Raw genomic sequence first — 144,179 nt, forward strand, 5'->3', positions numbered from 1 at the left:
CCTCAAGAAAAGAAAAGAACACTGCTATCTTATAAGGCTGATCCTTACAGTTCAAATGTGGTATTAGACTCCAATTGCCATCCTATGTTTGATCCAAAGTTGATACATCATCCAAATTTTACGAAATGGCTTCTGTCTGATTATGTATGGGACTATATTATGAGCAGATTCTACTTAACTCTGAACAACAAGCCAGAGCCAAGTTAAAATCAGAATGTCCTAGAGCTTCTTTACCATCTAATATAACTTCAACTCCCTCCATCAACCCACATATGTTAATATTATTTTCTAAATTTGGCAAGGAATCTAGAAAAAGGCTGGATAAAGCTTGACTGATTTGCTAAAATAACATGCTAGAAATGGTTGGTCCTCTTCCTTGAATTACCAGATTGGAGAATATCTCAATTGATGCTGAGGAGTTGTCCATGTGGACTCAGAGAGGCTTTTGTTTGCTGGGGAATGCAAAATCTGTTATAACTCATGAAAGGAGAAAATTACTCCTGTTGAAAGTTAATTTCCAAGTTAGTAAATTGGGCAACAGTTGATACTGGGACTAAAGCAGAAAGCTTATTATTATCAGATTCCTTTGTCAAAGAATTAAGCAAGTACGTTTCAACTTTGGCTCCTTTGGATGAAGCCCAACAATCGTTACAAAAAGTTTCTGGTCAACTTGCATTTTTCCAGGTCGGCAGAGGCAGGAGCCGCTTTGCCAGCATACCTACAGGAATCAAATCTTTCAGAGGCTCCTCCGACTAGGGCTATCAGGACTTCCAACCCCAGTCTATCCCGAGGGAGGCAGAGGTTTCCGCAGTAGAGGTCCAAGATTTCACAGAGGTGCAAACCCAACAGGTATGCTTCATACTGTAGGGGGTTGTATAAACTTTTTCTCAACAGATAGCAGTCCATAACATCAGACTCTTTGGTGTTGAACACCGGGCTATTCTTTAAACTTTACGCAACTCCTTTTCAGATTCATCCTCCTTTACCCTTAAAGTTTTCAACCGCAATGGAATCTTTGGTGACTGAAGAAATTCAAATTCTCCTACACAAACAAGCAATCGAAGAGACCCTCTTATATCCAACAGGCTTTCTGAGCTCTTTATTCCTAGTTCAGTCAAAAAATAAAAACATGAGACCTGTGATAAATCTAAGGGATATCAATCAGTTTGTTGTTTACCATCATTTCAAGGTGGAAACTATTATTCATCTCAGAGACTCATTATTGCAAAACGACTGGATGATCCGTCTTGGTTTGAAGATTTCGTATTTACCTACTCTGATCCCCTCCCGATTCATGAAATAACTTCAGTTTCAATCAAAGGGAAAACCTATTCCTTTTCTTCCCTCCAGTTAGGTCTACACTCAGTGCCTTGGTGCTTTAGGAAGGTCAGGAAGCCAGTGGTGGCTCAGCTCAGATCTCAGGGTATCTGGTTGATCATCTATCTGGACAACATCATTTTGATGGGTCAAAATCTTTAGTCTCTACACTCCCAGGTCCAGATTACATGTTCTCTTTTACTCCTTCCTCACAAATGGAATTTCTAGATTTCCTGATAGAATTTGGGGAGTGCAATTCTTCATTCACCCCAATCCAAAGTAAAAGCAATAAAATTAGAAATTGCCAAGACTCTTCAGACTTCTGCAGTTTCCCTCAGGTCTCTGGCAAGGATTGTAGGTCTTCTCTCATCATCGATACAAGTCATATTTTCTCAATTTTCAAGCTCTCCAGAGGTTGAAAATTCAGTGTCTTCGCAAAGGTCTAGCTTATTCGGATGTCAAAGATTTAGATCCCAAATCTCAAATGTAATTAAAGTGGTGGATAGACCATTTAGATGCCTGGAACGGCAGAACAACTTTCACTTTGGCCCCAGATCTTGTCTGTCAGATGCAGGTCTGACAGGCTGGGGCGTCTGCTGTGGTCAGATATCAACTGGAGGTACATTTTCTGTTCAGGAGACTACAATGCACGTATATTGTTTAGAGATGCTTGCATGCTCCTTTGCAATCTAGAGTATTGCAAAAGAAAAGTTAAGTTGTTCCATTGTTCTTTGGGTGGACAATCTCACAGCTGTAAGATATATCAACCATTTCGGATGTACAAAGTCCATACCGCTTGTGGAATTAGAAAACAATTTCTGGGAATTCCGTTTTGCTCTCGAAATATTGGTAAGAGCAGAATATCTTCCAGGTGCACTCAATACAATCGCCAACTGGCATTTTCACGATACCTGGGCAATTCAAGCAACTGGAGACTTCATCCTTCCGTATTCAAGAAACTCCATCTCAGATGGGGGCCCCTACAAATAGATCCATCTTCTTTCAGCCTCAACACTCTTCATCCGAACCTTTTCAGCTGGAGGCCATATCCCTTGGCTCTAGCAATGGATGTCTTTCTTCAGGATTGGTCTAAGAGAGTCAATTATTCCTTCCCTCCTTTTCTCATGATCAACAGTGTTCTAGCTCAGGTAAGGTGTCAAAAATTGTTGCTGGTTCTAGTAGTTCCTCTTTTGCAGTCCCAGGTATGGTATCCACCTCTCCTAGAACTTGCAGTGGATTTTGCATTGATTTTACCTTCCTTTCCCAATATTCTGTTAGACCCAGAAGGACATATGCACAATTTATTAAAGGACAACATTTTACTCTTTCAGCCTGGAAAGTGGCGGGACAATCCAATATAACACATGTATTTTGTCAGAAGCTGCAGACTATATCAGTAAATCCTAGACTCTGGGTACTACCAAAGCCTACAAATCAGCTTGGTCTGTTTGGTCAAGCTGGCGTTTGGTGAAAATCTATTGATCCCTTTTCAGCAGATGTCTCCTTAATTGTGTATTTTTTTTTAGCATCACAAGCTATTGGAGGGAAAACCTACTGTACAGTTAACTTATATCGTTCAGCAATTTCGGCAAATCATTCCCACATCAATGGTAAACCAGTTGGAAAACATCCTCTCATTTGTCATCTTTTAAAGGGAGTAAGATTTTGTAATCCTCCTCTTCCAAAATACAGTCAGTTGTGGATGATAATTTGGTTTTACAGATTGTCTTTGTTTTGGCCAGAAGATATCCCCCTTTCTTTCAAAATGCTCTTTGCAAAATGAACAATGTTGTTACGTTTAATTTCTATCAAACGTCTTTCAGATGTCAAAACTTTCAATATTTTTTCACACCATTTCATTCAAACAGATTTTTGTTTTAACATAAGAAAATGCATGAAAACAAATTTAACTACTGTGTTTTATCCTTATTTTCCAACTAAACCCAAGTTGTGTGTAGGTAATTGTTTGAAAGCATATGAACAAAATACGAACCATCTCAGAATGTCCATAAGGAAACTTCACAAACCAGTTTCTTCCCCGATATTTGCCAGTTGGGTTCGATAAATTATGTCCATAGCGGGCATAAGAAACTTCAAATTTTTTGTGCTCGTTCTACCAAGGGTGCCATGGCGTCCAAGGCCTTTTGGGCAGGTTCTTATTTAGAGGACATTCTGAGATTGGCTGATTGTCTAATTATACTACTTTTTGCACTTTTTATTGTAAATCTGTTCATATCCTAATGTTCTTGAAGAAAGGTCTTAATTTTATTAAAGACACGGAGGCAAGTATTATCCCACCACAGTTTTTGCATTAACTATGTTTTTGCCCACATTTGTAGTTTCCACATCTACAACTTCTATATCCATGTACAGTACCTTTCAATTTCTACAGCGTGACCAAGTCAGTCAACCCATCTTCAATGTCGCTGAGACTCCTGAATTCTACAACTCTTTCTCCATTGTTGTCTCAAGGAAGAGATTTACGGACTTTTCTCAAGAGATCTTTATGTCTATATTAGCAGTCACAAGTGTGATTCTCATATTGCCCATGTTTCATAAATTCTTCATGACTTTTTGCTCAAGAAAAGAGGACTGTTTGCAGTCAAGATATGTATTATAAGTTTTCCATGTCCTTGATTGGTGGGGAATTGTACTACTATTCTTTCACCATTATTTTATCATTTCTAAGCCTGATGGGATTTGCAATTTTTTAGCGTTCTTGACTGCTGCTATTTAAAATAAAGCAAGATAGGAGAAGCGTAATACTCACATCCATGTCTTAAATGAAATAAAGACTTCCCTTCACTAACATTAGGAAAATCTACATTATAGGTTACTGAGCCGACACTGGGTTTCTAACCTCATTCCCCAGTACTAAAGACAGCGGATCTTGCCATAGCACCTCATCCTATCAATCTTGTTTGTCGCTGTCTTTGATAAAAAAAAAATAAAGCCTAAAATAGAAAGTGTGCTTCATGAAAAGGTACAAATGCAGAGGTCATCTTTAAATTAATCCTTACATGTTAAAAGGATATCTAACAATCTGTTTAATAAAGTTGACATTACTTTATTTGAAACCAGAAATGTAACATTACCTTTTGAAAAATGTCAATCATGCACTAAAATGGTCTTATTACATAATCATCAAGGCAATTTTTAAAGAAAAACAAAGTGCCCATAGTTTTGTGCAAGAAAGTGAGACTATGCTAGCCATCTTAGATTAGGTGGCTTTATGTAAAAGGGTATAAGAGTTGAGGTGCTTTTTTGCCCCCTGCACCAAACTCCACAAACGGTGCACTGCTGTCTACGCCAACTTGATGCAGCACATTCACAACAATTTCATCAAGGGCTGCTGCACTATAGGCAGCGATAAAAGCAAATACATAGTGCTTCTCTAAATAAATCAGCCCAAGATTCAGGATGGGAAGTGAGCAGCTTGGTAGCAGTCTATTTTCGAGATATCAGCTGGTAAATCCAAACCAAAAGAGAACTGGCTGCTAAAAGCAAAAATATGTTTTAGTCTTATAAAGCACATATTGGCATATTAATCTCAATCACTGAAGAGAACTACCTTGTATGTGGATGTGTGTTTTGTGAAACAGCAAAATGCAATCACTCAAAGTGAAGTGAGCCAGTGACTGGAAGCGGGCTGAACCGCTGAGTCATGCTGGAGTGGGTGGAGCTAAATGTGAATGACACAGCAGCAGACCAACAGATGAGGAGAGCGGGCGGAAAGCATTTTTAAGTAAGTATATTATACATATCATTTAAATAATTGTAAAAAAATCAATAGGTCTTTACTAACGCCAAATTTAACAAATAAACAGCAGTGCACAGTGTCGCCATCTTACGTGATCACCAACATAGTTAAATGTTAAATGACATTTGCAATAGAAAGTAAATACAAAACAAGTCCAGCATTACAATATAGAAACTATTCTTATTTGGAACATTTTGTCCACTTGAAATACTAGCATGGCACAAATAATGAAAACGTTTATTTAAATAATATGATTTTTAAAACACCAATATACTGACTCATTTGAGAAGACAACTGAAAAGCTGACAAGACCATACAATAAATATAAAACATTTTTTTTTTCAATTTCATATATTCCTGATGAGTTTTCCAAAGTTGCAACACGCAAATATGGATAATGTTGAGCAAAACCTTTAACAATAGTGACAGTGGCAGAGTGTGGAGGAGGGAGAGCAATAGGAAGAGCAGAGAAGCAGTCCACTGTATTTCACACGTGGCTGTGGAGTAAGAGCACTGGCTCATCTGGCTCTTGTCCCCGCAGGCAATCATAGTGCCCAGCCTGCTGTTGCACCTGAGCAATTTGTGGGGCGGTGGATGGGAAAGAGACAAGTTAATTTTTCTGGGCCTTCTGCACTCCAGTTAGTAACCAGAGTCATGTATTCAACATAAAATGTATTCTATATGAAAGTGTACTGTGACATGGAACTGTGGGTCACCAATAATATCTTGTGGTCACCGTTTCATGTGAGATGTCCTGCATGTACCATGCACAAGGAATTGACCATGTTACAAAGTTTGCAATACATTGCATGCCATTACAACCCAGTCATTACAACGACCGCGTTGTTACATTGCATACCATTACAATGCAAGTCGTTACAACGACTTGCTGTAGGGGGCGCACTGGATTTTGGAATAGTATAATTTACTATTCCAACTCCAGTCTGTGCAACAGTATAGAGAAGGTGTTGGATTTTGAATCCAACACCTTCTGCCCCCTACAGCAAGTCATTGTAACAACTTGCATTGTAATGGTTAGCGATGTAACAAGGCGGTCGTTGTAACGACCACACAGTAATGACATGCGATGTATCGCATGCGTTGTAAACGATGTTTTCCATGCACAAGGCATGACTGCCACTATGTGTGATGTTTGAGGGGCACCCTTCTAAAGGACTCTGCATGTACGTACGACACACATGGGACAAGCTGTGACAAATCCCTGAGCGTGTTGCATACAGGTCATAATTTGAAAGAGGACATGATGTTGTTCAGTGGCATAATGCAAAATGAGGGGGCCCCCTTCAGCATGTGATAAGGGGCCCCAGAGTCTCCAACATCATCCAAATATCCATAGGCTTTGGGCTGAATGGGACCCCTAGAAAGGGATGGGTCACGCGAAGGGTTGGGGTCTCCCCTTGCAACGCTGGGCCTGCAGGGGCCTGCTTTACGCTCACCCTAGGTCTTGTGCTGTTTCTTTTTAAATCATTAGTTGTAACCAGAACTTTTGTCTTTTTCAAGTTCAATGGTTTCATTGTAATAAAATAGTGTCTTATATATTCAAGAATAATCAAAACAATGGAATTATCATTAATGCATAAGATAAATGCCATAATGACGTAATCACTTCAATCAGTCTAAACAAGTGTTGGCATGAATGACTCAACTGAACCCGCTGTCCTGAGAAATGTATGGATCTCACCTATTCACACCTTGTCCTTAACGAAGAGAGTATAGCAGTTTACGTCCATTGTTGCCTTTGTGCAATGCTTGAAAACACCAAGAAACACTGTTGAGAAACTCCGCTTTGTCTACTAAACAAACGCGACAACTCGACGTTAGAACCAAGATGTGCGTAGGCCAATTACAAGTTAGCATCTTTGCATTCATATTTAATTCAGAGAGAGACAGCTTGACGCCATGTCATACTTTTATCATGAAATAATTTCAGGATTTCTGCAAACACTGTTTCTCAAAGCCTATTTCATGGTCCAGTAAATCCAAAAGTCACTCAGTGACAAGCATGGTGTCACTGAGAACAGAAGTACAGTAACTCCCACAAACACTAGAAAGTAAAGTGTGAAGATATGACAGCAGCCTGTTTGGCTACTGAGAATATGTTGTAGCGGGTTTCAGTCTGACATGCGACTAATTACAGTTGATGTTGGAGATCACACATTTTTGGTTGCAAGCAGGTCATATGATTTCCTGCATTTTTATGATTGCTATGCATCCTTTTACAAACATTTCAAACACTGGTAGAGGTTTGAGAATATCCATGCTCACGCACTGCTTCAGAGATTGCAAAAATGTTCTGTATTCAAGCCCTTTATTTCACAATATGGGCCAGTTAAGTTTAATATCAACTTCCGGTATGTTTCCAAGAACACAAGTTCACGGTCAGTGACATAGATGCTGAGCATCTTAAGCAATTCGACCATGTTTGCACATTTTTTAAACAATCTAGTTGCCTTATTATCAAGAACAACGCATTATACACAAACATTTACTGCTGACTTTTGACCTTCATCCAGATCTGTGTAGCATCAGAACTACTCAATCAATTAAACAGGAAAAAAAACAAATATAATTGACAAATAATCGACTTTTTGTTCATGAGTTCAAGCTCTCCTCTTTCAGTTATACTTGAATTAAGAAATAGATTTGTCTTCGGCTACTCCTTCCTAACACTCTGCCTTGTCTAACCCACATTGTTTTTAAATATATTGAATGATTGGTTGTTTATATATCAAGCGCCCTAATACTTCTTCAGTGCTGGAGTGCTATTAACTGGTAAATGAATCAATAAATCACTTTGGGGGACAAGTGGTACCAATCCACCCGTTACCCCATGTAGAGACTATTTTAGCATCAGGAATAAGAAAAGGTTTTCCCTCTGTGGCAAAGGGGTGCTCTTGTTTGTACAAACAAAATTAGGAAGTTTCAAGTTGCATGACTTCATAACTTCGCACACACTTCTTTATGGGGTCAATGTACCAAGAGTAATCAAAAACTGTAGACTGGATTTTGGACAGAGTTACCTGATTTTGCAAATTGACTTATGTATTATCAGATAAGTCTGCAAAGTTACCACTCTCAGTGTGACACAATTTTCAACCTCCTGTGATTGGCTACAAACACAGGAATAGTGCACTTGCATTCAAAAATTAAAAACTTTTTTCAAAGCAGTTTGAATTCCTTAAAGGAGGGCACTGCTTGAAAAAAAACAGTTTCATATTTGGGTAAACATCAGTACCCTGGACAATACCTATTCCCTCTGAGGCTGACAGCAAGTTTCTCAAAAGGGAGGGGATCTCAGGGTCACCCCTTCTCCTTTCGGAATCACTTACCAACTCATTTGAGGCTTCAGTAACTGGTCAAGGCTTTGCAACCAGAATTGCAATCTCAAGTCATAAATAAATAAAATGCCAAATTGCAATTTGGAAAGAGCACCCTTCCATGCCCCTCCCAAAGTACAATTTGGTATAGGCGGTAAAACCTATTTTGTGAGTCGGAAAAACTTTTCATGACTTGGGTTTTGTATATTGTAAATAGTCATATTGCAATCTGAAATCCTGTCAGTTTGCGAATTGCAAGGTTTGCGATCGCAAATTACTTAGTACATCTGGACCTTAGATTATTTTTAATTTTTTTTTTACAATTGCAGTGGTCTAATGGACGTGCACACTGAGATTCACATGTACTCAAAATGAATAAGCAGTGTGTACAGAATCCAGCAATGCTAGACTATGTCAGGCTGTAAACACTGGCAGGGCAGGAATTGCAATGCCTGTGTGCTTAAAACACGTACGATGAGGGTAAAAAATGATTCTGCTTGAATGTTTCCATAATATACGAATGCATAGTAGAAAGAGACTTAGTTAAGGGATTGAAGTGATTTGCTTCTAGTACTGGTATAGATTTCTAGACAGAATCTGTGAATAGTAAAATACCACAGTCATGTCCATTGAAAGAAAAATACATCAAAATGTTGAAGGGCAACTCTCCTGAAAAAGCATGTGGCTTTGGATAAAGCCTCATCATTCATATCTTTATGCGCTATACTATAGGTACAATTTGCCTCAAGACATCCCACATATGCAGTAAAAGAGAATCCAAAGCAATTGCTTGTGTAAAATGTGTTGCTCTCTTTTTAACTCTGTCTATAGAGGTTGCATTAAATGAGTCATCATCATTGTTTGCACTGAAGGGTTGTGTGGCTCGTACTCATAGTGTATTTGGCATGTTTATATCATGAACAGGTTTTGCTTTCTTATGTCTGGCAATAGCCAAGACCTTTTGATTTTCCCAAAATTGCATCTACCATATACTTACTTAAAGAGGCTTTCAGCCAACTCTCTTCATCCATGTGTCTGTTGTTATGTCATACACATTCTGCTTCCACCCACTACAGCATACAGAATGGCACAATGGATCAGCCTACTTCAGCCACTGGCTGACATCACTTTGAGTGACTGAATTCTGCTCTTTAACATGCAGCACATCTACACACAAGGTAGTTCCCTTCAATGCCAGTACATGCAGTTTTATTTTATTATTACTTTAGGGTTGCCGTTTTGTGTAGAGGCTAATGTGATAGCAGAGCACATTCTACCAGCTCTTCATGACGCTAGCACGAGGCACATTTCAGATTTATCACTTTCTGTATCCTGCTAATGCTGTTGTAAATTCCTCTTGGAGTACCCTTTGTTTATCTGACTGCTGCTGTTTTACAGCATTACAGATTGTGTCTATTTGAATGTTTTCATTATAAAGGTATCCTCTTTTTAGTGTGCACACAATGAAGTGGATTTATAACAGCTCTCCTGTATATAATGCTGGCATGTATTTTAAATTAGGACTCCAGTTATGCTTGTAAACCAATTTAGTCAGTACAAATGGCTTTTAGGTTTGCTTTCAATGCTCTTGCATATTGTGCTTATTTAGACTTTTTATAATATTACTAATTGTACCTGTGTCATGTCCTGTCCAATTTAGTTGTCTATCTGTCTGTCTATCTTTGCAACTCTATCTATCTATCTATCTATCTATCTATCTATCTATCTATCTATCTATCTATCTATCTATCTATCTATCTATCTATCTATCTATCTATCTATCTATCTATCATCTATCTATCTATCTATCTATCTATCTATCTATCTATCTATCTATCTATCTATCTATCTATCTATCTATCTATCTATCTATCTATCTATCTATCTATCTATCTGTCACCAGGCAGGTCGCTGCCATGCAGCCCCCGTGTGACCGTGTCCCGCTGCCACTGTCGCACGCATCAGCCCGCCTGCTACCCGGCTGAGTACTGCGCTACCTTGTCTTTGCCTCTGCTTACTTGTGCCCGTTTTTATCCTCTGTGCCTTTTTCCCCTGTTTTTTTCCCTCTGTTTGGTGTTCCCATTTGTACCCCTGATCGTTTTGCCTTCTGTACCCCTGTTTCCGCTCTCCCCCATTGTGCCCCCCTTTTCTTTTCTGTTCCCCCGCCATTTGTTTCCCGCCGCTGCGTCCCTGTGGCCCTGCCCCCTCGTCTCCCATTGGCCACCCTGCTCCCACCTCCCAGCTGCTCGACCCCATCTTCTCCGCCAGCAACCAGTCTCCTTCAGCCACTCCACCGGACTAGACTGGACCGACCACAGCTGCATCCACTTCACCTTCAAGAAGACTACATCCCACCACCACACGCTACAGATCCCCGCAGATGCTGGAGCAAAGTCACCACAGACCAGCTGACCACATCGCTGAGCCAGAACCCACCTGTCGACACCCCTGACACCAACGACGCAGCACACAATATCGCACAGTGGATCACCAACTGCGCCGACGACCTCGCTCCACTGAAGAAACCTCCAGGCAAGACTGGCAACAGAAAAACCTCATGGTTCACAGACGTCCTCAAAGTCGCAAAGAAATCATGCCGAACCCTCGGACATCAGAAAACATGACAGCCCTCAAGAGCGCCACCCGTGAATACCACCAGATGATCCGCACCACCAAAAGGACATTGTTCAAAGAGTGGCCGGACAACAACACCCACAACAGCAATGAACTTTTAAGCATCGTCAAAGAGCTCTCCAACCCCAGCGCCAGCAACAACGACATCACACTGTCGCAAGACCTCTGCAACTTCCTCGCCACATTCTTCTACCGCAAGATCGCAGATATACACAACAGTTTCGGACCCCAGACTCCGCCTCCAGCCACCAAACCAATGACCCCCAACACCACCCTCAGCGCATGGACCCCCATCAGCACTGAAGATACCACCCACGTCATGAACACCATCCACTCTGGCTCCCTCTTCGACCCATGCCCTCATCATATCTTCAACAAAGCCGACACCATCATCGCACCCCACCTCCGGAACGTCACAAACAGCTCCTTCACGTCAGCCACCTTCCCTGCAAGCTGGAAACACGCAGAAATCATCGCCCTTCTGAAGAAACCCACAGCGGACCCCAAAGACCTCAAGAACTTCCGCCCCATCTCTTTTCTACCATTCCCGGCTAAAGTCATCGAGAAGACCGTCAATAAACAGCTGACTGCATTCCTCGCACGACCCATCCCAGTCCGGATTTCGAGCAAACCACAGCACCGAGACCGCCCTCATCGCAGCCACCAATGACATCAGGACCCTGATGGACAATAGAGAGACAGCCGCTCTCATCCTCCTGGACCTCTCGGCAGCCTTTGATACCGTCTGCCACCGCACCCTAATAACCCGCCTCTACAACACTGGGATCCAAGGAAAGGCCCTGGACTGGATCACATCGTTCCTCTCTGACAGAACCCTGAGAGTCCGCCTCCCTCCCTTCCGAGGCCACCAAGATCATCTGCGGCGTACCCCAAGGCTCCTCACTCAGCCCAACCCTCTTCAATATCTACATGAGCCCCCTCGCCACCATCGCACGCAAACACAACATCAACATCATCTCCTACGCCGACGACACCCAACTGATACTCTTCCTCACCAAGGACCCATCCACTGCCAAAACCAACCTCCAGGACGGAATGAAAGATGTCGCAGTAATGTATTCAAGGCTATGAACAGAAATGTAATGCATCGTTTCCATATTTGCGTGTAACAAATTGCCATTAATAATCTACAGCAGTTCATAAGTCAAAGTACAAAGTGTCCAACAGCTGCTAAAGGGAAAACGATTCAGCACAGCCACCAATAGCAGTGCGGTGAATCATTTCAGCCAGTTGGTCGTGGTAGCAGAACATCATGTAATAAGGCAACTCCAATGTTATTTCATGTGAGAGATGGGCCTTGAGGTAGTGAAAAACAATTTAAAGAGTTTTTCACTACCAGGACATGTAAAACTTCAAAGTACATGTCCGACTTTTTAAATACACTGCATGCTGCCCTTTGGCTGTCCATGTCCTACCTTAGTGGTGACTTATTTATCTTAAAAATGGCAGGATTGGGCCTGGCAATGGGTTTATTTTGCCAGGTCAACATGGCAGGTTAAAACTGCACACACAGGCTCTGCAGTGGTAGGCCTGAGACATGGGTAAAGCGCTGCTTAAGTGGGCGATAGAAGCAGTGCTGCAGACCCACTAGAAGCATTTATTTTACAGGCCCAGGGCACCTATAGTCACAATCTACTAGGGACTTATAAGTAAATTAAATATGTCAATTGGGTATTTGTCAATATTTTCATGTTTAGAGTGAAGAGCACGTGCACCTTAGCACTGGTTAGCAGTGGTAAACTGCGCATAGTCCTAAGGATAACAAAAACGATTTCAGCAAAAAGAGGAGGGTAAAAGCAAAACGTTTAGGAGAGATCCTGCAAAAAGGGCCAGGTCCAACAACTATTTATTAGTACATAATAAGGAATTAAAATAAAACTGATACTTTTTCTTCTCTTCTGTAATCTCTGCTCCAATATCTCTTTCTATCAGTTTCATCTGGAGGCACGTGCCACAGAAAATCTTCCTAATACATTTCTTAATGAAGGAAACAGAGAAAAAAGTCCAGCATTCACCACTTCACCTTTTTGTGTTCCTAATTTGACAAGAGTAGGCTGTGTTTTACTTTCTTTCCTTGTATTCCCAAGCAAAGGGATGTATATGCATTTTATGCATCCTGGCCAATATATGGCAGAGATTGAACAGTTCCTCTAAACAGGTTGCAAAACCTATTTTTCTCATAAGCATTATCAAGGTATTCATTAGCACATTCCTCTTTTTACCAAAAGATTAAGGGCCTGATTTAGATATGGTGGACGGGTTACTCTGTCACAACGGTGATGGATATCCTGTCTGCCGGAATGTAAATCACATAGGATATAATGGGATTTATATTGCGACAGATAGGATATCCAACACCATTTTAAAACAAAATGTTTTGCATCTTTTATATAGCGTGAACTCGACCCGAAGGTATTGGAGCGCTGTACATGAGCACCGTATTTATATTACATATTCAGGCACGGGGAGATTAAGTGATTTACCCAGAATCACAGGACGTGGACGCGACCTCGAGGCTCGAACCCTGGTTTCCTGTACCAAAGTCGGCAGCGCAGCCGACGGACCACATCCCCTCCCCATTGTGACAGAGTAACTCATCCGCGAAGATCTAAATCAGACCCCAAGTATACCAATGGCTCATAATATACAATGTTAGTTTGCAAACTTTAAGAAGCAGCATTGGATTCCTGATGGGCATTCAATTGGACGGCAGAGATTTGGTAGGTCCAAAAAGGTTATAATGCTCCACCTCCAAACAGACACCACTAAGGTACTCACCCACATACTCCCCATGCTGAGAAAAAACAGATGAGGAGCACTGGTATATTTCACTTCAATGGAGAGAAGAAGAACTGCAAGTACTGTTTTTCAAAGTTTGACATTTGGAGAAATCTCTACAAATTATTAATATGTGCAAGACAAAAACAAACAAGCATTCGAAAATCCAATAGTCCTGGCCGTTGAAAGTTAATGCAACGTTTTCTTTTTTTACAGACAATAAAAGAAGGTAAAAAAGAAAACAAGCTGCTGCCTAATTGTGTCAGAAATAATACTGATTGCATACAATTTTAATAGAAGAGTCTATGGCAAATTGGCAGTTGGATGGATATAGAAAACCTTTTAAGGTTAAATGTACTTTTCAGAAAAATATTACCCTTTTAGGCAGGAAACAAAGTGATTATTGGTTTGGAAGCATTGTAACCTGAAGCCAAAGTCTAAAAACAAGGATGAGTAAAAAACATAAACATAAAAGAAGGATAAAGAATATAAAGTGGCATAGTGAAATATTGTCTCAGCGGCCTTGGCACTGACCTTCACTTGTTGTACACTAAAGTACACCAGTGGTTACTGACATTGTCAGGCTGGGTGCTAACTGTCCGTGAAGCAACAAGAAGCCCTGCATTGCTCAGTTCCATAGCAAGAGCTAATATTTTCCGAGAACAACAGCGCATGGTGCCTCAAGATACCGAATGAGCTGGCAGAGGCTGTGTGCCACCAGTGGATCCTTACCAACTGAGAAAGGAAGTCTCAGGTCACTCTGTCTGTGACAGCAATGTACCAAGCACCTTTCATGAAGGCAATAGAAGATACTCAGTGGAACAGCATTGATAGCAGCAAGCACTGCCTGCAGTCACTATGTTCAATTTGTCTCAAGAGACTAAACACAGCCTAAGCAACTAAGAATTGACCAGAGGACACTCTACCACACCAACTTATTTATCAGTGCTGTGGAACAACCAGCAGTTATTTGTGACACCAAACAGCTCAATAAATCTTAGTCTTGGCAGACAGATAAGACAATGATTTAGCATGTGTTCCTTTCCATGGTTTCTTACAAAATTTCCGCTACCAGGAGAAGATAGAGAGGTCCATGTCACTAGGCCTGGGCTAAAATTCCGTTCCGCTCATGGAAATTGCGATAATTTGACATTTTCCCGTTCCGCGGAGAGCGTGAAAATGTCAAAATTTCCGCAATCCGCATTTTACAGGAAATGTTTTGCTTGCTCGCGCTGTAAAATAATACATTCTCGCATGCGCACGATCGCCTTACCTGAATCCTCGCGTTCGCTGACAAGTTTTCCCGATCCGGTCGCGTTCTCCACGAGATGTTGGATTGTTGGTAGAGGTGGGCGGAATTTGCGTAGTCGCGCTACGCAAATCTCCGCGAACTGGTTAAAAATCTCCGCGAACACGCAGAAATTCCGCGAACACGCGGAATTGCTTGTTCGCGAAGCTTTTATCCTGTTCGCGATGCTGTTTGCGTGCTCGGGGGAAATATCTTGCGAACACGCATTTTGAGATCGCGAACAAGCAAAAACTTCCGCGAAGCCGCGGAATGCAGAATTTTGGGTAGTTACGCGTTCTCCGCGGAACGCGAAATTCCGCAAATTACGCGAGCGGAACGGAATTTGCCGCCCAGGCCTAATTGTTGGTAGCCATTTGCACTGTCTCGCGACAGTTCGCGACCGCAGTAACGTCATTCGTCGCGCGATCACGTCTTTCTTCTCGCGATCATGCACCGCGAGACAAGTGAAAACAAGATGGCCTCGCCCGCGAGCAACCACATGGGTAAGTTGGCGAGCCGCGACCACGCAGAAAATACCACGAACGGGCGGGGAAAAAACTTCTGCATCTTCACGATATTTCTGCGTGTTTGCGGAGATTTTTAACATTTTTGCAATAATTTGCGAAAGTGAATTTTGCAAATTCCGCCCACCCCTACATGTCACAACCCGATAATAGGGAAACCTTTTAACTAGTATACACCGGCTTCCTTCCATAAGCAAAAAAGGTCAAAGCTGTAGTCTTAGATGCTTCCTGATGTTAAATACATAGCCTTTCAACACTGTCAAATGTAAGAATTGTGCCAATTCTCTTTTTTCGTATGCATTTCCCGTTGTAAGTAAAAAGCTCAAAGTATCAAAACTGGGATAATTCACCTCACGCTGAGATGTCAGCATCAGATAACAGACATAACAAAAGACCGAGAAAAGCAAGTGAAATAAAATATATTCAGGGTCTTTAAGTTGCTGCTTAATGCGACATACTTTAATTATATTAAGTGCTGCATGAAAACATTTTAAAAGCTATCAATGATTTCTCAGTCATACAAGGAAACAGCGGCAAAGCCGCAACGCTGGTCATCACATGTCCTTGTGTACACTTTTGCTTCTAAGGTCAGCCCTGTGTACTCAGTAAGGTTGTTTTATTTGTTTGCAGTTTTATATGGGTCAAACTCGACCTGAAGTTATTGGTGCGCTTTACATGAGCACCAGTTACATTAAACTAGGTCACCTGCATTTTTTAAGCGTGGAGATATTAAATGATTTGCTCAGAATTTTATGGCAAGACTGGAGGATCCTATTATGCTTCTCCTAACTTGCTATATTTTAAATAGTGGAAGTCAAGAACACTAAAAACTGCAAATTTTATCAGGCTTAGAAACAATAAGGCAATGGTGAAAGAACAGAAGTATAATCCATAACCAATCAGGGACATGGAACCCCTGTAATACCTACCCTGACTGCAAACATTCCTCTTTTCTTGTTGCTGCCTGTCAAGAAAAGTATTATTACTCTAGACTTCCAATTGTAAGACTTTATAAGTACATTTTTAAGGTGTATTGCTCCGTTTTTTAGATTGTTTCATAGAATTAAGCTGACTAACTAATGTATCATTTAATTTTCAATCATTGTACGTAGAGCACAAGCGTTATTTTTTCTGCTCGCCTACTGACTTGGTTGGCCAGTGGTTTCCCACCACACACTTTATACTCTAGTACATCTGTCGCGGACCGGCTGCTTTGTGCCTGCTCTCCAAGTGCGTTTCTTCTTCAGCGGAGCACCGTTCAACTCTGGGCGCTCTGTCAACTGAATTCCTTTGACCGGGCAGTTCTCCGGTTCGTTTGGAGCCATGGTCGACACCTCCACAGGGCATGGCCTTTCCAGAACTCCATCCTTTCTCCATTCTGCCTCACAGACTCTCCCTGGCTCATGCTTTTCTCCTCGACTGGGGGGAGGGCCTTTTTTCTACATCATTTCACTGAGAGATATCTAACCCTTATGCTCCTTTAATACTTCGTTTTATTTTAAAGTTGTTGTATAATATATATTTTGATTGGATACTGTGTCATGGATTTAAATTATTAATCTGCTTTATATGAAAATGACAATGAAGGGGAGGAATTTACTAATAACTTTAATGTTTTAATTCAGTTGTCAGTGGAAGAAGCAGTATCCTCCTCTATGACAAAAATATTTAATAAATATTGAAAATACTGTTAAAATGATTATGTCAAAAAATATACTGGCCCATTCTGCGGGGGAAGGCAGAAAGTGCAAGGCACAAACTATGACCGCTAAAGTAGCTACAGTAAAAAATAATGCCTCAACATCCACCTTGGCTGATGTACCTATTACAAAATAAAAAAATGAGTATTTGTTGGAGGATTCCTCACATATGGTAGAAGGCGATGCTCCTCAAAGGCCTCTTGTTAAGAGAAGATCTTATCTAATGTAAATAAAAATGCATAGCAAATTGTAATTTCTGATATTCAGGATACCGATAATGATACATATTGTCCTGCCTATGATGATGATAATGACAAGCCTGAAGATTTGTATTTCTGGGGGTGTCCTAAAGAAAAGAAAAGAAAAGAAAAGAAAAGAAAAGAAAACTGCTGTCTTATAAGGCTGATCCTTACAGTTCAAATGTGGTATTAGACTCCAATTGCCATCCTATGTTTGATCCAAAATTGATACATCATCCAAATTTTACGAAATAGCTTCTGTCTGATTATGTAGGGGAGTATATTATGAGCAGATTATACTTAACTCTGAACAACAAGCCAAAGCCAAGTTAAAATCAGAATGTCCTAGAGCTTCATTACCATCTAATATCTAACTTCAACTCCCTCCATCAACCCACATATGTTAATATTATTTTCTAAATTTGGCAAGGAACCTAGAAAAAGGCTGGATAAAGCTTGACTGATTTGCTAAGATAACATCCTAGAAATGGTTGGTCCACTTTCTTGAATTACCAGATTGGAGAATATCTCAATTGATGCTGAGTAGTTGTCCATGTGGACTCAGAGAGGCTTTTGTTTGCCGGGGAATGCAAATTCTGTTATAACTCATGAAAGGAGAAAATTACTCCTTTTGAAGTTAGATTCCAAGTTAGTAAATTGGGCAACAGTTGATACTGGGACTAAAGAAGAAAGCTTATTATTATCAGATTCCTTTATCAAAGAATTAAGCAAGTACGTTTCAACTTTGGCTCCTTTGGATGAAGCCCAACAATCGATACAAAACGTTTCTGGTCAACTTGCATTTTTCCAGGTCGGCAGAGGCAGGAGCCGCTTTGCCAGCATACCTACAGGAATCAAATCTTTCAGAGGCTCCTCCGACTAGGGCTATCAGGACTTCCAACCCCAGTCTATCCTGAGGGAGGCAGAGGTTTCTGCAGTAGCGGCCCAAGATTTCACAGAGGTGCAAACCCAACAGGTATGCTTCATACTGTAGGGGGTTGTATAAACTTCTTCTTAACAGATAGCAGTCCATAACATCAGACTCTTTGGTGTTGAACACCGGGCTATTCTTTAAAACTTTACGCAACTCCTTTTCAGATTCATCCTCCTTTACCCTTAAAGTTTTCAACCACAATGGAATCTTTGGTGACTGAAGAAATTCAAATTCTCCTACACAAACAAGCAATCCAAGAGACCCTCTTATATCCAACAGGCTTTCTGAGCTCTTTATTCCTAGTTCAGTCAAAAAATAAAAACATGAGACCTGAGATAAATCTAAGGGATATCAATCAGTTTGTTGTTTACCATCATTTCAAGGTGGAAACTATTATTCATCTCAGAGACTCATTATTGCAAAACGACTGGATGATCCGTCTTGGTTTGCAGGATTCGTATTTACCTACTCTGATCCACTCCTGATTCATGAAATAACTTCAGTTTCAATCAAAGGGAAAACCTATTACTTTTCTTTCCTCCAGTTAGGTCTTCACGCAGTGCCTTGGTGCTTTAGGAAGGTCAGGAAGCCAGTGGTGGCTCAGCTCAGATCTCAGGGTATCTAGTTGATCATCTATCTGGACAACATAATTTTGATGGGTCAGAATCTTCAGTCTCTACACTCCCAGGTCCAGATTACATGTTCTCTTTTACTCCTTCCTCACAAATGGAATTTCTAGATTTCCTGATAGAATTGGGGGAGGGCAATTCTTCATTCACCCCAATCCAAAGTAAAAGCAATAAAATTAGAAATTTCCGAGACCCTTCAGATTCCTGCAGTTTCCCTCAGGTCTCTAGCAAGGATTGTAGGTCTTCTCTCATCATCGATACAAGCCATATGTTCTCAATTATCAAGCTCTCCGGAGGTTGAAAATTCAGTGTCTTCGCAAAGGTCTAGCTTATTCGGATGTCAAAGATTTAGATCCCAAATCTCAACTGTAATTAAAGTGGTGGATAGACCATTTAGAGGCCTGGAACGGCAGAACAACTTTCACTTTGGCCCCAGATCTTGTCTGTCAGATGCAGGTCTGACAGGCTGGGGCACCTGCTGTTGTCAGATATCAACTGGAGGTACATTTTCTGTTCAGGAGACTACAATGCAAGTATATTGTTTAGAGATGCTTGCAGGCTCCTTAGCAATCCAGAGTATTGCAAAAGAAAAGTTAAGTTGTTCCATTGTTCTTTGGGTGGACAATCTCACAGCAGTAAGATATATCAACCATTTCGGATGTACAAAGTCCATACCGCTTGTGGAATTAGAAAAACATTTCTGGGAATTCCGTTTTGCTCTCGAAATATTGGTAAGAGCAGAATATCTTCCAGGTGCACTCAATACAGTCGCCAACTGGCATTTTCGCGTTACCTGGGGAATTCAAGCAACTGGAGACTTCATCCTTCCGCATTCAAGAAACTCCACCTCAGATGGGGGCCCCTACAAATAGATCCATCTTCTTTCAGCCTCAGCACTCCTCTTCTGAACTTTCTCAGCTGGAAGCCATATCCCTTGGCTCTAGCAATGGATGTCTTTCTTCAGGATTGGTCTAAGAGAGTCAATTATTCCTTTCCTCCTTTTCTCATGATCAACAGTGTTCCAACTCAGGTAAGATGTCAAAAATTGTTGCTGGTTCTAGTAGTTCCTCTTTTGCAGTCCCAGGTATGGTATCCACCTCTCGTAGAACTTGCAGTGGATTTTGCATTGATTTTACCTTCTTTTCCAATATTCTGTTAGACCCAGAAGGACATATGCACAATTTATTAATGGACAACATTTTACTCTTTCAGCCTGGAAAGTGGCGGGACAACCCAATATAACAAATGCATTTTATCAGAAGCTGCAGACTATATCAGTAAATCCTAGACTCTGGGTACTACCAAAGCCTACAAATCAGCTTGGTCTGTTTGGTCAAGCTGGCGTTTGGTGAAAATCTATTGATCCCTTTTCAGCAGATGTCACCTTAATTGTGTGGTTTTTCTTTTAGCATCACAAGCTATTGGAGGGAAAACCTACTGTACAGTTAACTTATATCGTTCAGCAATTTCGGCAAATCATTCCCACATCAATGGTAAACCAGTTGGAGAACATCCTCTCATTTGTCATCTTTTAAAGGGAGTAAGATTTTGTAATCCACCTCTTCCAAAATACAGTCAGTTGTGGGTGATAATTTGGTTTTACAGATTGTCTTTGTTTTGGCCAGAAGATATCCCCCTTTCTTTCAAAATGCTCTTTGCAAAATGAACACTGTTGTTACGTTTAATTTCTATCAAACGTCTTTCAGATGTCAAAACTTTCAATATTTTTTCACACCATTTCATTCAAACAGATTTATGTTTTAACATAAGAAAATGCATGAAAACAAATTTAACTACTGTGTTTTATCCTTATTTTCCAACTAAACCCAAGTTGTGTGTAGGTAATTGTTTGAAAGCATATGAACAAAATACCAACCATCTCAGAATGTCCATAAGGAAACTTCACAAACCAGTTTCTTCCCCGATATTTGCCAGTTGGGTTCGATAAATTATGTCCATAGCGGGCATAAGAAACTTCAAATTTTTTGTGCTCGTTCTACCAAGGGTGCCATGGCGTCCACGGCCTTTTGGCCAGGTTCTTATTTAGAGGACATTCTGTGATTGGCTGATTGTCTAATTATACTACTTTTTGCACTTTTTATTGTAAACCTCTTCATATCCTAATGTTCTTGAAGAAAGGTCTTAATTTTATTAAAGACACGGAGGCAAGTATTATCCCACCACAGTTTTTGCATTAACTATGTTTTTCCCCACATTTGTAGTTTCCACATCTACAACTTCAATATTCATGTACAGTACCTTTCAATTTCTACAGCGTGACCAAGTCAGTCACACCATCTTCAATGTCGCTGAGACTCCTGAATTCTACAACTCTTTCTCCATTGTTTTCTTCAAGGAAGAGATTTACGGACTTTTCTCAAGAGATGTTTATGTCTATATTAGCAGTCACGAGTGTGATTCTCATATTGCCTTTGTTTCATAAATTCTTCATGACTTTTTGCTCAAGAAAAGAGGACTGTTTGCAGTCAAGATATGTATTATAAGTTTTCCATGTCCCTGATTGGTGGGGAATTGTACTACTATTCTTTCACCATTATTTTATCATTTCTAAGACCGATGGGATTTGCAATTTTTTAGTGTTCTTGACTGCTGCTATTTAAAATAACACAAGATAGGAGAAGCGTAATACTCACATCCATGTCTTAAATGAAATAAAGACTTCCCTTCACTAACATTAGGAAAATCTACATTATAGGTTACTGAGCCAACACTGGGTTTCTAACCTCATTCCCCAGTACTAAAGACAGCGAATCTTGCCATAGCACCTCATCCTATCAATCTTGTTTGTCGCTGTCTTTGATCGAAAGAAAATAAAGCCGAAAATAGAATGTGTGCTTAATGAAAAGGTACAAATGCAGAGGTCATCTTTAAATTAATCCTTACATGTTAAAAGGACATCTAAGAATCTGTTTAATAAAGTTGACATTACTTTATTTGAAACCAGAAATGTAACATTACCTTTTGAAAAATGTCTATCATGCACTAAAATGGTCTCATTACATAATCATCAGGCAATTTTTAAAGAAAAACAAAGTGCCCATAGTTTTGTGCAATAAAGTGAGACTATGCTAGCCATCTTAGATTAGGTGGCTTTATGTAAAGGGGTATAAGAGTTGAGGTGCTTTTTTGCCCCCTGCACCAAACTCCACAAACGGTGCACTGCTGTCTACGCCAACTTGATGCAGCACACTCACAACAATTTCATCAAGGGCTGCTGCACTATAGGCAGCGATAAAAGCAAAAACATAGTGCTTCTCTAAATAAATCAGCCCAAGATTCAGGATGGGAAGTGAGCAGCTTGGTAGCAGTCTATTTTCGAGATATCAGCTGGTAAATCCAAACCAAAAGAGAACTGGCTGCTAAAAGCAAAAATAGGTTTTAGTCTTATAAAGCACATATTGGCATATTAATCTCAATCACTGAAGAGAACTACCTTGTATGTGGATGTGTGTTTTGTGAAACAGCAAAATGCAGTCACTCAAAGTGAAGTGAGCCAGTGACTGGAAGCGGGCTGATCCGCTGAGTCATGCTGCAGTGGGTGGAAGCTAAATGTGAATGACACAGCAGCAGACCAACAGAGGAGGAGAGCGGGCGGAAAGCATTTTTAAGTAAGTATATTATACATATTATTTAAATAATTGTAAAAAAATCAATAGGTCTTTACTAACGCCAAATTTGACAAATAAACAGCAGTGCACAGTGTCGCCATCTTACGTGATCACCAACATAGGTAAATGACATTTGCAATAGAAAGTAAATACAAAACAAGTCCAGCATTACAATATAGAAACTATTCTTATTTGGAAAAATTTGCCCACTTAAAATACCAGCATGGCACAAATAATGAAAACGTTTATTTAAATAACATAATTTTTAAAATACCAATATACTGACTCATTTGAGAAGACGACTGAAAAGCTGACAAGACCATACAATAAATATAAAAAAAAATATTTCAATTTCATTTATTCCTGCTGTGTTTTCCAAAGTTGCAACACGCAAATATGGATAATGTTGAGCCAAACCTTTTACAATGGTGACAGTGGCAGAGTGTGGAGGAGGTAGACCAATAGGAAGAGCAGAGAAGCAGTCCACTGTATGTCACATGTGGCTGTGGAGTAAGAGCACCGGCTCATCTGGCTCTTGTTCTCGCAGGCAATCATAGTGCCCAGCCTGCTGTTGCACCTGAGAAATTTGTGGGGCGGTTGATGGCAAAGAGCCAAGTTAATGTTTCGGGGCCTTCTGCACTCCAGTTAGTATCCAGAGTCATGTATTCAACATAAAATGTATTCTATATGAAAATGTACTGTGACATGGAACTGTGGGTCACCAATAATATCTTGTGGTCACCACTTCGTGTAAGATGTTCTGCATGTATCATGCACAAGGAATTGACCATGTTACAACGCATGCGATACATTGCATGCCATTACCACGCACTCATTACAACAACCGCGTTGTTACATTGCATACCATTACAATGCAAGTCGTTACAACGACTTGCTGTAGGGGGCGCACTGGATTTTGGAATAGTATAATTTACTATTCCAACTCCAGTCTGTGCAACAGTAGAGAAGGAGTTGGATTTTGAATCCATCACCTTCTGCCCACTACAGCAAGTCATTGTAACAACTTGCGTTGTAATGGTTAGCGATGTACCAAGGCGGTCGTGGTAACGACCACACAGTATTGGCATGCGATGTATCGCATGCGTTGTAAACGATGTTTTCCATGCACAAGGCATGACTGCCACTATGTGTGATGCTTGAGGGGCACCCTTCTAAATGACTCTGCATGTACGTACTACACACATGGGACAAGCTGTGACAAATCCTTGAGCGTGTTGCATTCAGGTCATAATTTGAAAGAGGACATGATGTTGTTCAGTGGCATAATGCAAAATGAGGGGGCCCCCTTCAGCATGTGATAAGGGGCCCCAGAGTCTCCAACATCATCCAAATATCAATAGGCTTTGGGCTGAATGGGACCCCTAAAAATGGAAGGGTCACGCGAAGGGTTGGGGTCTCCCCTTGCACTGCTGGGCCTGCAGGGGCCTGCTTTACGCTCACCCTAGGTCTTGTGCTGTTTCTTTTTCTTTTTAAATCATTAGTTGTAACCAGAACTTTCGTCTTTTTCGAGTTCAATGGTTTCATTGTAATAAAATAGTGTGTTATATATTCAAGAATAATCAAAACAATGAAATTATCATTAATGCATACGATAAATGCCATAATGACGTAATCACTTCTATCAGTCTAAACAAGTCTTGGCATGAATGACTCAACTGAACCCGCTGTCCTGAGAAATGTATGGATCTCACCTATTCACTCCTTGTCCTTAACGAAGAGAGTATAGCAGTTTATGTCCATTGTTGTCTTTGTGCAATGTTTGAAAACACCAAGAAACACTGTTGAGAAACTCCTCTTTGTCTACTAAACAAACGCGACAACTCGACGTTAGAACCAAGATGTGCGTAGGCCAATTACAAGTTAGCATCTTTGCATTCATATTTAATTCAGAGAGAGACAGCTTGACGCCATGTCATACTTTTATCATGAAACAATTTAGGATTGCTGCAAACACTGTTTCTCAAAGCCTATTTCATGGTCCAGTAAATCCAAAAGTCACTCAGTGACAAGCATGGTGTCACTGAGAACAGAAGTACAGTAACTCCCACAAACACTAGAAAGTAAAGTGTGAAGATATGACAGCAGCCTGTTTGGCTACTGAGAATATGTTGTAGCTGGCTTCAGTCTGACAAGCGACTAATTACAGTTGATGTTGGAGATCACACATTTTTGGTTGCAAGCAGGTCATATGATTTCCTTCATTTTTGTGATTGCTATGCATCCTTTTACAAATATTTCAAACCCTGGTAGATGTTTGAGAATATCCATGCTCACGCACTGCTTCAGAGATTGCAAAAATGTTCTGTATTCAAGCCCTTTATTTCACAATATGGGCCACTTAAGTTTAATATCAACTTCCGGTATGTTTCCAAGAACACAAGTTCACGGTCAGTGACATAGATGCTGAGCATCTTAAGCAATTCGACCATGTTTGCACATTTTTTAAACAATCTAGTTGCCTTATTATCAAGAACAACGCATTATACACGAACATTTACTGCTGACTTTTGACCTTCATCCAGATCTGTGTAGCATCAGAACTACTCAATCAATTAAACAGGAAAAAAAACAAATATAATTGACAAATAATCGACTTTTTGTTCATGAGTTCAAGCTCTCCTCTTTCAGTTATACTTGAATTAAGAAATAGATTTGTCTTCGGCTACTCCTTCCTAACACTCTGCCTTGTCTAACCCACATTGTTTTTAAATATATTGAATGATTGGTTGTTTATATATCAAGCGCCCTAATACTTCTTCAGTGCTGGAGTGCTATTAACTGGTAAATGAATCAATAAATCACTTTGGGGGACAAGTGGTACCAATCCACCCGTTACCCCATGTAGAGACTATTGTAGCTGATATGCCAGAAACCGGTCCTAGGAAGCTTGTTTCCGGTCCAGGGAAGGCATGGCTTGGCAGTTCGGGCTGGACTGTTCCCATGAGGCACAGGGTCAGACTGATTTGCATATGGCCATGTCTGAACTGGGGTGGCAGAGTGGGCTGAAGAACGGTGATGGATTAAACCCAGATCTGTTGACTGGGTGTGAGTGTTTGATTGGTTCTGATGCTCCGCCCATCACCACCCCCTTTTGTCCCGCCTTATTTAGTTGTGAGGCTGAGCCAGCCTATATTTTAGCTGTTTCTAGATTAGTGTTGGTGTTATCAATATTCGAAGTCATGGGGCTTATGGATTGAGACTGTGGTAAGGGAAGAGTTGGGGAAGTAGGAGGAAAGGCAGTGATCACTGTACTAGTGGGTAGTGGAGTAGGGCTCATTTTGCTGCATCGAAAGATAGAATACACTTTGGTGTTAGTTCTTGGAGCTATAAAGGAGCTTGACAGCGTCTTCAGTGCTGAGCCTTTGAGCTCCTGTGCACTTTTTACTTTGTTTCCCTGTCAGAAGTTTAAAAACCTCAGTAGGCTCTAACTGGCACATGCATCAAGCTAGGATTTTGCAAGTCCTTAATTGCGAATATTAAGGATTCCCAAATTAAGGACTCGCATAATCCTATGCATGTAGGAATCGCTATAATAATAGCGATTCCTTCACATTCCTTATTTGCAATGCGCAAATTGCGAGTCGCAAATAAGGAATAGCTTCCCATTCATTCCAATGGGCCTACAAGCCCATAGGAATGAATGGGAAATTGCAAGCGCAATTTGCGAGTACCAATAGGTACTCGCAAATAGCGCATGTAATTTCAGGGTGCAAGGGTGTCAAAAGGACACCCTGTTGCACCCATGGAAGTGACCTGTGCACATATGTTGCACACACACATGCCCTTAGAGCATGTGGGTGCGCAACATGAAACTTTGAAAAATGCACAAAAGTGCTTTTTTCAAAGGTTTTGCAATTACCATGAAGTTCAACTTCATGGTAATTTGCGCACCCTATTAGCAAAATCGCAATTTTTTTACTTTAATGCATTGCATTCAAGGAATCTCATTTTGGAATTCCTTAAATGCAATCACAATTTAAGTAATCACAATTTAAAGATTACTTAAATTGCGATTTTTGCATTTTGGATGATGCATCCCAAATGCAAATAAAACGGTCGCAAAGGGGCAGATTCTGAGAATCTGCCCATTTGTGACGGTGTTTCTTTTGATGCATGTGCCTGTAAGAGTCAATTTATAATGGTGAGGGCCTCCCTGCCATCCGCCGGTTGTTTCAGCGAGGGGAGAGAAGCCATAGCCCTTCTTTCATAATCACCTCCGGTATCAGATTGAAATGTAGTTGGAATATCTGGACCAGAGTGGAGTTGCTCTCGGTCTCCAGTAGGTGTTCTAGTGTCTGACTGAAATAGTGATGAAGAGCTAAACATCTCATATTTTTCACCAAGACGCCTATAAGAGTTGGCAATCCTGCCAGTATGTCAATGATGGGGCAACGGTTGCATGGTGGCTGTGTAGATCTAGGATCAGCTAATGTGCCTTATAATAAGTGAGCTTAGTCTGGAATTTCTACTGTAAATGGAAGCAATAAAGGATGCCATCGTTTGAAACTGCTCAACCTGTATCTCCAGTTGATCTGTTTGCCAATTTAGTGCTTCATTGGTGGCCTCCAAAGAGCTGCATAAGGCAATCAGTTTGCTGTCTGAGACCATCTGGGGGCTGAGTCAGAGCTGCCACTCTGCGGAGTGGCTTCAGTATTGCCAGCGAAGCAGAGTATTAAACTATGGCAAAAGTGAGGAGAATGTGAGAGTTTATAGTCCTGGAGAGTGTCGCTGTCCACAAATGAATGGCCTAAGTCATGTTAGCAACCCAATAAAGAGAGGGCAGGAGTTCTTGATCAGTTGTGTGCATCTGGTGGCAATTGTGTGTCATTTCATGATTGGAGCTACATAATATTACATAATATTTTAGCTCTTCTTCTGCAGGGAAAAGGATGGATTACATGGGTGCTGTTTTTTGCTGCTGTCCCGGCAGGTGTAATTTCATAAGAAGTGAGTCAATGTAATTTGGTCGGGCATGCACTATAGGCTGTCCTACCATCTGTTTAGTTTGGCTGGCGGCCAGGTTCTCTGAGGCTTTGCCCTCCTGCTTACTTATTTCTGGCCTAGGATCTGAGGTCCCCAAATTGCTGCTTGCTTGCTTTGTTTCCATTGCAGCCTATCCTGAATCCAAGGGAGGCAAATTGGGTGCGACTGAAGTTGAGAATATAGAAGTTATGAGGGAGTCTTTGGGAGAGCAGGTAGACTCTCTCTCATTAGCTAAATTGGAGAAGTCATTGCTTCTAATGACAATCTTAGTTTGCCGCAAACACTTTACCAGCTTTGAAGTTTTGGCACGAGTCATTCTTGATGGTGAAAGGAACTAGAGACTGAAGAAAAAGAGGAACACCAAAGAAAATATTGTCTTTGCTTACTCATCATCCCTTCCACCCACAGTCAGAACTTGCAAATGTTAGAGTTGCTGTTGTAGTGGTGCCCTTTATATGATCTTTAATTAATGTGTCCCCATATCAGATCCAGGTGTGCAAAGGCCAGTCTGAAGCCGGTCAATGGCTGGTTCCCTCTGGACCACATAGAGAGAGAGACTACCCCCCAAAGCCAAAATTAAATCTAAAAGTGCTCTGAAGTACGTGTATACCAGGCCTGGTTCCCTCAGCTTGTGGGGAACATGGACCAGCAGAGGCAGGGCTTTGGCACCGCTCCCTGGGGGCCAATTAGGCTGCAAGCCTCCAACAGTCTCAGGGTCTAGGACTCCATTGCCCAAACAGCGCAGAGCCTGGTGCTTCCCAAACCTTGAGACCCCCTGCGGATCTGCAGTAACCTCTGATGCGCAGGGACTCCCTGGGCTCCCTTGTGTCTCCTCAGCAACTAAAGCTAAACAAGTCCAGGCTAAGGCAGAAAAAAAGGCTGAGAGTGGATAAACGTAGCCGTGGCACGCCAAACAAGATTACTGAACAAATCAACTGAAATCCGCCAGAGTCCGCAGCTGAAAGGGAAGCTAAATGCGAAAGAAAGCATGCCAATTACAATTCGAGGCAAAGGGGAGCAGGCTCAAAAATTGTGGGCAGGCATAAGCATAGAAAATGTTTTTGTTAAAATATACAAATTATGCAACAGATGTAGCAAATCCATGACCACGCGGAAAACAACACAGGTGCATTATTGCATAGTCTCATTGGCCCTCCTTATCGGGGTTTTCAGCCAGACATCATCCATTAGTCTGTTGTTGTGTCATTCACATTTTTCTTCCACCCACTCCAGGCTGCATGATGGGGCCATGGATCAGCCCAATTCTGCCATTGGCTGACTTTACTGTGAGATACAAAAATGCACCCTTTTACAAGGTGAACATCCATACAGAAAGTAGTTCCCTTCAGTGCCAGAGACCACTATGATAAAGTCGGGTTTTTTTAGCCCAAAAATATTTTTTCCCATACATAAACTAGTCCCCTTCAGTGCCCGAGACCACTATGATAAAGTCGGGTTATTATTAGCTCAAAAATATGTTTGCCTTTTGCCAATGTCTTTAAGATTGATGAGGTCCTAGCACCTTGCCCAACAATAAAGTTTTGTAAAAACGATGAAAAAACTAAACAAGAACTGCCCAAGACAAAAGAGCAACGCCAGACACCGTTCTTTCTATTTTTACCAATTGTTTATGTATTGTCTGTGAATATCCTAATTTTATTCATAAATTATATGTTTATGGGCCAAATTGACAAAGGTATGTAGGAAGAATGCCTAACATTGCCACAAAGGGTATATGTTTCCAGCAGGTCTTAACTGTGGGGCAGGAGGTGTTATTGAAGTATAGACATAAAAGTGAACAATATACGATTCTGTTTCATCTTTATTATATCCCTTGGAAAATGTATAAGTGGGGTAAAAGAATGGATCCGAATTGGCCATGATAGGGATACGGGGATGTGAAAATTATCCATATGTTTTTTCCTGTGCAAAATTGGGAGAGCTTTGGAATAAAATATGTGAAATCTTGAGCAGGATTTTAAATACCCCAGTTAATTGTACACCCCAGCATGTGTTATTAGTTGTAGATCCATATTGTCTAAAGGATATCTATCTTTGCAGCTGTTGTTTTCGCACAAATGTACATTGTAACAGCATGACTAGACCCAGAGCCTCCCTCATTTTGGCAGTAGATTGCCAGATTTCTGGCAGCATTCTATCTAGAAGAGAATCTATATCTCTGTAAAGGAAGGAGGGCCTGGGCTAGAGGTGCAGCTATTTGGTTACCTACGGTTAGGTGGTTGGATATGATGTCCTTTGGGACTAGTGGGAGCTGTGGATAAGGAGAGATGATTTAAACATTTGGGGCATTATCACAAGTTTAAATAGTTGACCCAATCCTTTAAAGCAACAAATGATGTATTACTATGTAGGTCCTGCTAATTGATAACTTTTAGACTGTGTAATATGGATAAATGTGGAATTAGGAGAATTTTGTTTTTATAAGAATTTGGGAATAATAATGCCGAGTGGATGACTATGTGTTCATGTATTTGCATGAATTTTTCCTTTTTCTCCTCAATAAAAAAAGATGGCCTAAAAGAATACAAATGAGAAAAAACAAGGACCCCCTGAACAATGGATAGTTCAATTCCTAGGACAGGGACTTGAATAGTAATGACAAAAACTCCTAGGCAATATCAATAAAGTAAACAAATTACACAATATCTATGACAATAAGAAGACCAAGGAAGATGGAAAAAAATGTTCAAATTTGTTACTATTTTAATAATTTCTTAAACAATTTAAACAAATTATAGTTATACAAAACATCTAAAAAATGAAACAATATTTAACACATTACATTTAATCAATATGTATAAATAAAAAGTAAAAAAGTGGCAATATCTTTATTAACTCATAAACAGTTAATAAAGATATTGCCACTTTTTAACTTTTTATTTTTACATATTGATTAAATGTAATGTGTTAAATATTGTTTCATTTTTTAGATGTTTTGTACAAATATAATTAAATAATATGAGAAGAAATTATTAAAATAGTAACAAATTTGAACATATTTTTTCCGTGTTCCTCGGTCTTCTTATTGTCATAGATATTGTGCAATTTGTTTACTTTATTGATATTGCCTAGGAGTTTTTGTCATTGCTAAAAGAATACTACAGGCCTACTACTTTACATACTCCAAAATGCCCTTGTGAATTGGCCCCATAGATTTCACTGAAACTGCTACTCAGTGTTTACAGGTATCAGAGTAAAGGGTTTGAGTTGGTAATGAGGAATACCACCTATAGGTCCACTGAGACATAAAAAGAGAACTGCTGTTAAACTTAAAATGCTGGGAAAAGGCGCGGGGTATAGACAGGGCCTTTTAATATGCCCTGCACACAATACACTTTCAAGGAAAAGCACAGACAAAGTACAATGGAATTTTAAACCGGGTTACAATGCATTATAGACTCTGCATCCACGGGCTGCCTGGATAGAAACTTCATCACTGTGCACAACAGAGGGTTTTGGCAATGATTACAATGCAAGTGACATGCCCTCGTTTCCAAAAGGTGTTGCTTTCGCACACATAGGTTTGTACACTGAAATGATGAGTGCGAATATTTTAAAAAGTATGATTGCCTGCATTATTGTTTCAGAGACAGAAGAAAACCTAGATGAGCAAAAAAAGGGAAAATATTAGTTTCGTGTGAGCAGCCCTAAGAAGTTTCAAACTCGTACTCTACACGCAATACATTTTAAGTCAGATCACAAACTCAATGAAATATAATTCACCGAAAGGGCTGCCAAGTTGACCTTGCGATGACCTTCATCACACATCACATTTGAAGTCTGGCGCTCAAGCTTACTATTTAAGTGTAATTCACTTGTTTAAGAAGAATTCACAGGTCTGACTCTCCAGTTCACCCAAAAGATGTATTCAGTATGAAAACAGGTACAAAGACCAACAAAGTGAAATCGCATCAATGCACACAGCCCAAAAGTCATACATGGCCACCTGCGGCAGGAAGCACAGAGTTCAGTGCACCGGTGTCACCCATGATAATGTGCAGCTACTGGTACCAAAAGAAGTGCAGAAGGAGTCCCTGAGGGCAGCACTGGGTTATATTCTTTGGGGGGTTGGGGGGGCGCATTGGATAACGTGGCTAAGGGGAGCATTTCATCCTGTGCCTTTGTAGATCACCAGGTGTGTTGCATTCGGAGGGCACTGGGTTGTGATTGGATGTACAGTGCAGTGACACAGAGATATGAGCAGTGAACAGCAATAGCACGATGCCCAATGGCAGTCTATGTTAATGCGCCATGTGGGAAACACTTCTAAGTGCTTCATGTTAACAATAACATTTTCACCCAACAACCAATACTGGGTTTTCAACTGACAGAATTTTGCATTTTAGGATTTTTTTAAGACATGCACAATGGGAAAACAAAAATACAAGCCCCAGAATACAGAGTTACATTTGCTGAAAATAAAGAATGTGGAGGATAGCGTCAAACACGACATGGGCGACTTGGATTGGCAGGCGTGGAAAACATTTAAAAGTAATCTTTCATCATTTTACATATTTTTGTACTCCTACTTTAAAGTTGCCAACGCAAAATAAACAGGCTGTGTAATGCTAGTAATGCCTAGAATGTGTATGAACAGCCACACTATTAAGTTAAGTTAAGTATTAAGTCCTGGTAATCTTACCCTTAATTGTGCTTCTGCATCATTGTGTCTACTGGGTGTGCTGAACAAGACTGAGTTGAAATAAATTAAAAGGCCACTTGACAAACATGCAAAGATAAATCCCAAAAAGACTAGAATAGTTGTTGGTGGCGAGCTGTGTTTTTGATATTCCATACAGCACGTGGTTCCCTGATTAAATATCGATGTAATAAATATAGACATACACAAATATTGACGCAAAAATATAGAATACAATAATATCGACTCCCTATATTTAAACAGGTAAGTACAATAATATCGAATCAAAAATATCGAAGTAAAAAATATAGATGTAAAAATATATATATATAACTTAAATAAAATATATGAAATAATATTAATATTTTTAACAAAATAAATTACATTTAATATATTTTTTAACTTAATATAACAAATAAACTTAATTTAAAATATTATAAACACACAAGCATAAAAATGTATAAATATATATATATATTTACTTAAATATATTTTATTAACTATTATCTTTATTTACGTTATAAACTTTTTAAATTATATAAAAATAAAATATATACATATATCAATAATTTAAAATGAAATACATAATTCTATAATTAATTAAAACATTAAACTATTAAAAGAAAAATGAAACATACATTTCGCAACACAATAAATAAAACAGTAGGGAAAATGTTGGATGGCAGAGGGGTAGAAATTAGTATTCCCAGTCCAGTGAGTGCAACAGTAGGGAAAGTGTTGAATAGCGGAGGGGTAAAAAATTACTATTCCCACTCCAGTGAGTGCAACAGCAGGGAAAGTGTTGGATAGCGGAGGAGTAAAGATTACTATTCAAACTCCAGTGAGAGCAACAGTAGGGAAAGTGTTGGATGCTACATCAATAAAAAAAGAGATCAACATTTGTATTGAATTTTATTTCCATAAATAACATAATTAATATTGCATTTCAATAGATTATTATTAAAAAAGATACTAAACATTCTTTATTTACACATTCTTTAACACTATAATATCCACAACACACACCTAAAATAATACACAATTACAATTAATGATTAATAATTATTAAATATAAATTAAATAACAAATAATTAATAATTCATCAATTAAAAATACATTACTTCACACCCTTCCCACTATTTACACCAATAAACACCACAACACACACCTACAATTAATTAAACAATTACCATAATTAATTCATAATTAATTAATTTAAATTACTTAACAACTAATTATCAAACAATTAATAATAAATTAATTTACACATTTAACTCTAAACTAAAAACGCAAAATTCAATTTAAAAACAATTATAAACTAATATAAATTATAAATAAAATCTATATAATTAAATTACTTCCTCCCTATTCCCCTATAAACCCACAACCCACTACAGAGCTAAAAACGCAAAATGTAATTAAAAAAAAAAATTAACTACTAAAATGTTAACACATATAAAAAGACAAACAATTCTCATACAAAAAACAAACAGCACACGCATTATAAAATATATACTAAAATACATACCATTGATAAAAAATCAATATTTTTAACAACTCTATTTTTACAAACGATATTTAACACTTCGATAATTTCTTCAACCGATATTACTTACCTAAAAATCGATATTCTTGACCACAAAAAATTTTTTGTCGATATTTCTGACCCACGATATTTTTACCTCGATATTTGTGCAAATTGATATTTTTACATCGAAATTTTGGCTCTGCACCAAATAAATCATCAAACAATGTACCCTTTATCTCGCATGTATTTCATGACTTTTAGTTCAGGCTGTGATATTGACTCTTGAACATTCTACTAATCACACTGTGCAGAATTCACAAAAAGACTTAAAAGTACGAAGGGAGATTTTTCGTGCTATTTGTTATCTGAAAAGCTGCACCAGATGTAGGTTTGCAGGCCTGCTCCATAGAAGGTCAGGTGACTTTTCCTGGAGGATCCTAAAGCCACTGTCTGGAGTAATCCAATGCTATTGGTAAGATTATTTAGGGGAATGTGTGTCACCAGGCATTGCAAAACCCCAACAAACTTAAAGAAAACTTTGCAAAACAATAACATCTTCTTTTAAACTTTATTGTATTCACTGCAATATTGGAGCAGTTCTTAGACACATCTGGAGATTTTCTATCCCAAAACAAAGTTTTCGGCATTGGAGTGAAAAACAATATAGGGAGGACCACATTTCCTGTCTCATTTGTTTTCACTCTGCAGCTCTAAATCTTTAAAATGATAAGAATAATGTCTCGTGTTGACGTCAGTTCATTGATGGCTAGCCATGTTGATTGCCACTGGTTTTCCCTCATAAGCTCTCTCCTCTTTCAGGTGTTAGTAAAATGCCCATTATCAGCTTCCCTGTTGTCCAGTATCGCCTAATTTATTTTACTTTGGATCGCATTTTACAGGTGTTCTGCCCCATCAAATGATGATATTATGCGTATTTGATGAATTTCAAAACCCATTTGTAAGCAGATTTGTGTCCAAAATAAATGAGTACTCGTTTGTTGCCGCAGTTTGCCACAGATTTTGTGTAAATTATTGACTTTGAGTTGGGAAAGATAGCTAACAAGCAGCAGAACAATATGAACTGCGATCTTGTGTAGAATAAAATAATTAGCTGCAATAATTATAAAAAAAACAAAATCATTGTGCCCATGAGAGGACAGCAGTGGGGAAAAGTAAAATCACAAGCTCTTCTTAAATTCTTCAACAAGAGTATACGGTTTTATATAATTTCACGTTTGTTTTTTAGAACCTTTGGTACAGAAACGTATATATATTGGCAAACATTGCAACCTAAATCATATCATATACCTATGGCTTTAACTATCAGTCTGGTAAGGGATTGAATAGTTCAGTGCTTCGAGGCTCAAAAAAATATCAAGCTAGCAATAATCAGTGTAAATAAATCAAATAAGACAAAACGCAGAGCACTTTGAAAGTGTGTCGTATTTCTACAATAGGATGAAGGAAGTTCATGAAGGCATTTTCGACTATATACATATGTTTACGCAGTAGCGGCTGGTGCAGTCGAAGAGTGGAGGGGTGGGGGAGGGGACAGGGATGACAGATGAAAAATGACAAAATAAAAAAAATGAAAAATAAAAATTACTTACAGCAGAAGACCGTGTCCCGCTCTTCAGCACCTCTCCTGTGCAGGCAAAGGCTCCAAGACTCCACTGCGGCCAATTTTGATACAGCTCTCATGCTGGCGGAAGCAGCATCAGGGTTGGCCTGAGTGCTCTCAATTTGTGCTGCCATTGAGACTGGGAGCCTGAGCCTGCTGTCTCCAACCATGAACATTTTTAACCTCTCCAGCCAAATGTCTGGCAAATGCACATATGGCAAATCATAGCATACATTAATAGATGCAGATATACATTCTCTGTCATCTGCACTTCACACAAAAAACACAATGCTGTTGACGTTTCGACCCCTATGGACAACAGGAAACTTGCGCCTTGGAGTGGGGTCTTCATCAGGACCGACGTGATGGAGAGGGAGGGGAGTGAGTGAAGGCACCAAATTGACACAGCGAGAATCTTCAGGCTGTGATTGAAGTGGAAGGGCCCACCAGGCTCTCTAAAAGGGTTGGAAGTTGCTACCGTAATGAATCAATGGCAGTGACCAGGTTGTTCAGTAACCTAGGACTGGGGGCTGCTCTGTCATAAACTCCAAGCTGTCGCTGTGTCAATTTGTGTCAAGGAGTTTCTCCATGAGAAAAAATATTTCCTAATGGGAAAAAAGAAAAAGGGAAATAAAAAAAATCTGCACGTTTAATTCTAAATTATGTAGAATTATTCATTAGTGAAAAAGAAGCCTGGGCATTTGTCACATGATGTTCCTAAAAATACCCCTGAAACTATACACCGGTGGAGCTTTCCAGGAATATTAACGGGATGTTTATAAATTTAAAAAAACTAAATCTGCTCACGTTTGCACAAGCATTTTTATGGGTGCAGATTTCATTTTTTTCCCCAACATATTTAGAAGTATATTCTGATACACTTTAACGTGCCTGCCCATTAAATGATGGTGCCTATAGTTCCCTAGGATTTAATCACATGAAAATGATGTTAGAGACAGGAAAGAGGAGTGAGGATGGATCTGGAAGAAAGTGAGCAGATTAATAAAGGGGGTATACATGGTTTGTCTTCTTATTCTAGAATTCAGCATTGAAAGACAACCTCTGGAAAAATGGTGAGCTATCAACAAACCATTTTGCCATTAGGATGCATGCAGTGGGCCTTCTGACACTATGCAGCTTTGACATGTATTCACTTGATTGTGCCTGTTACATTTCCTTTGATGGAAGTGTGGACTCTTTGATCTCACTCCTCTCCTTTCAGCTCTAGAAGTGTCCAAAAATTACTTCAGATATAAGCTTTCTCTCCTCATTGCAAGTCCTGATTGTTTCTTTTATATGCTGTTTTTTAAGAACTGAAGCATAGTGTGATTGGTACACCAAATTCTGTGAGTAAGGCACCTGGTGTTTCGGTGTACTGGTAGGGTAGGGTGGGGGCCATCTTCTCTGCTGTGGGGGCCGGTTTGTTGCTGGGGACCTACAGACCACATTCTAACTTGCAGCGCTTCTATATATTTTAAAATAAATGGTTCTAATGTATGCTTTAACCACGCTTTAAAACCATTTATTTTTTAATTGTTTATTTAGACTGCAAGTAGGGATGCAAGTAGGAATGTCTGCTGCAGGTCCCCAGCAATGAAACCGCCAACCCACCCTGTCAGCCTACCAAAACGTCCCAGAGACAGTTCGGCCCTGGAAAGCAGTGAGAGACCACTCACATAATTATAGAATGTGACAGCAGACAAAGACGGCTACTTCCGTCTATGTTCTCATATAGTGCTTACTTCCCCTAATGAGGTGCTGAATCGCTTTTCGGCGAGTGGCACGCTACTCCAGAACCTCAAAAGCATTAGTTGTGTGAATTAGCATATGGAAATATGAAATTAATTTGAGCGGTGGACATCTGAGTCTGTTAGTTGGATTTAAAACGGATAGTAGAGGGATAGAAGACGGAAGGATCTAGAAGGTTTTTATTTGGAGATCATAGCAGTGAGAGGATGTTTAGGATGAGTAAATGCGAGGTGGAAGGGGATGGGTCAGAGGGAAGGGTTTCAAAAGGCTTGTTTGGGATATCTGAATAGTAAAAGAGGTTTGAGATGATGCACGGAGGGTAAAGGAGGGAAGAGTCTTGAAAAGATTATTTTGGGGATAATAGTAGTAGAATGGTGTTTGGGATGAGTCAGAGAGTGGAGGTAGAGGATATATTGAGAGAGGTATAGGATGAGATATAGGACAGTGCATTGGAGATGCTGAATTTGGAGTAAAGTATCAAATATAAAGATACAAAAGCACATGGAAGGAACATATGTATAAGGAAGGTTATGTAGGGAAGAGCCAACTCTTCAGTAGTCTTCTGAAGACATGGTAGTTATCCATGGATCTTATGTTTGGGGGTAAAGAGTTCCATAGTTTCCTGCCTGTACTGGCTCACAGGTCATATTTGCTTACATTTTGTATCCCTGCTTTCTCATGATTATTGTTCTTATGTTTCTTTATACAGGCACCATCCAAAACAATGTGATTTGCCCTTTTTTCTGCTATCCCAAGTTGGAGACAGTAAAATTCATTCACCACCCTTTTCATAAAAAAGTTACAATGTTATAGCAGAATCTCTTCTCTATTATTCCATAGTGTACTGTTTTGTTTGAGGAGAACATTGCTAGTGACAACGCAGTCTCTCTGTCAGGAATCAGTGTGTGCTCTCTGGGTATAGTTCCAGTAGCGTAGCAACAAAGTCAATTTCTCAAACTCTATGACATAAGCTTGCTGTGGGCCGGCCTGGTAACTGTGGCAAACAGTCTAGTAGTAGCAGGAGAGGATAAGCAGGAGGGAGTCACAGGGTAACAAAGATCAGCACTTTTGGAGCAAGGTGTAAAGAGCCAGAACATTCCAAAAGAGATGGAACATTCTGGAAAAAGTCAAAATAATCTGGAGGGAGCTAACAGGTTCTGGACTCTGGTCAGTAAGATGTAAGCACCAGTCACAGTATACTTTGCCAAAAGCGGTTGCTGGGTTCTCTATTATAATAATTTATTGCCCTATTTTAGTTTCCTTGGGTGTTAAGGGCAGCTTGGATTAGCCGTACCACAGATACTGAGCTTGCTTGCTGCTATTCTGGAATTCCTGCTCTAACTTCAAATGCTCCAAGTCATCCTGGCTCCTGGTGATTCTAGTAGTGTAGGGGGACCTTTGTATCCTGGTTTTCTGGAAGTTAGTTATGGCATTCCCGCTTTCAAACTCTGGTGAGTCAACTACTGATACACAAAAGCGATTGGGCCCAATTCACAAATGTAAATCAAAATGTGTAGAATTGCTACAAGTAAATTTACTCTCCTACTTTTGAGTAGCTTTACTACTTTTAGCTATTCACCTATTACAATAGGGAGTGGAATCAGTAATACATTTATTTATGCCCATAAAGTACTACTAGTAGTGACTTTTCAGTCGTATTTGATATTTCCCACACTTGTTGAGACACATGGAGACTCTGCAATCTGCGCGGGGATCTTCCTATGGTAAAGTACAGGGAAAAGTGTAAAAGTTTATTAAACTTTAAAAAAGATATTAACAAATTAATTTGATGTTAAATATTAATGTTATTTAATTGTCTACATTTATCTTAAATGTAGAACAATGTAAAAATTGAAAAATTATAATATTTAGGATACATATAAATTAGAATACCAATATTTTTCTGAAGTTTAAATTAAGAAAAAAAATCCTACCTTATTCTTTATTACCCTTCTGAACACTGACAAAAAATATTGGATGCCAGACTTAAGCAGGTCATACTGAGCCTAATCCATGACACCCAGGTAGGATTATTCCCAGGTAAGTTGTAGGAATGTAGGATCTGCTTCTTATGGTTACTCCCACTTTTTGCTAAATGTGAAAATCATTTTGACTAGTCTGACTGTGATCCTGCTAATCAGGACCCCAGTCTATCTGCTTTCTTCCTAAACTGTTGTGTCATGTACTTAGGTACACTCCAGATTGGATACTGTGGTACTTTTGTCAGTCCCTAGTATATGGTACCCATGTACCCAGGGCATAGGTTCCCTAGAGGCCTCCCATGCACTGAAGCCACCCATGAGAGGTCATGCAAAATGGAACTACAGCCCTGCCATTGCAGACTGTGCATGCACCACTTACTTAAGATATAGGTTTACTATATCTAAGGGTCACTACAATTAAAACCTATAAGTCTCCCCTATAGCAGGTCTTAACAATCCTGATGGTAGGGTGCTTAGTCCTAAGTGAGAGGGTGCCACTGCATGAGAAGAACACCCCTTCAGCCTACTGAGCCCATTATCCTGGGATGTTAGTGCACAAGCCATTTACGATATATAGAGTGACAATATGCGACCGCGTGATGACCAACTCTAAAATGGTTAAAGGCAACCCTATCATGTTTGGTGTCAAACATTGGTGAATCATACCCCCACATGAGTAACCGGTGTGGTAGGTATGATTCCACCCTTCTGAAGAGAGCTTTGTTTGGGTCTGTGGTTGTCCCGGTACCAGCCTTCTAGTCCCTGGCAGGCCAAAATGGTTGCTCCCAACCAGAGACACATTTCTGCCCTCCTGCTGCTGAGCCAAGCTCGAGCAGAGGAAGGTGGAACAATAGGCATCCTGTCGCGGGGAGGTGTGACCACCTCCCTGTTAGGATTTACAGGCACATGCATCAAAGGAAAAACCGGTCGCAAACGGGCAGATTCTCAGAATCTGCCCCTTTGCGACCGGTATTTTTGCATTTGGGATCCCAAATGCAAAAATCGCAATTTAAGGAATCTCTAAATTGCCATTACTTAAATTGCGATTGCATTTAAGGAATCCCAAATTGAGATTCCTTAAATGCAATGCATTAAAGTAAAAAAATTAGCGATTTTGCTAATAGGGGGAGCAAATTACCATGAAGTTGAATTTCACGGTAATTTGGAAAAACTTTGAAAAATGCACTTTTGTGCATTTTTCAAAGTTTCATGTTGCGCACACACATGCCCTTAGGGCATGTGTGTGTGCAACATATGTGCACAGATCAATTTCAGGGGTGCAATAGGGTGTCATTTTGACACCCTTGCACCCTTGAAATTGCATGAGCAATTTGCGAGTACCTACTGGTACTCGCAAATTGCTCATGCAATCTCCAATTCATTCCTATGGGCCTGGAGGCCTATAGGAATGAATGGGACGGCATTCCTTAATTGCGACTCGCAATTTACGAGTCGCAATTAAGGAATGTGTAGGAATTGCCATTTTTATAGCGATTCCTACATGCATAGGCTTTTGCAATTTCTTAATTGCGATTCCTTAATAATCGCAATTAAGGAATCGCAAAAGCCTACGTTGATGCATGTGCCAGTTAGTGTATTAAGGCTGGGTGGGTGCGCTTGCTAGCAACTGAAAGTCTGCATTAGCGGCACATTTGTTGTCCCTGTGCATAGTCCAGTTCAAAACCGTTCTTGGAGCCGTTGGCTCCTGCTCTGGCGCAAAACTGGACAAAGGACATAGGAGTAACCTCTCCACTGTCCAGACCCTCGTCTGGGAGGATCCCCTGAATCTGTCCAACTCTCTCTCATGAGAACAAAAGGGCTTACCTGGCTGTAGGAACCTAGATTCGATGTGAACAAGATTCTGAACCAGAAACCACTGAACTTCGACCGTCTGAACACTCTGGACTTCACTGGATTTCGTTTGGGCCCGACTACATTTCCTACAGTCTGAAGCATCGTCGGTGCCCGTGCACCATAGAGGCTCAGTGCAGGACCTGTGGAGCATCAAGAACAACTGAAGATATCTCCCTTGGAGTGATGGGGTTACTCCCCTGCATCCGCAGGCACCACATCACAACTGACCGGTCTCCTGCTACTGAGCTTCTACGGACTCCGAAGGCTCAATCAACACAGGAGGTGTGTTTCTACGTCCCTCGAGGTATAAGCTGCCCTCTTACCAAGTTTGAGGCCAAAATCCCTCCTGGGGGCTGCATACCCATACCCCTGTGCACTGCGTTCATTTGCAAGTGCATATGCTTGCTGGCATTTCCCAAACAAATGCACTGGGCTCCGAGTAGCCATAATCAATGGCCCTATTTCCTATCAAAAACTCTGGCCTCCTTGCACCAAGTGCTCCATTTGCTGCTGTGTGGAGAAATCGTTTGAGGTCCTCTTGCGACTCCTGTGTCTCAAGCCAGTGGGTCCATTTGAGGGTCAACTTTGCTTTTCTTGGGCTCCCCTGGTTGCTCCAGTCTTGCCCTGACTCCCCTGTTTTTGGTGAGTCCTGGACCTTGCTGGTCCGAACCGCAATCTTCTTTGACCTTTAGCCTGGGTTGAAGTTGCCATGGCTTGTTTGTGCTCCTGCCGGACACCCACGCCTCAGCTCTTGACAACCTTTGTGGGACAGCTCATATGCAGCTCCTGGTTGTCCTTGATGTCTCCTGGTCCCCTGTGGCTGCAGAGTCAAAAACTCCATCAACGCACCTGAAGCACCTGACATCGGTGGGCATTCGTCAATCGAGCCCCTGGTAACTCCTGAGTGAGTCAGACTCTGACCCCTTTGCTTTCAGATACTCTTCAACAAGAATACACCTTTGGATTCCAATGGACACTTTTCTTCCTTCCAGCAGCGGCTTGTCTTCGAAGTCCTCCATTGGTATCGATGGCGGTTTCCGATGCCACGTCAGACCTATGCACCTGGCTTCCCTGGGATAGGTAACTCTTGTACTACAGTATCCACGGGCAGGGTGGCTCTCCAACCTTCTAACTTCCACGGGGTTTCTTCGAAGCCTACTGGGAAGGACCCTTAAACTTTAAAACTTCAACAGCGACTTCCCCATAGAATTGTACTGAGCACGCGATCGTGTTCCCACACTGCACCCGTCCTCCGTGGGGTTCCTACTTACTCACCTTGGGTGGTTCCTTGGGGTCCCAGCGATTCTATGTCTTCTAGACACTGCCTTGACTCGAGTCGTGATTCTTATACCACTATTTTAGTATTTTGTTTGGTCTCCCCCTGGAGCCCACTGTGTAATAGTGCTTAATTACTATTATTTCTGTGCTACAGTATTGTGTGCCTTGTGATTATCTCTGTGTAGGATATACTGTGTCATACTAGAGAGTGTTATATCAATAAATACACATTTTTATAACCACTGTGTGGTTCTCCTTACATTTAACCAATACTATATGGTTGCATTCTGGTAAAACAAGCTGCTTAACAAGACTAAGACGGAAGGCTGCTCTCCCCAGCTACCACTTGAATATATTTCTAAGGTTCTCTTTGACCTCATAAATCACAATAAGGATTGTTTGGACCGGTGCAAGGTGCCCAGTTTAATTAGTGGACAGCATATACCAGGCCAACTTCTCACATAAGACCTCCTACAATCATCTTTGTACCCTTGATTTTTTACTGTGACTCTCTAATGACAACCCGGAGCCACCATAGCCCTCTATTTAGATGCTGAAAAGGCATCCAACTGTATTGAATGGTTGTACATGTTTCAGGTACTCAGCCGAATTAGCTTGGGGATCAAATGTATTTCTAAACGTTGATGGCTCTACAATGGTCCTACAGCCCAGGTTAAATGCAGTGGATTTTAATCACCCACTTTTCCGATTCACAGGGGAACCAGACATGGGTGCCCTCTATCACACTTCTTATTTTTACTGCCCATGGAACACCTGGCAGTTGCCATATGCCAATCCCCCAAATCAAAGGAATGTCCAATGATGTTGGTAAAACCAAAATCCTGCTCTATAAAGATGACATTGTGCTCATGCTCACTGACTTGGATAGATTGATACCTCCCTCAATGTCCTTATTTCTTCCTTTTTTGCAATCTCAGGATACTGAATTATTTGGGACAAAAGTGAAGCTTTTCCCATGTCCCGTACCCCAACAAAGGCTTTGGTTATCGGCTTCCTGTTTAATTGGAAACAACATTGCATTAAATATTTAGGTATCTTGTTGAATAGGGGTCTGAGCAACATGATCCCCTCATTGTTCAAACTAACTTTGAAGACATCAAATCGAACCACCTTAACCTATCCCTCAGGGGGTGAACACAAGGGGGGAAGATGGTAATTACCCCCAGTTCGATGTATGTCCTCGGAATGCTGCTCCTCTTTGTTCGGTCCTCCACTCTACAGCTCATAGACACGGGTATTCGATCCTTTATTTCCGGCAACATGAAACCCCGATGGCCGTCTCCAAACTGATATTGCACAGGAAATTCCAAGGACTGGGTACACCTTGAAAAGAACTTTATTATTACGCCCTGCATCTTGTTTAACCTCCATACCTGATACAAGGGGTTCCCGCTCTGCCTTCTGGGTCAGCCTGGAATGTGCAGCGGCCCAGACCTCAACATTCTCTACTGTCATAAACCACCTACTGCACGAATGTCTAATCCCATGGTACAAACAATGGTGTAGGTCTAAAACCAGCCCCATAAGCTCACATGTAGGCCCCCTAGACTAATCTACAGGCCCCCTTGTGGAATAATGCAGCCCTACAAGACCGCCGAGGTCCCCTTAAAATGGATAACTTGAAAGACGACAGGGGTACTAACACCTGGGGATATTGTTTGTTACAGAGTACTGACACCATTTGCAGATCTTCAAGATGAGTAGCACCTACATCGCTCGCAATTATGGCACTACTCACAACTATGACACTGTCTATACGAGGCCCTAAGGGCCAGGCCATGGACCGTCCCATATCTCTGATCCACCAATTCTTGGACCTTTGGAGAACCTACAAAGGGGTTATGGCAGGACTCTACAACTTATTGGTACACCACCTCCACTCCCGCCCTTTCCTCACCTCTCTCCATACATCATTGCAAAACTCTTAAGGACTTCAATACATGGACGAAGACTGTAAAGATGTGAATGAGGAACTGTGTGGAGGGGTGAGTGAGGCCAGGGTGAAGTTTTGTCTCTTCAAAATGATCCATAATTGGTACTGGACCCCTTGAAAACTCACCAAAGTGGGCCTTTTTCTCAACTCAAATTGCTGGAGATGCCCATTTCCTCAATGTGCTATATGGCATATTCTGTATGATTGCCCAAGTATCCCCTGATTGTGGGCCTACATAGGCCCCAATCTCAACCTTGTGGTAGCCTTAACCTCCCCACTCTTGCAGTCCCTGATTATGCTCCATGATAGTGTACATCTCAGAGATCTCACTATGCATACACAGTGATTCTTGGTGACAGCTTTGACCATAGCTAAACTCTGCATTCTCCATTACTCGCACTCACAATACATCCCTACCCATGATGAATGGATCACTGAAATGTATGAAGTGTCATCATATGAGTGCATTGTTTATCGACTTCAGGATAAAGATGAACTGTTTGAAGCCATCTGATCCCCCTTCCTGAATCTGGATGATGGCCGTTAGGCTCCCCTTTGCCCTCACCTGTCTACAACCTTTTCCTGCAGTCCCAGAATGGGTCCTTGTGGGCTCACTTACCCTTTCCCCCTATGTGACGTCTGGTCAAATGGGCCACCGACCTACGTATTCTTTACCTCCCACCCCCCTCTCCCTTCCCATCATGGAATTGGCATCCCCCTCCACCACTCTGTATCATGTCCGATTCACCTGTCTGTCCTGGATTCTATCTCCTTGGACCCCTCCATTTAGACCTCACTCCGTAACCCTGATCCTCCCGCGTGATCTGAGTCAATACCGATTCTTGGATGGGTTCTGTTGCTCCGTAGCCCACTCTTTGTTGCTCATATCCTGAGGGCTGTATTGGGGTCACCTGTTGACTTTTCTGCTATGTACGCCTGGGACAGAACCCATGCCAGGGGACAACATGTTCATTTCATGTACGATTGCACTTTTGGCCTCTATTTCCCAATAAAACTGAATGTGGCATAAAAAAAATATATATATATTAATCTACTGAATAAATGAACACATTTCTCAGGAGTAGTCTTTGAATTATGCACAAGCTGTAGATTCCCATGAGCACGCCTCTAGAGATGCTCCTATATATCGTCAGCAAGGTGCACCTTGCATTGGGAGAAAAATAGGAAATTTGTGATCTGCATTTCAAACAGGCTTCCTATAAATCTACTAGAAAAATATTTTCATTGTGGAGAAATTTATACTGGTAAAAACCTCTGTGGGTGTCCCCTTAAATGCTGGAGCACCCATTCTCTAAGCTGGTTGCACCGTAGATTTCCATGACATTTTAGGGTGGGTATGATTTCTCAGAATGTTTGTGAATGCCCACAATTGTATGGATTTGTAAGAGTTTGATGCATTTCTTGTAATATTCTAGCAAATGTTCCCAGATATAACTTCCACTTGCAAGTACTGTTTTTTTGTCCCTGTATGCCTTGCATTTCTATTGGTTGCTGGCCATCCAAATTAAAGGAGTGGTCAACAACAAGTCAGTGCTGGCCACACCAAATGAACATGCACAATAATACAATTTGTACAGTTGTCAGACTGATGCTGCCTCAATCCTATTACTCTTTGAAAATGATAAAAATAAGAACAAACCCTGTGTAGCATATTGATGCTATGTGCACTAGGACCCTTGTGGTTCTGGGTGGACTCTGAACAGGAAGTATGCAGTTATGGGAAGTATGATGGAATGGGCAGAGCATGAATGAACGTTGGAGACAAAAGATATGGTCAACTTCAGCTCAAGTGTGTGGCATAATCTATTTACATGCTCCAGGGTTGGAGAAGATGTCACATCTGGTGACGAGAATGGGATACGTACCCATGAAGAACAAGACTGCTCTTGCTGAGAATTTGCAATAGTATGGCAAACTGCTTGTGCATGGGGCATGTGACAGAGTTGATGCAAGGCAGTGTGTCATTGGCACGCATTGAGTCAAAGCCCGCTCCAGCCCACACATGGCTGCAGAAGCAATCAGAGGCCCTGCAGAGGAGTGTGTTTAGAATGCCCCCCAATATTGAGGGTGAGAAAGTCCGCAAAGACACTGCACAGTGCTTCAAACATATAACGACTATGGGGTACCCTGAAACGTCATATTTCTCTGAACATGGCAAAATTACAGAAACTGCCTGAACTCTGCATGTTGATGCGATGCACGCCTGAGAAGTGCGGCAGCCAATCACTCGTTGAAGAATCAACACCAGCCAAGGGACCAACCAATTCAGGCGACAGAAGAAAAGTAACTATAGTTCTGACATGGCACAAGAAATAGAAAACAAAGAGAATATACTTAAGTTCCTAAGCACTTGGAGTGTACTGCAACACATGCTCCTGCACGTGGCTGATGCTTTCAGAAGTTGCATGAGTCACCCTGCACAGCGAAACCAGTTGAAAGACACATGCCAACACAATGCCAGCCCAAGGAGGCACGAAATACAGTGGTGCCAAGTGGACTGCGTGGATTGAAACTTTCAATGACTTCATAGATGTGCTTCAGGAGGAAAATGATAAGAAAATCATGAAATATTTGGAGTGAAAGAAGTGTTAAAGAAACTTTCACGGGCACGCACCATCATACTGAAAAGTCAAAGAATCGCTGGGAACCAAATTCAATCCAATGAAGAATGTTGACTATGAAAGGTATATCTTCATCAAAGCACAACAACAAACTGGTGAAACAATGGATGAGTCTGAAGCGCCTTGTGCCGCCGGTAGGTCACGTTTTGTGACGCACCGTGGGCTCAACCTGCTGCCTCATATTTACAGGACACATAAAGCCACCCTGCGTGGCTTTTTGTGTCCTTGTAAATATGGCCTCTTTACACGCAACATGTTGCATGAAAGGGGCATGCCATGGGTGTTTGCTGTGGGTGTTGCCATGCAATACCCATGGCTTCTGCCTCATTTCCACATTTATGAGAAATTTGAAACCTGGTAATGCGTCAGAATGCTACGCCTCCCCAGGGGAGGTGTAGGAAGGCACAACGAGGAGAAATGTTTCCAATTTCTCCTTGTTTTTTTTCCTCTTTCTATTCGTGCTGCATTCTGCAGCAAACATAGAAAAAGGAAATCACCTCTTGGGATTGTTTTTGGCAGGAAGATGTCCCTTTCTGCACAAAAACAATCATCCCTGTGACGCACACTTGCACCATGGTGCAAGGGTGCCTGCATCGGCGCATGGCAGCTAATTGTGCACCAGCACAGGGAAGAGCAAAGGGATCCATCATATTGTTGTAGATTTGATGCATTTCTTTATGACTAAACGAGCATTGAAAGATAGAGTGTAGTTCCCACGACTAGATGAGTGATTAGAAAAGGAATTGAAGGCATTCCACATCTGCAATTGCCTATCCCCCAAGGTTACTTAGCATCCAATGACAATGTATGACCTTCCTGCTCATGCTTGGGAGAGATTTGTAGTTGACTTCTTTGAACCATTAGGAAATAGACAGCATCTTCTGGTAATCATAGACAAGCATTCACGTTTCCCCTTGGTGGAAACATTGTCCTGGATAACGGATGATAAAGTCATAAAAAGGCTGAATGACATCTTTGCAACCTAGGATATCCCTGAGATCCTCAAGTCCAATAATGGCCGCCCTTCAATAGCAAACAGTTCAAAGAGTTTCTTCTGTGACTCAGCGTCAAACACCAAAAGAGTACACACCCGTTGTATTCTCAAACCACATATTACTTCCACAACACCTCTAGCCCAAAGCCAATAGTGTAGTCGAAAGATTTATGGCCACCCTCAAAAGGGTAATTCAACAAACGTTAATGGAAGGAATCAACTTAAGCCAAGCAATGTTTTAAGCCTTCTGGGCCTATTGATCAACTCCTCGCTCTACATTGGGTGAGAGCCTAGTTATATTGGTATTTAGGGGAGCCATCAGAACGAAACTACCTCAATGGACATCAGAGCCATCAGTGAACACTAACAAACTTTGTGACACTGATGCCTCTCATAAGAGGTCAATGAAAAAGTATGGTTATTAGTGCCGACATACCCAGGAAACAGTCTTTGATAAAGGAGACTGGATGCTTGGTAAATGAAAGTCAGACACCCCATTTGCCACGGATCCTCTACAGGTCGTGGCACGCAAGGGACACATCGTGACAGCACTTTGCCCTGGCAAATCCATCACTCAGAACACATCACATTTTAAACACCTACCTCGTCACTTGCCAGCTCCTGAAGCTACCTTGGAGGGACCACATCTTCAGGCTTGACTCCTGAGCCTGTGACTCCGTTGCCTGATGAGGGTGGAGCTCGATCACATTGGAACACCCCTGCCGGTAGACAAGTGCGAGCACCTCGCAAACTGATTGAGGAGATATAAGTGATGTCTATGCACACTAGAACCCTTGTTGGTTCTGAGTGGACACTGAATTTGAATTACAAGATTTGAGAGGGAGCTAATACGGTGTGGTTATGGATATAATGGGCAGAGTATGACTGAACGTTGGAGACTAAAGATATGCTCAATCGCAGCTCCTGCGTGTGGCGTAATCTATTTGCATGCTCCAGGCTGGGGAAGACATTACACCCCTCTGGATAATTCAGATTTGAGTCATTTGGTCTCATGAGTGTGTAGCTATGAAAACCCTGCAAGTTATTATGTCTAGCACTATTCAGACCAACAGTACACATTTTATCCTCTCTCTTCAACCTCACATGACATGAGAACAGTTCTCTACAATAGGCCTTGGCCAGAAGTAATGAGGTGTCTGGCTCAGTTAGATGTGAAATCATCAAAAGTAAAAAAAAAATGTTAGGTTTTTGAACATACCTCAGGTGCCATAAAGGGCATGTGTTTTAGTTTGATTTTCTGTTTCAAAGTCTGCTTTTATTGGGTGCAGTAAAGATCAAAATTAACATGTGAATGTGATGCTCTCCAGTCATGCAATAGCAAATGAGTCTTCAAAGCAACTAATAAAGTGATATTGAACAAAATTCATTTGTTGAGGTTCATTCCAAATCCTATTGCTTTTTATGCCCCCCAGAGACGACTAACTTTCTGAGACATCCGCTGGGGTTTGTACCTCATCTTGCAGAATCCAATTTAACAAATCCTCTTGATACCCAGCCAAAAAAGTGTAGATATCTAATGTGTGCTGCGAGTTATTGTTTTGAGAACGGTAACTTGCTAAGGTAACCAAAGAAAACATAAATAAAAGTTGCTGTAGAGTTTACAGAGCCTGCGTTTAAGGACGAGGAACGACAAAGAAGGAAGAAATTAATGGTTAAGTTTACCTACTCCAAGAGTCAAAATTAAACGACATCATTACATAAAAATGGATAAACAATTGAAAAGGCTATTTCAAAATGTATCTTTACGCTCAAATGGGGTTTAACTCAGATTACCTTCCAGGCATTGGCGATTGTTTACCACATTTCGACAATGACATCACGCCATGAAATATTTATTGACACATTTTATTATTCTAAATCCAATATTTTTGTTAATTAAATTTTAATTGAGGGACAATCTCTTACTGGATCACCCATCAATTAAATAAGCCAGTAGGTTTAGTTTTAATGCACTAGCACAAGAAAACACATGCAGGCAGATATGCACAACGGAAATGTATGCGGGATGTCTATACAACCTGCCTTTTTCTGTGCCACACTGGCACTGTTTTATTTATTTCCCAGGCTTGTAATGTGGCTGGCATGTAGCAATTAGTCTCTGCCAGATACTGCAGCTCCTGAAAAAAGAACATTGCATCTACTGCAATGTAAATAACCACTAGTAGGAAGAATATTGCACCCAATAGCGCGATAGTGAGGCTGAAATACTCATTTGGGCTAATCCAAGATGTAGATGGCACTGTCATAAGCAACGGCTGTGGGGAGCTGACCCAAATCAACAAATGGTTGAAGGGGGCTAATACAACAGTCTCTCTTTTCTAATTTATTGAAACAAGAAGTTGTGACTGCGCCAGAAATCGAAAGCTCAAAAATGTAGCAGTTTTCACTGCACCTCTGTGAACGTCACAGTATATCATTATGTCCTGCTCGTAAGGACTTTTCGGAAAAATATCGGGGCATATCATCAAGGACCGGCGATAATTATCGCTAAGCGCACTTAGCGCTAGGATAATTATCGCCGAGTAACGTGGAATTTTATCGCTGAGATAGCATGCTATCAGCAACGCTTATCTCAAAAGCGATAAAATTCCAAGCGCTAACTGCCAAATGTGAGATTATCGCAGCGATAATCTCACAAAGATTGGCGATAGCTTGTTGATAGGGCAGGGCAGACTTAGCCATGATATCCACCTTACATTGCATATAATGGCTAAGTCAAACTAAAAGAAGGCTTAAGGAAAGCAGCGTTAACCAAGGTTGGCGCTACTTTTCTTATCGCTATGCCTGTTTGCGTGCCCAATGATAATTGGAGAAATGTCGATTAGCGACATTTCTCCAGTTATTTTGGGACGGAACGCCCACTTTGCATCTCATTAGAGATGCAAAGGTGGGCGTTATGGGAAAGGGAGCTAATGTAAGGATTCACGCGATAGCGTGACCTTGCTGATAAGGCGATAAAATTATCGCCGCATTTCATCCGAAAACGGACGCAAAAGCGGCGATAATTTTATATCGCCTCCTTGATGATATGCCCCATTTTTTTTAATTCAGCGCAGTGCTTTGATGCAAAGATATCGCTGGGTAAGTACTATGTAAGAAATTATTGATGACGAGGAGCATCTTTTTGTCTTTTTCAGTGGGTGTACGTCCATAAATGAGTAGTGAGCTTCCGCCTAACGTCACTGATTCATACGTTAATAAATTAAAGCAACATGCTCCATCCTTTTGTATGTGTTTGAAGTTGATGGGCTTAATGCGGCTACTCCTAGCCATCCAAATTAATACATTTATTAACGTTTTTAAGTGGTGTAACACAAGGTTAGTGTGTTTAAACTTGCACATTTCCAGTTGTTACTAGAAGATTTCTACATTCCCAGATAAATTCTATATGTACAGAAATCTGGATACTGACCAAACCTGCGGATGGCATGTGCAGCAACATGGCCCCAGTCCACGCAGGCCATGATCGTCATTCTTCAAGCACACCCACATATGTGGCAGGTAATGACTGCTCACTCCTGTGTTAGACGAAGTCCCGGACTGTTCGTGTGCTATTTCCAAAATGTTCAATCCTTTTTAGATCGGTGCACATGGCTTTAATTGGTCCCATTCAAATCTGAGTTTAATCAGTTCTGAAAATGTCAAGCAAGCTTATAAAATGCCACTTTCAAACCCACAGCTGTATGACTAGAACACACTCTAGAATCGAGAGGACAACCAGATAGACGTTGTTTTTATCCCTTCATACAATACTACCTTCTCTCTGACAAATTTAAGATTAATAGAGTGAGATTGGAAAGGAGACATGTTGAAACTTCTGTCCCATAGTCTCTCCAGACTTTTTTTTATTTAACTCTTTACCCATGTTTTTGTGTTATTTGGTAGAACAAAGAAAGTTGTGCATTTCGCCTGAAAATGAGCTAGAAGGAGAGGGAAATAAAGTCATGATAAACTAAGACAAGAAGGTTTTAGGGCCCGACTACAATGGTGGCGGTCGGACCGCCAACAGCCCTTCGGTCCGATTGCTGTATTCTGATATTCGCGCTCAGACCCTAAGCTGTTGGACGCAAGATGGCCAGCTCCACCAGGATCATGAATCCCGAAGGTGTGGTGGTTGGAGCAGCGTCCCTGAATTGCATCGGTGCTGAGGCAAGCACCTCCATCGGGATTACAATGTCCCTTTCCAACGGTTCCATGATGGAATATCGTTAACATAAATATCGTCAGAAATAAATATCGTCACTAAAATATCGCTTACATTAATATCGTCATCCTATACTTAAACAAGATTTCACACAAATATCGATTTTTTTTTATCGACAACCCTAATATCGTTCACACTAATATCTACAACATAAATATCGACTACTACATTATCGACTTTATTTTAAATATCATTACCTTAGACATTTATATCGACTACACTAACATCGACGACCTATCTGCTTATAGAAATATACAAAAAATATCGTCTTTTTATTACCAACTCGATATGCACGATTCTTTTATTTTACTCACTTGTTTTTACTATTTTACTTTACAAAACTATTCACACATATAATTATTTAGTTTTCCTAATACTTATTGATATAAAAATATATAATATATGTTAAAAAAAATTACATTTACTGATACTATCATACACTCCGATGGCCTAAATGTGAAACACATTTCATTATTTTCTACATATAAACTATTTACATATCAAACAAAAAAGCACATATAAACCTTTTTACAATGTACTTTAACAAACAAATAGTGATGCAACAAACTCTTACGAAAATAACGGTTTTCTAATTCGAAATTACGTTCTCGACCAATGATTTTGAAATTTCACTAATTGAACCAATCAAAAGCTACCATTAATTAACTCACTAATATAAAAACAATTATACACTTAACGTAATTTACCATTTTTGGCACAAACTTGGAGAAAAACGGTTACCTTGCTGAGAGAAGAGAATACAAACCTACGACTACAACTACAAAACGTCATACTACACTTCAAGTAAGTAAAATCCCATTGCTTTTTTCATTCGAACTTAGCAAAAAGTAGATAAACTCCCTAATTTAAAAACTGTTCTTCTTTAGAGTGAAAACAAAACATGTTGAACTTATCAACAACGACCAAAAAATTAGATGTAAAAACATTTATAAACTACCTTATCCATGTCTACTTAGATAGCTGATAAAAATTATTTAAACTTGCTAAGTAAATGTACTATTTACTTCATATGTTAACAACTACTATCATCCAAATACTATAAGTAACCCAATGATTATTTTTTCCACAGACTCTACAAAATGATTTACCTATCTACAACTACACTACCAACATCTTCTACTACATCAAGTAAGTATAGTCACTGTATGTATAACAATTCTGAAAGTAAAATCAAACACCTATAACACTAAATCATGTCTTTCAATTATTCTTTAACACTACTACAGAACTTAAAAATAAGAAAATTCAGAAAGAGAAATACGAATAAAAGAATTACCAGTGAAGCCACATAGTAAGTATATGTTCACGCTTTTTCCTGCTCTTATACACATCTCTGTAAATCGTCTTCAATGTTCTTAAAAATACATATATATATTTTCCACAGATCTACCTTAGACATGGCAACTGGAGCTACTTTCATTACTTCGCAAAAAGGGAAACTAATGCTGAACTACATGGGTTACACCTACACCCAAGAAAGAGTAAAAGCGAATAAGACCCATTGGAAATGTAGCAAATATTACTCAAGTGCATGCTATGGTAGAGCAACAACTGTTGATAACAATGTGGTAAATGTACGTGAGCATAACCACCCACCAAATGTAACAGAAGTGGAAGTTAGAGAAGCACTCGAAACATTGAAAGATGCTAGTAAAGGATCACAAGAAACAAGCACTAGTATTTTGAAAAATGTTTTAAGCAAAGTGCCAGAACATGTGACAGGACAGCTACCTTCTATTCCCAACTTAAAAAGATTAATTTCAAAAACTAAACGTGCTTCAGATCCAACTCCACCAACGCCAGAAAGTTTTAAGGATATAAAAATATATCCTGAATATACCATTACACATAATGAGGATAAATTCCTAATGTACGACAACCAGAGTCATGACAAACGAGTTTTACTTTTTGCTACTAATAGTAATTTGCAAAAACTTAAATCATGTGAAACATGGATGATGGACGGGACTTTTAAAGTTTGTCCCAAACCTTTCTATCAACTTTACACCATCCATGGGGAATACCAAGATACAAATATCCCTCTACTTTATACTCTGCTGCCAAACAAAACAAATACTACCTACGTTGAACTTTTAACAAAGATCAAAGAATTAACAGATAATTACTATCCTCAAAGAATTATAATTGACTTTGAAATAGCCATGATTCAAGCTATCCTTAAAATATATCCCCATACCTCAATACAAGGTTGTTATTATCACTACAACCAAAGTATATGGAGGCACTTACAAAAATCTACCTTAAGCATTGAATATTGTACAAACAGTCACTTTGCTTTTCAAATAAAAAGTTGATTGCATTGGCATATGTACCAACAACAGAAGTAGCTAACTACTACAATTTATTAATTGACAGCCCTTTCTACCGCACCAATGAGAAAATACTAACTCCCTTCTTGGACTATTTTGAAGATACCTGGGTTGGAAGATTACATCGTTCAGGCCACCGTAGACAACCTAAATTTCAAATTCCATGGTGGAATGTGTATTCTAGTACAATAGCACAGAAAGCTAAAACTAACAACGCAGTTGAAGGATGGCATAATGCCTTCCAAGCCACTTTAGGAAGAAGTCAACCAACACTTCACAAACTAATCCAAAGCATTAAAAAAGAACAAAGCTACCAAGAACTCAGAATAGAGCAATCCCTTTCTAAAATTGGCCCTAAACTAAGTAAACAAACATTAAATATGTACGAATATCTCCAGCAAAAAACTAGACTGTACCCAAGTATAGAAGGTCTAGCATACTTAGACCTAATAGCTAAATCCATCCTTTAAATATAAATTTACCATGTTTAGTAATAATTTACTTTTTATTCTTAAAAAACAAATGAATATTGTAAAATATACATTAATATGTTCAATAGAATTATATATTAATTGTTTATTGTATATTAAAATATGTTTTTCATTGTTAAATATTTTTCTCAGATGTTAAAAAATGTAAATTTATGTTATGTACATATCGTGATAAAATCAATGTCATAAAAAATATGTAATATATTAAATTTTTATAACAAATATAAAAATTTAATATACTAAAGTATGCATAATTGAAACTGTATTTATGTACAAAACTGCAATATAATTTGTTAACAAAAATTATGTTAAATGTTTTATAAAATGTTCAAAATCTTTGCAGTAACAAATTAAAATATAAATAAAAAAAAAGATCTAAAAATTGTTATTTCTTAATTTAGAAACTTGTCATATGTATGTAAAAATGTTATAAAAATGTTTTTAATTTATATTGTTGAAATGAATATTACAACATGACATATATTATTCTTATTAAAAATAGTAAATAGATAATGCTGGATAATAAACCATAATAATTAACTATTCTAACTCCAATCCTACGTAAGTCAGGGTAAATTGTGGATAGTAAACCATTATAATTAACTATTCTAACTCCAAACAAAACATAAGTCAAGGAAAGTGCTGGATTGTAAACCATAATAATTTACTAATCTAACTCCAATCCAACATAAGTCAGGGAAAGTGCTGGATTGTAAACCATAATAATTTACTATTCTAACTCCAATCCAACATAAGTCAGGGAAAATGCTGGATAGTAAACCATAATAAATTACTATTCTAACTCCAAACATAACATAACTCAGGGAAAGTGCTGGATAGTAAACCATAATAAATTACTATTCTAACTCCAATCCAACATAAGTCAGGGAAAGTGCTGGATAGTAAACCATAATAAATTACTATTCTAACTCCAATCCAACATAAGTCAGGGAAAGTGCTGGATAGTAAACCATAAAAAATTACTATTCTAACTCCAAACATAACATAAGTCAGGGAAAGTGCTGGATAGTAAACCATAATAAATTACTATTCTAACTCCAAACATAACATAAGTCAGGGAAAGTGCTGGATAGTAAACCATAATAAATTACTATTCTAACTCCAAACATAACATAACTCAGGGAAAGTGCTGGATAGTAAACCATAATAAATTACTATTCAAACTCCAATCCAACATAAGTCAGAGAGAGTGCTGGATAGTAAACCATAATAAATTACTATTCAAACTCCAATCCAACATAAGTCAGGGAAAGTGCTGGATAGTAAACCATAATAAATTACTATTCTAACTCCAAACATAACATAAGTCAGAGAGAGTGCTGGATAGTAAACCATAATAAATTACTATTCAAACTCCAATCCAACATAAGTCAGAGAAAGTGCTGGATAGTAAACTATAATAAATTACTATTCTAACTCCAAACATAACATAAGTCAGGGAGAGTGCTGGATAGTAAACCATAATAAATTACTATTCTAACTCCAATCCAACATAAATCAGGGAAAGTGCTGGATAGTAAACCATAAAAAATTACTATTCTAACTCCAAACATAACATAAGTCAGGGAGAGTGCTGGATAGTAAACCATAATAAATTACTATTCTAACTCCAAACATAACATAAGTCAGGGAGAGTGCTGGATAGTAAACCATAATAAATTACTATTCTAACTCCAATCCAACATAAGTCAGGGAAAGTGCTGGATAGTAAACCATAAAAAATTACTATTCTAACTCCAAACATAACATAAGTCAGGGAGAGTGCTGGATAGTAAACCATAATAAATTACTATTCTAAATCCAAACATAACATAAGTCAGGGAGAGTGCTGGATAGTAAACCATAATAAATTACTATTCTAATTCCAATCCAACATAAGTCAGGGAAAGTGCTGGATAGTAAACCATAACAAATTACTATTCTAACTCCAATCCAACATAAGTCAGGAAATGTGCAGGTTAGTAAACAATATACATTTTTCTATCTAAATTATTTTTTATACCCTATTACCCTATAATACCAAAATAACACTTATTCAATATTAATTTAATATTTTTAATTAATATAACAAAATAAATTTCATGTAAAATTTTAAATTTCGAAGTTAAATTTTGATTTCATGATAAATTTCTAATTTATTAATATTTTCTACACTTTTTAAAAACGAAATTTTTAAATTACTACCCACCCTAATCCCCTATAATACCAAAAACCCGCTCCTACAATTTTTTGTTGGAAGTTTAAAATTTAATTACAAATTTAATTTGGTGAACAATTCGAAATTTCTAATTAAAATTTGGATTTCTTAATTATTTTCTAATATTTTTATATTTTAGCAATTTTGTAAAAACAAAATTTTAAATTACTACCCACCCTTATCCCCTATAATGCCAATAACCCGCTCCTAAAATTTTTGGGGGGAATTTTAAAATTTAATTACAAATTTAATTTCGTGAACAAATCGAATTTTCTAATTAAAATTTCGATTTCTTAATTATTTTCTAATATTTTTATATTTTAGAAATTTTGTAAAAACCAAATTTTAAATTACTACCCACCCTTATCCCCTATAATACCAATAACCCACTCCTAAAAAAATTTTGGGGAATTTTACAATTTAATTACAAATTTAATTTCGTGAACAAATCGAAATTTCTAATTAAAATTTCGATTTCTTAATTATTTTCTACTAATTTTATATTTTAGAAATTTTGTAAAAAACAAATTTTAAATTACTACCCACCCTTATCCCCTATAATACCAATAACCCGCTACTAAAATTTTAACAATTCTTTTGTAGAAAATATTTTTTAACACATATTATTACTAGTAGGAGTTTTGTAAGTTTTTTAAAAACATAATACATATTTTTTTATAAATTTTATAACAACTTATATTTTTCTGTCGATATTATATGAAACGACATTTTGATCAACGATATTCTGTTCATCGATATTTTTTCTTGACGATATTTTTGTCATTCTCAAGAAACGATATTTTTAACAAAGATATTTTCTATTACGATATTTTTCACAGTCGATATTCTTACCACGATATTAATGCTAGTCGATATTTTCCCGTCGATATTCTATCTTTATACCCTTTCCAACAGCCTTTTCATGGCAGGAATCCCACCATGAAAAGGTTGTCAGAAAGGAATTGGAGGGGGCCCAAACAGGGTCCCCTGGTCATCGTGGGCACATGTACTGCCCTCACTCACCTCTCTGCACTGTGTGCCGTGCATGACATGGTGCATGGCACATGGTGAATGGACATGCAGGAGGTGCATGCACAGCATATGCACGTGCTGTGGCCCATACCGTCACTTTGTTTCCAACCACCAGCCTGGCGGTCACATCACAATACAGCAGTCGGACCGCTCGCATGCTTGTCAGTGGTCTCCTGACTGCCGCAATAGCGGCCAGCAATCCAACCGACCAGCATCGTAATGATGCCCTAAGATTCAGGATAAATGATTTTAAATGTAAATGGCTATTTTATCTTCATGTGGTGTTCTTTGAATATTTTCAAACTTTGAGTCAGCTTAATCATCTGAGAATTTTACAATTGGTCTACTTTAGCAGTTGTTATATGTGCACAACCTGACACTTGATAGAAACTGAAATTATAGCTTTAATGTATGCCATAGAGCAACTGTTTTATTGTAACCTAAATATTATGATAAAGTCTGTAAACTAAAAAAGAGAGCGCCACCAAAATAAATTAACCTAAGCACATTGCTGCTCATCCCAAGTGCTGCAGAAATAGAGCAGGGCTTACTACAACTGGGAACTGCCAATACTGCTGGGTGCCTATTTATAAGGAGAGGCAATATAACCATATTCTGGGCCTCATTTATGATGCCCTACCGGCACTTTTGCGCCACCAGAACATCACTTTTTTGAAGTTCTGGTTGCGCAATATGCCACTGGCATATCTATAAGGCCACGTAAAGCCACCTTGCGTGGCTTTTCATGGCCTTATAAATATGTGCCCCTTTCACACAGAAAATATTGTGAAAGGGGTGTTCCATGGGTGTTGCTGGGAGCGTTCCCAGCCACATTCATGGCTTTTTGACACTGCTCCAGGTTAACAAGGAATCGTAAGTCTGAGGCAGTGCCAAAAACTTACGCCTAACCAGGGGAGGCATAAGGGAGGCACAATGAGGAGAAATATCTTTATTTTTCCTCGTTTTCCCCTTTCTATGTGTACTGCATTCTGCGGCACACAAAGAAAAAAGAAAAAGCCTCTTGTGATTGTTTATGTGCAGGAAGGGTTCCCTTCTTGCACAAAAATAATCATCCCCCCAAAGACGGCAGCCTTGCACCATGGTGCAAAGGTGCCTATGTTGGCGCACGGCAACCCATTGTGTGCTGGCGCAGGGGAAAAGGACAGGAATGCGCTGTATCTAATATATAAGACGCATTCCTGCTCTTTTCTTTTGCAGTAGGGCAGCGCAGCAGCAAGGCCTGCTGCGCTGCCCTACGGCAAAATAACCATAAATGAGGCCCTCTGTGTATCACTGTCCAAAATGGCAAAAAAAATACAGGATCGGTGTTTTGCACACAGATTACCTCATATCTTACCTTTTTTTCGACCATTTCATTAGAAAACGTTCTCCAGATTTTTTCTGCCAAAATCCATGCAGTGATAATTGTGGGTGTTGACCAACCTCCCAAGAATTCAAAATTTATGTTTAAACATCTATTTGTGCATTTATCAGGATTTACTCCCTACTGCGAATTAGCATCTTTGTATTTTAAATAATTGTCAGGGCGAGTGTAGAATTTTGTCTAGAGTACACTCTAGCATTAATATGTCATGATGGTGGGGACCAATTAGAAGTGCGTGCTCCAGAGGCCAGCAGTTAGCATAGTACCCAAAGGACCATGTTTCATTCGCGTTCTGACCTCATAACAATACAAGACCTCTCCATCGTATTCTCAGTTTGAAAATGCAAGCGCCCAATTCATGACCAGGTTCCAACAATGAAAACCTTACTGATAGAGATCACTCATGGCCCCTTGCGATGGTCCAGTTTCCATCATTCAATGGAAAGCAATCTTCACGACCAGGGAGTAATGTGAGCATGTGTCCCTAAGAATTCACATTTATTGGCCATAACCAACAGTCCTTAACAAAAGGGGGAAAGAGAGGTACTGAAAGTCCTGAAATGTGTCCTTCCTGCATATACTACCAAAACACAAACACATTTTGGATATAGGAACGTTGTCCTTTCACAGGTACAGTAATGATTAAGGAAAATCAATATAAGCCTGCATTTGTGTCTTCCTTTAAAAATTACACTAACCGTTTCCTACCGACCCAGGTGACATGCTTCATTATCGAGTTGCTCCTCATCTGGACCCATTGCTGGTGGTGCACATGGGCTTCTTCATGCTGGAACTCTGTGTGGAGATGCTTTTAATTTTTCGTGATACTCAGAAGACAGGGAGATACACAAAAAAAAATCTCAATTACCCATAGGTCATCCAAGGTAACTTTATTTTCGTTGCCTATGGTAATAGTGAACATTCATTGATCCTCCATCCTCTTGTTCGACATGTTTCAGTCCTATATTTCAAACCTCATATGAGGTCTATGGCTTTCTACAGGGCCCACACCCTTGTGCTGTACAAACCTGTATCCTTGTTACCATTGTTTTATTGTATAACTTAAATAAGTGTAGAGTGTAAATGCAGCAATCACACATACACACTGCACTTGCATTCCATATACTTGCATTGTGTGCTCACAAATTAATCAGAACCTGTAAAAATATGCTGAGCTAAAAAGAAGACACAACAAGGTAAGTATAATCATCTTCAAATAAGGTTCACAAAACACATTGGTGTCTTTGGTGAGGATTCCTAAAACAACACTCTACAGCAAACATGTATTTATCATTGCACAGTAATGGTGCCACACACATAAAAAAATAACTGTGCACCTGTTTATAGCTGAGTGTGATAGTTCTTTTCTCACCCTAACCAAGGTGGAGGAGGCCTCCTGGATGGGGTTCCACAGGAGCCATCGGGAGTCAAACACTGCCAGATACAGTATATGTTTTTGGCTCAGGCTGTAAAGCAAATATGAAAAGGGTTCTCTTGATGCCTATTCAATGACCTAATCAAGAGGAGTTTCCTGTTGGTCAACCTATGTGACCAGTACACCCTCCCGAGACAAGACATTGTTTCTTAGGGCTGCATTTATTTCAGCATGTAGAGCACAACAACATGAATGCTGAAAGGAGGTGGAGTCATATGAACATCACATATGAGTCATGCTGGGCCTGTCCTTTCACTGGTTTTCATAGCGGCCGATACACTAGCCTCTCAACATCATTGTAGATATTTAGGCCATACATAATAGTTATCGACGAAATGGTTAATACAGGCAGATTGTCAAGTGAAATTGCCTTCACACATGAATATTATTTGTAGAAAAAGGGGGAGATTTTTGTTTAAAGGTCTGATGGTGTACCAAATTATGGGGTCGATTCACAGAACTAACTTAAGACAAAATCCTAAACTTACTACCATTTTGGTATTCACAGAAGGCACTTACTCATTTTGGTATTCACAGAAGGCACTTACTCATTTCGGTATTCACAGAAGTTAGGAGTCCTAAGTTTAGGACTCCTAAATGCCTTCTGTGAATACTGAAAGCCTTAAAATTAGGATTTTTCTCAGTTTAGTAGTTGTAAAGTTAGGAGTCCTAACCTTAGGACTCCTAAACTGAGAAAAATCCTAATTTTAAGGCTTTCGGTATTCACAGAAGGCATTTAGGCGTCCTAAAGTTAGGAGTCCTAAATTTAGGACTACTAAATTGAGAAAAATCCTAATTTTAAGACTTTTGGTATTCACAGAAGGCATTTAGGAGTCCTAAAGTTAGGAGTCCTAACTATACTACTACTAAACTGAGAAAAATCGTAATTTTAAGACTTTCGGTATTCACAGAAGGCATTTAGGAGTCCTAAAGTTAGGACTCCTAACTTCTGTGAATACCGAAATGAGTAAGTGCCTTCTGTGAATACCAAAATGAGTAAGTGCCTTCTGTGAATACCAAAATGGTAGTAAGTTTAGGATTTTGTCTTAAGTTAGTTCTGTGAATCGGGCCCATTGTGTCTGCAAAATTGTAGGTGATAGAACATTTCATTGAAATGTAAAATTAATATAGTCAAAGAGAATTTTGGAATGACTATGTGCAATTTATTATGAACAGACACAACATTAGTTGTAGTACCCACTTATATATATTAATATTAGATCTCAAAATGTTAAAGCAAGCTTTATTATTCCAGCAGCAGAGCACAGGTGCTGATATATGCACAAAATGCTTGATAGTTGACCTTACCCTGACATCCTTTTTAGTAAACCTCACACCTCATTGCATTAAAGAATGTGTTTGATTAATAATAACGTTTTAAAAATGTTTTACTAGAAACACATTATCACTGAATAGAATGACTACATATTATTTCCCACATTAAATACAATGCATGAATAGGAAATGTTCATAGTTTAACCTATTTCCTTTCTGATCTATAATGAAAAAATGTGGTTCTGAATAATATCCATTGCAGCAACTGTTCAAATTTCACAAAAGTCCATAGTTTAGCCTAAAATTAAATGTATTAGAATATTAAAATGAGCTCATATCCATGGGAAAGGAGGTCTAAGAATCTAAAGGCCTCATATGTAATCTTAGTTTAAAAATATTTGTTTCAAATTTCAAGATAATTTTTTGTCAGCTTAGTTAGAAGGAAAGTGGGAAAGGAGGATACAAGGCTGTTCTCATGAAGACTCGAAAACCCATTGGTCAAATGGGAGAAGATACAGAACGAACTGCAACATTTCTTTCAACTGCTTATATTAATGTATGTTCCTAGTTTAGGTTAACACTTTTTGCCCACTTCTTCACTGATACTTTTCAGACCCTTGTCATTTGTCTGCACTGAAGCTCAATGTGAACAGCTTTGTACTGATGGCTGATTTGCAGTCCTCCCTGACCTGTTTGTTGATTGCAATCGCTACTGCAGCTGCAGGATTTATTTTGCTTTTTGTGAACTTCTCTTCATGGCAATTTTAGCTTAAATTGATTGATCGAATTCGAGCTTCACTCTCAGTCTCAATCTTGACTTTTAACTTGAACTCTTAATGGGTTCCTGTTGACACCATTTGGTGCCCCATTCTTTAAAATAGGGATTCTTTCCTTTATGAAACATGCTGGATTGCTTATGTGATGATTTGCTCTAACCAATATTTTGAACTAATCAAATAAAAGGAGAAAGACATTTCTTATTAAACTTTTAATGAAAATAAAACCATTAAAACTAATAAAAACTCTCATTATTGACTGGACTGTGATTATTGATTTGCATTTATTTGTGATTTATAGCTCCTGATGTCCTCACAAATTGTCACAAAAGTCTGTCGCAGGAAGTGAGGTCCACACAGAGAGCGGGGATCAACCCTGTTTTGGTGTGAGATAGAGATGTTAAACTATTTTATTTAAATTGAGTCCCGTTGCAGCATACGTGACTCAATAGTTCAATGCTGCCGGATCACCATTCAGGTAGGGAAACAGCAGTGTTTACTTTATGAGAAAGGCTTGGCATGATCAGAATTAGGTTCATAAAAGAGGCCAAATAAAATTGATAGTCCTCTCCCTGAACATTTCGGAACTAGTTGTAGTGTGCCCTAAATGTTTGCGTTCAAAGACACATACATAACTTACCACAGTAGAGACTACAGAGTTGATCACTTGACAAGTTGGCCATGGAGCTAGTTATGACTCAAGTTGAAGAAATGGAATGTCATCATTAAGACCAGTGAGCTGTGTACATAGTTCATAAGCCCATCTCTGTTCCCTAATTTATAGATACTGTTAAATAGAGAGGTGTTGAGTACTATTAGTAGGTGTTGAAATTCAAGAACTTATCATGCATTTGTTGCTTAGCCGGAATTTGATCAAACACCTGTGTTTTCCAAACCTGATAAATACTTTTTGTGTTGTTGTGCCAACATTGTGTATCATGCAGAGAGATAAGTAATCATGTAAACTATGTTCTCAGAATTGCAGTGAGTATGTCATCTAAGTTGACAGGTTTTACTATAGCCATATAGCCCGCCGTAGCGGGCTGTACCGGCTATTAAAGGCCCACTGCATCGTTAAAGGCCTGAGCCGAAGGCAAGGGACTTTAACAAAGCAGCAGGACTTTAATATCCGGTATAGCCCTGCTACGAAGGGCTATAAGGCTATTAGAACATTCTGCCACTAGAGGGCAGAATGTTCTAACAAATAAAACAAAGCCTTCAGGGAGCGCTACGGGATTCAAATCCCCTCAGGCTCCCTGAAGCCTTTGTTCACAGCCAGAGCTGTGAACAAAGAAACATTGGAATGTTGGAGCTCCGGGCTTATACCAGCCATTATAAGCCCGGAGCTACTCCCTTGTTTTCAATGGAGCTTCCAACATTCCAATGTTCTAATAAATATTAAATTCACCACTTTGGCGGCATGTGCATGGGCATATGGTATCTGTCAAACAGATGATGTCCTGTGACTATTTGGAGTACTCATAAAGTTAGATCTGTCTTAGGTTCACATATAAGTATTGGTCTGGTGTTCGTCAATAAACCTCTCATACGCTGGCCCCCTATGGAAGAGAATGATGGTATCTACCAGTTCATTTTGCCTCTGTCAAAACCTTTCAACATATATTACTGAGCTTTCTGACAAAATTAGAAGACTGGGATATGTAGCCACAAATGTTAACGTCTCATTTGGTGGAAAATGTGATTCTCAAGAGAATCTCACAGTTATTGTTAAATTCCTCTCTTGTTGGCACTTTTTACAATCTTCTCGGACTATTGTGAACGCAATTATTAGGTTAGTTTTTAGGCATGGCTGTAGGTGCAACCCAATAATAAAGCTTGTCATCTAGGTTGGTGGGTGAGGTTATACATCCTTTTTTTAAGAAACACACTCAGGCAAGTATATATTTTTCTTTACTTACTTAATATGGCATTTCTGAGAGGACCAGAATCCTATAGCTGAAGTGTCTTTACATAACCAACTGTCCATACAATCCAAACATTTACAATGTTAGTCTTTCTCTAGACAAAGTTCAATATGATTTTCCCTCTACACTAGTGACAAGAAACTTCATCATAGAGGTGGACAACAGGCTTGCAATGTAAAACAGACTTCCTTTAATTACAGCCCTAGCATTTACAGTCTGCAGAATTTCAGGAGCTGACAACTTATCAGCAACACTGTCTTTCAAAGTACCCTCCCTTGAAATAAATGCTTCTAGATAATAAATGGCTTTTCTAACAGTTCCACAAAGTGATAGCACTTAGGTGATGTTTAAGGGGAGAAAATATAATGTGTGCTGGGCATCCAAAAGAAATGAACATAATGATTCATTCAGTGAACCTTAGTAATACAGTCACAGGGTATAAGACCAACAGGTGATTTGTTCAAGGCATTTCCTGGTAAATAATGCATATAGAATATCATGCTCTAATATACTTGCTGGACAAAAAAGAAGCAATTATATTAGGGGGAAATTCACAAGGACTTATCTCCGATTTATCTCCAACTTAACGCATCAAAAGTGGAGATAGATTTAACACCCCATTCACAAGCCGGTGCAAACTGCAGACATCGCCTGTATTCCCGCGATAACTGCCCCAAAATGTATCCCCACGGTGTACACCACCAACTAACCCTAATGAGATGCAGAGTAGGCGTTCCCGTGCAACACACGAAAAAACCACAACACCACTTTCACAACGACCTGCCAGATCTGCGATACGAACCAAAAATAGACGATAAGCAGCGGTAGCACCAGAGAATTAACACCAGCCTTTGGCTGGTGTTAAGCAGGACGACCACCTACAGCATAAAAGGAAGCCCAGCCAAGAGCCACACCGGAAGACCCACAGATGCCATGGAGACAATGTTCATGCAACGTGGATACCCATGAGGGCCACAACACCCACCGCAACCACCCCCCACCCCCCTCCGGACATACACATGACGTGCACCACACAAGAGCCACAAAAAGCGCATGATGACGCACATTGCCAAAAATAAACACACATGTGTGGCCAGAAGAACAGGAAACAGTCACACAGCACTGAAGTAACAACCAAAAACTTTATTGAAATACAACAGAAAACACCAATGCGGAAGACTCTTGTTGGGTCCGTCAGGGACAGCTTGGCGTCACAGCTTGGAAAATAAAGCACAAAATCACGACGCGGATACCCATGAGGGCCACAACACCCACCGCAACCACCCCCCGCCCCCCTCCGGACATACACATGACGTGCACCACACAAGAGCCACAAAAAGCGCATGATGACGCACATTGCCAAAAATAAACACACATGTGTGGCCAGAAGAACAGGAAACAGTCACACAGCACTGAAGTAACAACCAAAAACGTTATTGAAATACAACACAAAACACCAATGCGGAAGACTCCTGTTGTGTCTGTCAGGGACAACTCAATGTCACAGCCTGGAAAATAAAGCACAAAATCACGACGTGTGTCATGCGCACATCAAAGGAGAGAGACGAAGAGAAACAGAGAAGGAAAGAAAGCCAGAAAGAGAGAGAGAGGGAAGGAAAGGAAGGGAGAGAGAGAGAGAGAGAGAGAGAGAGAGAGAGAGAGGGAAGGGAAGGGAGAGAGAGAGACACCGCCGCCCCTGCGCACCCAGGCCCCGCTGCTCACCTGCTGCCACCGGTGTGTCCATCAGTGGGCACACCACGTGCCCGTGCAAGCTCCAGGCCCCGGTCCCGCCACCATGACATGGTCCACATCATGCGGACCCACCCCACGGCCCAGTAGGTCCCACATATGACGCTGAGTCCTGAGTCATCAATGGCGGAGACCACATCAGTGCACACGTCATCATCGCAGGCTGCACACCAGCTCAGCTATGTCAGTACCACTAACCCTGTGCAACCCCAGTCGGTGCCATGTGGTGGCAGGCCCGTGACGGATGCAAGGCTTCGGGTGCCACTAACCCTGTGCAACCCCAGTCAGCACCAAGTGTTGGTAGGCCCATGACACCTGCAAGGCTTTGGGTGCCACTAACCCTGTGCAACCCCAGTCGGCGCCACGTGGTGGTAGGCCCGTGTTGGCCGCAAGGCTTCAGGTACCACTACCCCTGTGCGCAACAACTCATTGGCCCATTATGATTGAGAACCTGTGACGCCTGTGCCGGATGGGTGTGGTGTGTGTGCAAAACTGCCCTCAGGGAGTGGCCGTGAAATGTTGACAACTAGACCAGTGACCTGCACACCTCCAGCGAGTACGCCTGCGACAGGTAGCTATGTGGGCCCCCCCTCGGAGCGTAAGTGGAGTGGGCTGGCCTGGCATACGCCGGACCAGCGCAGGGCTTGCAACAATGATTAGGGGGCTCTGGGCTTGGTTCCGTCCATGTCCGGACAAGGAAGTGCCTAATGCGTGTGTCCCTGTTGTAGTGTCCACGGCACCCGGAACACAATAGGCAATGTAGCACACTGTGAGTGGCATCCTACTAGATGAGCATCATTGACGTAAGGGAAATCACTGTAATTGAAGTAAGGGAAATCACTGTCCCTACATCCATCCACGCAGTCATACATGAACGATGAAAGACATGACACAGCAGTGCATTACTGGATGTTTATTGCACATCCAGTGGAGTTTTGCAGCTGGAGCGGTACAGGGCTATACCAAGCACACCACGCAATATGGGCTCATGGAGGGTCAGCCAGAGTCCATCCGGGGATGACAAGTACTGCGGAAGAGGAAGGGTACAGTCCGCAGTCTGGTCGCCGTGTCATTGGTCATCAAACAGGAAATGGCAGTCCATGTTGCGGTCCAAGGTGAGTGCAGCAGAGTGTATCGGGGGTCAGTGGAAGGTCATGGGGCCATGTGCGGCACCAAGCAGAAACAGGCCAGGTGGCGGAAATGAATGCTAGTGCCTCCTTCTGAACTCAAACCCATCCACGTCCTCGGATGTGTGCTCTGCCCCACCTGTGGGTGTTGCAGTACTGTCTGCAGCACTGTGTGCCACTGACACATCAGGGGCCAGAGGAGGATTGTCAGCTGCACTGTGTGGCAGTGACACATCAGGTGCCGGAGTGAATACGCCTGCCACTCTGTAAGGCACTGACACACCAGGGGGCGGAGATGTGGATGGTGTGGGGGCAGCAGCATTCATCAGTGCCACGCCTTGTGGCAGCAATGCAATGATGAGGATCTGCATGGCATGGTAGATCCCAGCTACATTTCGCTGATGTGCAGCAGTGGCTGCCATCCTTTCCGCCTCCATCCGCACCATGTCCTCCATAAGTCTCCGCATGTGTGCTCGCTCACTGCTGGCATCACTGGAGCCACTCTGAGCAGACAGTTGTTCTTCTCTCTGCGTCATGACTCCAGCGTTGTCAGTCCAGGCTCTTTGGAGACCATGGAGCGGGCCTCTACACCCATGGATGGCATCCAATTTAGTAGCCATGGAGTCAAACCCCACCCGCACCTGCTCAGCCGTCTCCCTCTGGCCCTCCAGCACACGGCATTGGCAGGCCATGTGTTGTTCCTGGGGGTCTTGAGAGACTGCCGGGGCTGTGGGTGCCTCCCGGTGGGTGGTTTGGGTAGTGGGTGGGGTCTCCTCGATGCAGCTGGGCTGCCCTGATCTTGTAGCTGAGTTGCGGATGATGTCAATGATGTCTTAGAGGGCTTGGGTGTCGATGCTGGGGGGGTCCTCCTCATCATCAGTGAAGAGAGGCTGTGACTACTCTGCAGGAGATGATGACGGTGCCCCTGCAATGTGAAGGGGAGATGGTGTATTATAATGTGTCCAAATGTATATAGCCGCATGGTACATGTTGACATTCAGACAGCATGGCATTGTGACAGTCTGTGGATCAGGGACATGACACAGAGTCATTGTGGGTGTGCACTGTGCTCTGCTTGATTGCGCATGTGTGCCATTGTGGCCATCTCCACCCGTCCCCCCAGTACCTTGTGAACACTCACCCTGTTGCGGTTGTGTTTGTCCTGTCGAACAGTGTCCGGTCCCCCGACTCCGGCCACAGTCTCCATACTGATGACTGTCGACACCAGCTCCTCCATGTCATCCAGCATGAGCTGTGGTACTGGGCTCCCACCTCCAGCCTGCATTGCTGGCTTCTGGTTGGCTGCAAGTTTCTCCTTGGTCTCCCGCTTGAAGTAAATCGCCTCTTGTGCTCTCCGACGGCATTCACCTTGTCCACGATGTCCCGCCATATTGCATTTTTGGCGCCCAATGATATGTTGGAGGTGACGAACAGTTATTGATGGTGTTCTATCGCCTCCGTGACTAGGATCCTGTTTTCCTGCAGACTGAACTTCGTCTTCTTCTTCTTCTTGTCCTTCCCCTTCCCTGTCTCCAAGGTCCCAGGCTGGTAATCCGGGGTGCTTGTGGGGTTGTCCTCGTCCTCTGCGCGTGCTCTGGCTGCCTCCACTGTGCTTGGGTGTTGGTCAGTTTGTGTTTAAGAGTTTTTTCTACTTTTATAGTGATTTTTCCCGCCTGCCATGTGTGCATTGCAGGCCTGGCGCTGCTTATCGCTGATTTCCTCATCGCGCTTTGGCCCATCGCATGTTTTTTTGTGTTGAGGTTTGTGTTTTTATCTCTGTCGAGGTGGTTGTATCGCGGACATTGGCTGCGTTTTTGGCAGGATATCGCATGGTACCGCCGTGTTGTGAATTTCACATTGACACAGGGTTATTTTCTCACGATAGGCTGCGATGTGTAAAGTTGCATTAACATTTTTGGAGATGTTTAGCACATGTTCTTGTGAATATACCCTTTAGTGTATAAAGTAAGGAGGTGGCTCCGATTTATACTTATCAGATACATAATTTGTAGATTAGAGGTTATAAAAAAGGGGTGACAAGTCATGGGTGACATGGCAAATGACTCCTTCTAGTGATATATAGGTAAGTGACATAGCTGGCCATAGTGGGTGGGCCTGCATACTAAGGTTAGCTTCACATTAGTAATTGATCTGGAGATGTAGTGTTGCCACTTTAGAACAGTGTCTGCATCCGGTTGCATTACTTGGATTTTTCTTGCTCAGGATTCTAAGCCTGTGCAAATGTTGTAAAGCAGTGTTGCTTAGACAACCACAAGTCAGATTCAAGTGCCCAATATGATTGGTATAAGGTGATGTCAGTATCCATTATAGCCCAAAGATTCAAACTACTTTCATCAGCACTATCAGTAGCTCCCTGAGGGATTGTCCTCCAGGCAGATTAGTTAATTTCTAATTACTGCTTCTTGTTAAATTGAGCAGACAATCTAAACCCAGGACTCTGCTGATGTTGCTGGTGGATTGAAATGATCAATCAGCCTGAGAACAGCCCTTTTCTGGTCAAGTCCTGTAGGAAATATGTTCTGGACATTTAATATGCTTGGATTTTTTACATTTGACTTCCTTGTTTTGGGGCTTTTACTGTGAGTGAGTCTTATTACTTGTGTTAAAAATAAATTCATGGTAAATAGCCTGAGAGAGCTATCCAGTAGTGTCTGCCCTTTAAGATAAGGCCACTGCTGCCAGTTAAGGTAAGAGGCTGTGGGCTGGTCATATGTGAACACGTGAGCACCCATGTTTGCACATGTGTGCTGGCTGTGCAAGTGAGACTACCATCTTACGCAGCCCCATATCTGCACTAAAGTACAGTTTTGCTCCACTTAGGTCTACAATTTCCAGTGAGGTTTCAATCTAGGGGTGAGCACGCACACAGAGTGCAGATTTACAGTCTCTATCTTCAGAAATACACTCCTTATGTCACTTTAAGAATTGCCATATTTCTCAGGCTCAGCTCATAGTCATATTCCGAGACTTTGTCCCTCCTACTGGGCAAAGTTACTACTCTGCTTTCCTGCAGGAGCATCAAAGCTCTTCTTACACAACAGAGTTATTAACAGTGCTTGGCCTAGTTCCTGGGAAAGTAAGGATGGAAATCTGCATCTATTAACTTGTCACACTGTACATGGGCTAGGACAGCCCAGACCCTCAGAAACAAAGGAAGAGAGGCACACTGCTGGAGCCAAACACAGGAGGAGCTCCCTTTTGAGGTTTTGGTGGAAACGGATGTGTCAGCTAGGGGCAAAGCTGAGTCTCTCAGGGAAGCTCTTTCCACAAACAACTTGAAGTCACCATATTGGATCGATCCACAATGCTGTGCAGCAGGGAGTTGGGACAGTGGTAGTGTGATGATGTGGCCCCCGAGGATTAGCCAGGGGTGCCTGATTTCTAGGACTTTCCACCCTTTCTTAACCCTTTTGCTGCTGGGCTTTTCCCCCAGTGCTAACCTTTTCTTTTACAATTTGGGGAAGTTTGTGCGTAGGCCGCCATAACCTTTTTCCCACATAGGCTATTCATGCCAAAATGTTGTCCTTTTTTTCCAACATCCTGGGAATTCTAATGGTACCCAGGGTTTGTGAATTCACTTGGAGGGGACCGAAAAATGATCCTAAATATTGAAAAACTTTCATTTTTTGAGAAAAAATGGGAAATTAAAGTGTTTCAGAAAAAAAGTGTTTGTTGTTTTCCTGCAAATGGCATCAACGAAATGTTTGTGGTGCTAAAATCACCCTCTTCCCAGCTTTCAGGAACAGGCAGACTTGATTCAGAAACCCTAATTTTTTGCCACAGTTTCGGCATTTTACTAGGAGATAGCCAATTTTTCCTATTTTTTGTGAATTCAACCTACTTCCAGTTTGTGGCAGGAACTGGTATAAATATCATGGTGGATCCAGGAAATCTATACATGTCTGAAAACTAGACAATATTCTGAATTCATCAAGGGGTGATTTGTGTTAATCCTTCAAGGTTTTCCTGAAGAAACTAAGGGGTCTATTACGATGTTGGGCGGACTTGCGTTCGACCGACACCCCCTCGGAAATGGGACCGACCGACCTCCACATGGTGCGGTCACATTCCGACATTTCCCTATGGAAGCATGCATTACTGCTGTAAACCGGCCATAGTACATGCTCCTGTAGGGAAATGTGAGGTGGTGTTAATCCCTGCACCCCGTGGCAGGCACCTCAGGGTGCCTGCCACAGGCTGCAGTGATTAGCAGGGTGCCCCCTCGGCCACCAACTGGAGGCTGGAAAGGAAAGTGGGCCGTGCAAGGGGACCCCAAACACGCTTTCCGACAGGATTTCTATTAGAAATGGGGGGTTCTAGCTGGAAATGGTTCGCACCTTTGTCCAAATAGGGATCCTTGCTTCTAGTCAGGGAAAGGGGGTTACACTCCCAAAATAATCCCTGCTCACCCCCTTGGTAGCTTGGCCCGAGTAGACAGGCTTATCTCAGAGGCAGTGTGTAAAGCATTTATGAACACATACAGTAATACAGTGAAAACACCACAAATGGGCACCACACCAGTTTAGAAAAGTAAGTAATCTTTATCTAGATTTAACACCAGACCAAACAAGAAAAATTCACAATACAGTATTCAAAAATATGACTTTCAAATGGTAGAAATAGCTTACTTCAATGTAGATGGTAAATGTGACACTTTATTCTCAAAGTACCTTGAATGCGTAACGCAATATAAACAAAAGGGGCTCAGGGAAGGCGAAGCTTCAGTTCCTTGCTCCGGAGGAGGCGAAATCAGTGGTTTCTTGAGCCAAGACAGTCCCTGCAACGCGCTTCTCCGGTGATGCAACGGCAACCTCTGCAGCAGTGGCGCGCTTCTCCGGTGATGCAACACGCTTCCTCGGCGATGCGGTGGCAAACAGCCACGGCGGCGGCATGCTTCTTCGGCGATGCGACGGCAACAGCTGCGGTGGCGACACGCTTCTTCCTTGTTGCTTCGCGCTTCCAGCTCCCATCAACAAGCAGCCTCTAGAGGTCCCAAAACAACAGCAGGCACCTCTCTGCAGGTAGAATTCCCAGCAAGGAAATTCAGGGGAGCTGGTGGTGAAGTCTTTGTGTCCCTGAGACTTCAGAACAGGAGGCAAGCTCAGCTTCAAGCCCTTGGAGATCTTCCTCAAGATGATAAAGTACACACAAAGTTCCTTTTCTCCTTTCCTTGGCAATAAGTCACCACTGCACGCCAACCCCAAACAGTAACCAGTGCAGGGGCAGTCTCCTCCTTCAGCTTCCTTGGTTTCTCTCCTTGGCAAAGGATTTGTCTTGATTCCCAGAAATGATTTAAAGTTCTGGGGTCTGGACCCCTCTATTTATACTACTAAATCCTTTGTTCTCTGAAGGCAGAGAGTGTCTTTACCTAGTCAAACCCAGTTCTGTCCTCCCTGGTGCAGCTTCCTGGCAGGAGGTGGAGACAGCATTGTTGAAAGCAGACCTAGCTAGGACGGTCAACTGCCATGGGCGCAAATTCAGGATGGTGAGTGTAAAAATTCAGGACAAGGGGTCAAAATTCTGGACAAAAATAATTCAGGACAGGAGGTCAAAATTCAGGACAAAATTATGGGGCAACAGGTTTGCTTTGCAGACACATCAGTGGATGTCATGCAATAGTATATAAATAAATAGGCAAGGAACATAAGTACAAGTCACTTCTCCTGCCCTGTCACTTTTTCCTGCCCGGTCACTTCTCCTACCCCATCACTGCTCCTTCCTTGTCATTTCCCCTGCCCCATCACTGCTCCTGCCCGTTCACTGCTCCTGCCCTTTCACTGCTCCTGCCCGTTCACCGCTCCTACCCGTTCACTGCTCCAGTTCATGCCTAATCACTGCGCTTGCCCCGTCACTTCTCTTGCCCTGTCATTTCACCTGCCCCATCACTTCCCCTGCCCCATCACTTCTCCTGCCCCAACACTTCCCCTGCCCATTCACTGCTCCTGTCCATTCAGTACTCCTGCTCATGCTCGATCACCACTCCTGCCTCGTCACTTCCCCTGCCCCCTCACTTCTCCTGCACCATCACTTCTCCTGCCCCGTCACTTCTCCTGCCCTGTTCACCGCTCCTGCCCTGTTCATCGCTCCTGCCCTGTTCACCGCTCCTGCCCTGTTCACTGCTTATGCCCTGTTCACTGCTCCTGTCTGTTCACTGCTCCTGTCCATTCTCCGCTCCTGTCCATTCACCACTCCAGTCTGTTCACCACTCCTGCCCGATCACTGCTCCTGCTCATACCGAATTACTGCTTCTGCCCCGTCACCTCTCCTGCCCTGTCACCTCTCCTGCCCCATCACCACTCCTGCCCTATCACCACTCCTGCCCGTCACTTCTCCTGCCCTTCACTTCTCCTGCCTGTCACTTCTCCTGCCCGGTTCCTTCTCCTTTCCTGTCGCCTCTCCTTCCCCGTCGCTGCTCCTGCCCGGTCCCTTCTCCTGCCTTGTCTCTTCTCCTGCCCTGTCCCTTCTCCTGCCCCGTCCCTTCTCCTGTCCTGTCACTTCTCCTGTCCCGTCACTTCTCCTGTCCCATCACTTCTGCCCCGTTCACTGCTCCTGCCCCATTCACTGCCCCTGCCCCGTTCACTGCTCCTGTCTGTTCCCTGCTCCTGCCCGGTTACCGCTCCTGCTCATGCCTAATCACCGCTCCTGCCCCATCACTTCTCCTGCTTCGTCACTTCTCCTGCCCCGTCACCTCTCCTGCCCGTCACCTCTCCTGCCCCGGCACCTCTCCTGCCCCGTCACTTCTCCTGCCCGGTCACTTCTCTTGCCAGGTCACTTCTCATGCCCGGTCACTTCTCCTGCCCATCGCCTCTCCTGCCCCGTTGCCTCTCCTGCCCCGTCCCTTCTCTGTCCCATCACTTCTCCTGCCCCGTTAACTGCTCCTGCCCTGTTTACTGCTCCTGCTCCGTTCACTGCTCCTACCCCGGTCACCGCTCCTGTCCTTTCACCGCTCCCGCCCGGTTACCGCTCCTGCTCATGCCTAATCACCGCTCCTGCCCCATCACTTCTCCTGCTTCATAACTTTGCCTGCCCGGTCACCACTCCTGCCCGGTCACCACTCCTGCCTGGTCACCACTCCTGCCCAGTCACCACTCCTGCCCAGTCACCACTCCTTTCCTGTTTCCTCTCCTGCCCCGTCACTGCTCTTGCCCTGTAACTTCTCCTGCCCCATTCACTGCCCCTGCCCCGTTCACTGCTCCTGTCCGTTCCCTGCTCCTGCCCGGTTACCGCTCCTGCTCATGCCTAATCACCGCTCCTGCCCCATCACTTCTCCTGCTTCGTCACTTCTCCTGCCCCGTCACCTCTCCTGCCCGTCACCTCTCCTGCCCCGGCACCTCTCCTGCCCCGTCACTTCTCCTGCCCGGTCACTTCTCTTGCCCGGTCACTTCTCATGCCCGGTCACTTCTCCTGCCCATCGCCTCTCCTGCCCCGTTGCCTCTCCTGCCCCGTCCCTTCTCTGTCCCATCACTTCTCCTGCCCCGTTAACTGCTCCTGCCCTGTTTACTGCTCCTGCCCGGTTCACTGCTCCTACCCCGGTCACCGCTCCTGTCCTTTCACCGCTCCCGCCCGGTTACCGCTCCTGCTCATGCCTAATCACCGCTCCTGCCCCATCACTTCTCCTGCTTCGTAACTTTGCCTGCCCGGTCACCACTCCTGCCCGGTCACCACTCCTGCCTGGTCACCACTCCTGCCCAGTCACCACTCCTGCCCAGTCACCACTCCTTTCCTGTTTCCTCTCCTGCCCCGTCACTGCTCTTGCCCTGTAACTTCTCCTGCCCCATCACTGCTCCTGCCCCGTCACGGCTCCTGTCCCGTCACTGCTCCTGCCCCGTCACTTTTCCTGCCCCGTCACCGCTCCTGCCCGTTCACTGCTCCTGCCCGTTCACTGTGCCTGTCCGGTCAGCACTCCTGCTCATGTCCGATCACCACTCCTGTCCCGACACTTCTCCTGCCCCGTCACTTCTCCTGCCCTGTCACCTCTCCTGTTCCATCACTGCTCCTGCCCCTTCACCTCTCCTGCCCCATCACCTCTCCTGCCTTCTCACTTCTGCCACCCCATCACTTCTCCTGCCTGTTACGTCTCCTGCCCATTACTGCTCCTACCCAGTCACCTCTCCTGCCCCATCACCTCTCCTTTCCTGTCACCTCTTCTGTCCCGTCACTGCTCCTGACCTGTTCACTCTGTGTACAACGGTGACAAATTACACAAGGTGGCAAGTTCCCCACAGTACTCTGTTTGGGGAAAGCTCCTCTGTAATCACTAACTACGATCTCACTGGCACATGATATGCTAAAGGTAGACGGCGGGCGCATTGTCATTCGAAAGGGGATAATCGGCCTCAGTTGGAATGACAATGGGCCTGCCCACAGGATGTGAGAGCTCAGGAAGGGGCAGCTGCAGCCTCTGGAGTTCAACAGAGAAGTGCGAGCTGGCCCCTGAGAACTTTTAATCTCTTGGGGCTTCTCGGCAAGGAACGCTGTAATTAATGTCCAAAATTACGGACAAAAGGCGTCAGTAAAAGAAATGTTTATGGACAACGGACATCACATCAAAATGATGGACAGTCCGCGAAATTTACGGACGATTGGTCACCCTAGACCTGGCCCAAGTAGCTGAAAAGAAATCTCCTCCCCGTACTCTCTATTCAATGTAAGCTCAGGCAAGTAAAAGTAAATCTCTTCCCCTCTACTCTCTATTCAACCCAGGTCCTATTCAGCCCAGCCCTGACTCATCAGACTGCTGCAGCCAAAGCCCTCTCCAACCCCCAGTCACTCACAAACCAGACATGAAATAAACAAACCTAGCAGAGGCATACTGGATGGTTAGGCAAGAAAATACCTGTTTTCTAAAAGTGGTATTTTCAAACACAGAATATAAAAATCACCCACACTAAAAGATGTATTTTAACATTATGAGTTCAGGCATACTAAACTCATTTTTCTACCTTGTTACCTGGGTCAGTTAGGATTATAAAATGTTATATTCAAACTGACCATTCTGGCCTATGGGAACAGGTAGCCTTGCAATAGTGAAAAATAAAAATGGCTGTAATTCACATGCCAATTCAGGACATGCCACACACACCAGGGCCTGTCCTACCTTTTACATACAATGCACCCTGCCCATAGGTGTACCTTGGGCCAACCTTAGGGGTTACTAACATGTAGACAAAAGTAAGGTTTAGGGACTGGCAAGTGGGTGCACTTGCCAAGTCGACATGGCAGTCACAGACTGCACACAGGCTCTGCAATGGCAGGCCTGAGACACACTTTACAAGCTGCTTCTGTGGATGGCACAACCAGTGCTGCAAGCCCACCAGCAGCATTTGATTTACAGGCCCTAGGGCACTCATGGTGCACTGTACTAGGGTCTGACAAGTAAATCAAATAAGCCAATCATGGAGTCACTAATCCATTACAGCAATTTACAACAGGGAGCACTTGCACTTTGGCACTGAACAGCAGTGGCGAAGTGCCCAAAGCATCTAGACCAGCAAAACATAGCAAAAACATAGGAGGCAATAGCGAAAAAATGGAAGGGAGACCCACGGCAATGGTGCCAGGTCTAACAGTTTCCATGTCGGAAAGGCTGGCTTGGAAACCCTGCAGAAAACCATGTATTGTAACCTGGACAGCGTAAACTGCCACCCATTAGGATGACGGGACAGTTACGACTGGCCGATGGGCTCCTTGAGCCTATCGGAAGCCAGCCAGAATGACCGCATGGTTTAAATTCCGACCAGCTAAATAAAAATCAGCCGGTCGGAATTGAAACCGACGATGATGGTAGCAAGGCCTTCGACCTCACCTCACCACTGACATCGAAATATGCCTCAAGTGTTGAAAGAATATAAATATGGAAAATTAGTAGGAAACAACATCCATTTGTAGCAACTTTTTCATTTGTAACGTTTGGTCAGGATGGCGTATATACAAAAGCAATATACCATTAAATCTGCTAGATCCTGATGGTTGCTGGGATATACAGCGTTTGTGGGTTTTGCAAGAACAAGAGGTATCCAGAGCTGCACCTTGCAATGGTTACTGGGTAAAGAGCAATTCTTATGGTAAAATATAAAGAATGAAAAAAAGGTATCAAGGAAAACAAAGGTATTTCCACAATAGGCACAAGATATGGAGTTTAGGAGCAGTGGGTACTTGCACATCTCTGAATTTGTGGGCAGCCATGCAACATGTGAATTAGAGGGCATTTACTCAAATTATCTTCTTCCTTACACACTGGCTTACATATTGAAGGCACACATGTAGAGAAATAAATTGGTTATAACACTTGTTCTGCTATTCTGTGTTCCCATAAGTGTTTTGATAAAAATGGCACCTCACTTGTGTGTGTAGGGCTTGTGGCCTCAACACGAAAGGCGCCAAAACACAAAATGGACAGATCACATTTTTACATTGAAAACTGACCCGTCTTTTGCAGCACCAAGGGTAAGCTAGCAAACCTGCACCTTTTTTAAAACTAGGTAACTATCAGAATCCAGGGTGGGGTGACTTGTGTGGCTTACCCAGAAGGAAGCTCTTGCCAACCTCAAACTTTGACTGAAAAACACATTTTCCTAACATGTCAGTGATGGAAAGTTCTGGAATCGGCAGGGAACAACTAATTTCCTGCCAGCTAACATTTCCTCAAGTCTCACGATAAAAATGGTACCTCATCTGTGTGGGTAGGGCTAGTGGCCATGACACGAAAGGTGCCAAAATGCAACATGGACGTATCACATTTTTCTATTTAAAACTGACATTTTTTTTGCAATGTGCATAGCTGTAGATTTTGGCCCTAGCTCAGCAAGCACCTAGGGAAACCTATCAAACCTGCAAATGTCTTAAAACTTAAAACATGCCTCCCACAAGGCTTTCTTACCCAGATGGCCCTGAAAACCTCAAACTTTGCCTGAAAAAAACACAATTTCCTCACATTTCCCAGATGGAAGTTTCTGGAATCAGCAGGAATCCCAGAAATTCCTTCCATACAGCCTTCTCCCACTTATCCTAATAAAAATGCTGCCCCACTTGTGTGGCTGGGCCTAATGCCTGCAACAGGAACACATCAAACCAAGGTCAATGAGTGCCCCTTTGCTAGGGCACCCATGGATGTCAGTTTTAACTGTTCCTGTCGCAGGCACTAGGCTCAGCCACACAACTGGGGCAGCATTTTTATTGGGACAAGTGGGGAAACCCTGGGTGGTAGGAATTTTGTGGATTCCTTCTGATTATGGAAGTATACGTCATAGTATACAAGGAAAATGTGCGATTTTAGTCTAATCGTAAGGTCTTCAGAACATTGTGGGTAAGAATATTTTATGGATTACTGTACTCCCCTAGTATCTAGTTTTCAGAACTGCCTGGGTTTGGTAGGTTTTCCCATGTGGCTGCCAAACCCAGGCAGAAAAACTGCAGTTACCCTTTTTGTTGATGTTGCCACATTGCGTCTTGTACTGCTCTTTTGAGGGCATTAGGTTCATCCACACAGGTGGGGTAGCATTTTCATCAGGAGATATGTCGGAGCCCTGAGTGGCAGGACGTTTGCGGCTCCCAGTAGATTCCAGTACTTTGAGGGATCCATGTGAGCCAACCTGGAGTCCCCCTGGTGTCTGGTTTACGAAAATGTCTAGTAGAGGTAGAACATTTTCCTAGATGCAATGTACACCCTGCTAAAGATGAGTGAAAAGTTCAAAATGTAAATTTTATTAACAAAAGATTTCACAAAAATGAAATTTAGCGTTAATAATTGAAAGTTCAGAATTGTTGAACCAACAACTCACAGCTCGTGAGCTGTAAAGGCACAAAAAGGCACCAACCACATTACAGGCCATTCACACATCTTTCATGTGCGATACATGCAAAACCATTCATACTGCCAGGCGCAGACTTAGCACATTACAACATTCACATCAACAAACAACACCATTCTAGGGCCTATCACTTTCCTTTGCCCACAGGAGGGATACAGCCGTCACACCTCCTGGCAGGTGATGAAGTGTGTGGACTGGCATTTGGCTGGCAATGTCTGTGTAGTGACCAGCAGCAAGGCACTACCCACACACCACCAGTCAAATGCCATCTTAGACACACTGTCAGCCAAGCACCAGTCCACGCACACTGCCAGCCAAGGTCCAGTCCCCGCACACCACCAGCCAGGTGTCAGTCCACACACACTGCCATCCAATCACCAGTCCACAATCACTGCCAGTCAACACACAGCACCAACCAAGCGCCAGTCCACACACCGCCAGTGAATCACCAGTTCCCACACACCATCAGCCAATTACCAGTCCACACAATCTTACAGCCAAGAGCCACATCACGCACTCCCCCAATCAAGCACCAGTCCACACACACCACAAGCCAAGAGCCAGTCCATGCACATCACCATCACATTTTTTTTTAGCAAAAAAGAAAACACAAGCCAGTGTGATTGAGATGAAAATCCAACTGTCTACAAACGCCTCAGGTCTAACTAAATATATCAAACTACTGCTAACCGTAAACTGAACAAAAATATAAATTGATACAGACCGGTCAGTTCACTTTTACTATTGTGGTTGCTCCCAATACTTGAGTTATGTGTGATACGATTAAAAACATGCAGGCACACATAACCCAGGAATTCGAGGGACACTAGGGGCAGAACATACCACTTTCCCTTTGCACGCCTCTTCAGACACAGACCCTGCATCGCTTACAGGGAAATCTTTTTTGAGTTTGAGAGAAATGCATTCAGGAAAGTGTTGACCTTTCAATCTAGCCACATCCTCAACCACTTTTGCCTGCTCCACTGCAACAAGAAGACTGCCTATTACAGACTGCTGAAACTGAACAAAGGTCAGAATTTGAAGATCAATTCTTGAATTTAACATAAGCATTGAAGGTTGCCAAATGAGGCAAATGGGCAGCCAATTTCTTATACCAAATGTATGACTTCCGAACAGCGCACTAAGGATTCAACCTTTGATCTACTCTATCTACACCACCGTGTGCTTACTGTAGTCTACAATGCACACAGTTCGAAATTCAGCAACCTGAACCCAAACAGTCACAAGTGAAGTACTTTCATCATGAACCGTTTTCAGCATGTGGACATATCTCCTGTCTGAAAATATCACAGCTAGAAGTTCACCACTATGCAAGGCACTGCACTGTCCCCTCTGATGTTTTTTACATACAAGCTCTTTAAGGTAATCTTTACAGTTTGAGCGGCTTGTGCCAAATACAACAGTGTCCACATTGAACAATTACTTCAACAATTGTTCACCAGTGTAGAAGTTATCTAAGTATAAATGGTGACCTTTGTAAAACAAAAGTCCTGTACCAAGTACCCACACAATTTTCTCACTGACTAAAAGTGGACGGACAACCGGGTGGTCAATGACAGAATCCCTAAATTGTACACCCTGAAATTATAGACTCTCAGACAGCTTAGTTCCATAATATTCCCTCTTGCTAGGAATGTACTGCCTAAAAACTAAACAGCCATTGAACAGGACCAAAGACTTATCCACAGCTATTTCTTTCCCTAGAACATAGATCTCTAAAATGCGATCTATAAAATGAACAAGAGCAGGCTGAATCTTAAATGGACGGTCACAATGAGGGTGATCCAGTTGCTGTGCTGAAGCATTGTCAACAAAATGTAGCATCTGAAGCAGAAAATACTGATCACGACTCATGGTTGCAGGAAATATAGCAGTTGCCATCAAGGGACTAGTAGACCAATATGAAGACAGTGATGGCTTCCTTATCAATCCCATCAAGAAAGTTAAACCCCAGAACCTCTGCACCTCATCCAGACTTGTTGGAGTCCACCGACTAGCTCTAGAGTGGGGCTTAAGTCTTGCCCTGTTGTCCCTCAAATACTATTTAGTACTGAATTTGTCTGGCCAACAATCATCCAAAACTACATTGCCCATAAACAATTAAAAGAAATGTATAGGCAAAAGGTTATCAGTATTGACCTTCTACCCTGTGACACCCTAAAGGCAGGCAACACAGTCTGCACCATGTTTGGGGCAACCCAGAGTTCAGCACTTCCAATATGAAGCCTTCCAGCCCCAGAATGCAATCCATATTCCTCTTGTCCTTCTCCAAAAGAGTCTTTCTCCAAAAGAGGCACTTCCTCTGCACATAAATAGGCTTCTTTATCAGATGATTCTTCTCGGACAGAAAATTCACTGCCAAAATCTTGGACTTTCTCCTCTGCCTCAGATGGAGCGTGAACCACCATGGTCAGAAGAAAATTCGAAATGCAAACCAACAACCTGCTGAGTAGTAATCCTGTGATTAGCCATAATCCTCAGTAATAAATGGAATACAACAAATAAATCACCAATAACCAACACTGTGTAAAATAAGTAATAAACAAACTGTGGCTTTATCAACATGAAAGTAAAACTACTGGCATATAGTAATCTGGAAGGGAAAGTAAATCAATCAAAAGCACACAAAGACCTATATACTAAATACATTTTATCACTCACTTGCCAGAGACAGCTAGACTGAGGATCACCTGCAACTACTATGCACAGAAACAACAAGCACCACTACAAAGGAAAAACAAAAGAAAATTAGACACAAGAGAATTTGGCACAAAATAAAACAGAAGCTAAGCATGCTGCAATCATTATTCCCCCAATAAAACACTCTCCTGGGAGGTGGGCAGAATACAGCCAAATTAATGCCCCAATAATGGGGAGAAACCTTTGCCAAAGGGCTGCTTCCCAACATCTACAAAAAATATCTCAGTGTCTACTGGTTTTCTGTCCACAGAATGGCCTAAAATATGGTCGATTTTCCCCCGGGGGCAGATAAATGGCAACAATCATGACCCAATAATGGAGAGCGGCCCTTGCCCAATGGGACACTCCCCAAAATTTTAATCAAATATATCTGGTTTCTAGTAGTATTTTGCCCCTCTTGTGGTCAGATCAGCCTAAAAATATGACTGATCTGCCCCCAGAGGAGGCAGAAACTTGCCAAAATGATGTCCCAAAAATGGGGCTCGACCCTTGCCTTAGGGCCTGCTCCCCAAAAGAACAGGAAATCCCTGGTAGCTAGTGGACACATTCCTGCTCCATGATTGCAGAACCACCCGTGATCCCACAGCAGGAATGCACTGCAGAAAGACACCGGGAGAAAAGAAACACTCTTTCCTTTCCCCTGGTGCCTCTCTGTCCTCCCTATATCTCCCAGGAAAAATAAATCCTACCTTTTTTCCCCGAGACGCTGGAAGCAAATGGCTTCCAGCACTCCCCAGCTTGATTTGATGACATCAGCGAGCAGCATGCGCACTGACATTATCAGAATGGCTGGGGTGGGATCAGGGGTTTCAGCAAAAGCACTTCTGATGCCATCCCTGGTAGATGCATGTGTCAAGGGGCCCACAGGCAGAGCACCAGCCCTTCCACCGCAAGTGGGTGCTGGGATGGGTGTGGAGCCAATCTCCGTGCATGTACACCATGGTGAAGGACGGCTCCACGCCGTCCTAATCACCGAAGGGGTTAAAAACCCCTGCAGAAGAGAGAGACAGATGCAAAAACACTAAACATGGGAGGAAAAACAGTGAAGTAATGCCAAGCCGGAAGGCAAGACATCTGATGGCACTGCAAGGATGGACTTTGTTTCCAGCTGACCCCAGGACTAGAATGGGCTTCTCCAGGGCACCTAAGCTGGAGAAAGCCACAAGATCTCAGGGAGGGCAGGTCTGATACAGAGAGCAGTAAAAGTCAAGATTCCCACAAACCTACCCTATATAGTCCAGGGGACCTCATGAAAATGCTCCTGGTGAATAGGGTGATCAAATGAGACAAACAAGCTCACAACCATCAAAATTGTCTCTTAGGGGCCAGATTTATCTACCATCAAAGCTTGCTCCCCTGAGAACCCATTGCATATTGTTCTGCCGTATATGCACCAATTCCCCCAGGGAGTACTTAGAACACAGGGTTGACCCAACAATATTACTTAATTTTTAATGGGGAGGGGAAATGCCTGGGACCCCTCCCCAAGTACAGTTTTGGCCCTCGGGCCCCATCTCTTTGTGGGTTGGAGCATGAGCAAAGTGTTATAGTGACTCCAATCCCTGGGACTGAAGGAAACCCACAGCTGACTGTGTTGCCCATCCTGTGTCCCTATCTTGACTTCCTGCTTGCACTCCTCTTGGGTAAGGGAAATCGAACACTCCTGTTCATGGACGGGAGCAGAAGATAAACTGCTCCAACCTGGCAGGAGCAGAACAACAGATTTTCTGGCTCCTCTTTTCCATCCACAAAGGGAGATGGCAGTGGCTGTGGGGGCCATGGAGCTCCGCCACACCGATAACGAAAACCACCATCCAGGAACCGTAATGGGCACTGGCATCAGAAAAATGTGTTGGTTGGTCACCTAAATAAAACAAAAGAGAAAAGCATGGCATTCATGTTTTCTTTAATTAAAGTAAGATTGTATTGTAGAAAAACAAAACAATAAAGGCCCTGCAAGTGTTTTGTTCTCCAAGCCGAAGTCAATCATGCCTTACATGGCACACCTGAATGGTGAAAATGAGTGATGGCAGCCCTGCCGTAAGTCGGGCACAGCTACCATCACTGTGGACTGGCTGCCACTAAATCTATGGTATAGACTGCTGAAACTCCACCATTGGAAACTTAGCACCTTATTTCATGTTTATCAGACAGTCTGCTATCCCTCCAGAGTGGTGGAGATCAGACCACCACCACCATGGTGATTAACTGGCTGCCATATTTAGAGATTGCCACCTGCCTGGTGGCAATCTCTGTGCCTTCAGGTGAGCCGCCACCACCTCAACTGCTCCACTGTAGCTTTAATGAGCAATTGTAATATTGATTGTGACCGCTCAGCAAAAAAAAGAAATAAAAAAAAATCTCCCAAAGCAGGTGTTTGTGTGGTATGTTATATTGTCTTGGGTGTTATTTATCCTTTAAGTAGCTTTCCTATTTTGAAGGTTTCTGTATAAAATGTTTAGTTATGATGTATAAGCAGTTTGACAAGGTTCCTGTTCTGTGTTGTGGAGTTCACATTTTCTACTTGAAATAATTTTCTACACAATTTTATTTGTCCTGAATTCTTCTCTATGTGGAATAAGAATGAGGATACAACATATTTGTGGTGGTGAGGATGACGAGAAACCCCGGCACAACTTGTATGTAATGGTACTTCAAGTGTCCAAAGATATATCTTCAACTGTGTTCCTCTATTGTTTTTCTACGCTGTTGCCGTCTACTTGTTGCTAAACATTTTCCCTTTCCATTCCTATTTTACTATGGTGCTGTGGGGACCGTGCGGCTTACAGATTTTCTGTGCTGCTTACAATTTGCGCAGACTATACAAACAGCGGTCTCAGGGAAATGGAAAGCACTGCCTCACTTTCTTAGTGTTATCGCTAATTTTCAATAAGCTTATCTTGTGTGAACTGCCCAACACTGTTTTAACCATGCCCTTCTGGCGCAACTGGAGGTATTTAATGGATTGTGATCATGAGTGAAAACATTAGCGCTTGCACCCTTGCCTTCACGTTAATGGTTTTTGCTGTTTCCTTGCGCTTGACGCTTACCTTGTGCTGCCGGCACTCGCTTCTGTCGAGCCTGATGCTTCTACTGGATTTATTTTGGATTTTCATCTTTCTTCGTCATCCTTAACCATCTTCTTTTCTTTTTGGTCAAAATCCTTGTAGGGATTGTTTCTTCGGTGTTTGCTCCTCAGATCATTGTGGGCGGTCTTGCTGGATGGTGCTGGAAGATTATTGGTTGCCTTCCACTGCCTCAGAGAAACTCTATAACAAGCACCTTCTTTTTCTGAATTCTTTAGTGTCTACAGTGTTTATCTGTGCAAATTTCTGGATTCTTCAAAGTCTACAGTGTTTATCTGTGTACAATCAGACTTTGAATTAGCATATTTGTTATTCATTATTTTTTAGTGAATGTTTACATGTTGTTGTTTTCCTAATCTTAGTTTGTTTTCTTTGCAAGTCGGTATTCTTGGGTATCAGTTCGGGTTCCAGGGTGTTGTGTTAATCGCATTTAGTCATTATTCTCTGCGCTTTTCTTTAATATGCTGAATATTTTAACACCACCTTTCTTCCTGTTGTCACCCGGTCAACTAATTTTTCATTGGTCTAAGTAGAAAAGAGATTTTATTAACTATTTGAAATGCTTATACACTGTTTAGAAGCTGAAGGTCAGGACATTTTGAGAATCTTCCTCATTTATCAAATGATGATTCAGATTCACCCTGTGCGTCATTGAATGAGATTGATATAGCTTTATTAAAACTTGACAAATGTTTTCTATCTAAAGTTTCCACCATACTTGAAAAGTATAATTTTGGAATGAGAGGACACCTTCAGAATGAGTCTGTAGAGGATTTTGTAACTACTTTGAGAAAGTTATCTTTATCATGTTGTTTTGGAGATGCCACTGAGGAGCGTGTTAGAGATCAATACAGATTAAAGTGTAACAATGATAAAATAAGAAAATAACTTTGGTTTAAAGATACTCCAACACTAGGAGGAGTTATTTTCCATAGCTGAGAGAGTAGAGCATTCTATGGCATGTGTCAATTAATTTAAAAAAATGATGATATTATTCATAAAATTACTGCAAGGCAAAACAAAGTGTCCAAGCCGCCCATCCTCAATAAGTCAAAAATATCTTGCTTTCATTGCAGGAATCCCAATCATTTAGCTAATTCCAAAGATATTCCAACTATTGGTGTGACATGTAAGGTTTGTGGGGAAAAAGGACACTTTGTTAAGTGCTGTAAAAGTTCCTCTTCAGATAGGAAAATCAGTTAAATCTGTTCTGATACTGAAGAGGTTGTTTTGCAAATCAAAGATAATGTTGACAGTGACTTCTCCAAAATATCTTGTGAGCATCTTTCAGATTCGGTTAGCTTGAATGGAGTGATGGAGAATATGATGATGGACTCTGATGCATGTCTTTCTTTTTCTCATCATGATTTTGACAGTCAGTACAGAGGAAAAGTAACCATGCATGATTCAGATGTTTCATTTAGTTATGGGGTAAACCTATTGATTTGCTTGGTTACTTTGAAGCGAACATTAAATTTAAAGGTAACCAAGCCACTGGGAAAATGTATGTGCCAGTCAAAGGTGACACAATTTTGAGTTGGCCACACCAAAAGTTGCAGGGTATATGTCTTGAGCCTAATGCTTCACCTCACATGTTAGTGCATAAAGCTAATTCTCAAAATTGTCTTCCTCATATTTTGCAACAGGATTTTCCAGATGCATTTTCTGATAAGATTGGATGAGTTAAAGGGTATATGCATAGAATATCTCTAAAACCTAATGCTATTCCTGCTAGCTGTAAAGTATGCACCCATTGTACTACAAATTCAAGTCTAAAGTGAATTAGAATGTTTATGTTCTAAAAATATCATCGAACCCGTAGAAGCTATTCAACAGCTTACTCCAGTTATAGCAGTTTTTAAACAAATGGGCACATCAGATTATGTGTTGATTTGAGACAATTAAAAAAGGGGGTGGTGAAGGATGGGTTCCCTTTGACAAATATTACTGAAATGGGTAAGGGGGTAAGGTATTTCACCACTTTCGATCTTATTTCTTTGTACCACCAGGTTAAATTGACAGAAAAAGTCTTTCGTTATGCTTTTCGGGTGTTTCAGATTCAACCGTATGTCATTTGGGTTGTGTTTGGCAGCCACACTTTCTCAAATATTAATGACGAGTTTGTTTAGGCATTTACCCCATGTGAAGTTTTTTCAGGATGACATTCTCATTTACAATGATTCACTTGATGACCATGTGAATGCCAATAGACAAGTATTTGAACATTTAAATGACAGAGGCATTACTTTAAGGGTGGACATGTGTGAGGAGATAGCATATTTGGGGTATGTATTTTTAAAAGAAGGTGCTCGCCCAAAGAAGAAGTAGTTTAATAACATTCTGAGTTTGAAAGCTCCGGCAAAAAGAGAAATGCAAATGTTTTTGGGGATGGCGGAGTTTTACTCCAAATGTTTTTAAGGTTTTGCCAGCAAGACATCAGAAAACTATTGAGGAAAGGGGATGTTTTTGCTTGGAATCAAGTGTGTGAGAGAGAAATTTTGATCATAGAGGAGTGTTTGCTCATGGCTCAAATCGTTGACTAGTTTTGTAGCAGGTTTGCCTCATTCTTTAACTATGGATATCAGTCTTAGGGTCTTGGGGCTGTGTTCAAGCAAGTGCAGGATCGATGAGAAATGGTTATTGCCTCTAGGTGCCTGAAGAATGCAGAGCAAAGGTACTCCACTGTTGAGAAAGAGATCTTGGCTTTGTGTTTTGGGCAATCAAGCTTGTTTAGCAATTTCCTTGGGGAACCAGATTTGTTTTTCATTCTGATCACAAGCCTCTGAGAGACTTTTTTGCCAAACATCTGCAAATGGATTATTGCAGATTTTCATTTTGAGGATCAGTAGATACCAGGGGTCTCTGATAAGGTGGCAGACTGTATGTCCAGGATGCAGTGTTACTTTGGGGAGGATCAGGACCACTCTGACTTCTGTGAGAAGGATGAAGAGTATGCTGGTATGTCAGGGTGTGTTTTACAAGTGGAATGGATGGCCGAGTTAAACGAAGGCTGTGTTGCAGAGAGTTGTTGAGATGGTATTGTCTGGTGTTTAGGATGTGAAGTGTGGTGAAGCTTGTGAGTGGAGTAATAAGACTTTTCATCAACTATTTGTTGAAGAAGGCTTACTGTTCAGAAGCTCACCATTAGTGGCTACAGAGGAAATATGTGTGCGATTGCTGACTCTTGCTAAAGAGGGCCATCAGGGTATCAGCAAGACCAAGGAGCGCTTGAGATCGTCTTACTGGTGGCTTGAAATGGACATTCAAACCAAGAGATTTATAAGAGATTATATAGAGTGTAGATTGAGTGACAGATCAAAAAAACCAAGGACTGATCCCATGATAATTAAAAAGCTTACCAGTGGCCCATGGAAAGAAGTTGCATTTGATATTGTAGAACCATTACATTTTACAGGGGCTTTGAAGTATCTTTTTGATTTTATAGATTTGTATTCCAGGTGGCCAGAAGTGAAAGTTGTTCATTACATTTCTACTCTATCTGTGATTGAGGGCCTCATTATAATGCAGGTCGAACTTATGTCTGACCGGCACCATGGTGGAAGCAGGACCACCCGACTAGTAGTCAGTGGTCCCGCTGTCCACATTACAATGCAACCATCTTCAGGGTGGTCGCAATGTGTATACTTTGCATTGCGGCGTGTGCTGTGGGCTGCAGCACACGCCGCAGTACAAAACATACACATCTGACATATCCCAAAGGTGCCCCCCCAGGGCCCATATCAGAGGGCCAGAGGGCAAGGGGGCCCACTATGGGCCCCCAAATCACTTTCCATCTGCCTTTTCATGGCGGGTTAACCGCCATGAAACGGGCAGCAGAAAGGGACATTGTAATCCCTATGGCAGTGCCTGAGTAGGCAGCGCCACTGTTGTAGGGATTGCAGTCCCTCCGGCGAAGCCCATCAGATGTGGGGCTGTTGATCTCTCCGCCCACCCTCCATCTGCATGCCATCGTAATGCGACGGGCAGTCCTTCTGATGGTAGTAGGGCCTCCACCAACAGCCTGACAGTGGTGGTACCACCTCCATCATAATGTTCTTACTGTAGATCTTTCTGAGAGAATATAATCCTAAATTGGTGATAACTGATAACAGTGTTCAGTAGATGTTGACAGCAATGTCTGAATTTTTGTATTAGAGAGGCAGTGTCCATGAAAGAAAGTGCACTATGTCATCCACAAACCAATGAAATGGTTGAGAGGTTCAATAGAACTCTTAAGGAGACTGTTCAAATAGCAAAAATCAGTGGAAGAAGTTAGAAGGATTCTGTGGCTGATCATATGATACAGTATAGGTTTACTCTGCATTCAACAGCAGGCCTTGCACCGTTTGAAATGTTTGACAAAAAACAGTAATGCACTATAATATGTCCCCATGGTTTAAGGCAGATTTAATTATTTTGGGGGTTTTCGAGGGTTGGTTGTTTAAAGGGCGAAGGAAAAGGAGTTGAGGGAACAATTGAAGCATTAAGAACATTACTACAGAAACAAGAATGTTAAAAACTTGTTTGTCTTGTCAAGGTGGGCAACATTGCACAAGTGAGGTTGTCAAGAGAAATGAAGGAAGGAAGACAGTAAAAATAGTAATCCTAAAAAAGTTGTTAAAGTTAATGACGGTTCTTATGTGAAGTTAGAAGATGGGAGAATTTAATTGGAATGTCAACAACATTGAAGGGGTCAAATAACCAGTGTGGCACTTTCATATTGTAGTTATGTTAAGAATAGTTTTTAAGTTAGTTGTGCTATTGCATTTATCCCATGTCTTCCTTTATTACATTTCTCTTTTGTTCATTGTGCAAATGTTTATAGATGTTGTTGTGTGGCATGTCTTGGTGTCTGTTGTCCTGTTGTATGTGGAGTTTGTTTTGTTGAAGGGAAGATGTGTGGTATATTATGTTCTTTTGGGTGCTATTTTTTCATTAAGTACCCTTCCTATTTTGAATGTTCTGTATAGAATGTTTAGTTGTGAAGTAAAAACAGTTGCTCAAGGAGCTTGACAAGGGGTCGGTTCTGTGTTGTGAAGGTCTTTTTTTGGCCTTTATTCTTCTCTCTTCAGCATAAGTATGAGGATACCACAGTTTGTTTTTGAAAGCCATAATTCTAATGTCCCTATGTAAGAAACCAGGGTATTAGTTGAGGAGGTTTTGAGCCCACTCCAAAGAAGCATCACAATCCTTGTCAGGGTGAATCATGTGACTAAATAAACATGTGCTTCAACCTCTGGTAGCTTGTTATAAAGCAGTCAGACTTAACTTAGAGGCAGGAGGTAAATATTTTTTTTGCAGTAGCCATACAGTTCTACACTGAAAACACAAGAAAAATGCTAAACTAATTTAGAAAATAGAGCAAATCTAAATAAATAAAATTAAAACAAATAAACAACAATCCAATAAGTAGAACCAGTGTTATGACTTTTTAAAAGTTTGAAATAAAGATAGTACCAAAAATCACAAAATCACAACCTCAGTTATCGCACTAGACCAGGACAACGTCAACAGTTAAGGCCAACTGCAGTGGACTATTGGGTTGAATACAAATACCAGGATCGTCCTGGTGGAAAGTTTACCTTCAAACCTGGAATTTGTTAATGGAGAAAAAGTGGTTGTCAATAAGACATCGTGCCGAGAAAGCTGCAAGCTGGACATGACGATGGTGGGTTGGTGAAGATTGGGGACCGTGCATGGTTGTTGAAGAAGGTGGGAAAGCTCTGAGCAGGTGAAGTCCAAAGTCTTTGCCCATTAAGGCCCCTCTGGCGACAGATTCCTGCATGGTGCGGTCCGATGGTGCCTTCTACATTGGGATATAGAAACATTTTTGAAAGTCAGTTCACCTTCAGCAGAGAAAACAAGCAAGCTAAGCCAACCAGTGATTCGACCAGTGATTCAACATTAACAGCCATGACTTGGCAGTGATCATGATCTCCAGGCAGGAAATTGGTAAAAATATGATAAGTTTCAGATCTTGTCGTTCGGGGACTGGAGTACACTTTAAAACTAGCCAAAGGTTCAGGACCTGGGAGGATTAGGAATTACTCTAACAGAGGCCAAGCAGGGTTCAGGGCAGGTCTAGCTGATACTGGTCAGCTGGACAGTTGCAGAGAAAAACTGTCCTTTATGCTGAAATAGGAGGGCAGCCAACTGACCCATGGAGTCACTTCTGGGGCCCTGGGCTCAATGTAAGCAGGCATGTCTTCCTTCAGGTTCATCAGACAGCAGTGCAGTCTTCTTCTGATTCTTCACAGATCCAGGAGTTTTTTGAGGAGGGTAGTGTGGTTGCCACATTATGCCATGTGCCAACCTGTGGGTGAGGTGAAGCCCTGGCCACTCCCTAATCAATGGGGTAAAAGTTAGCAGGTGTAACCCTATCCACTTTTGTAGCACTCCATGTATGTTTTACTGTAAACTATTCCACAGCGCCCTACTCTACCTAAATTCAACATGACAGAACCCTTCCTCCCCTGGTCAAAGCTCACTGTGCCCAACCAGAAGTGTGGATATGTAAATTGGCAAACCCTCCCTTCTGGTCCCTCAAAATCAGTTCTGATACAGCTCCAAATTCCCACTGGGTTTGGAGCCAAGCTAATTAGGAATATAAAGGAAGGCAGAGATAGGTGTGAGATACATCTGCCAGTGACAGGGTTGGCCTCCTATGAAGTTCTGGAAGGGGCTTGTGCTCAAGGAAAAAAAACACCTCTCTATACCTTAGGAATTTATCCATTGTCTGGGAGCAATCCACATCTCACCATGGAAAGGCATTAAAATGTCCGGGGACCCTGGACACTGAAAAAAGGGTCACTTCGGCTTATACAGAAAAACAACAACTTTCTAAATGTGTAATTTAACATCCGACCTGACCATTAAGTTAGATTTTAAATTACTATTAAAATGAGTCCTTGAGTCATATTTTTAGCTACTCCCAAGCTGAAATTTAGCATTATAAGTAAGGGTGGGCGTAGTGGGCGTAGTGGGGCTACGTGAAGCATCGCGTAGTGTGCCCAAATCTACGCACACTCGCGCGTAACGCGTAGCCCCACTACGCGCAACCCGCACAAATTCTCACAAGAAATGCGCATGCGTGGGCGTCCGTGCATGCGCATTTGTCAGAAGAAGTTGGAAATGAGGAAGAGGGAGCCCCGGAGACGCCGCGCTTCAGGTAAGTTTCTTTACTTTTTATTTATTTTACATGCGGGGTTTAATTTAAAAGGAGGGTGGGCGGGAGGCGGGTGGCGGCGGCAGGCAGCTACGCTTCGCCCTGGGGTGTGCGTTGTGCTAGCCTGCTTTGCCTACTTCAAAAACTGTGAAGCAGGCAGCGCTACGTACACTACGTGGGCGAAGCGTAGTGTCACGTCCAGGGTTAATTATAAGTCGTCATAATGTAACCCAGTGTTTGTCTTTGAAGGAGCCAGCCTTACTACAGTAAAAAAGCATCCTTTGGGGTTTTTCACTGTCAGGATACCTGAAAAATCGAATATACATTCGCAAATTTTGAATACCATGCACTCTGTCCTGTCTTAATAAGGAAGGTCTCAGCCTATTGAAAGGCTTATTTTGCCAGGTCGAAATGGCAGTTTAAAACGACATACCTAGGCTGCAGGGGAAGACCTGAGGACATGTTGCATAGTGATACTGTAGTGGGTGGCACAATGATTACCGGATCCCATGAGTAGCATCTACTTTACAGGCCTTGGGTACATGTAATACCATATACTAGGCACTCATAAGTAAACTAAATGTGCCCATTTTGAATATGTGAATTTTACCATGTTTAAAGATTTCTGACTGTTTTTAGGAATTGGAACATACACATATAGAGCATGAATGTAGAGGCACAAAGTAAAAAGATGGACTCCCTACATTCACATTTTCTATTTAATACACTCAGCTTTTTTGCCGAACACAATTTATTAAAGCTGGATTTTACATAGTCTTTTGGTCTCACATTAGGCTTACAGCAAAAGGGAGATCATCCTATTCCTTTGAAACTGGGTTGTATGACAGAATATTGTGACCACAAATATCAAGAATCACAAATAATATATAAAAAATATTGTCTTCCTATACTTAAAATGGGAACAACAAAAATATTGTTAAAGACAATATTGACCTGAATCAGGTAAGAATATCATTGTTGTAATAAATACTGACTTTACAGACATTTATTTAAAATAGTTAAGTATATATAAATACAACAACAATAACTAAACAATCTTTGAAATACACTTCATTTTAGATATTAGAAGTAAAATAAAGTGAAAATTAGCAAAGATATATGCAACCAACAACAATAGAAAACCTAATTTAAAAATTAAAATAAACACATCAAATAGTTGTATTTAATATTTGACACTAAGGGCCTGATTACGATGGTAGTTGGACCACACACGACAGGACGTCGGTTGCAGTCCGACTGCTGACAGCCCTTTGGTCCAACCACCAGATTACAGTTCCATCAGTCAGACCCACAGCAGTTGGAGGGAAGACCGCTGCCATCAGCAGGATCTGGGATCCCAACGGGGCGGCGGTCAGAGTCGTTACCCTGAATGGTAGTAGTGCCAAGGCAGGCACCACTGTCGGGATTACGATATACCTTTCTGACAACCTTTTCTTGGTGGGAAGACTGTCATGAAAAGGTTATCGGAAAGCGTTATGGGGGCCCCAAATAGGGCTCCTGTCCATTGTGGCCCACTGTAAAGTGCCCATGGGGACACATGCATGCCCCCACTCACCTCCATGCACAATGTGCCATGCATGACATGGTGGATGGCACACGGTCTGTGGATGTGCAGGAGGTTCTCTGTACCATGGCTGCTTGTGCTGTGGCCCTTTTCTTTAGCTGCAGCACAAGCTGCCGTAATTCAGAGGACTTTCCAACCACCAGCACGGTTGTCATATCGAAATGTAGCGGTCAGACCACTGCATGTTGTTCGGATGGTCACCTGATAATATTTTGAAAATTAAAAAAAATGACAAAACTAAAATTTATAGAATCAAAAAATAAATAAATATATATGCCCAAGATTCTTTTATCCCCTGATTATTATCTTTTTTTCAGTATCTATAATAGCGTGATATATTTCTTAAAGGATTTTTTATTTACTTAAATAATATCTTTTAATGTTCTCCCGCTTTTACTGAGTACAGGGGTTCAATATATTAATTCAACATTTTAATTATTGTAAATCATTATTTAATATTTACTGTTCCAGCCTGTTTGGTTTATGTTGAAAGCATGGATTATATCTCTTTCTCAATACAACTCACTCGACCTGCAATGATTTTAGCTAATAGTATGTTTTCTACTTCTATTATATGGTTGGTAGTTTTGGCGGCACTCTCTGTTATTTAAACTCTATGACCCTTGCACATGTCATGTGATCAAGACCGGTTCTCCGGTCGAAACGCGTCATGCTGTCTTGTGAAAAATAAAAGCACTTTACCTTATAGCCACGGAGTGGTCTGTTCCTGCTGCTTGTATCATTGGGCATTCTGAAGGACTTTGGAAACCATTGAATTTCGGCGGTTTGACTGTTTCCGCCTCAAACGGACCCTCTCCTCGTAAAGCGGCTGGTTATTTGCAGTCAACATCGTTTTCGATTTTTTGAGTGATCCGGAAGGATTTCGTTATACCAGCCCCCCGCTACCTAAGAAGGAAAAGAGGATTGGCAGTTCTAGTGCGGCGTCATCGGAAGGTCTCAACCGGAGGATTGCGAGGTTGCGGAGGTTACCCACGACCCTTTGTTTGTTGATCGAGGTGAGCCGTTTTAGTGTGCAGCTACCTCTTATATCTCATGGACATTAGCGGGTGAGAAGATTGTGGCTTTATATATCTTGCGAGCCGTTGATATTCATTTATTCAACTTTGCTCACGATTTTTTGTGCATAACTTTTTTCGTAATTCTGCCGTCATGGCAACAGCAGCTGACGTGCTCAAGGATTGTGAATTAGTAGCTGATGCTTTATTTTCAAATCTACCTGATGTGAACACTGTGAATAAAGGTGGCATTGTTACAACTGAGAAGAATGATGTGACATCTAAACTGAAAAGACTTGAAAAACTGCTTCGTACAGAGCTAACTAAATGGTGGGAAAAGAAATCCCTAGAGAAATACAAAGAAGTGGGGAGAGTACCACGTGGGTTAAGGGTTCTCATTGCTCCTTCCTTCGAGAACCCCAACCCCCTCATGCTGAAGGAATGGGCATCCAACAACCTAGAGGCATCAATGAATATGGTCTGTATCCTCATCAAATATGCTGAAATCGACAGGTCTGATATTGTTCATCAAATTGATGCTTTGAATATTGAATTAGATGCCAGCGATCAGCAGGAACTAATTATCAAGACGCGAGATGAGATCAAAAAACGTCTTGACAAACATGAACAAACAATTAAAACGCGAACATTTTTCAAATTTGCACGTGACAAAGCTGATTATGAAAACGGCCGCATTTTTACTTTTTCAAAAAAGTTCGAATCTGTGAAACGTCAGGCCATGAGCAATAAAGCATCGACTATTCAAATCCAACAAATCAACACTCCAGCAACATCGGATACTGACCTAAGTTCAGTGATCAGCAGCATTGACTCTGATGATAGTTTGGGTGCGGCTTGCCAACCAATTTCAAGTGGTTTTACCCCTTCTGAAGAGTTGGGGTTTATAATAGAGGACAGACGGCACACCCTAAGACCGAGAGTACCACAACAGAGGAAGAGGCAGAGGCGGCGCAATGAGGAAAGCAAGAGGGAGAGGGAATCCTCAGGCGATGTAAATGAGTCCACTACTACTAAAGAGACTAATACTGTTATCAATTTGACTGATTTAGACCTTAACACTGCTGAAACTCAACTTTTATCTTTGGGTTTGTCCTTTTGCCCCAAGACCAATTTCAAATATATACAATCTCGTATTGATGTCTTCAAATTCATACGCAAATTGAAATTGATGAAGTACTTTAAGTTGAATAAAATTACTAATGTTGCCAGCGATATTATTGCTGACTCCCTTCCTAGTAAAAATATCCTCATCTCTGATGTATCCACTCTTAAAACTTTACAGTGTCTTTCTAATATTGGTGATAATACCTGTGCCAATACTCAGGAAGAATTGACCTCTATGGGTATACTAAGTAGTAGTGCAGGTTCTAGCCCTTTTTGTCCTCGCTCCACATTTGTTCCCATGATGCCTAGGGACGCTATTGATGTGTTCAGTGATCGTATGATTGATGACCTTAAACAACTTAATCGCTCCAGTTCTTTAAATTTTAAACGGCGGAGCCATACTGAACTACAAAACTCCAAACGTATTCGTAAAATTAATGACCATGGTGACATTGTTGTTAATAAAGCAGATAAAGGCGGAAATATAGTCTTATGGCCACAGGATATGTATATCACTGAGGCAGAAAGACAACTCAATGACTCCCTATATTATAGGAAGGCCTCCTTCTCTGAGCTTAATCGTGTTAAAGAAAAAGTCCATAGACTTCTATCTGATTGGAAAGGACAGGGTTAAATCAACAAAAAGGAATATTTATTTTTGAAAAAGGATCATCCTATTACTCCGACCCTTTACCTTCTACCTAAAATTCACAAAGGTGTGTCTCCTATACCTGGTAGGCCTATCATCTCTGCACAGAATGGTTTGCTTGAACCCATATCTAAGTACGTTGATTTTTTCCTTCATAGCTATATGGAATCCCTCCCCACTTACATCAAAGACACTGGTCAATTTTTATCTAAACTCAACAATGTTGTTTGGAATTCGAATTACTATTTTATTGTCATGGACATTTGTTCACTTTATACTTCTATCAACCATTTTGATGGTCTACGTGCTATTCAATACTATCTTTCTGGTAGAAACATCAGTCATTATGAACATAGTAAGATGTTAGTCCAAATGATTGAGTTTTGTCGCTGCAATAACTATTTCCTCTTTAATAATGAGGTCTTTCAGCAGTTGCGGGGCGTGGCTATGGGGGCTTGCTTCTCCCCCAGTTACGCATGTTTACATGTGGGCTGGTGGGAGAAGCATGTCCTCGGCCACGCCTCAGTAGCACGTGATCATGGCATTGTTCACATGTGGCGTTTCATTGATGATGTCTTCATCATTTGGAACGGATCTAGAGAAACTGCTGAAAACTTTGTGGCTGACATTAATATTAATGATCTCAACTTGGAATTCACGGCTACCATTAGCAAAGAAAGAGTGGAATTCTTAGATGTGGAAATATATGTTGCCAATAATGAAATTCAAACCAGATTGCATAGAAAAAGCACAGCAGGTAATTCTATCCTTCATGCTTCAAGCTCTCACCCCCAACATCTCATCAGGAGTATCCCTTATGGGGAATTTCTTAGAATTCAGAGAATCTGTAGTAATGAAATAGATCGCAAAAAATGTCTTGATGAATCTTTTCAAAGATTCCTGGCTCGGGGTTATAAAAGTGATATTCTTTATGATGCCATGCGTAAATTAAGTAACATCAGAATTGACTCTCCTCATGTTTCCAACACCAGTGTTATGATCCCTAAAGCCATTAAACCTTCTATCAAAGAAGACATGACCATACGACTAATCACCACCTATAGTTGCCATGAGAAGAAAATTAGGAACATTCTTAAGTCCAATTGGTCTATCTTGAAAACTGACATAACTCTTGCCCCCCTCATCTCTGAACATCCTGGCATAACTTTGAGATGAGCTCCTTCTATGCGAGATGCTTTAGTTAAAGTCAGTCCTGAATCTTGCAAATCTACCAATTGGCTTTCAAACCGGAAAGGTTTTTTTAAATGTAGCTCATGCAGGGCTTGTAAGTTTGGTGTGAATACCTGTGAATATAGTGATGCCTTCAGTCAAAACGTTAATAGTATTGAAGGTTTTTTCACTTGCAAAACTGATTACGCAGTCTATGTGCTCCAATGCACTTGCCATCTTCGCTATATTGGTAGCACTAAATTCCAAGTTTTTAACCGTATCCTGCAACACCTCAGAGCAATTGTCAACTCTGATTCCAGCTATCCAGTGGCGCGTCATTTCAAATTAGTTCACCAGAACAATCTGAAAGATCTTAACTATTTTGTTATTGACGCTGTCCCGATCTCCAAGAAAGGTGGCAATAGAGAGAAAAAGCTCAGACAGTTGGAAAGCCACTACATTCTACTGTTAGATACTAAGATTCCTAATGGCTTGAATACTGGGGAAGACCTTCATAATTTTCTATAATGTGCAATGAATTGATCGTTCCCTATTGAACTTCTTTCTCTGATTGAACTGATTAATTAATATGATTCTTTAAATGTTCCTTTATCTTTCATTTTTGATGCATTTTCATCTCTTAAAATATTCTAGGTCATTTTAGTATTTATACTGCTTTTTTTACCTAACTATGTTTTTATCTCGATCATTTTTTACTCCATGTGTGTCGTTTTAACTGGTTTTATCTTTTGATTTTACCGGTTTTAATTTTGATACTGATGGGGTGCTTATGATTGGGTTGATCTTGTAGCTGGTGGTCTATATGGTCTTTATGGTACTCCACTATTGTCTCCACACCCTCTGTGCCTGAGATATATTGCAGGTATTTATCCAGTCTCTTATGTCTCTCATTAGGATTATTCATTACTTAATTCATTTTAGAGTATTTATTCTGTAATATTTTGCATTAGGGAATGTTTATTTTGATTAATTCATTTATCCTATTTTTGATATTTGGACTATTCCTGCACTATAATGCATCAATTATTCTCACAGTGTAGAGCTCAGGTTATCATTGTTATTTTGTTATTTTGACTTTTTCTTGTTTGTGGCATCTGCACTATTTTACTCACTATATATTTTTTATGTGAATTTGCTGCTATGCGTCCAACTGACTATCATATTTGGTTTTTGGGTCTGAGCTGTTTCCCATGCAACCATTGTTTTACCAACAGTCTAGGGGCACTTTCCCAAGATTCTTTTATCCCCTGATTATTATCTTTTTTTCAGTATCTATAATAGCGTGATATATTTCTTAAAGGATTTTTTATTTACTTAAATAATATCTTTTAATGTTCTCCCGCTTTTACTGAGTACAGGGGTTCAATATATTAATTCAACATTTTAATTATTGTAAATCATTATTTAATATTTACTGCTCCAGCCTGTTTGGTTTATGTTGAAAGCATGGATTATATCTCTTTCTCAATACAACTCACTCGACCTGCAATGATTTTAGCTAATAGTATGTTTTCTACTTCTATTACATGGTTGGTAGTTTTGGCGGCACTCTGTTATTTAAACTCTATGACCCTTGCACATGTCATGTGATCAAGACCAGTTCTCCGGTCGAAACGCGTCATGCTGTCTTGTGAAAAATAAAAGCACTTTACCTTATAGCCACGGAGTGGTCTGTTCCTGCTGCTTGTATCATTGGGCATTCTGAAGGACTTTGGAAACCATATATATATATATATATATTATCTACTGGCGGTCGCCAGTAGATAGTTATAGTTAGGACCGTGTTTCCATAGGAAATCTGAAAATTCTATTTTGAATAACTTTGGCGCCGGTTGACGAATCCTTGCGAATTTTTCAAAATAGGTGGGGCGCTCCGCTCCGCTCCTACCCTGAAAGTCTCGGGGGGATTAGTTAAGCGGGGGCCGAGTAAAAAGGGGGGTCCCAAAACGCGTTTTCCCCATGCATTTTTCCATAGGAACATTTAGTCCAAGGTACAGCCCGAACGGCTGAACAGAATTACTTGAAATTTGGCAGAGAGGTAGTCCTCAGGTCAGGGATGTGCCTTTTGAATATCTGGAGTCAATCTGTTCAGTAGTTCCAGAGAAAATTTCAGTTAAAAGTACATATATCTCTATAAGCGCGCACCGTGCGCGCACCGTGCGTGCACGGTGACGTGCGCGAGATCGATTCTGATTGGTTGTTAGATGTCAGTAAATATTCGAATCGGTCGAAATCAGGAAGTGTCGGCCGCCATTTTGTCTCTCGCAGTCTGAGGCAGTGAAAAACAAAGGTGGAGAACGTGAAAAGGGGGCAGGGTGGACAGTTCCTGACCCCCTAGCCTTTGTCAGGGGGTCACTGAAGGACCCCCAAGGGTGAAAAAAACATTTATTTTTTTGACAAAAAAGCTCTGGGTGCGCCCACCGTGCACGCACGGCACGTACAACGCATCGTGGGTGCACGGTGCGCGCACGGTGAAAAACCTGAAAAAAAATAAATATTAATAAATGCATAACTTATCATTTAAAAAAACGTACAAATTCACTTAAAAAACCATAGGTATCACACACGTTATAGTTAGGAATTAGCATTTAAAAAACCTTGCAAATTCACTTAAAAAACCATAGGTTTCACACATGTTATAGTTAGCTGGACATTTCCCTCGTAAAAAACCAATGAAATTCCCCCGTTATAGTTAGTGCAGGCAACTATAACTCACGCGACCGCAATCCTCTGCTGATAACGACAGATATTACATCACTGTATTTAGACACCTATTTACCCATGTCTTCTTCCATTAATCTTTAGCTATACATATATTACAAATATTTATTTTTCAGAAAGACACATATGTAATCAGTGATGTAATATCTGACGTCATCAGCAGAGGATCGCGGTCGCGTGAGTTATAGTTGCCTGCACTAAGTATAACGGGGGAATTTCATTGGTTTTTTATGAGGGAAATGTCCAGCTAACTATAACATGTGTGAAACCTATGGTTTTTTAAGTGAATATATATATATATATATATTACCTACTGGCGGTCGCCAGTAGGTAGTTATAGTTAGGACCACGTTTCCATAGGAAAACCTCAACATTCTATTTTGAATAACTTTGGCGCCGGTCGACGAATCCTCGCGAATTTCTCAAAATAGGTGGGGCGCTACGCTCCGCTCCTACCCTGAAAGTCTCGGGAGGATTCGTCAAGCGGGGGCTGAGATAAAAGGGGGGTCCCAAAACGCGTTTTTCCCATGCATTTTTCCATAGGACCTTTAGAACGAGCTACAGCCCGAACGGCTGAACAGAATTACTAGAAATTTGGCAGAGAGGTAGTCCCTAGGTCAAGGAAGTGCCTTTTGTAGGTTTGGTGTAAATCTGTTCAGTAGATTCTGAGAAAATAGCCTTTAAATCAATATATATATCTGAGCCCGCTTACGGTACGCTTACCGTACGCTTACCGTACGCTTACCGTAAGCTTACGGTGGCGTGCGCGAGCGCGATTCTGATTGGCTCTTAGATCTTAGTAAACATTCGAATCGGCCGAAACCAGGAAGCGGCGTCCGCCATTTTGTCTCTCGCACTGAGTGTTGTTTATCAAACATGATGGCCAAAAACATGTTACAGGGCTGTTTTGACAACTCCCTCCCACATAGTCATGTTGAGGGAGTCCCCAAACATCCCCCAAGAGCAAAAACGGTTTTATTTTTTTTTCGGCAATTTCGCGGGGTACGCTTACCGTACGCTTACCGTACGCTTACCGTAAGCTTACCGTACGCTTACGGTAAAAAAATAAAAATAAAAAAAACACTATCCACACTTACCCCACCCCCTGTGCTTTTGGTGGCCGCAGGCCACCAAATGTGCAGGGCTTATTAATAGAGAAAAAAAACGTAATTTTGGCAACATGAAATTATAAAATCGAAATAAAAAAAACACTATCCACATTGACCTCACCCCCTGTGCTTTTGGTGGCCGAAGGCCACCAAATGTACAGGGCTTATTAAAGTTGATAAAAACCGTGCACGGAACGAACTGCGTTAAGTGGGCGCGCACGCCACAAATGGCGTAAAGTAACTTAGCATTTAAAAAACCGTACAAATTCACTGAAAAAACCATAGGTTTCACACACGTTATAGTTAGGAAATAGCATTTAAAAAACCTTGCTAATTCACTGAAAAAACCATAGGTTTCACACATGTTATAGTTAGCTGGACATTTTACTGATAAAAAACCAATGAAATTCCCCCGTTATAGTTACTGTAGGCAACTATAACTCACGCGACCGTAATCCTCTGCTGATGACATATGTGTCTTTATGAAAAAAAAATATTTGTAATATATGTATAGCTAAAATTTAATGGAAGAAGATATGGGCAAATAAGTGTCTAAATACAGTATTAGCATCAGCAGAGGATTGCGGTCGCGTGAGTTATAGTTGCCTACAGTAACTATAACGGGGGAATATATATATATATATTCACTGAAAAAAACATAGGTTTCAGGTATGTTATAGTTACAAATTAGCATATAAAAAACCTTTGAAATTCACTGAAAAAACCATAGGTTTCAGGGACGTTATAGTTACAAATTAGCATTTAAAAAACCTTTGAAATTCACTGGAAAAAAACATAGGTTTTAGGGACGTTATAGTTAGTTGGACATTTCACTCATACAAAACTATAGAAATTCCGCCATTATAGTTAGTTGAGCTAACTATAACTCGCGCCCCCGCAATGCACTGTTGATGACGTCACATATTACATCATTCATGACATGGTCAGTGACATCACTGATGACATCACTGATGACATCTCAAATGACATCACTGATGACATCACTGATGACATCATCCAGTGATTGTGTTTTTCTTTAACATTTAAATATGTATTATATAAATACCAAGCTGTATTGAAGAATGAGTGGATGTATAAGTGTCTGGATGGAGGATTTAGTAGGTGTGTGATTCACTATTTAAGCGAGTGATTAAATGTGTCTTACTGAATACATGGGTTAGTGACTAAACTGCGTGAATGTCTGTATCAGTCTGTCTGTTGTTGTATAACCTGCTGCATCAGTTGGTCAGTAGCTCCACGGGTGTCTATATGGGTTATTGATTAGTTGCCTGAGTAATTGTATGGGAGACTGAGTGTGTGTGTGGTTGGGTGGGGGGTGTGACTGTGCATAGATGTGTGAGTGGTTGATTGACTGGGTGAATGAATTTAAGAGTGCATGTGGAAACAGTTCTATGGGTGAGTGAGTGTGCGTATGGATGTGTTGGTGAGTGACTGGATGTCTCAGTGGTAGATGTCCAAGTAAGTACAAAAGTAAAAGGCAGTGTATGTGAGAGTTGGAGTATATAAATGACTATATGTGAGAGTCAGTGATTTTGGGAGTGGTTGTATGGATGAGTGTATACTTGTATTAGTGATTATATAAGAGTAAGTATGCGTTAGTATATGTATGAATAAATGAGGTGGTGTGTGTATAACTGTGTAGGTGAGTAAATGGAACTGTGATTATTTTTTGCATGACTGACTAGGATAAGTGCATGACTGACTAGGATGAGTGGTGGTGTGTGAGTGTCAGTATAGGTGTATGAGTGCATATGATAGTGTTGTATTGATCAATGACTACATGTATGAATGGTTGTATGAATGAATGAGTGCATGTGTCTGTAGACCTAGGAATTAGTGAGTATGTTTGTAGTAACTGGTATTGGTGTGTCGATGGTTTTGAAAATGGTAGTCTGTATTTTACAGGGGGTGTATCAAAGGTTATATTAGTGTGTGAGGAGGTGCATCAGATTGTCACGTGGATGATGTCATCAGTGATGTCATTTGAGATGTTATCAGTGATGTCACTGACCATGTCATGAATGATGTAATATGTGACGTCATCAGCAGTGCATTGCGGAGGCGCGAGTTATAGTTAGCTCAACTAACTATAACATTGGAATTTCTATGGTTTTGTATGAGTGAAATGTCCAACTAACTATAACGTCCCTGAAACCTCTGTTTTTTTCTGTGAATATATATATATATATATATATATATATATATATATTCACTGAAAAAAACATAGATTTTACAGACGTTATAGTTAGGAATTAGTATTTAAAAAAACTTAGAAATTCACTCAAAAAACCATAGGGTTCAGGGATGTTATAGTCATTTGAGATGTCGTCAGGGATGTCATCAGTGATGTCACATACCATGTCATGAGTGATGTAATATGTGACATCATCAGGAGTGCATTGCGGGCGCGCAAGTTATAGTTAGCTCAACTAACTATAACAGGCAAATTTCTCTGGTTTTATATGAGTCAAATGTTCAACTAACTATAACGTCCCTGAAACCTAGGGTTTCTAAGGTTTTTTAAATGCTAATTCCTAACTATAACATCTGTAAAACCTATGGTTTTTTCAGTGAATTTCTAAGGTTTTTTTAAATGTTAATTTCATATTTTAATGTTTATAAAACCTATATTTTTTCTATTACATTTTTAAATATTTAGGAACTCTATTATACTTCTTGGTTTTAACTTTAAAAATCATGTAATGTTTTATATCTTCCCCAAAAAAATGTATATTTTTTTTTGGGGGGAGAAAACTGCACTCCCAAACCGGTAGCGTTCCAAGCTCCATCACCACACGAATCCAATCCGCCATATTGCTAAACTCGTAAAGGATGCGCATTTCGTATCCGACGAGTTCGTGGCAATACGTCATGCATAACATCATATACGCATGAAGTCACCCCAGGTACTACTTTGGTATCCGACGGGTACGCAGTACCAAGCCACGCCCTACGCTGCTTCCACTGGAGTCCAACTCACTTTTTTTTTATTATACTGTTCTATTAAAGTTACATTTCTATTTATTACTGTTTAAATAAAGGTTACTTATTTTTTCAAATAAATAACTGAGTGTATACGTCTTCTTTTTCTGACGACACTTGTCTATTGTTTATTGTGAAAATCATCTGTTTATATGAGATTTTAAGGACAACATTATTTAATATTAGAGTGCACCTACCAAACATAATCTAACTGACTATTAGACAAATAAAGCCTGGGTAATTGTACAACTGTAAGAGTTCTTTGACAACACCATAAGTAATGCCCGTGTGATTACAGAACAAATAAGGCACTGCCTAGGACCACCGAGGCTTCAGGGACTGCCGAGGCCCACCCTGCATATTTAAATAAAGACCCGGAGTGTGGCGCTCCCCGAACTTGAGTTGGCCTCGACCCCCCGAACAATTAGTAAAAAATACCCGGTAGGTGGCACTGCCCTAGGCTGCAAAACATCTCTGTGCCCTTCCGAGCCTAATTTACATGTGACATTAAGATCCCCAGTCCTACAGAGACCACGCAATATAACAATTGGATTGGCCACGGAGCATTACCCACCCACCAGGGGCCTCATTTAAAAGAATGGGTGAGACCCCGCATTTTTTTTTGTAGTTCTTTTCTCTCCATTTTTACCATCCGCGTCCCCTCTTTTACAGCGATACGAGGTTTTACTCCTCTTGCTTCAAGTAGTTAAACAAGTTTTTGCTATCACAGGGTGGAAGCCATTCAGCACCCTCTAATAGCAAACACAAATGTCCAGCGAATGCACACCCCGGATCATTGTATGAGCTGTGCCTGAGAGGTCGCCCTCCCTGCTACCATGAGGCATTTGTTAGTATAAACGCATACTAACACTACTTACACACATGTAGTACAGTGACCAGAATGTAGTGAAGAAGCAGAGGAAGCGCAAAATCTAAAAATATAAATCCTACCAGAAGTTGGATGACATAGTTCAATGAGCCGACAACCCTGGCATGAGTAGAAACAGCTACACGAACAAAACGGGTCTTCAGCACAATGCAGGCAATTTTGAAATATTGCTGAGTGGTGCCTTCTTTTTGACTTCACCCACTCGTCACCAAATTTATGTAGTGAAGAGGCAGACAGCAGTGAATCCAATAAGTAGATTTATTACAAGAAAACTAGACACCTGAAACAACCACCAACAGGAGCAGACAGCAAAGCAACCGTATAATCCAGCACCGTGTACAAACTCCGCAAGGTTCCCCTCATGACAGCCCTAAATTCTAACATTACATACTGAGGGCCATATTATCAAGGAACGGCATTAAAATTATTGCCGCCTTAGCGGCAGGAAACTGCTGCTAAACCGGCAATAATGGGCTTGATAATATGCCGTCGAGAATTCCAATAGAAGCCCATGTTCACGTGATAACATGGGCCCCCTATTTTAGGGCCACATAACCCCAACTCCCACACCCTCGCCAAAATGTATTCTCCACACAGCTGTGGCGCAGCGGCCAAACCATCTCACTTTGCAGCACAGACTTCTTGCTTTGATCCCCAGCTCTACTCACCCATAGGGGTGAGTAGTTTGTGCTCTACAAATACTATATTAATTTACCTTCGCACTCCCTATACAACAGCACCGAAGCACCATACACAAGCTACAATGTTCTAAACAAAAGTTCATCCAACTACCTATAACTACATGCTGACACTACTTGCACAGATGTGGTACAGCGGCCAAAGCACATGACTTCACAGCATATGACACACAGTTTGGGCTCACGCTTTAATCACCGACTCCGGCAGCAGCTCAGCTTAGCAACATGAGACTCTAGACAATACCTCACATATATTCCGTACCCCAGGACTTTCATACTAGTACAGGTCAGTAGTTTGTCCTAGTAGTTATAAACACATCTGGACACTACTTCCACAACTGTAGTGCAGCGGCCACGGCACATGACTTTACAGCATAAGACACACAATTTGGGCTCACGCATTAATCCCCGAGTCCCGCACCAGCTCACTTTACCTGCATCAGACTCTACCCAATACCTCACTTAATTTCCGTAGCCCACCACTTACACACCAGTAGGGGTAAATACTTTGCTTCGCACCTCCTCTATAGCACACCCTAAACACCCCACAGAGGTTACAGTGCTCCTACCCTCCTATTTCCCACTTTTCCCCCCCTTTTTTCACCTTACTCGCTTCAACAGAATCACAAAATGGCGGCCAACACTTCCTAGTTGCAACCGCTCGTACCGCTCGCAGCCAATAAGCAACAAGCTCGTGCTCATAACGCCTCAGCCAATCAGATTGCAGAATTCCCAAATATCGATATCTGTAAATTTTGATAATTCTCAAAACCTACTGAACAAATTTACACCAAATAAACAAAAGCGTGCTGTCTAGACCAAGACCCTTCCCCCTGCCAAATTTGGAGTAATTCCGTTCACCCGTTCGACCTGTAGCCTTGTCTAAAGTTTCCTATGGAAATTAACATGGAGAAAACACGTTTTGGGACCCCCATTTTTTCTCGGCCCCCCCTTGATGAATCACCCCCAAACTTTAAACATAGGAGCTGATCTCAACAAAAAATTAGTTTTGAAAATTTCGCGAAGATTCGTCAATCGACAACAAAGTCATTGGGAATAGAATGTTGCCATTTTCCTATGGTGACTAGGTCCTAACTATAACTACCTACTGGCGACTGCCAGTAGTTAATATATATATATATGGAGCCCCGACCCTGCAGGGCGGCCTCAGGATGATGGGCACGGAGCAGCCCATTGATTTACAAACATGAAGCACAAAGGTGAGGCCCAATAGTGGAAACGTGGCATTTAATCTGTAACACAGCAGCACAGAAAAGTTCCATCTCCTTACGTGTTTCGGCGTTGAATACCACCTTGCTCACAGGTGGAAAAAATGTCATTGCATAGTTCATGCATGTTTGCTTAAAAACTCATGGTCACATGACTTGTGAATAAAACTACAGTTCCCACAGTACAGGATAGAGTCTTGTTACAATACAGGTAAGGAAGTCCTCATTTTCTGTTGTTACCTGCACTGTGATAGAGTGGAATAATACATGTAGACAGTCATGTGAATTTCATGTTTTAGGCAAACTGTTAAAGATCAAAGGGGTTTGATTTTCCATTGCCACTTCAATTTATGCAACAGTAGAGAAGGCGTTGGAGTTTGGAGTGATTAGATTTACCATTCTCACTTCAATCAATAAAATCTGATGAGGTTAGATTCACTATAACCACTCCAGTGTAAGCATTGGAATTTGGGGGGTTAAATTTACTATTCACACTCCAGTGTTTGCAACAGTAAAGAAAATGCTGGACTTTGGAGGGGTTCAATTTACTATTCCCACTCCAGTCTAAGCAACAGTAGGGAGAGTGTTTGACTTCAGATGGATTAGATTTATTATCTCCAGCCTAAGCAACACTAGGGAAAGTGTTGGATTTTCTTTTTTGGGGGGGGGGCGGTTGATTTACTATTCCCATTCTAGTCTAAGCAAAAGTAGGGAAAGTGTTGGACTTTGAAGGTATTCAATTTACCATTCCCATTCCAGACTAAGCATTAGTAGGAAAAGTGTTACATATACATTCCAAGTCAGAATTATTTTCTTTAAAATATTAAACCACCTCAAAACAAACCATTTTTAAATCATATTTTATATAAAAAGACATACAATATAAAATGAAAATATTATTTAAAAAAATAAGTACAATTAATTAATTTCTCATCCTACAACCCCAAAAACATGTGCACTAAAAAAAAAAATAGTTAAAAATGTTACTTAAAGAAAATGAATGAAATTATAAAAATACAGTTTTGAACTATTTTAATAAAACATACAGTAATACTTTAATAAATGCATCAAATAAAAAATAATATACATAATAAATAACCAATTAAAATGTACATCATTATTTATCAATAAATACATTAAGATTAACAGTTACCCATTAATAAAATATATTATGTCAATAACTTTCCACCCTATTCCCCTACATACCCAATGAACTACATGTAAAATATAAATGAGTAGCAAACGCATAACAATTTAAATAAACAATATTATTTACAAATGAAACCAAAATAAATAAAATATCAATTAAATAATTAAAAATGTTCTAAGTTATTATTAAATTAACTATCTCACATACAATAGAAATTAACATATAACTTGAATTAAATTCTAATCTAGTTAACGTCCCACCCTGTTCACACATCTTTACAACCCACTACTAAATTTTAAATAACAAGCATACATTTAAAAATTTAAATTATAATTAAAATTAACAAATCAAACACAAAAATAGCAATTTAAAAATGTGCATAGTTAACATGCAAATAAATATTTAATTGGCAATAAAAAATAATTAACATGCAAATTAAGTTCATTATAATGAAATTAGCTTCCCACCTTATTACCCTTAAAACCGAGCAAACTGCTTCTACATTATGAAAAACTTTTTTTTTTTATATTACACATTTGAAATCACAAACTATATTTTATAAAATAATAACATTTTTTTATTACACATTTGAAATCGCAAACTATATTTTATAAAATAATAACAAATATAATAACCATACTCGCACCTAGAATTAAATGCTAATTAGTATATATTATATTAATTGCAAATATATTTATTGCGAGCGCATTAAAGTAAATTCTATTAAATACAGCAAAATTCTTTAAAAGTCTATAATATATAAGAAAAATAATATTCTTTCTTCAGCTATTTTAGTCAATGATTGTTAGACCTGGAATCCATGGCCTGGTTTCCCCTTAGCTTTTTGCTTTCAACCCTTCTGTTTTGCTGACTTCTTTTTTGCTGGCCTTAGGACCCTGTACACTTTCCCACTGCTCACCAGTGATAAAGTGCTTGTGCTTTCTTTAAACATGGTAGAATTGGCTTATACCCAAATGGCATATTTAATTTACTTGTAAGTCCCCAGCAAAGTGAGACTACCTGTGCACAGGGCCTGTAAATTAAATGCTATTAGTGGGTCTGCAGCACTGATGGTGCCGCACACTTCAGTAGCCCTTTAGGCATGTCTCAGGTCTGCCACTATAGCCTGTGTGTGCAATTTGTTTGTTAGAAAGTTGGCATTTTTCTTGCTCAGCCTTTGAGTGCCCTACAGTCTGTCTCTGGGTCGCATGATTGGATGTAGCTGAAAGTTGGGGTTTGAGCATTCCTCGTAGACAGCCACCAAATAGAGAGCTCAGATGTGCCTGAATGGGCCATCACTGGCAGGATGGGATGGAGGAGCTGGGCACAGCCCAACTTATACTTGAATAAGCTGTGTCCTGCCTTCAAATAACAGGCAGCATACCCCCGTAGTTAGTCTGGAGCCAGGGCAGGGAAGGCAGGAAACCTGTGCACTTTAAAGGTAAACCTCTAGAAGCTTCTCACACTTTAAAGGAAGGCACCAACTCTTCAGTACACATCTGGACCTGTGGACTATACGAGGAAGAAGGACTGTCACACTGATGTACTACTGCTCTGAAGGACTGCTCCCCTGCTTTGCTGCCCTGCTACCCTCTTGCCTAGCTGAGAAGGACTTGACCTGCATCTCTGAACTCAGGGTCCGAGAGTGAATCTAAGGGCTAGCTGGCTGGCCTCTTGATTAGAATTCTCAAGGACATAAGAGGCTTCCAACAACTTTAAATCAGCACCTGGACTCTGCCATCTATAAGTTGTGACCCGCCTAATGGCACCACCCCATTTCTGGACCCTTAGGAGCTGACCTGAAGGTGCACTGCCAGTCCATCTGTGGATCCAGCAGAACTGATGCATTGCATCTGATGCAAGAATTCTCACAGTGCAAAGATTTTGCATCAACTTTTACAGCCCATATTTGTGCTAGTGCTGTGCAACACATCCTCGACACAGGCCCTCACATTGCACATCTCTAGTCTATGGCCTCCTAAATAACAATTCAGGTTCTCACATTGCAGCCTTGCAGCTTCCTGGATCCGACGCATCTCCTTGACTGCACAATGCATTCCAGACACCGGACTCCACCTTGCAAGTCTTTTTCGATGGGAAGCTCACCAAAGATGCAGGAACACGCCTCTCAGCTGCTTGGAGCTGATGCATCACCTGTGCAACGTATCCTGCATGCAGGGCCTCACAACATTCCACAATCAGGGTTTAAGGTACTGTGCTCCATGAGCCTAACTATGGCCCTGTAGCCGGCCCACGCTCTATCACAGTTGACCTGAACTTGTGACTTGGTCCCGGTCTGGCACAACCAGATACCCACAGTTGGCACTGTGAGCTTTTTGATGCTATTTTCACTGAGATTTTTTAAACTTGCACATCTCCGGTTCTACTGATTGGATTTTTGTCATTTTGGTCTTGATATCTATATTAAAATTTACTCTATGTTTCTTTAATTGGTGTGGGATTTTTCTTGTGTTGTGTTTTCACTTTGTTACTGTTTGAAGTGCTGCATAAGTACTTTACACATTGCCTCCAAGTCATGGGGCATTAGACAGTAAAGCCCCATGATCCTCGAGAGCACCTGGCAGACAACCTAAATCTGCACCATGGTTTGGCAGTGAGCCTAGAATAGCCAAATCAGCCTGTAAATGCCTTGAAAGAGCATGGAGGAGAGATTTTTCAGATCTTAGGAAAAGGGAATATAAAGCCAGCCTGAAAATCTATCACTCTCTTATAAGGAAGGCTCAGGTCGTTTACTACAATGAGAGGATCGAGACAGCGGAGAACTCTTCAAAGGAACTCTTTAGTATCTTTAAGGAGATCTCGTCACTTGCCAGAACCACAGACCGGGCTACCAGCTCTGTGGACTCTTGCAATCTGGTGGCCGACTTCTTTGCGGAGAAAGTGGGGAAGATTTATTCGACCTTCCCTGATGCAGCACGTAACAGGTGCTTGGAGGGTGAGGGGACATCCAATTTAGGGGAGGCAGAATGTCTTTGCGAATTTGTTGTTCCCTCATGTGATACTCTCAATAGCGTAGCCTTAAGCATTAAGTCTGGCTCACCCAGAGACCCTGCGACCCCTAAGGTGCTAAGAGGGAGCCTTGAGATACTTGAGCCCTACATCAGGCACCTTCTTGAGCTCTCTTTTACCACAGGAACTGTCCCTACAAGATGGAAAGAGGCGATCGTCCTCCCATTAAAAAAGAAACCAAATGTCAGCATGAGCCAACTGGAGAACCTGCACCCAATCTCATTGCTGCCATATTTTGCCAATATTGCAGAGAAGGTGGTTAATACCCAATTGACAGCTCACATTAGTAAATACAGCTTACTTCACCCCACTCAATCGGGCATTCGAACATCTTACTCCACTGAATCGGCTCTGCTCCTCTCCCGCGAAATTATCTGCAAATCTGTAGATGAGGGACAAATGGTTGCCTTAGTCCTACTTGACCTCAGTGCCGCGTTCGACACTGTGGCTCATCCAATCTTACTTCAGCGCCTGAGGAAAGGAGGTTTGGCAGACCGAGCCATGGAATGGCTGGAGTCCTTTTGATGTGAGCGTAGTTTCCGGGTGTCTCAGGAACCTTACTATTCTAAAAGTATTAAGCTGAACCAAGGGGTCCCATGGGGCTCTACACTCAGCCCCATCCTCTTTAATCTCTACATCACCCCTTTGGCAGAGATTATTGAAAAATTTGGGGTCAGTGTTGGGTCTTATGCTGATGACACACAATTGGTGGTGTCCCTAACACAAGATCATGAGAAGGCAGCCATCATTTTTTCGACATGCCTACAAGAACTGGCGTCCTGGATGGCTAACAACTGCCTTAAGCTTAATGGTAATAAAACTGAAGTTCTTGTGATAGGCAAAGCTCCCACAATCTGGTCATCAGCATGGTTGCCTCAGACACTGGAATCAACCCCATCCCCTTGTGATCAGGCAAAGAATCTTGGGGTGTGGTTGGATTCCAAGCTTTCCTTTGATAATCACACTAGGCGTGTGGCGGGAAAATGTTTTGGGGTTCTGCAAGGTCTCCGGAAGAACTTGGATGTACTGCCAATTTCAGCGAGGAAAACTATGGTCCTCGCTCTGGTAACGTCACACATGGATTATGGGAACGCCCTTTATTTGGGAGCTAGTTCCAAATGTGTGCAGAGACTCCAACGCATTCAGAATGCTGTGGCTCGTCTCGTTTTAATGTTACCCAGGAGAGCCTCTTCCAACAAGTTCCTGGCTTCCCTTCACTGGCTCCCGGTAAGGGAACAAATTCTTTTCAAAGCTATGTGTGTGAGCCATCGCATTTTACAGAGAAAAGGACCCACCTATCTGCATGACTTTCTTACCCCATACTCTGCAACCCGCTGTTTGAGATCTAGCGGGACAGCGTAGGTTAGCATTCCAACCATTAGGAGAGCTAGGATGGGTGGCCGATCCTTTCTTTTCCTAGCTACTAAACATTGGAATTAAATCCCCCCGGGGCTCTGGCTGGAGTCTGCGGAGACAGTCTTTTGGAAAAAGCTAAAGACCTGGCTCTTTCCATCTTTGAGTTCCTTTGTTTAATCTCTTCTTCTTTCCTCTGCCCGGAACCTGATTTGTGCCGCAGCACGGGGACACACTAGTAAGTGTAACCAAGCCCTTTATAAGCTTGTTATTATTATTAATATTTATTATTATTAAGCCTGACTGCTCTGTGCCAAGCCATCAGAGGGTTGAGCACAGGTTAATTTAGGGTTTGCGTGTGCTTCACCCTGACAAAGATTGTCGTTCCTGTCTGAGTAGGGGTTCAGCCCCTCTCAACCAGTCACCCAAATTCTCACAGTGATATTTTGGTAGTAACAATACTTTTGGCAGGATTTTCATGTAACACTGTATTTTTAATCTGAAATTTTTGTCATTCGGCTTGAAGATCAGCACAGCATAATGACCTTATGAAGGTATCTGATTAATGTCACAATTGAATGGTAACTAAACTGCAATCAAGGTCTGGGCTGAAGCTCACTTAAGGTGACAATAGTTTGTGCCTATGATCTATATTCTGATAAACAAGAATGTCAAACAAATATTTTAACAGTAAAACAATAAATTGTAAGAAAATTAACTGGAAACAATCATGAAATTCTAGAAAAATGTACTAATGTACACCGAAGAGAGGAGCCACTAATTTGGAATACACATAAGAAGATCACATTTGAGGAAAGTAATAACACAGGAAAGTACCCAGCATTGTACGACAAATAAAGGCAGAATAGCAGCAAGATGGATGATGCATCCATGAAGACACAAGGTAGTAGCATCAGATGAATAAGACATAGAGAGAATGTTAACTAACCTCTATCAAACTTTACACAATGAAAACAATGATTAACTAAAGCATAAACAGAAGGAGTGCCTGGGCCACAGGAAAATTATACAGCGAATGGATGATCAACCTTCCCCCATAAAAGCATAAGAGATCAGAGAGCTTCCATGGGCCCATAATGATAGGGTATTCTGAGCTTATAGAATTTTGCTCAAATATATTTCTGATTCACTGACTTCTATATTGACAATATTCCCTATTTAAAGTTGGGTGGATGTGGAGCATCTGCACAAAGTGAATAATGTCCCATCTGCCATATTACATGTGCATTTATGTCAATGGCATTGTTAATACATACAATGAGACATCTGTTGATGCTATCTTATTAGATAATCAAGACAAAGCAACCTAGGTGTTAAGCTCAAAATCAAGGGAGGCAACATGTCCCTGCAAATAACAGTTTTTATGGCAAACAAATCAGCACAGTCAATGAAATAGCTCTTAAGTCAAGAATGGACAATAATAGCTTTTAATGTTTTCAAACCATGAAGATTTATTAAATAATTAAGCGCACTACAGAAGGCAGAAATAATAGTTACTCTAAAATGTAAAATCAAGATAGGGAATTAGCATACCGCTGAACCAGATGCTGCAATGTGTCTGAAATGTATTCAAGTCTCTGAACAAAAATATTCTAAGTCCAAATCAAGAGACAGACTAATGAAGGGGCAAACCAGCAAGGTTCACCTCCAATTTCAGGGTCTTTTATAGTAAAACACACAATGGAAATCACATTGTCAGCATAAGGTAATCATACATAATTTCACAAATTGACAAGTCAGAGCACAAAATGTGATACATCATCATCTAGCAATATCCCAATTACATCCCCTTTACGAATATTAAAATCAACCCCTTTCATTTAATCTCATTGGATGCGTCAGCACAAATCCAGTTTACATCATAATAATGATAATCTCATTAATGAATAGGCCTACAGTAACACAGACAGGAAAATCCATGATTGTTACAACATACTTTCTGTGGAGTTCTTCACGAACAGCATGTAAATTCAGAGCTCTTCATAAGTGCACATTTGTTATGCGTGATGAGAGAAGAAATAAAAACACACATCATGGCTGTGTTAGTAACCAAAATGGAGTCTGGGACTAGTTCAGACCTGGTTGAAGCAAGCACATTTGTTTGTGAAAATGTTCATGATATTAGACACAAATTTTATCAAATCACCAATTTTTGATGGATATCCTACTCTGCCAACCTAGAAAGAAGGCCCAAATGTAACCATAATATTTCAGTTAATTCCTGGCCATCTTCTTTCAGAGGATGACTAGCATTGAGTATCTTCACACCAACCAATAACATTACCTAACTATGAACATAAATTATTCATATTGCATTACATAATTTAGTCCATCTGGCTCACATTGGATTTATCTAAGAAAGAAATTTAGTGTCCAGTGAACATTTTTTTTAATTAAAACCTTAGACTATGTTGCATATCCCAAGTCTAAACATTTTCTTGTATCCGGAGTAAGGATTTGGCATGGTGAAGTGCAACGTCCTAGGTGTATTTTCAGAGAAAATACTGTATCTTTCAAGTTTATGTAATCACAAAAATGCTAAATAAAGAATTGACAGCCACAGTGATAGAGAAAGGCGGGAAATCAGGGAAAATAGATTTAAAGTGAAATGCAAGGCAAAAATGCTTACAGTTTCAGCAATGATTTGCATTATATACAAGTCTTCTTGTGACATTCTTTAGATGACTAACAAACTTTCAGAAATGTACCAAGATCAAATGGTTTCCAATGCAGATGACATTGTCTTGTATCTAAGGATGAGAAGGAGAACTGTGTTAAAGCAATGTGAATGATAAAGTAAATATAAATTGGTCATAGGGAATTACAGCACCAGTGGTTGACCATGCTTGGTGCTGTATTTACTCCAGGTCTGAGCTGTTGTGGGCTCTTTTTGGCAGTAACTTTAGAATTTCTGTTTGCAAATGAGCTTGCTCTTTTGTGTGTTTGTGTCTGTCCCTCCCAAAACCCCTCTTTAGCCCTCCCTAAACCCCTCCTAGCCCTCCCCAAAACCCTCCCATTTACACCCTCATGACAAGTTGGTCAGAATTGGGGGGGGGTATTTATCACACATGGTAAATATCATTACCCTAGGGTGAGGTATTTATCACATTAGGTCAATAATTCCTATTTTGAGTTTTCAACAAATAGACAAATAACACACCGAATTCTGCATATTTTGCCTTTTTGCAGGTCTTTTCCTACGATAAAGTTCAGCAGGTTTGACCTGCCTGAATTTATCAGAGGAAAACTGAGAAGATGGGATATTTATCACACAACTCGTAATTCTGGTCCTGTGTGAGCACTCATTTGCACCGGCATCGGATTTTAGCACTTAACTCAGTCAGGGCCTTGACAGTAACTATATCCCATTTTCCATCCACTCCCTTTGTTGTCTCCCACATTTACTGATAAGTAGTAAACATACATGTGTAAGGATCTCCCCATGGAGAAGATAGTAGAGGTGGAGTTGAAGATTTACATGTATAGTTTTTTTTTGCAGGAAGTGAATAGAACTAATATACTACTATTTACTTACAAAAAAATGTCTTTTTAGGTCGAGCCTGAGCCAGTAGGTAGAGTACTGAGGAGAAGCCCCGCCCGCATTTTTCATTGGCTTTTGTCTTTGCCCTTCGCAAATGCTGGTGTCTGATTCCTTAATAGGCTTGTTAGTCCCTCCTTAGTACAGCCATGTCATCATTTGTATTCTCCCATGGCTACTGGCCCCTTTACTTGGTTGTTACACGTACATGTGGTTTCCCGTTGAGCTTTGCTTTGTTTCTGCCCCTCTCCCGTTGTCTGTGTTCTCCATTCTCCCACCCCCTCCCGTTGTCTGCAATCACTTTGTTCCCACCCTCACCCGTTGTCTGTGTTTTCCATCTTCCCGCCCCCCTACTGTTGTCTGCGATTCCTTTGTTCCCACCCCTCCCGTTGTCCATGTTCTTCATCCTCCCACCCCCTCCCGTTGTCCGCGATCCCTTTGTTCCCCCCTCCCATTGTCTGTGTTCTCCATCCTCCCCCCTCCCTCCCTCCTGTTGTCATGCCTTGTTTACCCCATCGTCCCTCCCGTTGTCTGTGCCTTCTCCCTCCCCCTGCCCGCTCACTGTCCGTGCCTTTTCCCCCTGCAAACACCATTGAATCACTCCACCCCTGCCTCATGCTAGCCGTTGCCTCTCAGCACTGAGGTACAATGCGCGCACCGGAGGCACGGTAGGCGAGTACCAGTGCATGGAGGGGCTGCTGGGCTGAGCACGACCTTCCACTTGCCTGAAGGAGGCAGCGCATGAGCAGCAGAAACAAAGGCTGCCGTCCGAGATGGCTTCCCTGAGCCTCAGCTTCTCCCATAAATAGAGCATCAGCATGAATGCGACGGTTGAGTGGAAGAACCTGGTCAAAGTGTGCAGGTAAATCCCGGGGCAGGGTGAGCTGAGGAGTAGAGGGCAGTGTGGGGCTCACAGCTGGGGGGAGCAGAGGCTCCCATGAATGCTTGCAACAGCGCTTCTTTCTGCTTCTCAGAAGCACCGCTCTGTCTGGGAGATGACTTCATGTTTGTGCCCTTGTATCTGTGACAGATGAACCTGAACATGCTTTACCATAACACGGAGTCTGCGAGGAGCATTGAGAGATGTCACCAGAGTTTGCGATCTTCTGGTGCGTGCCATGGCAGTGGGTGCAGGGGCGTGAGAGGTAGCGTGAGTAAGAGTGTGAGGGGAAGGTGCATATAGAGTGAGAAGTATGGTGGACATGTAGCGACTGAGTAAGTGCGAGGGGCAGGTGCATGGAGTGTGAGGGAGGTGTAAAGGCGGTGTGAGCAAGTGTGCGAGGGTAGGTGCATACAGTGTGAGGAAGGTGTAGAGGCAGTGTGTGTACAGAGTGAGGAGCAGATAGAGGTAGCAAGAGTGTGAGGGGCAGGGGTATGCATGCAGAGAGAAGCATGAGAGAGGCAGTGTAAGTAGATGTGCTTGGGGTGTGTATAGAGATAGTGTGAGCAGGTGTGTGGGACAACTTGAGAGACAGCAGTTGTGAGGAACATGTGTAGAGGTGTGTAAGGGACTGGAGTGTACCAAGTGCAGGGGTGTAACACACGCCCTCTATGGCACAGAGAGGGACAGAGCCCTCCTGGGCCTCCAAACTCTTCAGGGGGCCCTGATTTGGCTAAGGGCAATGATTACATGTGTGATATGGGATACTAAGGGGACCCTCATTGCATTTTGCAGGGAACCCCATCATTTTTTTTACTCCACTGACCGTGTGGAGCGTGAGATACAAAGCATGTTCAAAGGAAGAGGGGGCATGTGTAGAGACTGCATGTGTGTGAAGGGCATGTGTAGAGACTACATGTGTGTGGGGGCATGTATAGAGACTGCACACGTGTCAGGGCATATGTAGAGACTCCATGTGTGTGGGGGCATGTGTAGAGACTGCATGTGTCTCAGGGGTATGTGTAGAGACTGCATGTGTGTCAGGGGCATATGTAGAGACTGCATGTGTGTCGGGGGCATGTGTAGACCTGTAATGTGTAGGGGGCCTCACTCCCCTGCCAAGGAAAAGCGTGCAACAAAAACAGAAAACAAGCATTTGCAATGCAATGGGTCACGCATTTACGCGAGTTTATGCTATTGGCACTGTAAATGACAATGCCTTTTATTTATGTTTTAAAAACCAAAACCTAAATGAAAGACATTTCAATTTCCAATGCCAATAGCTCAGACTCGAGTAAATGCGAGACCTAGTGCATTGCAAATGCTTGTTTAATCAGGCCCTCAATATTTATATCATACTGGGGCATCCTCATCAACAGTAGTCATACTGCATAGGTCATTTCAAAATATTGAAGATGATCAATCATACAGATTGTGATTAGAACCTTTCATGTCTGATTGCTGAAGACATGTGAATAGAATATCCTTTCATCAGTGATGTCCGAGGAGATGCCAACATTTTTAACGTTTAAAATATATTAGAACATTGGAATGTTGGGAGCTCCGTTGAAAACAATGGAGTGTTCCAGGCTTCTAATGGCTGGTAGCAGCCCGGGGCTCCAACATTCTAATGCATGTGTTTACATTTTTTGCTGTGAACAAAGGGCCTCACAGAGTCCAAGGGGATTTTAATCCCCTCGGGCTCCGTGAGGTCTTTGTTTTTTAAATTAGAACATTCTGCTCCCTAGGGGCGGAATGTTCTAATAGCCTTAGAGCCGTCCGTAGCCGACTCCACAGGTCATTAAAGGCCTGCTCCTTGTTAAAAGACCAAGCCTTTGGCTTGGTCCTTTAACGCTGGAGCAGGCCTTTAATGGCTCGTAGAGACCGGTACGTCAGGCTCTAAGGCTATAATAGATGCCAGATTGATCCATTGTCCTCTACAGTTTCATTTTCTTTAGAAATGATTAAAAGACACTAGTGGAAAACTGATTAGAAATATTGTTCCTAATATAGAGTCACTTGAAGCTCTTTTTCCAAAAAACATGCTTACTCTCCATATGCGATCACCTCGGCCTCACCCATTAGCTTCTAGTTAGGAGTACAAAAGAAGCAAGGGGTTCAAGAGCTTTTAACAGAAGACCGCATTGAACCATATAATAATCGTTGCATAATAATCTGATTAACTTGTGAGGCTGACAATAACAACACTCAAACTTTGAGGGGGATTTATGTCACCAGATAGTCTACAGGCCCCAGGATATAGATCTAAATCCCTTCTCAATATTCAAAGAGAGCCAAAAATAAGCAACACTGCTAGTTAACCGAAAACGTTTATACAATCAATTGCACCATCAATGTATTTGACTTTTATAAAGTACTAAAACTGCTATATGTGTGAAATGCCAATAATGAGGAACAATTAGAAGATTATTTCTTAAAGGAAACCTTCTAATAGCTTTCTTATTGTAAAGTAGAAATAGTCATTATTCCAATTAATAATCATACAACTCCATGAAATGCGAAAATATGCCTGAAGCTCTTGTTCACTAATATTTTGGTCTTTTCAGAAGTTTCTTCATACCAGATTTCTTATCTCTGCATAGCAAATCTCGTTTTGGTACAATACCACTCATTGCTATATATTGTCCTCAAGGGAGTAATGCAGACCCATGCAGCATAGGGGCCCACCCCACCCTTCAGTAGATTCACATTCAGCCTAATGTTTGGTAATATCTGTGAGATATGGGAGTCTCAGGAGCCCCTCCTCAAATTCTGGAGGAGGCAGGCCATCATTTTGTGTTACAGCACGGATTGTCACATGTACCATGGATAGGACCTTAACGTGAATTTTAGATTCAGTGTAACCTCTTCAGGATGTTATGTGCTGCCATCTTAATGCACCAATGAGATTTTTGTTTTCCACATAATTTAACTTAGTTATAGCTGGTGAGGAGAATTATTTTGGCTATATGTTGTAATGGTTTATCTTTATGTCTCTGTAAGACCTGGTATAGAATTTTAGATATAGAACCTTTGATGTAATGTATTCTATTCTATTGTGTTTTGCCTGGGCAGGATTCTATGCTTCACAGTTGGTTCCTGGCTTGCAGAAGGGAATCACTCAATGGCAGGCTTTGCTCCATTACAGAGTATGTTAAATCCACTTTGAAGTCCTTTTAGTCCTCACTACATTTTGGCAATGACAAGCCAGGCAAACAGCCTGGGAGGTGATCATCAAATCCATTTCATTGCTCATACTTCAAGGGCAAACGCAGGACACTCAAATGCTTAGAGACCTCTCTATCAAGCAGCAACTGACAGCCTGTGTTCTGGCTGTGAGTAACCCTATTATTTCTAAAAATGTACAGCTGCATTGCACTGCACTGCTGCACTCAATGGGCAGCTCGAGCTGGGATCCAAAGGCACACTGCTGCGTTGGATTCTCGCGGCCTTCAGCAGGAGATCTACACACTGCTCTCTGCATGTGCATCTGATCACTACAATAGCACCAGAAGCTGCTACACTTCAGTGTGCAACATCGCCAAAATTTGACATTAGGAGAGGCCATGCACAGACACCTTGACGACAGAAGTGTTAAAGACTTCTTACTCCATTATGGCATGCAATCCTCAGTATCATACATGGGTCGCACCTTGCGAGAGAGGAGTAACTCACATTGGTGAATCAGCAGCATCATGTCAGGGTTAGAGGAAGGTACAGTCCCTCAGTGACATAAAAAGCAGGTCCTTGTGACTTCTCTCCCTGAGAAGGTTCTGCTGTGCAGTTTGTGTGCAATGCACTACTCTCTACTACCTGTCTACTTGCTGCCCTCTGTTTGTGCCTCCTTTGCTCATTCCTCACTCTGTCTTATCTTTTCTGCTAGTTTTTCTGCCCTCTGTTTTGTCTATTTCTGCTTGGTTTTCCGCCTCCTGCTACTCATTTTTTTCCCTCTGTTTTGCCTTTTCTGCTCTTTGCTCTGTTTGGCCTTTTGTGTCCTCTGTTTTGTCATCTTCTGCTCGTTTGTCTGCCCTCTGTTTTGTGTTTCTGCTCGCTCATTTTTCTGCCCTCTGTTTTGCCTTTTTCTGCTTGTTTCTTTCCATAATTTCATCAAGATATAGCTTTTAAATGGAAGCCTCGCACCCCAGCGCCCAGAAACCCCCTGGGGTTACAGTGCTGTGCTCTACAAATGCTGATTGAGTGATTGAAAAAAAAGTAAAAGAAAAGAGGTCTGCCTTTTGCTACACAGTCCTCATACTTACCAGTATAGAGTCCTTTGCAATTGCTGTTCTTCCTCCCTTTTTGCCTTACCATGGTATGCCTCTTATCCAGTGGGAGGACTAGATAGATTTATTTGAAAATTAGCTGATTGCTTTGTATGGTCTGTAGACCTGAAAAGTAAAAAGCCTCATTGCTAACTACTTTGGGAAAAGAAGGTCATTGCATTTTTAATTTTCTTCCTGAAACACTTGACATTAGTGACCAACCAATAAGTTATGTCTATAAAGAGGCAAAACTGCATTTGGAGCACAGATTTGTCAAAGAGGAGAATGTTGTCATGTCAAGCTACAAATTTCATACTCACCCACGAAAGTAGAGAGAATCAATTGATGATTCTGTGTCACGTTTGTGTGAACTTTCTGTCAAGTGCTGTCAAGTGCTGATTTGAATAAATGACTGAAGAACTTATTCATGACCATTTAATAGATCAATGCAGAAGCAAAAAGACAAAAGAACAGTTATGGGTACCAAAAATCCTTCCCTGAAGGGCGCCCTCAGCATAGTTAAAGTAGTAGAGGAATCGGAATTGTGTAAGAGGGAAATGTGTAAGAAAGATATGGCAAAGGGTGGAAATGAGGTATCTGAGGTGGATAAAAAGTAAGGTCTTCAAGAGAGCACTGGTGTCATTAACTCTAACAACCGAACATCCAACAGGTTTCAGAAGGAGGGTAGTGGTAATTCTAAATCCTCTAAAGTTTGTTATAGATGTGGGAGTACTTTCCATTCTGGAGACTCTAAGGGGCATATGTATGAAGCCCATTTCCCGATCGCAAAAGGGCCGATTCTCAGATCAGCCCGTTTGCGAAAGGCGAAAAAGCCTTTTGTGATTCCTTATTTTGCGAAAGCATTCAAGGAATCGCAAATTGCGATTCCTTAAATGCGATGTAATAAGCACACAAGTTGCGTGATTTCTCCTTAAGAAATCGCAAATTACCACCAACTTCAAGTTGGTGGTAATTTGCGATTTCTTTGAAAAATTCACTTTTTTGCATTTTTCAAAGTGCCATGTGGCGCACATACATGCCCTTAGGGCATGTATGTGTGCCACATGTGCACACATGCACATTTCAGGGGTGCAACAGGATGTCCTTTGGACACCCTGGCACCCTTGAAATTGCATTCTCAATTTGCGATTTTCTAATTGAGAATCGCAAATTGAAATGTCTTTCCATTCATTCCTATGTGCCTCTAGTCCCATAGGAATGAATAGGGAGGTATTCCTTAATTGCGAATCGCAATTTGTGATTCGCAATTAAGGAATATGCAGGATTCGCAAAATTATTTGCAAATCCTACATACATAGCGTTTTGCAATTCTCAAATAGAGATTCTCAGAAAATCGCTATTTGAGAATCGCAAATGTATCCTTTGATACATATGCCCCTAAGTCATGTTATGCTGTAATAGAGAGTGCACAAAATGTGGTCACAAGGATCAGTTTGCTCGCATGTGAAAAGGAACCAACAAGTCATGTGTAGCTGTTACAGAAGATCTGAGTGAAGATAGACAGGAAGATCGTGTATTGAACTTGTATGAGGAGGGAGATACTCAAGGGAGAAGAATCAGACCAAAAGCAAGCATTGTGGTAAAAAATAGGAATGTTGAACTGATGGTAGATTTAGGGTCCTTGTATACCATCACCTCAAAAAGTATGATCGAGAGGGAATGAACACATTTGATGCTGAGGGCCAAGGACATTAATCCTAAGGTTATCAGGGGCAGAACATTGATATCTTGGGCTGTTTCCAAGCCCCAATTAAGTTCTTGGATGCTCCAATATGATTTACACATCATAATCAATCCACATGCTCCCAATCAGGTTATGAGTTGTGGAAGATATTTTCATTGATGACATGCTTGGTGATGTAAAAGAGGTGTTTGGTGAAACGTTGGGCCAATTGAAGGGTTATGTGCACAAAATCATTGTAAAACAGGGAGCTGTTCCAGTAAAACACAGACTGAGAAGAGTGTCTCTGGGGATTGGGGGAAGTAACAAAAATGTTGGAAGACATGATGAGAGAGGGCATTATTGAACCTGTGGAAGCCTCAAGTTGGATCTCACCTGTGGTAGTAACTAGAAAAGCTGGTGGCTGGTTGTGATTTTGTGTGGACTTAAGGACTGTGAGCCAGAATACAGTTACGGACACCTTCCCTATACCTAACATTAATAAATTAATTATATTGCTCAAAGTGGTAATGTTTTTCTCTGAGGTCAATTTTAAGAGTGCACATCACAAGATCCGCTTGCACGAGGAATCAATGAGTTCAACAGCATTTGTTATGATAGAGGGCATGTTTCAGTTTACCAAAATGCCAGTTGGGTTATCGTCAGCTGCACAGATTTTTCAACACATGATGGCCTGCATTCTGTCCATCAACTGTTGTTTTTGCATTTGTCACCCCGAGTGGGACGGGTATGCTCAGACGTGAGTCTCGTGCTCTCCATGCCACTGGAATCAAGCTATCCTGGCTGAAGAGGGGTGAGACCCTGAAACCGGTCCTAGGATGCTTGGTTCCAGTCCAGGGAGGACCTGGCTTGGCAGTTCGGGCTGGACTGTTCCCATGAGGCACTGGGTCAAAACTGATTTGCATATGGCTGGATTCAAACTGGAATGGCATGGTGAGCAAAAAAATGATGGATTTAGGCCCAGATCTCTGTACTGGGGTGAATGTATGACATTGTTCTGCATTCTGTCCATCAACTGTTGTTTTTGCATTTGTCACCCCGAGTGGGACGGGTATGCTCAGACGTGAGTCCCGTGCTCTCTGTGCCACTGGAATCAAGCTATTCTGGCTGAAGAGGGGTGAAACCACGAAACCGGTCCTAGGATGCTTGGTTCCAGTCCAAGGAGGACCTGGCTTGGCAGTTCGGGCTGGACTGCTCCCACTAGGCACAGGGTCAAGACTGATTTGCATATGGCTGGGTTCAAACTGGAATGGCATGGTGAGCAAAAAAACGATGGTTTTAGGCCCCGATCTCTGTACTGGGGTGAATGTATGACATTGTTCTGCATTCTGTTCATCAACTGTTGTTTTTGCATTTGAGGTATTAAAAGGGCTCAAATTAGTCATCTATTTTCAAGATGACATACTAGTATTTGGTGGGACCGTGCAAGAATTTAATTTGCTTTACAATCAGTCTTGAACAGGTTGTGGGATTCTGGGCTCACCTTGCAGCAAGAAAAATGCTAATTTCTGGTTGAGTAGATTGAGTACTTGGGTCACACTCTTTCAGGCAAGGTAATCAAAGTCACAAAGGATTTGCTTAGAGCTATTCGATACTGTACCTCATGATAAAGAACAGTTATAATCTTTTATGGGTCTCATCAAATACTACTCAAATTTTGTGGGGAATATTGCTGAGTAGACTGAGAGTTTAAGGTGCTTGTTGAGAAATGTTTGCGCATTTGACCAAGCAAGGCAAGACCCAGGAAGAGTCATTTGATTGCGTAAGGAAGGAAGTTTGTGAGGCAGGGATTTTAGTGCCGTTTGATACCCTCTTCAAACGTATCTTGACTGTTGATGCAAGTGCCTGGGGTGTGTGGCCCACCTTGTCCCAGTTAGATGGAGGAGTGAGGAAGACTGTGGCATTTGTGTCACGCTCTCTGACTAATAGTGAATGAAATACATTGTTCGGTCACACAGAGCATGAGGCATTAGCTGCACCCTGCAGTGTTGAGTCTTCAGAACATTTTTGTGGGGTTTGGGTTTCCGTCTTCGAACAGATCTCAGCTCTCTAATCAAGGTGCTAACACCAGGAGTGCCTGGGAAAGGTTCTACAAGACTGAGGAGACTTGCGTCTAGGCTACAAGAGTACAGATATGAGATTGAGTGCATTCGAAGTTGGCAGAATTTCTTTCACATATGTCATCAGATTGGACTGATGTGGAGAAGGAAGCGGTGTTGGCAAAAGAACAAGAGGGAGCTGTGGCACGGATGTCATATATAGGATGGTGGTTGTGGAACCTTTACATCAAAAGAATGGGGTGAGGTTATGGGGCAGATGATATTTTGAAGGAAGTTAAACAGATGATTGTTGAAGGGGGTTGGAGAAAGAACACTGTTTCTCCTGCTGTGAGAACTTTTTAGAATGTGCTTGACAAATTGACTTTGTGTGGCCAGGAAGTTGTGATGCTGAATGATAAGGTTGTCCCACTTGAAGGTCTGAAAAGGAAAATCATTGGTATAGCACATGAAGGACATCTGGGACAGACACTAACCAAGAAAAGGGTAAAGGAAAATGTTTTAATGGCCAGGGATGGATGATCAAATCACATTGTGGGGTGACAATTGTAAGGTTTGTAAAGAAAGTGAAAAAAAAATAAAACTGGTGTGCAAACCATACTGGGTCACATAAAAGATCCGGTAAGCCTCGGAGTACAGTGTATTTGGATTTTATTGGGCCATTATCTGGTGTAAGGTGAGATGTCAAAAATGCTTTATTTTTGGTGGATGTACACTCTAAGTGGTTGGTGGTCAAATATATGGGGGATGTGACTACCAAGCATACCATTTCTGGACTTCAGAGAGTGTTTATGGAGGAGGGTTTTCCACAGTTCTTATTACAGATAATGGTACTCAACTCACCTCACAACAAGATATGAGATTTTTTTTAACCCTTGTGGTATTAAACGTTACTGCATGGCACTATACAACCCTCAAGCCAATGGCATAATGGAGAGGGCAAACGGGCTGGTCAAAGGTGGGATTTTGATGGCTCTACAAGGGGGATGTGATGTGGAAGAAATGGTCAATAACATGATGTGGGCACATCGCACCAGAGAGAATGGAGTGACTAAAGTATCATCGTTCGAAAGCATGAGAGGAAGGAAACCAGCCACCAAATTGACTCCTGCATGGTTGTTAAATTATGATGGCAGTGGAAAGGAGGCCAAATCTGGTATTGTGGCCAAGATGGTCATTGTTGGGAGGATTTGATGAAGGTGAAATATGGATGGGTAAGTGCAAGGTTATAAAAAATTTGGGGTCCATTAACAGTGAAGAAGGTGTGTGAAGGGTATGTGGAGATGGAAAATAGCAACAAATGGAACTGTCGCAAGGTGGCTGTGTATCAGAAAGGAGGTGTTGGATGCAAGGAGGAACACTGTAATCAGGAATTGATTAGCACGTTCATGTAGCTGGAAGATCCACAATTGGTGGCAAACTCTGGTACAGTTATGTTAAGTGGAGAAAATGGTTGTGGGGATGTGAGGAATATTAAATGCAGAACAAATCTTTCTACCTCTGGTGATATTGAAGAGTGGATTCAGAAATGTCCCAAACCTCCTTAATATTTGGAATATTCCATACATGGACAGTGAGGGCTTCATTTACAAGCCCATTGCGCCTCCGGCGTGTCACTTTTTATGACACAGCAGCAGAGCAATGGGCTTGCTCACATTTACAAGACAATGTAAAGTCACCCTGATTGACTTGTCATGCCCTTGTAAATATGGGCCCCTTTCACACATCACTTTGAGCAAAAGAGGCATTACATGGGTGCTGCTGTGGGTGTTCCCATGCAACACCCAAGGAACCTGATGCATTTGCAGATTTACAATGTTTTGTAAAGCTGGGCATGCGTCAGAATCCTTTCTCCTTGTTTTTCCTCTTTCTATTGGTGCTGCATTTTGCAGCACCCATGGAAGGAGGAAAATGTCATTAAATATAGTTTTTTGTGCAGGAAGTTGTCCCTTGTCTTGTAGATTTGGTGCATTGCTTCCATTTTATTTTGACGCATGATAGCGCAGCTGGAAGGCATGGGTGCAGTGCCATACATCAAAATACAGTAAATGAGGCCCTGAATATGTTGGTTTGTGCTTTGTTTTCACAATTTTCACCTATAATAGTCCTTTATGTTTTTCTTTGTGTTTTTTTGTTTTGTTTATCAAGAGGCAAACTTTATTGGTCAGTTAATTAAAACTTACAATGTAACACAATTTAATCATGAAGAGAACATCATCAATAAACATCTTCATGAAAACCATCTTCAGACAGTAAAAAAACCCAAGATTCACTTCATGAGCCTCAAAATAAGAGATTGTTAACCTACGTCCAAGGTTCTGTTATTATGATCCACTGCTACAAACCGTCAACTATGGATTTAATCCAAGTACCTTTTCTCAAGTCAAGGTTTGTTAAAACTCATTGACCTGACTATATAACAATGTGTGCAAAATAGCTGAAAAAGTGCAACGTGCCTGTTGAGATGATGCACTGGATCCATTTAAGTAGTAATTAATTTATTAGTGAGGATCATGGAAGGACGCAACTACCATTCCCAGTGTCCTTCCTTCAACTGCCCCAAGGATCACTCAAGGTTGAACATAAACATTCCACGAATGATTGATAGGAATAAAAATCAATTTGCAAAATAAAATTATTATTTTTTAAATAACAATTTACGAATTGTGTAAAATATAGACCTTCAACCGTCTAGGAGCCTTCCTTTCCCTTACCAACCTTTGTTTTGAATTCTGGTTCGGTGAAGAGTCAACATCACTAATAATCTCACTGGTGACTAGAGAAGTACTTAAGTCATCCTGCTCCTCTGACATGGCTGTTCCCACACCCTCATCCAATCCTTCAGTGTGGGTAATAATATCCTGAGAGGACGGCATACGCTCTTCTGAAACCAATTCAGATTAATTCCCAACACCATCATCCGCAAACATTTAAAATCGCTCCCTTTCACACCTTAGTCATTTGTATCCATCCTTTTTCCTTTGGCTACCCTTTTTAGATTTGAAACCTTACCATTACTGAGCCTTACTGCATCCAGCAATACTTCCACATTTCTTCTGCATCAAAAAAACAACCCTCCCACTTACCAACAAAGACTGCTTTTTTAACATGTACTAAATCACCAACTTCAATCTTGGCATGTCTCACTCCGCTTTTAATATCAAGATACTATTTGCTCCTGTCATGCATACATTCCATTCTGGTCTGTACTTCCTCCTTTGAGCAAGGTTCTACCCCCTAGGTTTGTGCCCATGCATTATTATGAATGGTGGCAAAACCAGTTGCATCTGTGCACGTGACACAGTAGGCCTAAACCATCTTCCAGATTTGTGTAATCCAGTCTTCACTCCCATTCATAGCTAATTGGATGAAGCCCTTCAAAACACAATTAAATCTCTCCACCATTCCATTTCTTCTAGAATTATATAAGTATGTCATCCTATGCTTTATACCCAACCTTTCAAAATACACTCTAACCTAGTTAGACAAAAATTGGACTCCATTATCACTCACAATGGATGCTGGAATACCTTCGGACGTAAACGATTCATACAAAAATTGCAATACCCTCTGTCTACCCCTTTGACCAGCATGAGAATAAATCCATCAGCACAATTAAATATCTCTGGGAACCATAAAGTGGATCACACACAAGCCCCACGATATCAATTGCCACTGTCGCCCATGGTTTCTTAGAGATAAATCCCTCACACATCGGTGGCTGTAAGGTTTGAAAGGACTTGTCAGCCTTACGACATGCAATGCATTCCCATTTCAACTCTCTCAGCAGCCATATCCAATCTGGGCCATCAAAATAAACTCTTCAGAACTGATTTAGTTCTATTGATTCCCGAATGCCCTTCATGGCACAACTTGACAATCACAGCATGTAAACCCTCCGCGGGGAATGATTCTCTGTCCTCTCAGCTAATATCCATCATTCATGGTCAATTCTGACCTCATGTCCCAGAAAGGTCTTGCGGCTTCATTGAGTGATTCTTTCCTAGGCCAACAATTTATCACACATGGAACAACTTCCTGCAGAGCCAAATCCTTTTGGAATTCCAACTCCCACTCATTCTTATTAATTGCTGAGTGACCCTGATCATGAATCAATGCCACTTGGAAGTTGTTCCACTAATCATCCTCACATTCCTCCCACATTACTGGCATTTCAGAGAGGAAGTCAGCCACGACAGCATCCTTTCTTGGGGTATGTACAATTTTGTAAGTGAAATTTTGCCTCTGCATAGATATTCTCACCGACCTTGAAGAAACAATGGCTGAACCTTATGTGGTCAATATGTTGATCAAGGGTTTATGATCACATCACAAGGTACAAACCTTACCCCAAATAAAGGATATAAAATGCTCCAAAACCCAAGCATAGAACTATGCTTCTCTTTTGATAATTGGGTACTTTTCTTCCCAAGGAGATAATGATCTAGAAGAGTATGCAATCACATGTTCTTTGCCCTTGTCATCCACTTGGGACAACACCACCCCCAAACCCTTATTACTTGCATCCGTAGTGATAATGCTATCAGCTGCAGGGTCAAAACCGCTTAAGGTGGTAGCTGTTACAATTGCTGCCTTGATAACTTTCAAAACATTCTCATAAACTGGGGACCAATGTGAAGTGCAATCCTTCTTGAGCTGCTGCCGAATATTGTATGTTTTATCTGCAAAATTAGGAATATATTTCACACAGAACTCTGCCATTCCCAAGAAGCACCTTACATCATCCTTGCTAACAGGTCTACATGCATTCTGAATAACTGATATCAGTTTGGGCTTGGGTTTTACATCAAATTCATCTATAATATGTCCCAAATAGGTAATACTTTTGCTAGCAAAGCTGCACTTCAAATGTTCTACAGTGAGACCCTATTTCTCCAAAATACTTAGTACCTTAAGAAGCCTAGACTCATGTTCTATTCTATTCACACCAAAAGCCAGAATATCATCCTGGAAAAATGGGACCCCCTCTTCTCTATTTAAGAGCTGAAACATAAGGTGCTGAAATACGGCAGCCTCTGAGGCTAGGCCAAAAGGCATTCCCTTAAACTGATAGCAGCTGAAGGGAGTTATAAATTATGTACATTTCCTGGATTTGGGTGAAAAAGAAATCTGGTGGTATGCTGATGGAAGGTCAGTGGTCGAGAACCATTTAGCCCCCTTTAAACATATGATCATTTCATTAGTTTTGGGCAGTGGAAACCTGTCAACCATGATGTTGTTTTTTAAGTGGCGCAAGACCACACAAAGTCTAATTTTTCCATTGCTCCGTCAAGCAATAACAACCGGAGAAATCCAATCGGAGGCTTTGATAGGATAAATTACTTCACAAATAACTAACTTCTCTAGTTCCCTGGCAAGCTCATCTCTCACCAACAAGGGGAAATGTATGTATTTTAGGTACAGCGTCATCCTTGAGACATATTAAATGTTCAAATCCCTGAAAGTTCCCCAATTTCCCACTAAACACAGTGGAAAATTATTCAAGCATTTTTTCTCCCAAGGTACTGACTTCATTAACTACTAAGACTTATACCTTGCTATTAGGATTGAAAATAATGTGCAACATTTTCTGGTCAAACCAACCTAAAACTGTTGGACCGATTTTAGCAACATACAGTTTCCACCATTTTCTCTATTCTTGAACTGAAATGTGAACCACCTATAACCGATCAAATCAATTTTCTCCCCACTGTAGCCTTCTGTATGTATATCAGGCTCCAACAACTGCTCCCCCACTTTTTGCACGAAGGATGTTTTCCATAAGTCTGCATTAATAATCGAATAGGGTGACCCACAGCCCGCACATTTTTTTAGTTTGATGCCACCAATCACCATCCAACATTCCGGCTTGTTATCACACAAAGCATCATTAATGTTGAGGACAAGATTATTCCTAACATTCATAACTAGACTGTTTACAAATAACTTGGGCCTTTTCCAAGCCCCAATTAAGTTCTTGGATGCTCCAATATGATTTACACATCATAATCAATCCACATGCTCCCAATCAGGTTATGAGTTGTGGAAGATATTTTCATTGATGACATGCTTGGTGATGTAAAAGAGGTGTTTGGTGAAACGTTGGGCCAATTGAAGGGTTATGTGCACAAAATCATTGTGAAACAGGGAGCTGTTCCAGTAAAACACAGACTGAGAAGAGTGTCTCTGGGGATTGGGGGAAGTAACAAAAATGTTGGAAGACATGATGAGAGAGGGCATTATTGAACCTGTGGAAGCCTCAAGTTGGATCTCGAAAAGCTGGTGGCTGGTTGTGATTTTGAGTGGACTTAAGGACTGTGAACCAGAATACAGTTACGGACACCTTCCCTATACCTAACATTAATAAATTAATTATATTGCTCAAAGTGGTAATGTCTCTGAGGTCAATTTTAAGAGTGCACATCACAAGATCCGCTTGCACGAGGAATCAATGAGTTCAGCAGCATTTGTTATGATAGAGGGAATGTTTCAGTTTACCAAAATTCCCGTTGGGTTATTGTCAGCTGCACAGGTTTTTCAACACATGATAGCTGAGGTATTAAAAGGGCTCAAATATGTCATCTACTTTCAAGATGACATACTAGTATTTGGTGAGACCGTGCAAGAATTTAATTTGCTTTACACACAGTCTTGAAAAGGTTGTTGGATTTTGGGCTCACCTTGCAGCAGGAAAAATACAAATTTCTGGCTGAGTAGATTGAGTACTTGGGTCACACTCTTTCAAGCAAGGGAATCAAACTCACAGAGGATTTGGTTAGAGCTATTCGATCCTGTACCTCATGATAAAGAACAGTTATGATCTTTCATGGGTCTCATCAAATACGACTCAAATTTTGTGGGGAATATTGCTGAGTAGACTGAGAGTTTAAGGTGCTTGTTGAGAAAAGGTTGTGCATTTGACCAAGCAAGGCATGACCCAGGATGAATCATTTGATTGTGTAAGGAAGGAAGTTTGTGAGGCAGGGATTTTAGTGCCGTTTGATACCCTTTTCAAATGTATCTTGACTGTTGATGCAAGTGCCTGGGGTGTGTGGGCCATCTTGTCCTAGTTAGATGGAGGAGTGAGGAATACTGTGGCATTTGTGTCACGCTCTCTGACTAATAGTGAATGAAATACATTGTTCGGTCACAGAGCATGAGGCATTAGCTGCACCCTGCAGTGTTGAGTCATCAGAACATTTTTGTGGGGTTTGGGTCTCCGTCTTCGTACAGATCGTAGCTCTCTAATCAAGGTGCTAACACCAGGAGTGCCTGAGAAAGGTTCTGCAAGACTGAGGAGACTTGCGTCCAGGCTACAAGAGTACAGATATGAGATTGAGTGCATTCGAAGTTGGCAAAATGTCTTTCACATATGTCATCAGATTGGACTTATGTGGAGAAGGAAGCGATGTTGGCAAAAGAACAAGAGGGAGCTGTGGCACGGATGTCATATATAGAGGAGGGTGGTTGTGGAGCCTTTACATCAAAAGAATGGGGTGAGGTTACGGGGCAGATGATATTTTGAAGGAAGTTAAACAGATGATTGTTGAAGGGGGTTGGAGAAAGAACACTGTTTCTCCTGCTGTGAGAACTTTTTAGAATATGCTTCACAAATTGACTTTGTGTGGCCATGATAGACACTAACCAAGAAAAGGGTAAAGGAAAATATTTTGATGGCCAGGATGGATGATCAAATCATATTGTGGGGAGAAAATTGTAAGGTTTGTAAAGAAAGTGAAAAAAAAAAAACTGGTGTGCAAACCATACCAGGTCACATAGAGGATCCGGTAAGCCTTGGAGTACAGTGTATTTGGATTTTATTGGGCCATTATCTGGTGTAAGGTGAGATGTCAAAAATGCTTTATTTTTGGTGGATGTACACTCTAAATGGTTGGTGGTCAAATATATGGGGGATTTGACTACCAAGTGTACCATTTCTGTTCTTCAGAGAGTGTTTATGGAGGAGGGTTTTCCACAGTTCTTATTACAGATAATGGTACTCAACTCACCTCACAACAAGATATGAGATTTGTTTTTAAACCTTGTGGTATTACACATTTCTGCATGGCACTATACAACCCTCAAGCCAATGGCATAATGGAGAGGGCAAACGGGCTGGTCAAAGGTGGGATTTTGATGGCGCTACAAGGGGGATGTGACGTGGAAGAAATGGTCAATAACATGATGTGGGCACATCGCACCAGAGAGAATGGAGTGACTAAAGTATCATCGTTCGAAAGCATGAGTGGAAGGAAATCAGTCACGAAATTGACTCCTGCATGGTTGTTAAATTATGATGGCAGTGGAAAGGAGGCCAAATCTGGTATTGTGGCCAAGATGGTCATTGTTGTGAGAATTTGATGAAGGTGAAATATGGATGGGTAAGTGCAAGCTTATAAAAATTTTGGGGTCCATTAACAGTGAAAAAGGTGTGTGAGGGGTATGTGGAGATGGAAAATGGCAACAAATGGAACTGTCACAAAGTGGCTGTGTATCAGAAAGGAGGTGCTGGATGCAAGAAGAAACATTGTAATCAGGAAGGGATTAGCACTCTGGTACAGTTATGTTAAGTGGAGAAAATGGTTGTGGGGATGTGAGGAATAGTAAATGCAGAAAAAATCTTTCGACCTCTGGTGATATTGAAGTGAAGTGAAGTGAAGTTCTGATCTGAAGCCTCCAAGATAATCTGCGGCATCCCACAAGGATCCTCCCTCAGCCCGACGCTCTTCAACGTCTACATGGCACCACTAGCACGCATCGTCCGACAGCACGACCTCAACATAATCTCCTATGCTGACGACATGCAGCTAATCCTCTCCCTCACCAAGGACCCTCTCACCACCAAATCCAACCTCAACCAGGGAATGAAGGACGTCGCCGACTGGATGAAGGAAAGCTGTCTTAAGCTGAACTCAGACAAGACGGAGATCCTCATCCTCGGGCCCAACCCCTCAGCGTGGGACGACTCCTGGTGGCCCGCATCACCCTACCAACCACGCACGCAACCTGGGAGTCATCCTCGACTCAAAACTTACCATGACCAAACAAGTCAATGCAGTCTCCTCCACCTGCTTCAACACCCTCCGCATGCTCCGCAAGCTCTACAGAGGGATCCCGACAAATACGAGGAAAACAGTCACCCAGGCCCTAGTCAGCAGCAGACTCGACTACGGAAATGCCCTCTAAGCCGGAGCCTCGTCCAAGCTCATCAACAGACTGCAAAGAATCCAGAACGCATGTGCACGCCTAATCTTCGACATCCAATGCCGCGACCACATCACCCTCCAACTGAGGAACCTGCACTGGCTTCTCGTCGACAGAAGAATCTCCTTCAAGCTCGTGGTGAACGCACACAAGGCACTCCACAAAACCGGCCCAGCCTATCTCAACAGTCGACTCTCCTTCTACGTACCCATCAGGAAACTCCGCTCCGGTGAACTCGCCCTGGCAACGGTCCTGCACATCCACAAAACCACATCCGGAGGCAGGTCCTTCTCCCACCGCGCAGCCAAGACCTGGAACACCCTCCCCCTCAACCTACGACAAACCAAAGACATGCTGACCTTCAGAAGACGACTCAAGACCTGGCTCTTCGACCAGTAGCAGCAGCACCCCCCCACCCCCCCTCAGCACCTTGCGACCCTCACGGTTGAGTGGTGCGCTTTACAAATGATTTGATTGATTGATTGATTGATTCAGAAATGTCCCAAACCTCCTTAATATTTGGAAAATTCCATACATGGACAGTGAGGGCTTCATTTGCAAGCCCATTGCGCCTGCGGCGTGTCACTTTTTATGACACAGCAGCAGAGCAATGGGCTTGCTCATATTTACAAGACAATGTAAAGTCACCCTGAATGACTTTGAATGGCCTTGTAATATGGGCCCCTTTCACACATCACTCTGAGCAAAAGAGGCGTTACATGGGTGCTGCTGTGGGTGTTCCCATGCAACATCCAAGGAACCTGATGCATTTCCAGATTTACAATGTTTTGTAAAGCTGGGAATGCGTCAGAATCCTTTCTCCTCGTTTTTCCTCTTTCTATTGGTGCTGCATTTTGCAGCACCCATGGAAGGAGGAAAATGTCATTAAATGTTGTTTTTTGTGCAGAAAGTTGACCCTTGTCCTGTAGATATGGTGCATTGCTGCCATTTTATTTTGACGCATGATAGCGCAGCTGGAAGGCATGGGTGCACTGCCATTCATAAAAATACAGTAAATGAGGCTCTGAATATGTTGGTTTGTGCTTTGTTTTCACATTTTCCACCTCCTTTATGTTTTTCTTTGTGTTTTTTTTGTTTTGTTTATCAAGAGGTAAACTTTATTGTTCAGTTAATTAAAACTTACAATGTAACACAATTTAATCACGATTAGAACATCATCAATAAACATCCTCATGAAAACCATCTTCAGACAGTAAAAAACCCCAAGATTCACTTCATGAGCCTCAAAATAAGAGATTGTTACCCTACGTCCAAGGTTCTGTAATAATGATCCACTGCTACAAACCACCAACTATGGATCTAATCCAAGTACCTTTTCTCAAGTCAAGGTTTGTTAAAATTCATTGACCTGACTAAATGACAATTTGTGAAAAATAGCCGAAAAAGTGCAACGTGCCTGTTGAGATGATGCACTGGATCCATTTAAGTAGTAATTAATTTATTAGCTGAGGAGCATGGAAGGTCGCAACTACCATTCCCAGTGTCCTTCCTTCAACTGCCCCAAGGATCACTCAAGGTTGAACATAAACATTCAACGAATGCTTGATAGGAATAAAAATCAATTTGCAACATAAAATTATTATTATTTTTTAAATAACAATTTGCAAATTGAGTAAAATATAGACCTTCAACCATCCAGTAGCCTTCCTTTCCCTTACCAACCTTTGATTTAAATTCTGGTTCGGTGAAGAGTCAACAACATCACTAATAATCTCACTGGTGACTAGAGAAGTACTTATGCCATCCTGCTCCTCTGACATGGCTGTTCCCACACCCTCATCCAATCCTTCAGTGTGGGTAATAATATCCTGAGAGGACGGCACACGCTCTTCTGAAACCAATTCGGATTAATTCCCAACACCATCATCCGCAAGCATTTAAAATCGCTCCCTTTCACACCTTAGTCATTTGTATCCATCCTTTTTCCTTTGGCTACCCTTTTTAGATTTGAAACCTTTTCATTACTGATCCTTACTGCATTCAGCAATACTTCCACAACTTCTTCTGCATCAAATAAACAACTCTTCCCCCTTACCAACAAACCATGTTTTTTTAACATGTACTAAGTCACCAACTTCAATCTTGGCATGTCTCACTCCGCTTTTGATATCAAGATACTGTTTGCTCATGTCATGCATACATTCCATTCTGGTCTGTACTTCCTCCTTTGAGCAAGGTTCAACCCCCTAGGTTTGCGCCCACGCATTATTACGAATGGTGGCAAAACCAGTTGCATCTGTGCACGTGACACAGTAGGCCCAAACCATCTTCCCAATTTGTGTAATCCAGTCTTCACTCCCATTCATAGCTAATTGGATGAACCCCTTCAAAACACAATTAAATCTCTCCACCATTCCATTTCTACTAGGATTATATAAGTATGTGGTCCTATGCTTTATACCCAACCTTTCAAAATGCACTCTAACCTAGTTAGACAAAAATTGGACTCCATTATCACTCACAATGGATGCTGGAATACCTTCGGACGTAAACGTTTCATACAAAAATTGCAATACCCTCTGTCTACCCCCTTGACCAGCATGAGAATAAATCCATCAGCACAATTAAATATCTCTGGGAACCATAACGTGGATCACACACAGGCCCCACGATATCAATTGCCACTGTCGCCCTTGGTTTCTTAGACATAAATCCCTCACACATCGGTGGCTGTAAGGTTTGAAAGGACTTGTCAGCCTTACGGCATGCAATGCATTCCCTTTCAACTCTCTCAGCAGCCATATCCAATCTGGGCCATTAAAATAAACTCTTCAGAACTGATTTAGTTCTATTGATTCCCGAATGCCCTTCATGGCACAACTTGACAATCACAGCATGTAAACCCTCCGGGGGGAATGATTCTCTCTTCTCTCAGCAAATATCCATCATTCATGGTCAGTTCTGACCTCATTTCCCAGAAAGGTCTTGCGGCTTCATTGAGTGATTCTTTCCTAGGCCAACAATTTATCACACATGGAACAACTTCCTGCAGAGCCAAATCCTTTTGGAATTCCAACTCCCACTCATTCTTATTAATTGCTGAGTGACCCTGATCATAAATCAATGCCACTTGGAAGTTGTTCCACTAATCATCTTCACATTCCTCCCACATTACTGGCATTTCAGAGAGGAAGTCAGCTACGACAGCATCCTTTCTCGGGGTATGTACAATTTTGTAAGTGAAATTTTGCCTCCGCATAGATATTCTCACCGACCTTGAAGAAACATTGGCTGAACCTTATGTGGTCAAGATGTTGATCAAGGGTTTATGATCACATCACAAGGTACAAACCTTACCCCAAATAAAGGATTTAAAATGCTCCAAAACCCAAGCACAGGACTATGCTTCTTTTTTGATAATTGGGTACTTTTCTTCCCAAGGAGATAATGATCTAGAAGCGTATGCAAGCACATGTTCTTTGCCCTTGTCATCCACTTGGGACAACACCACCCCCAAACTGCTTAAGGTGGTAGCCTTTACAATTGTCGCCTTGATAACTTTGAAAACATTCTCATAATTTGGGGACCAATGGAAAGTGCAATCCTTCTTGAGCAGCTGCCGAATATTGTATGTTTTATCTGCAAAATTAGGAATATATTTCACACAGAACTCTGCCATTCCCAAGAAGCATCTTACATCATCCTTGCTAACAGGGGAACCACCTTCACAACGCAACTTTTACAACGCTATGCTATTACAACGCATTTTTTACAACGCAAAAACTTTTACAACGCATGCTTTTACAACGCGTGCCATTATATGGTAAGTACTGTTACAACGCATATACCTTTACAACGCATTATGTGAAAATGCCTTTACAACGCATTCATTTACAACGCATGGCTTTACAACGCAAGATGTTATATGGTAAGTACTTTTACAACGCATATACTATTACAACGCATTTTTTTTTTTTTTTGTTTCCATTTAAAAAAATATTTATCTTGTTTAATTATTTTTAAAAAAGCATTTGTAATTTGACAAAAGTTATTTGTTTTTCAAAATATTAATACTTGAGTATTTTGTCTAGTAGAAATGTTTGGATGGATAGCAGTTAAATTAATACTTGAGTATTTTAATTATTTCTAATAAAGCAATTGTAATTTTAAAAAAGAGAGTAGTTTATTAAAATATTAATACTTGAGTATTTTGTCTAGTAGAAATGTTTGGTTGGATAGCAGTTAAATTAATACTTGAGTATTTTAATTATTTTAAAAAAAGCAATATTAATTTTAAAAAAGTGAGTAGTTAATTAAAATATTAAGACTTGAGTATTTTGTCTAGTAGTAATGTTTGGTTGGATAGCAGTTCAATTAATACTTGAGTATTTTAATATTTATACTTGGCCATTTAGTTTAGTAGGAATGTTTTGTTGGATAGTTAAAAAACTAATAGATTTTTAAAATATTAAAAGTTGATACATAATAATTACCAAATTTAAGAGTTGAGTATTTTTCTAAATTGAATGAGTTTATTAAAAAAAATAATGGAGTATTTAATATTATAATTTAAATAAATATGAGTGAGTACCTAATTTTAAATACTAGAGTATTTTTATCACACATGAAAAGACTAGAGTATTTATAAGTACAAAAGACAGTGCCCTTTTTTAAAGTAATGGAAGAGTATTTTTGGTTAAATTATTATAATAATAATATAATTTTATTTTTAAAATACAAATAAATACTATAAAAATTAAAAGAGTAATACATTTTTAAATTTATCATTTAAAAAAATGTTAAATTAGAAAAAACATTTATAACTTACTTTTTGTAATAAATTCCCACGCTTTTCCATTGAAGTCTATGAGCGTCTTTGTCCTTTATTTATTTTGGCAGCCTCACAATATACAACCCGCGGAACAAGAAAAGAAGGTACAGAAAGTGAAGTAAGAGAAAGTTTTGAAGGGAAAAGACAATAGAGTCAAGGTAAGGAACATATTTAGTTAATTTACATTTATTTAATTACAATATTGGAGTTTAAAAAAATTAATTTAAAATAATGACAGCAAACAATTATTGATTTCACATTTTTATTTGTTTTAAAAATCATGAAAAAAAAAAGCATATTTTTCATTCATTTTTCAAAGTAAGTTTTATTTTTATAACAAAATATATATATTTTATTTACATATATTAACATTTATTTACAGTAGAATTTAAAAAAGTAGTCCGCCATAAATTGAGATGACGTAAGGACGTGAGCGTCGACGTAATACGCCATTTTGCAGAGCATCGGAGGAGGAAGCAGCAGGAAGCTGATCTGCGTCCAGGTAGGAAATTTTTTCACTTGATATTATAGATTAAACATTTAAAAGGGATACATATATAGTAAGGAAAGAATAAGGGGAGGTTGCTGGAAAACTAATAGATGTCTTAAATGTTGTTAAACATGTCCACATTAATGTCATTAATACATGCCTATGTCGGGTCGCTTAAAGTAAGTTAGTTATTTAAAAATAGTATGTAACTCTTACAAAATTAAAAGTTACTGTTCAGACAGTTGATTTGTTTATTTACGAAGTAAAAAACGTACTGTCGATCTTCATTTCTAAGTTCAAAAATTATGCGTACTTGTAAATTTTGTAAATGAAAAATTGAAATACAAATGATGATTCAGCTGCAAAGTGCATTTCGGAATATGGTTTGATTTGTATATTATACATCTGTTTGAAATTTGGAGTTTGGTTTTGACGGTATTTAAATTGGATTTTTTCGGTAATTTGGAAAATGGAGTACCGATAAGGAAAAGTGGTTCAAATTCTATGGAACAGTAAATTTGGACTAATTGGTTTATTTTGGTGGAAATGAAGATTTGTTTTAAATAATACAAAAAAACCCGACTTGTTTGTTTGAAAAAATTTTTAGAAAAAAAAACTTTGTATGCCGATTGAATTTTAAAAATTACTATAATTTAAAGCAAAGCAGGAAAGTAAGTAAATTCATTGTTTTAAAAAGAAAGAATGTTAGAAAGATTTTCCAGGTAGTCTATAGCCACACACAACGAAAACTGTTGCAGAATTGCCAATAGTCTTTCAGACATTTCCCTTGTTTTGACTGTTACTCGTGGGTTTAGACTACCTGCGAGTGTTTGTGCTATTCTCATTTCTTGGAAACTTTGCTCCTTCTTCAAAGTTTCCAAAAATGAGTAGAAGTTAGGATGTGGTTTTCCAATTGTATGATTGAAGGAGTTATGCCACCCCTCAATGGCATTGTTTGTTTTGGCCTCTCCCTCTAAACAACTCGTGTAGCAGTTCCACCACTCCACATGGAATCGTGGCTTCCTCCTGCGACCCGATCTGCTTAGGTGTCCAATCCATGTGTCCTCAAAATAATTTAGAATGGGTGCCAATTTTTCCTCGTTACTCGTATAATAAACAGATTCTATAATTGCAGTGTAGTACTCGTCCACACTATCGGGAGGAACAAAACAAAGTGCAGTTAATTTTTTTAGTTCAAACTGTAGTTTGCTCTCCCGAGAATATTCTGCAACTAGGGATGTTTTCTGTAGTTTACGCCAAAATGCCTGCGAAAAATGGAAGAAACATCCCTGAATTTGGGTATCCGTGTACGTTTTAGTGATCACATTGATCATGCTCAATTCGAAATCAATAATTATTTTTCGAGGACTTGCAGATGTTTTGCTTTTAATCACTGATAAAAGTTCAGTGTATGTTGCAGAAGTCTTATCAGGTAGCAAACTATACACTAAGGGAATTACACTATTGTTAATTTTAGCATGTATAGTGTAAATCTGAGTGAAAGGATGGGGTGTACTTTTAAACGTCCCATCCATCATCCAAATTTCACTACTTTCTAACTTAGCAAGGTTACGTGGGGTACTAAAAATTAGAATACGTTTCTGAGGGTTTTCGTTGTCATGCAGAAGGAAAGGTTCATCAGAAAAAGAAATAGAAAGATCATGAGGAATTCTAATGTCAGAGAATGTATGTGGTGTAGACAATTGAATATTACTTGCCTGCTTTTGTCTCTGAATAATTCTTCTCAAATTGGGTATTATAGGCATGTTACTAGCAACATGACTGGGGACATGCTGTGCAACCTCCCTTAAAATTGATCCTGTAGAATCATTGGAGGTGCTTGCAATTGCTTTCATCTCATTTATTGTCTCTCTGATTTCTACATCCATTGCAGAGGCAGAGTGGTTATGTTCTGTGGTTTTCACAACCAAATTATCAACAGTAACCGCTCTGCCACTGCAATGGGTAGTGTAGTATTGCACGCACCTCCAATGATTTCTAGTTAAACTTATTCTTTCCTTACTATATATGTATCCACCATGGTTTAACAAATTTTTGCCCTTCCTGGATTTAATGAAGTTGGCTGCTCCAAGGCTAGACATTATCTGAAAAAAGGAAAAAAGATAAAAAAATTAGCATGATATAATTTAATATTTTTTTACAACAAAACTTTTACTCCATCCATTATTTTGCCTACTGATGCAACTACCTGGAGTAAGAATAGTAAATTGTTACCCCTACACTATCCAACACTTTCCCTACTGATGCACCTTCCTGGAGTTAGAATAGTAAATTGATACCCCTACACTATCCAACACTTTCCCTACTGCTGCACCTTCCTGGAGTTAGAATAGTATATTGATACCCCTACACTATCCAACACTTTCCCTACTGCTGCACCTTCCTGGAGTTAGAATAGTAAATTGATACCCCTACACTATCCAACACTTTCCCTACTGATGCACCTTCCTGGAGTTAGAATAGTAAATTGATACCCCTACACTATCCAACACTTTCCCTACTGATGCACCTTCCTGGAGTTAGAATAGTACATTGATACCCCTACACTATCCAACACTTTCCCTACTGATGCACCTTCCTGGAGTTAGAATAGTAAATTGATACCCCTACACTATCCAACACTTTCCCTACTGATGCACCTTCCTGGAGTTAGAATAGTAAATTGATACCCCTACACTATCCAACACTTTCCCTACTGATGCACCTTCCTGGAGTTAGACTAGTAAATTGATACCCCTACACTATCCAACACTTTCCCTAATGATGCACCTTCCTGGAGTTAGAATAGTAAATTGATACCCCTACACTATCCAACACTTTCCCTACTGATGCACCTTCCTGGAGTTAGAATAGTAAATTAATACCCCTACACTATCCAACACTTTCCCTACTGATGCACCTTCCTGGAGTTAGAATAGTAAATTAATACCCCTACACTATCCAACACTTTCCCTACTGATGCACCTTCCTGGAGTTAGAATAGTAAATTGATACCCCTACACTATCCAAAACTTTCTCTACTGATGCACCTTCCAGGAGTTAGAATAGTAAATTGTTACTCCTACACTATCCAACACTTTCCCTACTGATGCACCTTCCTGGCGTTAGAATAGTAAATTAATACCCCTACACTATCCAACACTTTCCCTACTGATGCACCTTCCTGGAGTTAGAATAGTAAATTGATACCCCTACACTATCCAACACTTTCCCTACTGATGCACCTTCCTGGAGTTAGAATAGTAAATTGTTACCCCTACACTATCCAACACTTTCCCTACTGATGCACCTTCCTGGAGTTAGAATAGTAAATTGTTACCCCTACACTATCCAACACTTTCCCTACTGATGCACCTTCCTGGAGTTAGAATAGTAAATTGATACCCATACACTATCCAACACTTTCCCTACTGCTGCACCTTCCTGGAGTTAGAATAGTAAATTGATACCCCTACACTATCCAACACTTTCCCTACTGATGCACCTTCCTGGAGTTAGAATAGTAAATTGATACCCCTACACTATCCAACACTTTCCCTACTGATGCACCTTCCTGGAGTTAGACTAGTAAATTGATACCCCTACACTATCCAACACTTTCCCTACTGATGCACCT

This window comes from Triturus cristatus, chromosome 2_1 (assembly GCF_964204655.1).
Source record: "Triturus cristatus chromosome 2_1, aTriCri1.1, whole genome shotgun sequence".
In the NCBI taxonomy this organism is placed as follows: domain Eukaryota; kingdom Metazoa; phylum Chordata; class Amphibia; order Caudata; family Salamandridae; genus Triturus; species Triturus cristatus.